The sequence below is a fragment of the Molothrus aeneus genome, chromosome Z (assembly GCF_037042795.1).
Source record: "Molothrus aeneus isolate 106 chromosome Z, BPBGC_Maene_1.0, whole genome shotgun sequence".
In the NCBI taxonomy this organism is placed as follows: Eukaryota; Metazoa; Chordata; class Aves; order Passeriformes; family Icteridae; genus Molothrus; species Molothrus aeneus.
Genome location: NC_089680.1, coordinates 49,014,261 through 49,143,644, shown reverse-complemented (window position 1 = coordinate 49,143,644; position 129,384 = coordinate 49,014,261). Strand labels below are relative to the sequence as shown.

Sequence of the window (129,384 nt, the reverse complement as noted above, 5' to 3'; positions counted from 1 at the left end):
AGGAGACTGCTCCCTGTGACTAACTTAGGGCAGCAGGCTTCTCTCCACACGCCTCAAACGCTGTTGCAGAATGGCAGAGGACCTTCACAAACACAGCATCTCAGATAGTGCTTGAGGCATGAGAAGCTGCTGCATCCATCAAACACAACCCGGTTCTTCTTGGGAAGGGATTCATAAAAGGAGGGCAGTGGAGAGCTGACAGCAGTACCAATAAACATTTCTCTGGAGGCTTGTTCCTCCTCAGCTTGTCCCGTTTTCTCTGAGCTCCCAGTGTGCACAATTGGTGTTCTGATGCTTGCTGTGAAGGCCTGTTTGCACGTCTCAAATTGTCTAGAGTTGTACCAGTAGCATAATAGTCCCCGAGGTGAATTTTCTTATAGGTTCTATTCTTCATATAAGAAAAGCCTAAAGTAATTTTTCAAATCTTTAGCAATGCTCTGGATCCCTGTATTGTGGATTAACCACTGAGAGTCCCAGTGGGCAGAGCTCATACATATGTTCAGTTGTTTCAAGCAATGCCACAAGCACACAGCTGTTAAAAGAATAATCTTATGCAGGTAGTAACTCCTTACCATCCCCTCACACCTGTTACTTAGCTTACAAAATCTCCTTTCTGCTGATGGGAATAAAGAGCATTTGTTTTTCCCCCTTTTCAGTAGGTTTCTGGGTAGGAGTTAGTTGTGCAGAAACAAAAATTACACAATTTCCTGGCCTGATTTTGGTGTAGGAGGCAGTACCCGCCCCACGCTCTCCCTGGGCAGCTGCAGCACAGAGTGGCTCAGAAAAACGCAGCTGGGAGGAGGGAGAGAGGAGGGAGGGAGGGAGGTGTAAAGGCTCCCTCGGCATCCTCAGGCACTATAGCTGCACAGAGACATAAACCTGCCTTGAAGCATGCCTTGGTAGATGTTTACCCTCAGCTGTTGCTACCACTGGACCTCAGAAATGAGGGATATTCATTTAGGAAACAGACCTCTCTGGGTAACCACCAATCCTTCCTTAACCTGTTCTACAATGCACAGAAGTGCGTGAACCACAGCTCCCAAATGCCGAGTGCTTTTTGCATGAACCCTGGGATGTGGGAACATTGCTCCCTCAGCTTTGGCAACCCAAATGCAACCTTACTGATGATCTGGATAACCTCTCCCTTGTGACTGCATCACAAGCTTTCCTTGGTTTTGTTTTTTTTCCCTTGGATGTAGAAGGCAGTGAGAAGATGAGATAAAGACAAATTGCAGTGCTGTGAGACACAGTGGTTCCTCAGCAGATTCACAGAAACTCTCCCAGGAGTGCAAAAGCTGTTCTCAGATCTCTGGTTTATGTTGGTGTTTGAGCACTTAGCGTATGTGATACTGCAAGAGTCACTGAATCCTAATCAAAGCAACTTTCAGAAAGAGAGAAGCTGCTTGACAATGCATCTGGACACCAGGGGTTCAGGCATTTTAAACTCTGGCATTCGGCAGCTGTTTCCTGGAGGGACTCCTCTAGGGGATCTGGTATTTCAGAGAACTCCTTTCAAAGCAAGAGTCAGTTGTTAAACCAGGCACGGGGGAGTCTGAATATTTATTCAACCTTAGCTCTGCCCCTTTGAGTGTGACACAGCAGTTCCCTAGTGTGAACATCCACCTGCTGTCAAATTACCTGCTGCAGCTTGGACAGGGAGTTGTGTTCACAGAAGTCCTAGGAAGAAGTTTTCCCTATGCTGAAAACACTGCATTCTGCCTCCTGGAAGCACAGAAACAGGCAAGAATGTATTCAGGCACTCTAGTTTCTTCCAAATACATGTACATCCCACCACTGCTGGTAAAGGAATTGGGTTGCCTCACTGGGTATAAACACAGGTTCTTTGGGTTTTTTGGAGAGAGGCTATGAACTCTCTGGCCTGGAGATGAGGCAACTCCCTGAGACAAAACGTACATGTCCCCCTCCCACTGTCCCACCATCACAGGGACTTTCAGCATCTGGAAGAAAATATGCCTGAGCACCTCTACCAGAAACACATTTCTGAGGGTGCCCCTGAGGAGAAACCCCCCTGATTTGGGTCAATGCTGCTTTCTGCATTTTGCAAACAACTGTTGTAAGAATGTGACTTATTTGTGTGTACCACCTGAAACAAGTCAAGTGCCCTCCAAAACATCAGAGAAACCTTTGCCATCCTGGATTATCTGTGCAACCGACCCCCAACAGATCCTGCTCTAACAACAGCATCCTGTCTTCCTCCTTTTTCTCAGGTAGTGTCAGGTCTAACAGTTAGTAGATATGGGAGTTCTTCTGTCTCAACAATATGATAATCATTCTCTCTCTGCCCTACTTCTAGGCTTTCTGGCATTCAGAAAGGTCAATAGTTCAATTCCTAAAGGAGCTGAATACATATTTCTTTTGTATCTGAAGAACTGAATAAAACAGAAGGTGTTTTTTTGGTTTTGTTTTTTTTTTGAGACTGTATATTGGGGACAATCTAAAACTTTCTTCTTATTCTAGTTCCCCTGGCATAGCTGCAAAGAAGTTCTACCAGCAAAAAGCATCTTTTGCCAACTGATGTATAGTATCTGTTTTGTCCATGGTTAACACACTTTTTAAACAACAGTCCTTTGTGAAAAAGAGGATGTAGCATCACTGTGCTGGAGGGGAGAGGTGTCAAACTGCCCAAGGAGTTGGTGCAAGAAGGAGGAGCAGTGGGGAGTTCAAGAGGGCTCAAGCATGGGCTTGAGAGCCCCTGTGAACATACCCACAGCTGTGCCTTAGAGAGGATGCTGAGTGAAACTTCCTCAAGGACCTTTGGAGACTCTGGCTGAGGCTGAATGGCATTAGCGCTGGTATGACATGTGTGCCATGGAACTAACTATCCTGCCTGGAAACTGCTACAAGCTGGAGGGAATTCATTTAATATGCCTTGATTTCTGTTCATCTGATTATGAGTTTCCTCAAGAGCAGGTTGTTCAGTGCCTGTTCCAATACAAATCTGTCCCCAGTAAGGTTCATGGTATCTTCACACACCATACCGAGTGTAGCCACAACAGAGAGATGGTCAAAACATCACATATGTTTGTTCAGACTGAGCAGGAAGGTGGAAAAATGCAGGTCACTCCACCCTAGTGGCGGGATGACTTGCTCTGCTTCCCTAGCATAGGTAAGAAGGAGAGAGGTTAGTGCCTACTGTTCTCACTCCAGTCTCAGCAGGCTTAACACCAACATGGTGATGACCCTAAATGTCAGGCAGTTTCATGAAGATGCAGATCATGTGCTGTTGTTTTAGCAGATTTCCCAGGCACTGGTCTCTGGATAAGAACTCAGTTCCAGGGGTTAGCTCAAGAGAAGGCAGACTTTGCAAAGAAACTGAACTTAGAAACTATGTATTAAAAATGAACTGTGCATTGCAGCAGGTGAATTTAAATGAATGCATTATAAATAATAAATAGAATAAATAGCGTGTGATTTAAATCCTATAAATATAACAGAAGGGAATACTTGTGTACTGAACATTTTGAAATCTTGAAAATGTTAAAATACCACAGATGGGTAGCCAAACATTGCAGAGACTTCTGATGCAGCTCAATTTTTTTACTTTGCTTTTACAAGTGCTAGTCTGGACTGTAGGCAGTTTGAGGGCAAAAAGCAAAAGCAAAAAAAAGTCTGCATTACTTCCATAGCTTCTTACTGAAGACCAAATTCTCTGGTTCCTCTTTCCTCTTTGATCCAGCTTAAACTGAAGGTTTTAACATAATACTCATAATCCTTCAAAGAAATCTAAGACTCTGAAAGAAATGCAAACATTTATTGCCTTTGCTACTTTCCTACTTCCCTTTTTTGTATATGCAGCTTGGGATTAAAAGCAGCTGCTCTTGGTTTTTGTTTGCACAACACCCAAATCAGCAGATTTGGTCCATCTCTGGGTTTTCTATATTCTGCTGAAAAGCCTCATTTTCTAGGCAACCATCAAGCTTGCATTCCTGCAGGAGCCCAGACTGAATTTGCCTGCCTGAAGGCAGCAGCAGGTGCTTTGTTCTCCTTTCCCTCATGCCACTTCTGAAATGACACAGCTGTCCTTACAAGAGATCTCTGCTTCCATTTGTATCATCTGCACCAGCCTGGAAAGCCATTTATATTCCCACCGCTTGTACAAACATCTATATGGTAGTGCTTACTGTATCCCATGGCAGGGGGACTGGAGCCAGATGATCTTTCTTGTCTCTTTCAACCCAAACCATTCTGATGAAATGATTCTGTGATTTTACTGCAGTCCTTAAGCAAAATCTCAGACACTCATATGAAAAGAACTGCCTTAAATGGGGGATCACTTTGCCCTTGAGGCTTTGTGAAATAAACTTCTGTTGTGTAGCATAGTAAAACAAGAAGCTCTGAAAGCATTTCCCCATTGGTGCTACATCATATTGTCCTTTCCTTGATTTCCACATAGTCTCCTGTTTCCTACAAACTTCAAATTAAGAAATTCTTTCTATCAAGAACATACAAGGAAACTGCTGCTTGACCACAGCTCTTGAATTTAGAGATATGTTGGTTTTCCTTTCCTTGAGCAGTCCTGACTGTTAATAGAGCATTGTGTGCCACTGAGTGCATGACCCCAAGACTGGCCCCGTGCAAATAATCAGAACTTCCCACAGAATAAAGTTCTGCTCATTCTGAGTGAAAAAGCAGGTCCTTCATTAACTTTACTGCCTTTTGCTCATGCTATTCTTATGAGAGTAGTCCCCAGATGGCACTGTTTGGCCATTTAATATGATTATTTCTTCTCTGCTTTTTATAAAGTTCATATGCAATATAGTCTTTGAAGAAATGCTACAGATTCTCTCCATACAGAAGGAAGGAACTGCTTCCTAGGAGCCATAGCTTGATGATGCGATTATTTATTTCTTCTTGCTTTTACAGTCTCCCCCTCAGAAATGGCTTCATTCTTTTTGAATGTCAGTGTTCCACAATTCTCTGCTCTCCAGGAGCCCCTTCTTCCTATGATAGATGTCCTCTCTTGCCTTAGAATGTTCTTCAAGTATTGCAAGCAGCCAGCAGCTGACAGCAAGGCCCTGCTGTACTTGGCTAGGTGGCATATCCTAAAGCATCATACTCATAACCTGCCATCCTTCTTTGCAGCTCCAAATTCCCATACTTATACTGTCAAGGGTGTTTATGTTTCTTTCCTTTTTTTAATGTCTTTTTTTATGGCTGCTTCCATTGTTAAGTCACACTTCAACTACTTATAGGAAAACCAAGGTGACTTTGATACATTTTTCTCCAGACAGAATTTCAAGCTGGTAAGGGACTTTTAAACTGTTAATAACTACTAAGATTGTAACTGCTATGGTTTGACAAAAAGCCAAAGAATAATTTTTCTTGTTGCATTCAGTGCTCAGGAAGGGGACCCAGAACCAGAAAAAAACAGGGTAGCACAATGGACAGAAATATCTGGGGAAGGATGCCATCCATAGTGGCAGTGAAACCTGTTCTTGGGTGGAAAGAATTAAGTTCTTCATCTAGTAAGGAAAATTATGAGCTTCAGAAGCAAAGAATGTGTCTATTCAGTAAAGTCATGTTAACACAACAAAATGAGGGAGACAGATTTATGGGTACTCCGCTGGGGATTCTGAGGAATGGCTGATTAATAGAAGTCAAGGATGGCAGGTGCTGACTGCATAGCCCATTTAGAGACAGGACTGATCTGTGCTGTCCTGTGGATGGTAACTTGTTTACATTTTTACTAGTGATTTTTGGCACAAGAATTAGAACTGGATCATTTAAGGAGATGAGAGCAATGATACAACAAGAGCTTCAGTAATCTAAAGTGATAAGATTATGGTCCTGAGAACCAGCAGCTAGAATCTTTGTGTTCAGCTGGAAATACATCAGAGGTCATGTAGGTGGAACAAAATGCATGACAGCATGCCAGTTACAAAATGATCAGAGAACTGGTGGGGCACAGTTGGGAGAAGATCTTCAGATATATCATGGCCACTGCCAGCAGAGAGGAAAGAGACTCTCAGGGTTACTTGGGACCGACTGAGGCCTTCTTCAAACATTGTGGGCAGCGCTGGCCACTTGCAACATTGAAATGAGGGCCAGTGTGAGAAACTATAACCTAGGTGGGTGCAGCACAGCCAAAAAGGACCAAAGTGTGGTGACAGTTTTCTCGACAAAGTTACCAGTGCAGGGAGATGAAAAACCTGCTGGGAGTGAGAGGAGAAGCTGGATGACATAAAATTCTGGCATGTGAACAAGGGATCCTCAATATGCTGAGGGTGGAAATTCACAGCTTCCTAGTAATTGTAACACATCCTCTTGGGCAACCTAAGAAGCCCAAATAACAACAATGTAGATTGTTTAAGGAGGCCAGCATATAAGATGATAGGAAAATGATGAGATGTGGCCCCTTCATCTATTTTCCTGTGCCATTTTCTTGAAAAAAAAGATTTTTCATAGTTCATTCTTCCTTGTAGAGTTTTTGGGACCAAGCTTAATCACTGTTACAAGCAAAATAATACAAAAAGACCCTCCAAAAACAAACCAGAAGGGGAAATAAAACAACAACAAAAAAATCTTGACCTGGTATTGTACCTATTACACGGTGTGGTTTTGGTGTTCTGCCTATGTTGATAATTAAACTCACAGTAGAGTCTGCTGCAGTTTAAAAGAGTGTGTAAGGAGGACTCCTACTTCAATAAAAGAGGATACGCAGATACCTGTCCTAATAATACAAGCATTCAAGGAATGGAAAACCTTTCTTACTAAGGGCTGAATAGAAATCTCATCTTCTTGACAGTTTTTGATTCTTGGTTATAGTAATTCTTGTGCTCATTGAAAGCTTTCAAAATTTATTAAAATGGACACAAAACTACTGGGTTTTTTTCTTTTTCTACTGTCAGGAGCCCTGGTTATCTTTGAACATCTTTCAAAAGCTCAGCTGGTTCCAGTGTTGCTGAGACCCAAGTCCCATTCTCCATCTACATTTTGAGAACATAGGCATTGAGAACAGCCTAAGTAAGGGAGAAATCCTGCTTAAGCTTTGTCTCATTTGATGGATATGCCAGAAGCTGTCTTGGAAATGAAAAAAAATAAAAAGCTCAGACAAGGAAACTTTTTCAGTTTACTAGTGCAGATAAGGTTAACAGCCTGCAATTAGATGTAAGGAGTTCTTGACTTATTTCCTCTAGAAATAGGATTTACAGGCTTATAATGTCTCTGTGTGGCACTGTCAGTCCATCTTAATACTTTATTCCTCTTATCAAGTACAAAGAAACATGCAGAGAGGCAACAATGTTGCATGACTTGAGGAGACAGGTGGCTGAGTAAGGTAGAGAGGACCTATGAAAGGCTGGAAGTGATATTGAGCCCCTCAAGATTTGGGCGTCTCAAGAGCTGAATCAAACTTCACAAATTTTGTTGTTGTTGTCAATCAGTAGATGTAGATCATAACTAGACAGTTATGATTAAGCAATTGCATTGTGAACACTATATGCTTGGCTAGTGTTTGTTTTAGAGAGAAGGGAAGGCAATCCCAAGATGAATGGCCTGTCTGGATGAGACTCCACCAGGAGTAAGGTCAGGACTGAGCAGTAACTGGGGGAGACGTAATCCCAGCAGTGGCCCACCAACTCAGTGACCACCTACTGCAAACAGACCCCGGAGTCAGACAGAGGGAAGAACTGCACCTGCAGACTAATTAGCATGGCAAATAGGGGGTTGAGTACTAATTAATGGCAGTCACGTAATCTGTAAGCAATGAATGCTGATGTTTGTTTGTTAAAATGTACAAATCATGTAAAGTTTTGATGACTGGGGAGCCAGTCTTTTGTGGGCTACCACCCTGCTCCCTCCTTTGCACAAACCAGAATAAGAGGTAGAAATACCTTGCCTGGGTATGTGAGTTGGTGCTACACAACACAGAAGGAGCCCACAGTTGGCACAAGAGAAACACTAAAGCAAAATTCTGCCTTATTAGACCTTAGAAATCCATGAGACATCATAATTGGCTCAGTTAGGTGGGGGAAGCAAGAGGTCCAGCCATATGAAGAAAGGAAACTCTGGAAAACCTAGATGGTTTAGTTTTTATGTCTGGCACTGTTTTCTTGGCCTGGCTGCAGTGGTCAGGTGTGAACACAGGTAATTGAAATGTGGTAATGCAGATAGTCTGTCCCAGGATCTTACTTCCCCTCGGTGACACTGCACCAGGCTTGGCCTCCTGTGAACATTCAGGCAGGTCAAGTTCCCCCTGATCCTCTATGCTCCTTCACAGGGCAGGCAATGGCTGACAGCTTCCCCCCCACAGAAAACACACCACTCTGCCATTGCAGAAGCAAGCTGGGAAAACCCCAAAATCAATGGTCTTGAAGACCTAGTTGATTTAGGGCATGGAGGAGAGAGGGCCCAGGTGTGATGACTCTGATCCATGCAGGAGCAGCTAGACTTTTTCCATAGGGGAGGAAATGGGTACATCTGCATGGCAGGCTGTTACTCTGTGACAAAACTATCAGAGCAAGACATTCTAGGTGCACAGCCCTGGAAGAGATTTATCCCGAAACTATAAACACTTGAAAAACTTTTTCAGAATTTGCTGATGCCAGGGCCTGATGAGGCTGATTAATTACCCTAGGTGACTAAAGACAGCTAAGTTGCTGTTTCTTCCCCCCTCACAAACACTTTTGCTTTGGATAATTTAGCAGGTGACAGTTTCTTGTTTTCCTGACCTCCCTGCAGCCACTAACACATCTTATTAAGGCCCCTTGCATAGTTTCAGCTTTTCCCTTGGCGATGACTTGGCTATCCAGTGTGAAATTTGACAAGTGCACACTTCAGCTAGCAAGCACACCAACAGCCTGCACCCTCAACGCCTGCCAGACTCCCTCACTCCCTGCTTCCTTAGCTCAGACAGTTGAAGAGCGTCGGAGCATTAAGATGAGCAGGCTTGTGATGCTGGCTTGGTACAGCACAGCAATTCCCTACAGTGAAAAGCAACACATAAAGATCTCTCCCGGAAACAATTGCACAAGGAAGTGTCAGAGAAGAAGATGGTTTCTGAAACAAGAAGTGCTTATGTTATGTTCTGGTATTTTTTAACACAGTGTAGTGTTTAGCTAGTAAAAAATACCTAGGCCTAAGGTAAATAAAGGCAGTATCATTGAACATCTAGCACCTGCAGGTAAATCACTTAAAAGTGATGGTTTTGGCTTAGGGAAGGGAAAGATGTGAGGCAAGAAGTCTATGGAGATAAAAAATGCTTTACTAGGATATTTTAGGAATGTTATTTTAGTAAAGTCATATGTCATGGAAGAATGCAGCTACATTTCCTACTTCATGGTTGTAATTTTTTATCACCATTGCTTGCAGGGACACAGGAAGAGAAGATTTCTGCAGCATGAGAAATTCTCAGTCGGATAAAGACCATGTGAATAAAGAAAGCCCTATAGCACTAGGCATATCAGGCAAGCAAGGAGGATTGGAGGGAGTTGAATTCATCACCTGCATGCTGAGTATAATGTATTAATGTCATGGAGAAGCAGTAGCTAAGCAGGAAAAGGGACAGTCTGGTTTCTTGCAGTTGCAGGGAGGAGGTGCTGGATTCCCTGGTAATCAAGATGCAAACATTTGGTTGTTTTGCACATTTTTCTGGATGGGATGCTTTGGCACCTGATAGGGAGTCAGCTTACACAACAGGCAGTTTCCTTGATAGGGACACTGACAATGTCTGTTTATTGTTTTCAGTCATCATTAAATCTGGAAAAACCTAGTATCACTGGGTTCCCTGTTCATTACCTCTCCAAAAAATAGCTAAGGCTGTCAGGAAGAGCAGGAGAGAGATAAGAAAGAAAGTGGGATTGAAGGAGGGTAAAAGATAAGTAAGATTAGTGGGTAAAATTGTAGGGACGAGAGATTATGGTTAGTTTTCATGTGTCATGAAAAGATGTTGCTTCAGCTGTGCCCTAATTTGGCTCCTTCTCTCAGTGCCTGCTCTGAAGGCTAGATGACTGGCATTACTCTAACTTGTGGAGTCTGCTGACATTTGGAGGAAGTTTCAGACACTAATACTACCAGAATCAGTCCATCTACTTAAGTGGTTTTGGAAGTTTTCCTTGAGGTTTTACTCTTTTTCATTCACGTTTTAACTAGTTCATTTAGACGGAATGAAAAACTTACCTTGGGTCAGCATCCCATGATCTGTTCTTATCAGCAGCACATATGGGGTTCACGGTCAGTGACCCCAGTTTATGGCTGCAGCTCTGAAAGAACCTGCCTGGATGAGTGCACAAACACAGCTCTAAAGCCAGGGCTTTCTCAAGTAGGAATGACTAGGTACATCTCTGTACAACCCTGTGTAAAGAAAGAGGGATGCAGATATTGCTACTAAACCGTGCAAGCTTTGAGTGCAAGGCTCTGGGGGAAACTAACAAGCAGCTTCTTTCTCCAATTAATTCTTGCTCTGCAGCTTTGCTTTCCCTTCAAAAGCAAGTAATCTCATACTGCGGCAAGTAACAAGTCTGCAGTCTACAGAAACAAACCAGGCTTTGGCTCCCTACAGCTCACAGCTCAGGGGTTATCAGGGGTTATCGTCTTCAGTGATCCCTGGTTGCCTCAATCTCAAATCCCATAAGCTCTGCAAGCAGGGTTTCCAAAATAGCTAAATCTGAAGGCAGACTTCTGTGCATGTGTGCATGTGTGCACACGTGCGTGTGTGCACAAAGATAGACAATCAATTATTTGATGTGGATAAAGTTATTGAATTATTTCTTAACATGTTTTTTTTTTTTCCTATGTGAAGAAATTTCTGATTAGTCTCAGATTTCAGAAGCTGGGTTTACAATGCAGTGCTTTTGCTTTGTCTTTTGCCTCAGCAACTACAAATCTCTGGAGGCTTTGCAGTGCACCAGAATGGAGGAGGGAGAGTCACACTTCAGCAGACAGACTTTTATAACCTTTCCTGATGTTTTACTGTGTCTTAAATACAGCAGAGACCTGACATACATTCAAATTGCCATGTACTGAAGAATGGAGAAATAATAGGAGAGAAAAAATTACTATGTGTCCTTCTGAATTTCTAACTGCATCACAGTGTTTCAGAGTGTCAGATCACCTTGGAAAGTCTCATTTTTTATTACAGTTTCACTCAATTTTGAATTAATTCTTCGTCACACCCCTTGCATGTAAAAATGATTGCTTTTGCTTATACATACCAATTTTGCCACTGTCCATATTCTTGCTCCACTTGTGTATTCCCCAATACAATATTAAATGTATTAGGGACAAGTTTAAGAGGTATCACTGATTACAGAAAAGAGATGCTTGTTTAAACCATTGGCATGAGGTGCTCACATATCTGACATTGTCAGTGACAGAAGAGATGAGCAGGTTTCACATAAACACACATATTCAGATGTGAAATCCTGTTAAATTAGGCCCAGAGAGGAGAATGACTGATGCAGTTCAAAAAGCAAGGGGGTGATCTGCAGATACCCAGAACTTATCAACAGCAGGCAAACAGGCCTGAGAGCAAAACTACAAGGGAATTATTAAAAATAAAGCTAAGTAAGAGAAAGGAAAAATTAAAAAAAAAACCCTGAGAAAACTGACTGCAAATTGTCTGTATTTGAAACTAGAGGAGAAGGGAAGATAGGGTCTGTTTTTCTAGTCAAATTGTGATGCATAAGAAGTGAAAGAATCAGGAGAGAAGAAGCTGGGGAAGCAGACATGCTGAGTGCTGACTAATGGGCAGCCTTTCATTAAGGGGTGGCAGAGGACACAGAGACTGTTGGAAGGGCATGTGCTCCTCCCTCGCAGGACACACAAATTTTTTACTAGCTGACTCCATAGAGAAAAGCCTGAGGGATGCCAGAGCGACTTACAGCATCACCTGGCTGCTTTAAATGCTGGTGGCAATTACTCTCACCAAAAATGTGTTCCTACTGGTTCCTATATTTACCTGTTGAAGACAAGGCTTGGTTGGCTTTCAGTCTGCTGATTTCTCAGCAGATTTGGGAAAATGCCTCTAGAGAAGGCTCTGCACAGAGCACTAAATTCCTTCTTCCTCAACACACAGAGATGTAAATTTGCTTGAGTGGCTCTTCACAACAGCAGCAGTAGCAACATGCTCTCCTATAGAGAAAGATGCAAATTCATCTCCCACAGGGATGGGTTGTACCATGCTCTAAAATGTTTGCTGGCTGTGATGAAACAAAAGCCTTCTGAATCACATGAAGTGCACTATATTGCACCTTTCCAGACATTCTGGCATGAACCTTTAACCTTCCAGAGAATATTTAAGTCAGCCAGTACCCATTGACATGAATTGGTGCACGCAATACTGACTGCGCTTACAAACTGGGAAGCACACAAACACTTCCTCTGAAAGCTCACGAAATCACCAGCTCTCAGGGCATAAATGTGTTATGCACAACAGAGGGGGTTGTACCCCAGAGCTTGTAAAACGGCCACAGCAGTGTGCAGCAGTGATTGTCAATACATTATGTTGCAACATGCTTGTAGGCTCACAGACAGACAGATTTAAAGTGTGGTACAACGCTCAGGATTCTTCCTGTATCTGACCCCTGCAGTTAAGTGCTACAGTTATGGACTTGAAAGCATGTTGCTGCAAGAACTTGCCAAATGGTGACGGTACTCAGTAAATGCCCAGTGATAGGTCCCAGGGAGTGTGAATCACATGCTAGATACTGTTTTTTATGTCTGTAGAGAAATCCTTTTTCCTGAACGCAGAAATTCTGATCTTCTGTGGGAATTTGAAGGTTTGAATGACAGGAGAAAGATGCAGTTTGGGGAATTTCCACTTACTGAAAGGGAAAGTAAGCTTTACACATGAAATAAAATGAAGACAGACATTTCTTAGATGCTGTTTTGTGATGCATAAACATTTCTTACATTAGGTTACTTTATATTTGTTAGGCAACCTTTCCTAGTTTCTGGTTGGAGAGTCTCACTAATTCAAGGTTTAAAGGAGAGGAAAAATACCCATAAAAAAGCAACCAATACAGCTTCTCTTGGATGCAAAAATAACGTAACTTTAAGGCATACTACCTAAAGTAATTTTAAAGTTTGTATACAATGGCCCAAAGTTGCCTTTTGCCATGTCCTACTGTTTCAAGCAACATTCCTTGCATGGGTTTTTTTTTTTGAATTTGATTGCACATCTCATAATCAGCCGAAGTTAATAACTGAATACTGACTTTCATGGGCCTTCAGAGTTGTGATTCTGTAAAAAAACAAGTGAATAGTGTCTGCAAAAATGCAATTTCTTTTAAAAATAATGGGTTTGGATCATCTCAAGAAGTGGAAATGCTATCAGTATTCTCAGTAGAAGCATGAAGTGGTAAAAGTGGCCAGAAAATGCACTCAGGCAGCCTAAAGGTAGCATATTGCTCAGGAATGCTCATATGTAAAGAGCATGAATACACAGCACTCAGGCTCCTTGATTTTTTTTTCTTTGTATTTGGAGACCCTATGAAAGGCCAAACACAAAGCTTTTATCCTGAACCCACTCACACATGCCTCTCACATCACAGCAACTTTGCCTTGTGGCAGGTGTTGCAAAGCCCAGAATTAACAGCTGGCCAATGTAACTGGCAGTAAAACCACAAACTGACCAACTGCAGCAGGGAAACATTTCTCAAAGCACAGTACAACGCATTTGGCCTATGTTTACACAGAACAGATCATGCGTTGTGCTGAGGAAAAAGACCCAGTGGGAAAACCACCCTGGCATCAGCTGTCATGGTTCTTGCAGGGTCACACGGGAGCACAGGCACACAGCTGTGGGTGGTGGCTGCAAACAGGTGCCGTGCCAGCAGCAGACTGTGGCAGTGCAGCTTTGTCCCGAATGACCACAAGGGGACACGTCCAGGTGTAAGTGGAAATGGAGCCGGCAGGGTGCTGTGCTTGTTAGATCAGGGAAAACGTGCCACTCATAGGTAAAGCCAAGGACTTGTGTACACTGCAGAAACATGTGCCGCATCTTTCAAGCACAGTGGTGGGCCATACAAAAACTTCCTGGGTAGGAATGAGGAGCAGTTTTCTTTGGGAGAATGAAATTTTGAGGCTATCCTCCTATTTCAGTATACATAGCAAGACCAGTATAAACTCTGTTCACTATGCAGAGAGTTTTTGGTTTCCTTTTTCAGAAAATTTAAGTTTAAAACTTACTTCTCCTCATCTTCTGACATGATCTGCCTGCCATAGTCCATTTCCATTCCAACGGAAAGATTAAGAGATACCACTATCCAGTTTTATTAAGAGGTGTGTGTTTGCCCGGCGAAAGATTCTGCTTGCCAACACCCGCAGCAGCCACAGTTCAGGACTCCTTCCTGCCCGGCCAAGCACTCTTTACTGCAGCAATTCGTCAAACCTGCTTTCCGCTCCCGCCGGGGAACGCGGGGTCGGGACGCGGGGTGGGATGAGGGATCGGGACGCGGGGTACGATGTGGAGTTGGGTCGCAGGTGTGGGACGCGCGACCGGGATGCGGAAGGGGCAAGCAGAGGCAGGAATGCAGAGACCGAAAGCACAGGAAGGCAGAGACCGGACGTGAATCGCGGAGGTGGAACGAGGATCCAGGAGGCGGGTTCGGAGGCGGGATGCGAAAGCCGGAGGTTGGTCCGGAGGCGGGTCCGGAGGCGGGGCGCGGGTCCATGAGGCGGGTTGTGGGGGAGCAACGAGGGGCCGTACTTCCGCTTCGGTGTTGCTGTTACGCGCTCGCGGAGGGGCTGCCGGGACGCTGGCCAATAGCGAGGCTTGGCGGAAGCGCGCGCTGGTTGCTGGTTGGCGGGCGGCGGGCCGGAGGCGGGGCCAGGCGGGCAGGGCGGGCGTGCCGCAGGTGCCGCCCCCCAGAGCCGGCGCAGCGCCGGCCGGGCCGGGTCGGGTCGGGTCAGGTCAGGTCAGGTCAGGTCGGTGCCGCTGGTGCCGAACCAGGATGTGGCTGCGCTCCGGGGTGTTCGCCTCCTCCTGCCTCCTCGTGCAGGCTTTGGGCGTCGCGCTATTCCTCCGTGGCTTCTTCCCGGTGCCCGTCAGGTCCGTGCCCCGCAGAGAGGCCCGCGCGGACCCTCCCGCCGAGCCGGCCCCGCCCGGCCCAGGTAACGCGAGCAGCTGCCGGGCGCGCCCGTCGCGCGGTGTCGCGGAACATCTTTCTGTAGCGCCCTCGTGTTTCCAGACCAGTTTCCCGAGTAGTTTAGAACTTAACTGGTTTTCACGTAGTTATGGATCACAGGCAGATGTACCTGCTCGCAGTCGAAAAGCCTCAAGCGTCAGCTGTCACTTTTTTGAAAGGTGTGTTTTCCTGTCGTTTTATTTCCCTCTCCCTGACTCTGATGGAGCCGTGATACCCGGGCCTGTTCAATGGCACCTTGTTTGCATTAAATGATGCCGCCTCGGCTAAAACGCCTCACGCTTTTCCTGTGATCATTCGCTGGCTGTGTTGTGCCCGAGATTCATTGTTCATTGATGTTTCTGTGGTGTGTGAGTGTCCTAATGCCACCTCAGTGAGACTTTTAACACGTCAGTAGTGAGAGAGCAACTGTAGTAATGAAGGTTGCAATGAGTACGGAATTGCCATCCGTCACTGTTTCTGTGAAATCGCTGTCTTTACAGGTCCTAGTCTGTTCCAGAGCTGAATTTGTGAAACCAGAATTTTCAAGAATCTTTTTAAGGAGCCTGTAGAGAATGTGCTAATAAAGCAGTCGTCTCATATGTTCAGTCACAAATTGTATTAAAGTAATGTGAAGAGGACTGTGTACTTGAGGGACTGTTTTTCACCAGTTTGGAGCTTGTGGGGTGAAACCTCAGGTTCACTTGGCAGCTAGATCGAGTTGTATTTTGCTCATACAAAGCTCTTGATTGGAGCACCAAGTTATGGTTAACTTTTTGGAGCAGGACTGTAATAGCCAAACTGGGTCTTTAGCTGCTTGATATTTACTGTTAAGTCTTCTAAGTGTGTGACGTTATGCCTGTAGGGACAGGCTCACTTAAATTGCGAGACATAGTGGAGAGAACCAGAAGGTTGTGTGGTTTAGAGTGTGGTGTACTGGTTTAGCAGGAACACTGAAAGAATCTAGTCTGGTAACAGACTGTGTGGTTTCTGCTGAAAGGCAGGTTGATTTTTAGCTGGAGTTTACCAAGAGTATCACAGATATTTGAAAGGCTGCTGTGAGTGAAATATTGCATTCACATGTGATTATTAGCAGAAGACTTAATGTAGAAGGAGACTGTTCAGATGGGAAGGAGATGTCAGACAATTTGGTTTTGGAAGGACTGGTTTGTGTTGAAGAGTGGAAGTGTGTGCCACAGGGCTCTACAAGCAGTTTAAATTTAGGCATGTCATGAGCAAGTCTAGGTGTAGTAGGCAAAAATGGAGTGACAGTAGAAAAATGATTACTTTCTGTAGTACTTGGTTACAGTATGCTTGCAGAGTGATGTCTGGATGATATTGCCCAAAGGCAGGGTATTGCCCGCGATGCAGAAGGCTTTCAACCTACTTTAGACCTATTCAGAAAACAACGTTTCTCCAGTGCTTCTTAAATTCCTGAATGTTTCACTTTGTGAGTCCTGACTGCTGTTGAGTGCATGCTGTCATAGCTGTAAAAAGGCTTGATACTGAATGCTTGCAGCACATTATTGTAATAAGTTCTTGGTAGAGAACCTGTGGTTTTCTTCACAGAGTTCAGGTTCATTTAGAGTAACTGTTTTCTAAGTAACCCTGGCAGAGATAAATAAGCATGCTGCATGGCAAGACTTGGACAATGTGTTGCTTTAACTATCTTACACTAAGTATTTTCATATGGCTTGTAAATTACTCCAAATTCATTTGAACTTCTCAACACTTTGGCTTTCTGATAAATCACACTGCAGGAGGAATTTAGGAGTAGGGCGTATGTGTCTGTGATCTGAACATTTTTGGTGTCCAGCAAGCTTTCTTTCACTAAGCAGTGGATAGGGAAAAGATGTAACTAACAGAACATCTGGTGATGCCTTCTTGTTTTTCATGGAGAGCCAAAGCATGCCTGATAAGTTGATAATTCAAGTCCTGAAAAAAAAAATAAATTATCAGTTTAATTAGGATTGCTTGCAGTCAGCATTTTGTTGTTGTTGAGATTTCCTTCTTCTCCCTGCTGTGTCCTCCTCCTCCATTTCCTGATCTGGAAAAATCACTAGCAGTAACTAGTCTGTGAATGTCAGTTGGTTGATGCTTATCTGTGTAACCCCAAAATAAAATTTCTGAGGTTGTTTTTGATGTTGCTGTGTTAGACACACCATTATCTGCAACCTGTCCAAACTGTCAACCACTTTTGCAGAAAAAATCTTTACTCTGAAGGAATGTAAAACCCCTAACTTTATATAACACATTTAGAGAGCAGTTGATTCAACACGATGGTGTCTGGATAGAGGCCTGTGGGTAGGATACATTCTGCTTCCATTTTGCCCTTCTGTGTTTTTTCCTGTTAGAGAATTGAGACCTATAGAGGTTGGAGTGAAAATGCTGCTGTAAGTCCTGAATGTCACCATGTGGACCAAGTTCAATGCAGATGAAGGAAGAGTTGCTGTGGCCAGAATTAAATCCATGCAAGAGAAAGAGGTGGGCTTGAAGGCATGGCGTTGCCTACTGCTTGATGCACAGCAGCATTTTTCTGTACCCACCTATATGTTCAGAGAATTCTGGAATTGGATTTTGGCCCTGCAGCTGCTATCACTGAAGTAGCCTGTCATACAGTCTTCTACCTTGAAGGGAGTGAATGTGCATAAATCTGTTTGATTCAAGTTTCAGTGAAATTGTCTCTTTCTTTGTAATCTTCCTGTTATCTTACGGTGACATTTCATACAGAGGCATTGTTTATGTTGTGATGTGCAAAACTGGGTATTAGCACAGGTGAATGCTATGTCTTTTTTCTAACAGAAGTTTTCTGTCAGATACAATTAGTTCACCTTTACTGAAGTAAAAAGAGAGAAGGTAGCAGCTGTTACTTTGAATGCTCTCCATTACAAAGCTTTTCCTTTTCTCAATTTCATGTCACACATGCCTTTCACATCGTATTTTACTTCCTAAAGGTGATATTGGAGTTGTGTTATTCCTGTGCTGGATGGCTTGAAAACTCTTCTTCAGATTACTTCTCAGGTTTGCTGTCTGCAGCTTCTTGTTTCTGGGTGTAGAATTAATAAAGAAGTCGAAAGCACTCATTTATGTGGTGAAGTCGTCCTTTAACTTCTGTCTCGTCTTTGGTAAAATTTTTTGACTTTTATATGCCCTGTTTTTGTTGCTTAGGAATGGTTTCTAACTGGACCAAGATTCCTCCACCACTTTTCAAAAAAGTTGTCATTGTGCTGATAGATGCTTTGAGAGATGATTTTGTGTTTGGACCCAAAGGTAAACAGTTCATGCCGTACACTACTCAAGTTGTTGAAAAAGGGACTTCCTACAGTTTCATTGCTGAAGCCAAGCCACCCACTGTGACTATGCCTCGAATTAAAGTAAGTGGGATTTTTTTCTATCATTTCATTGGAGAAGCTTTTGAAGTATGAGGTGTTTCATATGCTTGGAGTTGGCATAAAGGACACGTGTGTGGTGTTGGTGCAATCTATGGCTGAATGTCTCTGTGCGGTAGTAGTGCATGTGGTAGACTCCTGATTTGCCGTGCGCAAGAGGTTAAGGACAGGTAAGGCCCTAGTCCAGGCTTAAGTGATCGATGTAGCGTTTTTATTTGTAATCATGGGAAGGCAGTAGTCTCTTAGTTGTCCAGTTTTCCAGAGGTCTTCTATCTAGAAACATTTTTATTGTATTTCTCTGTGTTCTTGTAACTTCTGAGAGAAAATTCACTTTAGTATGAAATTGTTTTGTCATAGGGATGTTTCTGAAGAGCTTAAAAAGGAAATTCTGCCAAGTTCCAGGTAAATAAAAGATGAATTGTGTTGGTGTCATCAAAATACTAGATCATCCAGGCTTATCAGTGGTAGATCTGAGTAGTAACTCTGTGCACTGAAGAGGCCGAGGCAGTGATCAGTGGTAGGCTAACTAGCAGGAGAGTGAAGGAGAGACAGTCTGGTAACTCTTTATAGGTGGGCTTCAGTGCTTCTTCTAGAAGTTTCTTACTTACTGTTTTGAAGGTACTGTTGTTGTTAATGTTGAATCGGTTTACTTACACCTAAATTGTCTTTTGGTGGTTTAATGACCAGCAAACATCAACTGTTTGTTTGATGAAAAGACTGAAAGTCTTTTTTCTGTCCATTAATTGAGACAGTAATACTTTTACTTTCTGTAAAGCAGTAATCACGTACATAAACTAGCACTGTGTTGTGGCAGATGAGATTATGTGGCAAGACAGCTTGTGTTCTTTTACTTTGTTATATTTCCTTCTCAAAAATGTGATTTTTCTACCATCTGGTTTATTCCTTCCTCCCATAGCTGCTGTCTTCTGAGCACTGGAAGTTTCCTGTTTAATGCATCTCTTTTCTTCTTTCATTAGGCTTTGATGACAGGTAGCATACCTGGTTTCATTGATGTTGTTGTGAACCTCAATTCTCCAGCTCTCTTGGATGACAATCTGATATGGCAGGCAAAAACAGCTGGGAAAAGAATCATATTTTATGGTGATGATACTTGGGTCAAATTGTTCCCAAAGCACTTTGTGGAATATGATGGAACAACATCATTTTTTGTGTCAGACTTCACAGAGGTGAGAGGTTTCGTATGATCCTAAGTTAAATGAAGTGAGTACAGTCAGACAGTGTCAGTTTTTGAGAATACGTGAATAAAGCTATCCTTGTTCTGAGATATTCACCTGGCAATTAAATAGAAATTGAATTTGTATGTCATTTTGGTGTGGGTGCTGTAAAGCTAAGCATTTGAATCCCCCATGCATCTGCTGTAAAAAGTGTTGGGATGATACGTAATCATCAATTTATCACTCTTTAATTTAACTAAGCATGCCATTTTCTCACAAAACTTGCTCTGGTTGGAAGTTAGACTAGTTGCTTTGTTTAAAAATTCTGCTAAGCACATTTTCAGTTTGCTATCAGATATTTTTAATTAGTGCAATCTTTAAGAGGTCCATTAATATATTAGCTTGGTGTCTTAAAGGTATACTTTTATAGTATTGCATCACTTTTGTAATTGCAATGGGAGCAGTGTTTCTTTATGTTGTAAAAGAAGGAGCATAGAAAGTAAGTGAAACAAATGCTGATAATTTTTACTCTGGGCACATTAGAAGAGTAAATGCTTTGACAAATTTACTTCATTTTTGAACCTTTATGATTTTTAAAACCTCAAGCCATTGACCTGCTGCTACTGACTGAAGTATTTTATTATTTAAGAAAGTTAGAAAGGTCTAATGTGAATTGGAAGACGTGTTTAATTGTTTATATTGATGAGACTTGCAAAAGCTTCTACGTGGAGTAAAAAGTACAATGTTGTACTAGATCTGTGGTTATGTGGCTCTCAAACTCTTTATGCAGTCCTTATGCTATCTTAATGCAGTGTATTAAACATGCAGCTTTTTACAGTTCTTTTGGTAGTTATATACAGACTCAACAAAGTAGTATCACATGGGAAATATTGTAGGGATTTTTAATAACCGAAGAGAATATATGCAACTAAAAATGTATTGTCAATCTAAGCAGGAAAACAGTTGGGTTAGTTTGAATAGAACTTTTCAGTTTTTCTTTCTCACTGTGTTGTCAGTTCTTTTACTCATAGCAAGTTCCACCTTCTTGTGTTTGCACACTAGCAAAAATGGAGCTGAGAAATTAGGGTTTGTTGTACCCCTGAGCTTCCCATCATTAAACTGAGACATTTTGTTGTACTTTTGATATGATGTATCACATGTGAAGTGATAATCTGGATCGTGCAGGGTGAAAGTGACTGAAAAGTTCTTGGGACAGTTTTTAAAAGTTTCTATGGAAGCTTGGCAAACAGATTGCCTTGTCTGCATGTAACCTGGTGTGTCCTTACCAGAAAAGATTAAATGGGGTGAAGAATCTATTTTGTTAGACAAATATATTTGAGTGCCTGACATTGAACTAATAAATTTTTTTTCTTGTTAACATTGCCCATGTAAGTTCATCAACTTCTATGGAATTTTCATGGGTAGCATATGGTTAATTTTTTTGTGCTTTTTAAAAGAGGGAAGGTTTTTTTTACCATATAGTTGTTTTCCTTTTCTTTGAGGTTGATGATAATGTTACCAGGCATTTGGATAGGGTGCTAAAGAGAGAAGACTGGGATCTCCTAATACTACATTATCTGGGGTTGGACCATATTGGTCATATGACTGGGCCAAACAGCCCATTAGTGGGACCAAAACTTCGTGAAATGGATAACATACTGAAGAAGATTCATATTTCCCTTCTTTCAAAGGTAATACAGGTTCTTCTTGGGTCAATGTCTGTTAGTTGTGGACTGACATTAAAATGCTTGCTGGTTGTTGTTGTTGTTAGCTTCTTTATTCATAGACTAAAGTGTGTATTCTGTTCTTTGCTTTCCTGGGCCATTTCCCAGTGTAGTATTTTTAAGGATTTGGTGGCTGACCTTAGTAACATCTGCTAACAGCCTCTTCTGGGCAGCTGTGGGACATAATATCCCCTTGATGTGCAGGAAGAGGAGAGGAATGCCTGCCAAAGTTCTCTCATCACTTGTGAATTAAAATGGTTACTGATGTGCTTTCAAGTAATGAAATTCTGCAGAAGGAGGAATGGGCATGTGTAGCTAATGGTTCTGATGTCCAGAATTATGAAGGCATACTTAATTCTTAGATAGTTGATAAATTCAAATGGAAGTGGTGGTCTTAATCTGCATTTTTTATGGTAAATGTAGCACATCTGAATCTATTTTTAGATTTGTAAATACTAGTTGTCACTTACCTAAGCAGTCTGGATACTGAAATACCAAGTCCTAGTTCCAGGTGGCCTGAAGCTCTTTTTTTTTATTGTTTGTTTTTGGCTACTGCAATTCAGAATAACTGATCATGAAATTTTAATAATATTTTTAGTCAAGTGGGTACTATAACATGAAAAAAAAGGTTAAATCCTGTGTGTGGAAGTTCCAGGAATGTTACAGTTTTCTGTTTTTTAGTATCTTTGTTTTTGCCACTTATATTCAAGCCTTTATCTTTGTTTCAGAATACAGACATAATAAAAGCACTTTATTTTTTGGATAGCATGTGTACTGGTAATAACGAGAGATGATACAAAAGTGCTTTGTTGTTGAATGACTGTTAATTTTCTGCCGCTTTGGTTAGCTCAAAATTCTTGGACAGACCTCACTTAAGTTTCTGTTTCTCTTTATTCAGAAACATACACCTCATTCAACATCATTCTTCAACAATCATTATCAATTAGTCTTCATTGACTGTTAGATCTAAATCCCAAATCAGTCAGATTTCAATCCCTAAAGCCCTTGGGAAACTATCAACCATTAGAAACAGGATTATTTTTTAATATTGAATTGATATTATGTTAGTATTTACAATATTAATAATTTGGCATTTATATTAAAACTTAGTGAAGCTGAGGGAATGAAGAGGGGGATTATGTCTGTGTTAATGATGCTCTTCTGGGACTCCTGATTTTCTTCTCATGGTGATAGCCTTTATTTAGTCTTCCAGAGAGTTTCTTGTAACTCTATAAATTCAGGGATTTTTAAAAAAGCTTTTTTTGTGCCTTTTTTTTTTTTTTTTTGCTAAGATACTGGCAAGCATGTTAGATATGAATATGCCTTAACTTTTAAAAATTACTATTACTGAGTTATACTTAATTGCAGTGATCTCTTATTATCTGCCCCAGGGTGAGCAAGTTTCAAAACTGAAGTTAATTTTGAGACATATTCATGTTTGAAAATGATGAAGATAGTGAAATTATATAAATTAATTCTGTTTGTATGGTAACTTAGATTTTTTTTCTGTGATTTGCAGGAGGAAGCTTCTCTTCCCAATTTGTTAGTTGTTTGTGGGGATCATGGAATGTCTGAAACAGGCAGTCATGGTGGCTCTTCAGAAGGAGAAGTGCACACACCACTACTGTTTATCAGTTCTGCTTTTGGGAAGAGAAGTGGTAAGGATCAAAGAAGCATTACGGTTTTTAGAACTGTCTTAGTTTCAGATGGAATAGAGTTAATTTTCCACTTAGTGGCTTGTAAAGGACTGTTTTCTGGGTTCAGTATGAGAATAATGTTGATAACAGACTGGTGTTTTCGTGTTTACTCTGAATCAAGGACTTTCCTGTTTCCCATGCTCTGCCATTGAGCGGGTGCAAAAGGAGACATTAAGGAGCATAGCAAGGACATCTGACCTGAACTGGCCAAAGGTATATTTTATGCCATGGAACATCATTCGTAGTATATAAACTGGGGCTGCCAGTCACTGCTTGGGGATGGAGTGGACATCAGTCAGCAGGGGGTGACAAATTTTGTTGTGAATCACTTCTTTCTCTTGGGTTTTTATTCTTCCCCCATCTTCTTTTCATTACTGTTATTAGTATAATATTTAATTTTGTTTCAATTATTAAACTGTTCTAGTCTCGACCCATGAGGTTTACCTTTTCTTTCTCCTCCCCACCAGGATGGGTGGTGGCTGCATGGTACTTGGTGTAAGGCTCCAGTAGGTACCAGTGCATAGTGTACTCTAATAGGATGGGAACACTACTACTGTATATAGCTGTAAAAAGAATAGCAATAATAATTATGTGTAGATTATAGTAGTTATTATTGTAAGGGAAAGAGGGGAGAGAGAGGAATAAAACCCAAGAGAAATGTGTGATGCACAATGCAATTGCTCACCACCTGCTGATTGGTGTCCAGCCCATCTTCAAGCAGCAATCCACAGCATCCAGTCAACTCCCTCCAGTTTGTATACTGGCTATGATGTGCTATGATTTGGAGTATTCCTTAAAGCAGTTCAGGTCAGCTGCTTCAACTGTGTTCCCTCCCAGCTTCTCATGCTCCCTGGCAGAGCACAGGACGTGGAAAAGTTCTTGATTTAGTGTAAGCCCTTCTTACCAGCAGCTAAAACATCAGTGTGGTATCAACATTATTCTCATACTGAATCCAAAACATAGCCCCTGTATCGGATACTAGGAAGAAAATTAACTCTGTCCCAATTGAAACCAGGACAAGAACACACTGTCAACTCTTAATTTATATTATACTATAATTCTTTTTGAAAAGTGCTTTGGTTTGTTTTACAGTTATTTTGGAAGCCCATTCTTTGTGGTCTAAAACTCTGTATTCAGCTAAAGTTAGCATCTGTATCTTGGTGAAACCGAGAATCATGAATGAAGCTTTGTAACCAGTGAGAGAATTGTGTATTTCTGAGATGATAATGTTTTACAGCACTTTTACATCCAAATATTGAGCGCTAATGAGTTCTATTGTCAGAATATTGGGCTAATGGTAAATGAATAGATGTATATACAAAATCCTATTTGAAGTGGGTTGAAACTGTGTCAGGGCCAGAATACTTCCTTGGCCTCTATTCTTCTCTCTCAGACAGCTAGGATAGAAGAATGAAAATTTCTCACACGGAGTCCCCCAGAAGGAGGAAGAAAGCCCTTGGGAGGGAGACTAGAGACTATTTGAAATAGGATTATTTGATTATTTTTTAACATTAAATTGATCTGACCCTTGTGAAAGGGTGAGAGGTGATGGCACTGATAACATAACTATTGATTGCTAAGTCTTAAGGATAGAATATGGACCATGAGTTTGTTTACTGTACAGGCTGCTTAGTTTTATATAACTGATGTGAGTTCACATGGTTCTAAAGCTGATTTTCTACTTGTAGATAATGACAAAAACCAAAAAACAGACAGTTAAAGGCAAGAGGCAATAAAGAAATGAACTGGGAATCTTAATCTACTTTGTAGAGTTGTGCTTAAACAAAATTCTTGACTGAGTGGATAGGTGGAATGCAATTATACCAGGAGTGAATATTTTCCTCAAAATAATACTCCCTTCTGCCTTTCATTCTGCCACTTGTTCATTTCCATGTGATTTCTTTTCTTCGAAAACCTTTGTGCAGAAACTTTGATTTATTTATCTTGCTGGAAGTTCCTGCAGCATGGTGGAGGTAGATTTTCCTGTAAAGTTGTTATCCAGCTGCAGTAGAAAGCACTGCTTGAGGAGTCCTTGACCTCTTCTCAGGTCTGTAAACAAAACAAAGTCAAGAGTGGATCAAAACTCTTGGCTAAATTTTTATTTTATGAATTTCACTAGCATGTGTTGACAGCCAGGCCACAAGAGTATAGATTCTGTAAATGCAGTCTCCTGTTCATTGGAATTAGTTTCTGTGAGGTTTAACCTGAATGAGCAGTTCTTACAATTCAGTGAAACGTATCTATTTACCCGTCTTTTGGAATAGCATTTGTGATTTCTAATGCCTTTGTAAATATCCAGCAGTTTACTTTTCATTGGTACAGTAATCAGGATTCTAGTGACTGCTCCTTATGATCCTACTGTAAACAAAATGTACGGTGGTTAATTTGGTAGACCTCAAAATAGTAATCCTGTGGGCTTTTTACATTTAGTATGCTGTCAGAGTATTACTTGTATAGCCTTCTACAGAGATGTGTCACCCATGATTGGCTAAATGTGTTTGGGTAGTTTGGCTTTTTTTTACCAGTTAAGAACTTGCCTTTAAAGATAAAATCTGAAAACTGCTGACATACAGGCACTCATGCAAAGAGGCTTTACAGATTATAGATGGCATTCTGTACAAGTATGGGATTAATCAGAGCTAGATGAGAAATGAGGCAAATTTTAATGCTCTTAAAAGCAGCCTTGAGAGGAATAAAGACTATATAGAATTCTTTCTATACTGCATTTAAGTCAAAACTCAATGCTTGAAGTTACAAAGAGGATGAAATAAAAGCATATAGAAAACCACCGTTACCTAACTGGTTTAGGATGAAAAGAAGCAGCTGGCAAAACAAACAGAAGGTTCCTTATGTTAATAAAATCATTCATGTCTGTAGATTTCTGTGGGACTGAAGGCTAATCCTGATAACTGCAGTTAAGTTAATGGAATCTTACACAGAACCCTTAAAAAATCACTAGGTTTTCCTGCAGGTAGCCATGGATTTGGAGCCTCAACATGTCTGATGTCCAATTCTGTTTTCCTAGCAACCTGATATTAATTAAATCTTGAGCTGTTGTCATTATATCAAGATGCTTCTGGAATGCTGTCAGTATTATTTTAGGTTTTCATTCTATGTTCATATATTAAATCGACCAACTGTAGTGTTTTCTATTATTTCTAATGTAAAAGTTATGAAACTCTCTTAGGATGTAGGCTGCAATTTGATATTAAGGTGATGTCCTGGACCATCCATTTTCTTACTTCTACTTGTATAACATTTATTTTATGTTTACAGTAGTTATTATCATTGAAGAGTGGCGCTGGCAAAGAATTTAATAAATTTTGGATTTACAGCAGCAGAGGATAGCAGCTGAGAAAGATCAGTCAGCTCTCTGTAGACCACTTAAAATAGCTGATCTAACACCAATGAAACAATTTTGAATCTAAAAAGGTACCAGCTGTCTCTGGAGAAATAGAATGGACTTGTTATTGAAATACTTCTTTTCCTCTCTCTTTTTCTTTCTCTCTTTTTTTTTTTTTTTTCTTCATTCTAGCTCCTCCAGCCCAACCTGAGCATGTGCAGCAAACAGATTTAGCTAGCACACTGGCAATAGGTCTTGGCCTACCAATTTCAAGAAACAGTGTTGGGAACCTTATATTGCCAGTTGTTGGAGGCAAGACAATGAGAGAACAGCTACGTTTTATGCACTTGAATGGGTTCCAGCTCAGCAGATTGCTGCAAGAGAATATGCCTGCATATGAAAAAGGTAAATTAGCTAAAAAAAATGTTACAGATATACTAAAAGGAGGTTGTTTATAAAACAGTTTGGATTTTTAAATTCAATAGTATGGCATTGCACTGCAAGTTAGCTATTCTTTTGAGAGCAGTATTCAGAACAGTTGTACTAAATTCAATCTTTACTGCAACCTACTTTATACTGCTTCTGAATACAATTTTTTAAATGACTACTAATATTCCTAGTTGGCAAAAGAGCAAAAATAAGATGGAGTAAGATTAAAGTAAAAATGCCAGTGTAGTTAAATCTCAGTAGTTTCATAACTGCTCTTTGTGAGGTGTTCTATATAGGGCACTGACTCTGAGCTATTTGGAGAATTAACACAATGGACTGAATTTTCTAGTTTAAATAAAAAGATGCTTCAAGTAAAGCTGGGAGATAATTTAGGGTAAGTTATCTTTTTATTTCATTTTTATGTATTTACTTGAAATGAGAACCTGGAGAACTGCTTATTAAAAATGCATGAATGTGTGTGTGTGTGTGTATTTATTTGGAGGAAAGAATAAAAAACAAGTAGAAAAAATAAACCAAACCTAGCAAAATGTTGTATTTCATTAGGAAGCATGATACAAACTGCAGTATAAATAATGAAGTTAATATGATAATTTTGTTAAAAAAATTGAGTCAGAGGGTGAAGGAGAATATTTTACCATTGACATTAGAAGATGTCTTGAAGTGACTCTGAAGCTTGTCAATTGATTTGTAATCTGTTGAATTATTAAAATAACTAGATGAGAATGCAGAGCTGTTGTATTGCTAGGAATAATTAAAGTGAATACCAACGTAGATTTTAGCAAAATGATTGTTCTAGGTCAAGAATCAATTATCTTTCAACATCACAGCTTCTAATCATAATTAAACCTTGTCCAGGAATCTCAACAGAACAAATTCTGCTTGTAGCAACAACATGCCTATAGCAGGACCCATGCTCCATCTCTTCTGACATTTTTCTTCTGCACAAATTTCTTCACTTGACCCAGTTGTGTCAAGTGAGGAACTTGCCCCGTTGAGGGGTTTCAGGATATGACTGTGTTGCTGAAAATGCCATCAAAAAACTCCTATCTTACAGTATTTCTGCAAACACTGATGAAACAGGCTGGAGTTTCTACCAGCTTCTTGTTTATATCTTCATTTTCATTTTATTTTTTGTCTGAGAACAGTTTAATTTCAACTTGTAGCTTTCATCTGAGAAATGAAAGTCAAAATTGCTGAGGATAAAAATGTGAGAAATTTTTATGGTGCTTGCTTGTGACTGCAAACTTATTAGAGGTGCTGCCATACTGGAAAGAGTTTGAGAGCCAAAGCACCCACAATGACTTTCTCTCTTTTCAGTAATGGAAAGTCTCAATAACATGGTGGAAATTAAGCTTTTTTTACAGAGTCTTAATGTCAATTTCCCCTGTTTCTGTGGACTTCTTAGAGGGGGTCTTGTTTTTCTTAGAGTGTCCTAGATGTGCAAGGCTTTGGTCTGTTCAGTTAAGACTGGCAGGGAAGCAGTATGTTCTGTTTCTTTAGTGTTGTTTGAGTGATGTGGATACTTCAGGCCTAGAAGTACTAAAGACAATGCCACTAACTCAGTGACTTACAAATGTAACTCAAGAGCTGCATGGATGGCCATTTGTTTTGCATGGCCTTTAAGTGAAGATAAATGCTTCCCACTATCCCACTACAGAAACATAGACATCTCTCCGGATTCCCCTTAGCTTGCAGAGAAGTTAGTATATTCAGTAATCTGATTCATGTCCAAGAAGGTTGCCTGCTCTTTAAAAAAGGGAAAAAGGAAGGATTCTGGGAACTGCTGAACCAGTCAGCCTCACCGCTATACTTGTAAAGATCACAGAACAGATCTTCCTGGAAGACATTTTAAACATGTGGAAGACAGAAAGGTTATTGGAAATTACTGACACTACTTTGCCATGGGAAAATTGAGCCTGGCTAATTTAGTGTCCTATGATGGACAAAAGATGTGTCATCTACTTAGACTTCTGTAAGGCCTTTGGTAAGGCCTCCCTAAACATTCGTGCTGCTGTTGTTAGAGTGATATGGTTAGACAAATGGACTCTGTAATGAATAAGAAATTGGCTGCATGTCTGTAAAGTCGGTGGCTTAATGTCTGATTGGAAGCCAATAATGAATGGTGATGTAGCAAAAGATGTCTCCATTAACAGTGCTGGCAATGAATGAGATAATCTTAAAAGCAACTTCCAGCCTGAATAATTCTACAATTCTAAGATTGTAAGTTTGGAATGTGAGGAGGGAAAATTTATCTTTATGTGAGAGAGTGGTGACAGGCATGTAGCTGTTCCTGGGAGTGGATGATGAAATAGTTGAGAACTTCTGAGTCAGGATTAGTGCACAGACCAACATGGGCAATATTTTATGGGTGTCTAGGGCAGACAGTTGGATTGTAAGGAATCGTAGCTTCGTAGGAATTTGTTGTAAGGATTGTAGCTTTTCAGACAACTAGAGGAGGTCTTATTTTCACCATCCATGGTGCTCATGTGATGCTTCAGCCATACTGTTGCGTTTCAGGCTAGATAGATGGACAGTGAGATGGACTGAAAAGTGGCTCACCTGCTGGGTTCATGTGAATGTGATCAGGGGCACAAAGTCTCCCTGAAAGCTATTGTGATCAACCACAGGGCTTGACTCAAGCCAGAACTATTCAGCATCTTCATCAATGATCTGGCCAGTGGTACAAAGTGGCATCTCAGCAAAGGAAGGACACAACAGAGTTCTGGGAGAAGTGCTTGATGCAATAGGTGGGTCTCCTGCCACTCAGAAGCACTTTGATAGCCTGGAGAAATGGGCTGACAGGAACCTCTTAAGGTTCAGCAAAGGGAAATGCTAAATCCTGCAGCTGGGAAGAAGTAATCCCAATGTATCATAGCAGATTGGGTTTTGGCTGGCTGGACGCAGCTGGAGGAACCACCACGGGGTGACTGGGGATACCAAGTTGAGTATCAGGCAGCAGAGCACCCTTGTGGAAAGAAGCGCAATAGCATCCAAGGTAGCATTAGGAGGACAGTCAGGCTGGTCAGTCCTGCCTCTCCTATCGGCTGTGGTGAGCGGGCATCAGGAGTCTTGGGTCTGGTGCTGGGCTTCTCGGTACCATCATTTAGTGGATGTAACATAGTAAGTGTAGTGCATGGTCATGAAGGTGATGAAGGGATTGGAATGTCTGTCATATGAGGAAGGGCTGAGGGTGCTAGGACTGTTTAGGAGGGGTCTTATCAATGTAGGGGAGGCAATAAACAAGATGGGACCAGGGTATAATTGGTGGTCCTCACAAAAAATTTGGAGGAAACCTTTTTCGGTAAGATTTGTCAAACACTGGAATGAGTTGGCAAGAGAGGTTGTGGAGGCTTCATACCTGTAAACATTCAAGACCTGACTGGACACAGGTCTGAGCAATCTTCTTTAACTCACCCTACTCAGAGCCTTTTAATCTGTATTTATGGAACATCTGAGCACTCAGCAGAGTTGTGCTGACAGCTCTTGAGCTGTATAATTTCTGAATTCCACAGATAAGGTCTTCTGCCAGGTTTTTTGGAGTAAAAGAAACCCCAAAAAATAGTTGGATTCAGCTGGACATCACTCCCATTTGTTTAGTTGGACATCACTCATATTGAAACTGCTGCTGCAGTTTCAAGCTTTCCACTGCAGATTCTCCTGTAGGAACAACTAGTGGATCAAAACATTTCAGTTTCAATGCTAAGAAAAATGCCTATACTTGCAAGGATAGCATAAGCCTTGCTGCTTTAAAAAAATATATTTTTGACTCTTGAAGTCCTGTCCAGTGCTGTAACTTACAGCACAGAGATTAGAGCAACAGCTGTTGGGACCATGAGGACGATGACTGGGTCAGGAAAAGACTCACCCTTTTTAAGCTATATCATAAAATGTACATTCATTTTTGGTGGAATATTGGTTTCCTTCTTAACACAGTGATATGAAGTCAGCTGTCAGTTGAGTTGAATTGCTGTCAGATGGGAAGACAGAATGATTTTAATAAGCTGTTTCATAAAGAAGCCATGGATTTCCCTGAATTCAACTGCTCCAATGTTAAGAGCAAACTGTAACAGTACACAAAAATTTCATAATTTCATCTTCAAATGTGTTTTAAATGTATCTGTTAAAATAAATAAAGAGCAGAATGAAGGCAGGTCAGTAACTTCCCCCCCCCCCCCCCACCATATTTGTTCGCATAAACATGCATTTTCAAACAAAAAAGCTGCACAACATTCAATGGGACTTGGGCTTTGCTTTATTGAGCTTCAAAAGAATCCTCACATTTAAGCATATCATCAAGTAAATTAAATTTTACATGAGAAACTTGAAGGTTGACTAAGGGCTTTATTATTTAAAACATATATTTTTGAAACATGGTAATAAATTGTAATGTGAGGCATAAGATTTTCTTTTGATAGATGTGGATACATGCAGCTAAAGAAAAAGTCTGAAAAAGGAGAATAAAAATAGCCAGCAAAAATTAAAAAGCTGAAAGAAGAATTATCTAAAAACACACTTTGGGTTTTTGAGCAAGTTCATACCTCAGTGTAAGATAGGCAGCCCTAGGTATCTAGCAATGCTTCCTTTATGTTCTGAACTTCTGAACATGTAGTTGAATGATAAATTAGGACCTCTTCTTTGAAGGACATTTTACAGTGGAATGAAGAGCCATGCTGGAGAGCAAGTTGGCTGGTGGTATTAAAATGAGTGCAAGCTTTTCAATTTGGGACTGATCCTAAACTTGTATTAGATTAAAATAATTTGACTTTTACTGGGACATGTATATGTTGAAACTGGAGAAGTCACTTTTACATTATTCATTCTTTCTTATAACTCTTTTTAAATTATTGTTGCCTGTGACTGGAACTCAGTGAAATTATTGTCAAACAGATGCTTGCAAAGCTTATCCATCTGGTTGTGATAAGATGGTAGTGAAGTTGAAGCAGAAATTGCTAATGTAATACTATGCAAGTAAAACATTGCCAGTGCTTTGTGAAATATGCAGCTGGGCAAGCTTTCTTTGGATTTTGCTTCAATTTTGACTTGTTTTATAAGTATCCTGTATGGGAGTGACTTGCCAGTATTACCCGCCTGTTACCAAAATGTGTCTCCAACAACTTAATGCCCATGACCCTTCTTATTTTATGCCTTGTGCATATAAATGTGCCACTTAACCAATATAACTGAAGTTCTCTAATGAAATTTGGCAACCATGGTCTTCTATTCCTCTCTGAAAGATCTTTAAATAATTCATTCATGAGAGTTTGGCTAAAAGTCATCTTTCATAGCATGGACACCATTGTTTTGATGGGCAGTTAGCATGGAAAGGAATAGATGAGAATGAAATAAAAATGCTGAAGGGGCTGAAGAGGAAGACTAGTCAAGAAGCATGAAAATGGAGCAGAAGATGTGGAGAAAATTTATTTATGTTTCAAAATATAGCTTGAACTCATTTCAGTCTTCTGTATAATGAAAAAGTGTCATGCCAAATCTCAGTTTGATTAAAGCTCATTTTAGATGATCCTTCATGGATGTCCTCAAACGTATGAATATTTAACTCTTATTTCAAATATACTGAACGAGAAACTTTACAGGGAAGTTAAAAGAATTACAGGAAGGAAATAGAATCGTCTGTGTGCACTGGCAACTATCTTGATATACAGGTGTTTGCTGCTGGCTGGATTGTGCTTTCTGGCAGATTCCTGCAAGTCCCCTGCATAGCAGGGTCAGCATGCCTTGGAGTCTGCTAGAAGTCTTAGGAAAACAAACTGCACATTTTGAGTTGCCTTTTAAACACATTGCCTTTTAAAATTCTCACCTTAAATTCAGCCCACAGTAAATGATGAAATATCTTGTATGGTAAGAGACATGAAAATAGTAATTCTTTCATGACTATATGAATTGAGAATAGAAATACTTCATTCAGCTTCACTCACTTGAAATAAAATTTAAAATATTTCTAGATTTAATAATGCACTTTTGCTGAAAGGGCTTAAAAAAATAAAGTGGTTTTTTTTTCCAAGTGGAATACACTGTTCATCTACGAGGAGTGAAAAAGAACTGCAGCTTAAGTCTTTGTGACACCAAAGTTATTTCACTCATTGTTTTAACCTTTCTTGTCTGAAACTGTACAGCAAATGTTTCACCGTACTTTAAGCTAAAAAGGGAAGAACTGCACGTTACATAAAATTTCCAAATCGACTTTTTGTACTTAAGTTATCATTACCTCTCAAATTAAATTGCAGGGAAATAGCAAGTACTATTAGTGTGAAGTGAAATTAAACATATATTTTTCAGAAAAAATGCTGATAAATGTGAATATTCATGCATAACATAAGTTCCAGTGAGCTATGAGGTTCTGAAAATTATGCTCTTGCTTTCCATGTGTTATCAACTGAATTTGTATTGTGAATGCATACTGTATTCAATGATCAGTATTTGAAAAGCAGAGTCACAGATTAGGTAAAATAGGACTGGATCACTGCAGTTTATTTAGTCCAACCGTCCTGCTCGAGCAGGATCCCCTACAGCACATTACTCAGGAATGTGTCCAGACAACTTTTGCATATCTCGAGAAAAGGGCTCTGCAACCTTTCCATGCAAGCTGTTCCAGTGCTCAGCCACCCACAGAGTAAAAAAGTTCTTCCTCATGTTTAGGTAGAACTTCTGTGTTCCTGTTGCCTCTTGTCAACAGGCAGACTCCTGCCTGTTGCTGGGCACTATGGAGAAGAGCCTGGCTCCTTCCTCTTGACACCCTCCTTTCAGATACTTACAGACATTGATGAAGACCCCTTTCATCCATCTCTTCTTGAAGATGAACAGGCCCAGCTCCCTCAGCCTTTCTTTGTAGAAGAGATGCTTCAGTCCCCTCATCATCTTTGCTGCCCTCCACTGGACCTGCTCCAGAAGCTCCATGTCTCTCTTGTCCTGAGGAGCCCAGAACTCCAGATGTGCCTCACCAGGGCTGAGCAGAGGGACAGGATCACCTCCCTCAACCTCCTGGCAATGCTCTCCCTAATGCACCCCAGGGTCCCAATGGCCTTCTTGGCCCCCAGGACACACTGCTGGCTCATGGACAGCTTGTTGTCTACCAGGACCCCCAGGTTCTTCTCCACAGAGCTGCTTCCCAGCAGGTCACCCCCAGCCTGTGCTGGTGCCTGGGGTTGTTCCTCCCCAGGTGCAGGAGGATTACCCTGCTCTTGCCTCTGTTGAATTTCAGATGTTTCTTTTCCCGTCCCTCCAGCTTGGCATGGTACTTCTGAAGGGCTGCACATCCCTCTGGGGTATTGGCCATCCCCTCAGCTTTGTGTCATTAGGGAACTTGCTCACGGGAGGCCTCTGTGCCTTCATCCAAGTTGTTGGTGATTAAGTTAAACTTCTTTGGATCCAGTGTTGATCCTTAGGGGATGCTGCTACTAACAGGCCTCCAGCTAGATAGACTTTACACTGCTGATTAAAACCATCTGAGCTCTGCCTTTCTTTTAGTTCTCAGTCCACCTTCACCATCCACTCATCCAACCCGTACTACCAGCTGATGTGGCATGTGTGTTGTGTCATTTGGTGTTTTCCCTATATATCAGCTATTTTTTGATAATTTCCTATTTAGCTTATACAATGTGTTCCGTTGGACAGCATTGCTTTCTTCCCCCTCCAGTATCTGAAGGGTTTAAATTGTTTGTCCTGGAAACATTTTGTAAAAATGAATGGTTATTCTAATAAGTTTGTCAATTGTTGGAGGTCTTGACAGTTTATTAGGTTAGAATTAATTGCTTTTATTCCAAGTAACTGGTATTGCTCCAGAAAGATAGTGTGATTTTGTACCCATGAAAAACTTTTCAACTGCCATACCAATTATATGTTTTTATACATTTTACAAGCAAATAAAAAAATATGATCACATCTCCAAGTAATCTTTGTTCATGGACCCTCTTTCTTCTTTTCTCTTTTTCTCTTCAGATCCCGGATATGAACATTTTAAGATAGCAGAAAAATCCCATGGTAATTGGATCAAATTGTATTTAGAGGGGAATAATTCAGAAATACTCTTAAATCTTGGAAAGAAGGTCCTGAAGCAATACTTAGAGGCCCTCAAGACTTTGAGTTCTTCATTAAGCAAACAAGTGGCACAATATGACATGTATTCAATGATGGTGGGGACTGTGATCATCATGGAGGTATGAAAATCTTTTCTGTGTAAAAGTTAAGTGCACAAAAGTAAAGTATCTTGGTGTTGGATATCTAATGTATACACTTACTAGTCTTTAAAATTACTGAATATGGGTTCTTAGGGTTGGCTGACATTCTGCTTGCATGATTAATACTCTTCTTAAAGTAAAATCTGGCCTTTAAAATGATTCAACTGTGCTTTTGATATGAATTACTTACATTTTCATGTATCTAGTTACAGTAGATATGCAGATGTGCTACAACTTTAATTACTCCCATTTTAGTTAGCCTCCTATTTTTGAGTAACTTTACTGCATTAGGAAAAAGAAAAAGAGTCTGGCAAGTAAATCCCTAGCTGTTCCTCTTTATCTAATATTGAGTATAGCTGCTGCAAACAGGCAATACCTTATATGGAAAATTCTCACAGTTCCAGGAACTGTTCCTTGTACTGATAGATTTAGAGCCCTGAAATAAATACTTGCTGTAGAGTTACCTCCTCATATCTCTTGTAGTTACAAGGATAAGAAATACCATATCTTTAATTTTAAGTGGATCTCTCCAAGTGATGTTTTGGGGAAATTCAAGTACTGGGTCTCCTTTGTTCTGACGGGGCTCTGTGCCTTGTCTCCCATGCACTGCTCTCTGCATAGAGTGCTTCTGAAATGGCTTTCTGGTAGAGTGCTCAGTGGGGTTAGTCACTCTGCTGATCACTTCACAGGAATGAGTTCCATGGTGCCCTTGGGTAGATGGGATGGTAGGTTCTGTTCCTGCTCTACAGATGGAAGATCTGGAGGTGGACAAAGTTCAGTGCAAAGCTGAAGGTGCATATCTTTCTTTGTTCCTTTATTTTCAGAACCTGTGCATTCAAGTTGGTGACAGTTACTTTAGATTTTTTTTTTGGTCTGCAGTTGTAGATGCTTACTATTTCTTGAAAACAAATCTTAGGTGTTATACACAATCAGTCTTCATCAAAGAAATATGCAGCTACTAACCACAGAAATTTTTGTTGAGAAGTGTATGCTTAGTGTAGCTGTAAGACTCCAGCAAAATGGCTGGAGTTATTTATTTTCTCCAGTGCAACACTAAAGAAACTGCCTTGCTCTCCAAAATGTTTTTGTCTTGATATCAATTTTCCACCTTCACTGAATAAATAAGAGTAGAGAAACTCAGATGTCTCTTCAAACTACATTATGCTATAAATGCCATTTATCCTGTATTTCAGATGAGGAGAATACCTCTGAGATGTGAACTGATGACAGTGCATTTGTTCAAAAGACCTAAATTTAGTTTGGTAGATACCTACAGTTCAAGCATTTTCCTGCCATGAGTGCTGTTTTGGTTTTGAGTGATGGGCTGAAATGTAAGACTTAAGCCATAACTGCATATTTTCATAACCAAATGAAATATGCAGTAGAATATGAAGAAACAGCAGACTATTCCAAAGATTTTTTTTGTCTACTTTACTATGTCTCACTGTAGTGTGGGAAAAATTTTAGGCATAGGTCTTCACAAGTGACAGTGAAAGATTACAGGGTGACAGTGGTCTGATATAGTTGTTTTTGTTTTGATTTGTTTTAATCTTGCTCTAGCACCAGCTGATTGAGGTCAGTCTAGTCCTAGCTCCATCTCTGCAGCTTGCAAGCATTTTAGCGTGTGGCTGAAATTTCCCACTTTTTGGTAAAGGTTTGTATACGAGTTGCAGAAAGTTTCTTTGTGTTGATCATCTCTGCTGCCACAGTTATGTAAGAGAAAACTTGGAATTCTGCTTGATCTGTGTGCAGGTCAGAGCAAAGTGAAAGTAAAACCAATAAATTCAACTAAGATCAGGTGAGATAAAAGAAGTACTGGGAGAATTCATAAACTAGAAATTCAGCATACACTTGTGTGATGGTATGAGAACTTCCCCTCATTTGGGAAGCTATTTAGCTCAGCAGGATCTCATACATATGTATTTCTCATACAGGAAATAAATTTCCTTTGACAGAGTGGATTAAGTTCAGGGATTTACAGGTGACAAACAACGGGTCACATTTGTTTGCTTAGGAACTATTTTGATACTGGGAGTTCAAGATCTTTTACAGGGAATGAAGGTCATACATATCATTGGTTGCCACAGGTGAGGAGGCAAATGATGATTTATTAAACTTGGGAACTTGTGTGTTTAAGCCCTTAATAAGTGAAAAGACAATATTGGGTTCTCCCATTTATATGGTAATATCTTACTGAGGGAAAAGAAATCCAACATAATTCTTCACCGTTGTTTTTACAAAGTATGCATATTAGCATAGTGACGTGGATGACAGCAGCATGATTTTTTATGTGAATTCTTACTGTATGCTATAGCTAACCTCAATTTTCAAGGTATTAATTCTTTTTTTTCTAGGTTCTGATACTGCTTTTGCTCAGTGTTCCAAAAGCCTTGAGCAAGCGGGCAGAATTTGAAGTGCCCCTCTCCCCTCCATTGTTCTCTCTGCTGTTTTACTTAATGTGTCTGATGCTGTGTGCTGTTCATGTCATTGTATGCACATCAGCAGAAAGTTTGTGCTATTTCTGCAGTATGTCCTGGTTAACAGCAGTTGGAGTGATGATGCTGATTTCTGCACTCATGTGTGGTATTTTATCTGCTGTTGGAAAGATCTTAGAGAATTACAGACTTCCACCGAAGGTGAGAGCATGCATTAATTGTGTTTCAAAATGTTTTATCTTTCATATGCTATCTTATATCTTTCATAATATTGTCAGTTAAAATTGTGTTTTCTCTGCATGTGCTTAAAGAAATTCTTATTTGTAATGCAATATGAATATGTATTATTATTTAAAATTGTAATTGAAATGTGTTGTTGTTCCTGTGGCATGATACTGACCTGATGAAGATCTAAGAAGTGCTTTTTTGACATGATTTGAAGAATTTTTTTAAAATACTGTACAGTATTTTCTGGTTGACTTTATGAGATTGGAAACAGTTATGCCTTGTACAAATCCTATGCTTTTACATAGTTAGGTTTCACAATTGCAATTAAAGCAAGATGTATAATGCTTTACAACAATATGAACAAAGGAAAAGTGATGATACAACAGACAGTAATGCTGTAAGTATACCTTTTCTTGTATTGGTGTTACTAATGTTTGGGTTTTTTAAATAGTTTTGAAAATGCAACAGAGAGAGATAATTTAATCTGTCTTTTCTACTTTTTGAGTTTAAGGAATAGAGTTTGTTAAAATCTTGGGAGTTCCAAAGTGTTCTCAGTGCAAGGAGGTACCTTCTGTATGTTACTTGATGAGTTTTATTGTTTGTGTTCAGTAGAATACAGGTAATTCAAAGGAAAGAGAATTTTCAATGCCTTTTCTTCCACTGTGAAACTCAGTGTGCTAAGAGCCATCAGTCAGACCATAAAATCAGCTTCTAGCTGTTTTTTCTACTGCTTGTTAGTCATATTTTTCAAAGGTCTCTGATGTTCAATAGCTTCACTGTTCATAGTACTCCATTTGATGGTGCAGTCTCTGTGCAGTACGGTCCTTCATCAATCTGTTTCGTAGAATCAAGCTTGGGGGTTTAGTACCTTTTTTTAGTGTCTGACAAAATAGGGCAAGTACATTGCTTTTATGATATGACAACATACTCTATCAAGGAAAAAAGCAAACTTTCCAACTTGAAGAAACATTTTGTAACAGCTGTATTTCTTACAATTCAGAAAATTCAGAATTCCTGAGTAAAGATTTATTTTGCAGTCTGTGCAGATATGTGCTGTAATTCCTGAGTGTAGATTTAAATTCTTATAAGTAGGGTTGCTAATATATTTTATTCAAACTATGCCAGATTATAATTTTGTTTCCATAATTTCTGACTAGGTGGTTTTTTTCTTAGAAAAAGAAGAAAAGTATAATCTTGAAATAATTATTAATGCTTCAGTGTAGAAATCTCACACGTACTTGGTGTGCAATGACAAACACAACTACGAAAGATAAACTTGTCCTTCATTTTGTTACTAGTTTTTCTAATTTTAGTAAACAGTAGAAATCGAAATATGATGCATTTTGTGGACCTGCATAAAATTTACGTACATACCACTTCAGTAGCATGGAAAGCAATTGCAAGAGATGATACGTTTCTTCTCCAGGTGGATAGTCTCAAAGAATCACAGAATGATAGAATGGTCTGGGTTGGAAGGGATACAAAAGATCATCTGGTTCCAAATCCCTTCCATGGGCAGAGACACCTTCCACTGGACCAGATGCTCAGAACTCTGTCTAGCCTGACCCTGTTGGGGCATCCACAGCTTCTCTGGGCAACCTGTTCTAGTGTCTCACTACCCTCAGATCATCTGCTTCAAGTTGATAATACACAAATGCGATTTTCAGGAATGTTTTCCAGGTTTGTTTGTATGGTTTTTTTTCCAGGGCTGGGGCAGATAGAAATAAAAAATACTGGATTCTCCATCCCAGGCTGGTCTGTGATTGTATTCCTACCTGAGATATATCTGAAAATGGGGAAGCTTAAGTAAATCTTATGAAGTTTAGGTAATAGTAATTCTGTAGAAATACATTTTTGTCATCCTGTCTTCACTCCTATTCCATAGGTGACTGAATTACTGGATGTATCTCATCGCATCAGTCAGGGATGTTCAAGTTCCAAACAAAGCTTGAAATATTTCTTGGGTTTAGTTAGTATGTGCCTTCATTCCAGATATGTGTAAAAGCAGTGGCTTGGTTCTGAATAACATTTTTATCAGTCTCAAGGCTGTTGTAGAATGATGTGGCGGGGTTTTTTTGGGTCTGCTTAGACAAATACAGAGCCTGAGAATGTGAAAGGAGCAGTGTATAAATCTGGTGCTGCTTGTAATGAAGATGAGTTCCAAACGTTCATCTCCATCTTTCATCCCCTTTCCAGTAGAATGCCTAGGTTTCAGGGGAGAAATGGGTTGCTTTTGTATGCTGTGTGTTGATCTCGAGGGGCCTTCTGTGTGAGTTGTGAGTGTCACTTATGCTAAAATATCTCTGAATCCAAGTGTTTTGTGACCTGTGCATCTCCACAGATGTTTTGTGAATCTGCCTGTAGAGTCCACTTCTGACAGAATTCTGAAGCCCTCATCTTCTGATGGTGGGAATAGAATCCTGAATCTTGCCCTTTCTGGTTAAAAAAAAAAGCTAAAAAGCCTTTTCTAAGCTCAAGCTATACGATAAAATGTAGGTATTCTAAAAGTAATTAAGATAAGCTCTCCTGTTAATGGCTTCAGAGCTTTTTTCCTTCAAATTGTTTCCGTTCTCTTCTAAAGATTTCTCTGAAGTGCTTCTCATTTGTAATGCTTTTTTTTCCTCACTGTGGCTGAATATAGAAACTGATTACCAAGTTCATGAATTTTCTGAAGACCAGTGCAGGCAGTGTTAGCATCTGCTTCCTGATGGTTATTTATAGATTCTGATTGCTGTGTTTTTAGCAGAACCAGTCCCTTCTTTTAGTGATACTTCAGGCTTTAAATAGTTCTGCAGCCCTTTATGAATTCCAGAAAATTGTTTAAAATTTTAACTTGTTGTTCATAGTTTCACTGTAATTGCTTGGTAGTTGATATAAGCATAGTATTTACTACTACTAATTGTGGGGGTTTTTTCCCTGTTTCTGTTAGAAATAAAAACTAACCATTTTTTTGAACTAGAATACAGAAGTTAAGGCTTGTCAAGTAGAGGTCTTGAGAATTTTCATTATGCAGAATTATAGTGGGTTTTTATAACATATACAAAATGTCCTTCTTTCAGTTTATTTTAAAGCACCTGTTCATTTAACGGTACTTTTGATTTTCCTCCTTTTTTTGATATTCTTGATGAATTGAACAATGTTACATTTTTATGCAATTGCACCTAAAATATTTTTGTCATTTTCTGACCTGGGGAGAAAAAAGCTGATTAGGTAGTGTCTTTACCAGATAGTGTTCAAAAATTATCCCAAATTGCTGTGAAAATGTAGGAGCAAGTGTGATCTGTAGTACTTTGTCATGGAAAAGTTACCATCATAGAGAATCATGGGTTCAGGGAGCTCAGGTATCAGAAGGGAACATAATGATAAGTGTTTAAATTGTGAGTGAAGGTGAGCATGAAAAATAAAATGTTTCTCCTCTGAAGAGTAGTTGCAGAATTTCTCAGGCATTAGCTGTAGATGGTTAATCACAAAAAAAAAAAAGTAACTGGAATAAGACTTAGAGTGCAGGCGGCTTTATTTCAAAGTGAAGAAGTTTCAAAATTTAATGATCAAAAGTGCACGTACTCTGTCATTTATGTACTGACACTTTTGCAAGCTGGCAAGGTATGTTCAAAGATGGGGCAGAGAGGTCAGTTTCTGTGTTGCTTAAATATTAGTGCTGATATATCAGTTGTTAAAGTTGCCTTGGCTTGGGAGATGATATGTTTACATCGTTTGAAACCTGGCATTTAAAGATTTCTAAACAAAAGCTTTTGCTTTAAGATTTTTTTGCCAAGATACCAAACAAACTGAGAGTAATACAGGTTTTTTAGTGTCTGGAGTGTCTGCTGAGTTCCTGAGGGCTGGAAATGTTCAGCAGCTGGAAAAACAGAGCTGTGAATATCAGAGTAAGACCCACATTTCAATGCCTTTAAACCAAATCTAAAAAATAGGTACAATCTAAATAATCGAAGGTCAGACTGTATATGACACCATACTCATGGCATTCGTAATAAGGCACAGTTAGTTACTATATAAGGAATTAGAAGTAAATGTAGAAAACCTTGATGAAGGTATTTCTAGAATTTCTTAAGATTATCAAGGCTCGGGAGATTATAATTTGCATCATAATTTTTAATTTTGCATAGTGATTTAACTCTGATCTGAGATGTGGTTTATCTGTAAATGTCATTGGATTTTAATCCTTTGATGTAAATGTAGGAGTAATTTTTTTCTCTTTTCACTGAAGTTAGGAGAGACAAGCAGGCAAAAAATACAGATTTCTGATCCTGGGACTTTTCACATTAATGCCATCATTTTAATGAGATTTTTGTATGTTCCCCATTGATAATGCATCACTTCTTCAGTTTTCATATCAGTTGCTGACAGAAACCAGATACAAGAGACCAATCCTTCTATAGATTTTATGTTATGTCTTACAAAGAAGACAAATTATATCATGGACTTTTTCATTCTCATTTATTTAGGATCTCAGATTCCTTTGTCTCTGCAAGCTGATGGTGCTTACATGCTCGTTTATTTAGTTAGCCAAGATCTTTAAGGTCAGCGTGATAGAATTATTGGAATTTAAACTTGCTGAAGATCCATCATGTACTGTTCTTGTCTCAGCTTTGTGAATTTCATGCTCTTTGGTCTTTGCAGAGACCTTGTCCTTTTGTTCCAAATACCAGCTTATGGTATTTGCTTTTCAGAATAGAGTACTAAACAAACCTGAGTGGTCTTTAGAACACCAAAGAAATTTCAAATGCTAGTAAATTTAGATTGAACCTGGGCATTTTTTCTGATTATTGGTATTTTTCTCTCCAGTATTGTTGTGTGTAACCTCATGAAGACTTTTTGGTTGTGTGGGGTTTTGTTTGTATGTTTGTTTGTGTTGTTGTGTTCTGTTGGTTTTTGTTTTAAGTTAAATGAGTTTGATGTAATGTATTCTTTAACAACACAAGAAATGAAGCAGATGTGAATAGGTCATAATTGTAGTTATAGCTCCTGCGTCCTTTCACATACATGTCATTAAATTTCGATTTTGCAAAAGTTCTTTTTTTCCTAAACCAAAACTAATAATGTTAACTATCTTCTTGCATCATGTGTTTGTTGTCCTCTCGATGTTACATTGTCTTGCTTATTGGACAAAAATACATATACTGCTGTCAGTAAGTCATAAACACAAACAGGTATTGTTTATACCTGCTTACTTATTATTGGCTCAAAGGTCAGTTTGGTTTGATTTTCTATAAACATGACTTAAACTGTGCAGGAATAGTAGTACACTGTACATCTTTTAATTTAGTAGTTTCTCTCTGAAATTTATCCCTGTGAATATTCAAGATTTTTTAAAAAGTTTGTTCATAGGTCAGATGTAGGAGGATGATGTAGTTAAAATATACAGTTAAAGAAATGAATGTGAAAGTAGTTTCAGATATCTTTGTTCTGAAGTAAAAATGGCATGCAGTAATTTCAGTCTGGCTTTTAAATTTTTGTTTCACTAGGTGCTTCAAATACATTTTAAGAGATTCTGCATAATATTCTGTAATAGTGCAAAACTAGATAAAATAAAATAGTAATGTGTGACAGTGTATTGACAATGTCGTTCCCAAAATTCTTCACAAGCATGTATGCTAGCCTATTCATTAAGGTATTGTTAGGAAGCTCCTGGTGGTTCCAGTGTCCTCTGGTTCTTGCTTTTACTTGCTCTGGTCTCAAGATTTTGACATACAGGCTTGTCCCCAGCTACTTGCAGTGGCATCTTGAAACACCCACAGGTGGGACAGGGAATGGGGTTGAACAGAATATAGGAGAGGATTTAGTAAGACAGGATAGACCACAGTGACCAGGCACAGGGCTCAGTCCGAGATGTCCACTGGCTCCTGCTTATATATGACTGAATCCTTTCTCCTTTCCCCTCTTACTTTGCCCCTGCTTCCAGCATGTTCCTCACCACCCCCTCTTCCCCACCCTTGACATTCTTGAATCTCTCTTTAATGAGTTGGTACAGATCCACAGGCGCTCTCAGATACCTGTAATGCCCATGTACTGTCACTTCTCCCTTATCTGTTAGAGTCCAGACTGATGCTCTTCAGAGCTGTGCCTGTGATTTCTTACTGGCCTGTCAGTTAATGGCTGAAGAGTTTTGGTCATCTCTATGATCTTCCTTAGTGCATACTTACCATGGTTGTGTCTCTCTGTGGTCTTTTCATGGCTTTCTCTTTGTGCTGAAATGGTTCTTTATTTGATAACAGCAATAAACTGGGTACTCTCAACTTCCTCATGCCCTTATGCTTTCTCTGTAGCCCTACCATTGAAGGTAGTAATGGTAAGGCAATTCCAATTAGCTGCTGAGAACAGGAAATTGAGCTAATGAAGGCATTAGACAAAAAATATTGTGGTTTTAGATAAGCACAGTTTGTAAAGTAAATAATAGATCGGTAAAGGTTTAAAGTAGATTTTATGATGAAGGACGCATTTCAAGCTAAGCAAGGTCACGGGTGCCATCAGGCAGCAACTTTGTTAACTTGAGTAGTGAAGGCTGTCACTGCATTGAGTTGAAGATATCACAGATTTCAACTACTAGAGAATTACCTATTATCTATATCTCAAGATTTCTGCCGGATTTCTATTTTTACTTCTACCGATATGCGACAGGGCCTGAACTTCCTTTGAACCTTCTGTTACAGGGTGGTAGGGAATCTTAATCTGTAAAGTTGTGATGATTATTCATAGAGAAGTTTTATTCCTTAAACAGAATGCAGTTTTAAAAATCATTACTATGTTGTAGTGCTGAGTATGCTTCACTAAAATTTTGAATTTCTAAAGATAGAAATAAGTTATCCTGCTATTTGTTTTGTTTTCATTGGTGAATACTTACAAGTGAAAGTTTTACATACTTTTTCACCACTTCTTTTTTTCTTTTCTTTTTTTTTTCAGAATCCTGTTGCTTCCAGTTATAGCTGGTCAGAAATAGATGTCCTGATTCTGGCTGGAACTATTGGCCATGTTTTGAGTTTGGGGGCAAGCAGTTTTATAGAAGAGGAACATCAAACCTGGTATTTTCTTATCAATACACTTTGTTTGGTGCTGTGTCAGGAACTTTGTAGAAATAATTTTCTTCTGAAAGAATGTGACCCTCAACATAGCACCAATGTGAAACAAAATTTTGATAGTGTCAGGGAATCCTCTGAGTGCAAGAATATAGACATTCCAGCTGCAAGTAATTCAAAACTGGGCAAGGCTACCTCTTCATCTGAATTCATAAAAGGATCAGATAAGTGGATAAGCTTAGCAACTCCATGGATCATCCTTATTTGCTGTCGGCTGCTTCGATCCTTGAATCAGACAGGTGTTCAGTGGGCTCATCGGCCAGACTTTGGACACTGGTTGACAAGGTTGGTAGCTGATTTATTGTCACACTTTCTGCCTTATTTAAAAATTAATGTGTGTTTAATTTGGTGGAATATGTATTTTTCTATATGGTTTCTGATCAGGAAGTGCTGCAAACATACAAAGCAGATAAATGGTGAAGTGACATAAGGAATTTTTTCATTTCTGTTTCATGCAGGAGTAATTCCTTGTGTACTATCAATAGTTTATAATCTTTGCCCTGCACCATGACATACCTAATTAATGTCAATTATACATGATAGGTTTATCAGAAGCAAAAAGTAAATATTTTCCATGTGTAAGTCAACAGTGTCTGTTTTGAGAAATTAAAAATTACTTAATAGAATTAAGCTTTTGAAATTAAGGCAGGAAGGTTCTGCATAATTCCAAACTTTATGAAGTCACAGGAGAAGATGCCACACATAGAATTCTTCCTTGTCTATCACATGCTTGTAATGTGTGGGTGAAAAGGTGAAGGAATTTATTGAGTGTAATATGATAAACATGAAAGGGATTTTTTATAACTGAAAGTACAGCAGAGAAGGACTTCTGCTTTTTCTAATGCCTTTCAGTATTTTTAAGGACTAAAGTTATTATTCAGTGGTACTTGAACTGTCTCATGTACTTCAGTTAGTAGATAGAGATGCAATACTTTTTGGCTATCTAGTCAATGTTTTGCAAACAGCATATGAAGAGGCTCTGCTGTGTAAGATAAATAGATTTCTTGCCAGTATTTTACAACACATGGATGAAATGTCATTCATCATTCATTAAAAATGACATGAGGAAATGGACTAATATGAGACTTGTTATTTATTGGCAGCCTCACAGATGAAATGCTAATTGCAGTGACAGACATAAGTGCTGAAAGACATGAGTTATGAGGGAATTTATTGCGTTATAGCAGTTGTTCTATACCAGAGTGTTGCAGACATCTTTTATGAAAAATCCTTTCCTTAGGATTTTTCCTCCTGAGAATCTGAGAGGCCTCAGAAACAAAATGTAAACAATGATTATCTGCTGCTGTGGAAAGCAACAGGTAGATCTTTGATTGGCCCATGTTAGATGTTTGTGGCCAATCACAGCCCAGCTGGCTCAGACAGAGAGCTGAGCCACAAACCTCTGTTATCATCCTTTGCTATTCTATTCTTAGCCAGCCTTCTGATGAAAACCTTTCTTCTATTCTTTTAGTATAGTTTTAATGTAATATATATCATAAAATAATAAATCAAGCCTTCTGAAACATGGAGTCAGATCCTCATCTCTTCCTTCATCCTAAGACCCCTGTGAACACCATCACACCAGAGTTTTCAGCATGCATTTCTGCTCTTGAGGTCAGGAAATGAGGAAAAAATGTCATATTTCCTATATCAAGTCCATATGATAGATAACTCACTTCTTCACTATGTGCTAAGCCAATGTGTGAGCAGGATGAGGTATGATTTAGTGTGACTGTGAGGATTTTTACAATTAATCCTGAGCATCTGCAGAAGATTTATTTGTCCAGTTATGTCCTGAGCCAGATTTTTTTTCTTCAGACTGTCAGTCCTTTTCTTTGGAGTGTGCTGGTCCCAGAAGGCCATGAAATAAGGACCTGATACTCCTGCAACTGAAAAGTTTGGTTTGTTTTAGATACATCCTTTTACTCATGTGGTCTGCCAGAGATGTTTATTTACTCTTGGAAATGTTACCAGACTTATAAAAATTGTGTGTGTGTGTGTGTGTGTATGGACTTAACTTTCGAAGATCCTCTCTTGCTTTAATATGCTCCCACCTCTGATTTCTTGGTGCTAAGTATGCCTGGAAAGCAGCAAAACTTTTTGTAGCTTTGGCCTGTGGAGGGTCTCAGGGGGATAACACAGATGGAGTGTAGACTGCAGATAGAACAGGTGCTTCCTAATTTATAACAAAAGTGGGAAATTCTATATGCCCAGCACTAACACTAGTTGCCTGTCAGGAACTTCCAAGCAACCCATTCAGGTAAACCTAAAGCTTTTTACATATTTTTGGTTTACTCTGGTGTTTTTTGTGGTTTTTTGGTGGTGTTTTGTTTGGTTAGTTGGTTGGTTTTTTTGTGTGTGTCTGTGTTTTTTTGGTGTTTTTTTTTTTTTTTTGTTATTGTTGCTCTTGAGGAGGGAGAAGGGAGAGAGGATTCTATTTTTGTGTTTGATTTTTGTCCCTGTGAATTGGAATTCATGTGAATTTGAATATGTCCATATCTTTCTCTGCACTGGGTGTCCCCTAACTGGAGCCATGGTTGAGCCCAGGGTGAGAAATAACCTTCCTCTGTCTTCGAGTAGGGTTCTGCATGTGCAGCTCCACATGCTGTTGGTTGCCTTTGTTACAAGGGCATATTGCATTGCTGATCGTTGAGTCAGGGTCCACCCAGGCATTTAGAGTCACCTCTGAGAAGATGGTCAGCCCCCAGTCTGTCCTGATATGTGTAGCTATTTCTTCCAAGGTGCAGGACATTCCTCTTTCACTCATTGAACTTCATAAGATCACTGGTGGGTAATTTCTTCAGGCTGTCAAGGGGCCTTTGAATGTCATCAGACCCACCTACGGTACCAACCACCCCTCCCAGCTGTGTATTGTGTGCAGACTTGCTGGAGGGGCACTGCCCCATCCCCCACGTCATTAGTGGAGACATTAGTGGAGACATATTGGCCCCCCCGGTGGGGGTCAATACCCAAATCCTAGGGTTGACAGGTAGTGACTGCCCTCCACGTGGACTTTGTGCTACTAACGGCAACTCTGTGAATCCAGCATTTGAGTATTTTTCAGTCTGCCTGACTGTCCACTTATCTAGCATGAGATTGCCTATGGGAATGTTGTGGGAGTTTTTATGGGAGCTGGTGAGCAAGGTTAACAACCTTGTTAAAGCACAGATAAACCACAATGCCTGTTTTGTGCTCTTCCACTGAGCCTGTCTCATCACAAAAATCTGTCAGATTGATAAACTGTTCTCCTTCCTAAAGCCATCACAACCCTATTATTAAAACTGTCTGCCTCCCCCTTCAGTAAGGCTTAGGTATAGCAGTTAGACATCAAAAGAAAAACACCAGAATTTTGCAGATAAATTTCTTCCTTTGTTCCCTGTCAAATTGTGGCCTCACATTGAGTGTATTTGCTTAAGTCTTGAAGTAAGTAGAAGAGAAAAGATTCTATGTCTGTAGTCTTAGGCTATGACTGATTGTTTGGCTAAAATGCTGTATTTTGCCATACAAGGCAAGGAACTTGCTTTCTTTCTCCTCACCTGGCCTGTATTTTACTTGTTCCTGTGTCAGTATGGTGAACTACTATGTCACTGCATAGACATGTCTGGAAAAATGACTCAAGATGGCATGGGAAACTCTTGGCTTTCAGTTGGACTTTCACTTTTCACTTTAATTTACCATCAGTCTTGGCAGGCAATTGGGCTGACTTAGTAACAGGAATGCAGGATGGGAAATGTATACAAGTCAGCACTGCTGTTGTTGCAATTACTGTAAGAAGAGAATGTGGAAGTGTCTGCATCTTTTGAAGTGCTCCAGACAAACAGTTTTTTCTTTCTGCTGTTGTCAAGCATTCCTTACAAAACCCACTTGCCTTTCAAATCTAATTGAGAAAGCAATGATTCCCTACCTTGTACTTTGGGAGGCTTAAAAAGCTTATGCAACAGTCCAGAGTGTTGTGCCATGGCAGGCTAAGAGGATATGTGATTAGGACTGTCACTGTCACAGTTCAGCCTTCTCCCTTTCATTGGTGCAACTACTTTTGCTGTGTTTAGGGACCAAGTGAAAGAACAGAGCCCTGGCAGCCCTGGCACATGTTGGCTCAGGCTGCTGTGGGACTACATCTTGACTTAAAACAACGGAGCAATTTTCAGCCTAACAGGAGAATATTATGTAGGTGTCCATGGTGACATAAACTTCAGTTGCAATATAGAGTTAAAAGATTAGTAATATTTGAAGTATGACAATTTTTGAACTTGAATGATGGGATGTAGTTGAGTGTATGACTCTGTTATGGCTCACTGAACAAGCTTTGGAAAGGTTAGTCAATGATGCAGCTAAATCTTTACACATCCTGTGATCTGTAAAATGTCTGGGAATTCCTATTTGGCCAACATGCTTACATTTTCTTTGGTCAGGGGTTTTAACATCTTTATTCCTTCTCCTTCACATGATATTAGGGTTGTTGCTGTTTCCCTAGTGATTTGATCAGTATTGAGATTAATAGCATGAATTAAAAGTTGGTGATAAACTGAGTTGCATAAAGCATTTACTCTTCTTCCCAAAATGCATTGCTAGTCTATAAGGTTGATTGTTATTCTGTTTTTAGTATTGGTTTAATTGGCGTAGTTATGTCTTAATAGCATGTTTTTTACTAGTAAGAATTAGGAACCTTACTTAGATCATGTGTGCTGTTAGTTTGAGTTTGGGCTACTCAGACTTTTTCTAGCCTGCCTTCTGTTTTGTCTCTAAGATAAACTAATGAACAAACAGCCCTCTTTTTTTGTTCCTCTGTATTTATTTTCTGGACATCTGTGCTCATGCTCAGACTAGGATTTTGCTTAACTAGACAGTGCTAAAGGGGCTCAGCATTTAAAACAGAGAGACTGTTGTCTAGATTTTCCTGTTTGATATAAGCATCAAAACACAGAAAATCAATCTTCCTATAGTGTGTTGAATTTGGCTACTAGGAAAGCATTCAGCAGTGCTGAAATAAGGAAAATGTTCTATGTTACTTACAGACAGACTGAAACCCGAAAAATACTTTGATGGGACAAAAAGCAAAAGAAAATCAGACAGTAGATGAAATTAAAGAAAACATGCAATCTAAATCTGACTAGAAGTCAAGTTTTCTTTTTGGTTGGTTGTTATTCAGTTAACTTTATTTGGCTGTTAATCTTGGTCAGCGCTGATAATTGAAAGTATCTTCCATGTACTTCCTCCATGGAAGTGTCAGCTTGAAAAGAAGTGACAAGAAGCATCAGCATGGAAAGATGATAACATTTTCTTTAAATAATATATTAACCATCCCCAAATGCCCTTCCCCTCAAAGCTAGCACACCTTGTGACTTCTGTGTATTTGGTTGTAAAACGAAAGAAACAATTAAAAAAGACCACATCCACTTAAGTTATTAATCATGCACATTTACAATTTGTTTCACTCTTACTTGTATTTGCAGTAATGAGGTGAGGTACAAACAGTGGAAGAAAATGTCTTCAACCTTCCTTCTATTACCAGAAGTATGAATGTAGACCTAACAAGCTGATACAGTAGGAAGATAGAGCCAAAGTGCTCTTTTTTCCTTCCTTTCTCACCAGTTTTTTTCTCAGGGGACTATTGTTTCTTCACTTTTGGTTTTGTGGTTTGTCCAAAACCCAGGACAGGGCAGCTGAGATCAGAATAGCTTGTTTGTGCTTGTATTTCTGAGCAGACTATCAAAACCATTTAGAACTTTCCATTATCTTTCAAAATATATGCTAATTACATGTGCTTTTAACTGCCTAACTGTAAGAACCTTGGCTGGAAAACCTTGAAACAGTAGGTGATTTGTGCTGGCCTGACTTGGCTGTCTGTAAATCCTTTCCTTGTTTCATCAGCAAATGCTATGAAACATGCAGGTAGGGTTTTTTCCAACAGATTTATATGATTCCAAAAAAATCCAAACAGAAGATCACAGACATGAGAGAAGACCAGAAGACCTGGACTATTGTGTAATGAACACACATGAGATGTGTGTTAATCCCTGTGCTAGCAGTCAAGAATGTAAACTCAATGTGTATTGAGTTTTTTAGATAAAGAGACAAAGATGATGATGAGGGTGTGCTGTTATTTATCCCGGATTTGTCTTGCTCTCACACAATGACTAGCCAAGGAGAATATGACCAGAATGGCTACTAAATTAGTTAGTTTTGATCATAAAGAAGGTGGTGCTTGCGTTACTTCATAGGTTGCTGCAGGAGTCCACTGTTTCTGCCCTCTCCATGTGTATAGGGAAAATAATTGGGAGGAGAAACATCAAGACTACATTTTCTGTTTCATAGTATTCTAGATTTTATGCCTCTCACTTTTCTCCGCTAGGTTTCAGAGAATAGTTCATCTCTTGGGAATTTTGTTAAGGTGTACAAGCTACTTGACTGGGTCCTGCATGCAGAACTAACAGGACAACTTATCTGCCCTACAACCTTTCCTCCATGACTTTTCAAGCACCACACTTGGAACAGCTATTGGTCAAGCTCCTGATAAAATGTATACTAGGGAATAGGAAAGTAAACCTGTTTTTGAAGTACAATAATTTTTATTAAATCAGAGATAAAACTGGAGTTTCATAAGTGTGATTGAATTCAATGCAGCTAACAGCCCAGGCACACTGTTGGTTTCTTGAAGTTAGTGATCTTTTATCATGGGATTTTGAGTTGTGGAAAACAGAAGATGGAGCCCTTAGCTCTCAAAATCTAAATGTAGTTCATAACTGAAGGCAGATTTAACAAAATTAGTGGTTTTATATTATTTGGGATACTGGGAATATTTTCAGTAGGCATGGGTTGGCAGTTCTTGGACTACAGCAGGCTTTCTGAAGCTACATGTTAAGGAGTGGGTGCAGATTTTTTCCTTACCCCATTACATTTTGCAGTGCTGGCTCCTACTACTGAAGATTTAAATATATAACACTGGCAGCATGCTGAGTGGAATGCCCTTGTTTCTGGAATGAGTGTTACCTATTTAAGATGCAGGGGAACAAACAAACAAGCTGTGTCTGTGATCTTCTCTGCCAGTGATGCAAATTTTATGTCTGTCTCTTGAATGTATTGACAGAATACAAGGGTCTGTAGTTGCTTAAGGGAATCATATTGTGCTAACGAGTTTGTGTGTGTGTGTTTGTGTCTGTTTTAAACTATGTAAGTATATTTTTGGTCATTTTGGGTAGATAATGTGTTCTATAGGTGGTAGGGTAGGTAATGTGTCTAAAATGAAGCAAATACATATGTAGTTATTTCAAAAGACAGTTCTAATCCTCTAGTGCAAAAATATTTGTATAGGGCTAGAAAATAAAATACTGTAGTATAAGAAAAATGTACACCATTTCAAAATGTATAAATTACAAAACTCTAGTTTAAAAGCAGTAGACGCTTTTCCATTATGCAATATGCAGCTCAGTTTTATATAATTAACAGAATAACTAGCATATGGTGGAACATAATAATTACACTTTAATATGCATGCTTGAATAGAAAACCTCATTAATAAAACTGCTTTTCTAAAAATACTAAAATATTTTACCATACCTCTTGGAAAGTTCATAACAGACACCATAGCAGTGATTAATTTGGTGCTGCATTAATTAATACAGTTTGTTTAATACAGTGCTGTAGCTAAGGCTTTATCAAATGTGTTTAGCACTAATTACTGGTTTTAAAGGGGTTTTTTTTGTTTGTTTTTTTTCTTCCCAGCTCTGAACATAAATCTGAACTCTCCTTCTTGGCTGCAGTCTCCCTTCTTATGATCTTCTTTCTGGTTCAAAGAAGATGCTCCCTGGTTTCAAAAATTGCTATGGCACTTGGGCTCCTGGGAGTCTACAGTTACCGGGCAGCTATTGGAAATGTCACATTTCCATGGCAACATGGTGGCAAAGATATTTCAAAGTAAGTTCATCAGCAGATAAGTAACTGTTTCTAACAAGGTGTTGAACATGCCTATCAGGGGATGAGTTGGATAGGACGTTCTAGGTTGGAATTACATTCTTAGGAATAGAATTGTAGTTTATAGGTAACCAGCACTGAATTTTTGTGATGCGTGCTTAATTTCAAGCCACATGAAGTGTCTTTTCACTGTGACACATGAGAAACCAGTCAGATAAACATTAATATGAGGGAAATCTAGTAGGTATACTCTATATTTTTTGCTACTAAAACCTCCAAATGCACCTTCTCTTGTTTTTAGATGGATTTACCACATCTAGCAGAGCACAAGCTAAGCTCATTTAGCTACTTCTTAGTTTCAAAAGTGCTTAGTAGTTCAGAGAGCTGCTTTTCCATACCTTACTTTTGCAGTTGAGTGTTCTATAACATAAGCTTTCAATAAAGGTAAATCATGCTTGACCAACCTGACTGTCTTCTGCTATGAAACAAATACAGGGATGAACAGGGGGAGAGCAATGGATGTTGTCTACCCTGATTTCAGCAAGGATTTCAACACTCTTTCTCACATTTCAACCCTCGTAGACAAGCTCAAGTAGTGTGGACTGGATGAGTGGACACTTAGGTCTTGGCTGAGTGGCACATCTACACAGCCCTCAACAGGCTGGAGAGTTGGGCAGAGAAAGGGGCGTGACCTGCTGGGAAGCAGCTCTGTAGAGAAGCACCTGGGAGTCCTGGTGGACAACAAGCTGTCCATGAGCCAGCAGTGTGTCCTGGGGGCCAAGAAGGCCATTGGGACCCTGGGGTGCATTAGGGAGAGCATTGCCAGCAGTTCAAGGGAGGTGGTCCTGTCCCTCTGCTCAGCCCTCGTGAGGCACATCTGGGGTGCTGTGTCCAGTTCTGGGTTCCTCAGGACAAGAGAGACATGGAGGTCCTAGACTGAGTTGGCCGGTGGACTCTGAAAGTGGTTAGGAGACTGGAGCATCTCTTGAATGAGGAAAGGCTTAGGGAGCTGGGCCTGTGTAGCCATGAGAAGAGAAGGACTGAGAGACAACCTCAGCAATGTCTCTGAAAGAAAGGTGTCAGAGAATGGATCCAGGCTTTTCTTGGTGGTGCCAAGCAACAGGACAAGAGACAGTGGGCAAAAACTGATGCACAGGAAGTTCAATTTGAATATGAAGAAGAAGTTCCTAACTGTGAGGGTGATCAGACACTGGAACAGGTTGCATGGAGATGTTGTGAAGCCTCTCTCACAGGAGATATTCAAGAACTGTCTGGAAACAATTCTGTGCAACATGCTCTAGTTTGTGCAATGTGCTCTGTTTGAGGCTTGAGCAGGAAGGCTGGATCAGATGACTTGCTGTAGTCCCTTTTGGTCTTAGTTTCTCAGACCTTGCACTTCTAGAATATAAGGTTACAGTTTTTAAGCTTACTGATCCTCCTTCTTGTCAGCTTTTTTGAACAGCATGCTGTGTTTCCATCAGAAGCTGGCTTTCACTGGAAATTAAGAGGCAAATGAATTTATAATGGTTTGAAGATAATGTAAGTGCTAATTACACTTACAACTTAAGATGTACATTTTTTTGTAATGGAATTGCTTAGGGATTTCAAAAATACTAGCCTTGGATTTAACCTGTTTGGCAGAACTGGTTGGTCTTGACCTCTCTTGAAAGGTTCTGAAGTAGGTGTTAGTAAGTAACTAATCTTTCTGGTTTATTTACTTATTAACTTTTTTTCAATTTTATTTTTTCTTTAGGGGGATTACTGAAGCTCGTTTTGTTTATGTCTTTGTTCTTGGCATAGTCTTCACTGGCACTAAAGATTTACTAAAGTCACAGGTTATTTCTGCAGACTCCAGCACGAAGAGCACAGGATTATGGGAAGTATATAGTGGATTGGTTCTACTAGCAGCTCTTCTATTTAGACCTCACAATTTACCAGTCTTGGTGTTTTGTCTGCTGATTCAGACAATGATGACAAAATATATTTGGATGCCTTTGAAATTTGATGCAGCACAGATTACTATCATGCACTACTGGTTTGGCCAAGCTTTCTTCTATTTTCAGGTAAGCTGAATACTCTCTCTGCTGCAGAGGGGGAGATGGAATAGTTTTTCAGAGAAATATTTTCCATTGTAAATAAAATGCTAACTAAATATTACAGTGGAAGACTTTACTGAGTTCTCAGAAGGATTTAGTTTCTAAATGCTTTAATAATGTTTAGTTTTCAGAATCAGGGAAAGATGCATTCCTTAGTGTCTTATCCTCATTGTAGATTTCCAAAAGTGTTACAAAGATCAGAGAGCTGCACCCAGATGATTTTGGTCTGTTAATGGGCCTCATAAGTACTTTTCAGATGATAATTACTTTAAAAATGTCATCTGAGTTGTTTAATACCAGTAAAAGACAGGTGGCTTTTGTCACTGGTTATTGAGAATTACGATAGGTCTATATACTATTTAAGACTGAAAGAAAATGCTGTGGTATGAGGATCTTTCTACTTCTAGTATTGTGGGAGCCATAGCATAGCAGGCTGTCTAAAGAGAGCGTTTGTTAACCTGGGAATCGGGTTTAAAAGGTGGGGTTTGCAAAATTTCAATGTGGGACCTCCGTTGACTACCTCTGAGTCATGGCTGTGGATGTTGAAACTCTGGTCAAGCTTAGGGTACTATAACTGCAGATTGAGGGTAGTGTATGTCCAGACAGGGGACAGCTGATGCAGGTAAGATCATCATGATTCATCCCTTTGTCCCCACTTTTCCTGTTCAGAGGGCCTAGCATGTCTTGCTTGAGTGGCTTTTGCGTGTTTTGAATGTTACTATTCAGGCAGTCAGCTTTGATTACAGTCTTCTGAGAGCGCCTCTTAGTGCAGCTGGCAAAATGCTGAAGACAGACCCATCTCTGTACTGAGGTAGCAAACCATAACAGCTACCCAAAATTTAATGGTGGGGAGGCTGGCATGAAAATCCTAGTGGAAAAGAGACTAAAAAAGAATGGTTCTGATTTTTTCATTAAACAACAAATGGGTAATGTTTTCAGTGATGTTGTGTTCTTGATATACTTGGCTGAGAATTTTACAGGACCAAGAAATTACAGGAGAGTTGAAGCTGGAAGATGCCTCTGGAGATCAGTTAGTTCAGTCTGACCCTGACATGAATCAGCAGATCAAACAGACCAGGTTGGTCTGAACTGTCCATTCCCTATTTCAAATACTTGAAAGGGTGAAGACTCTGCAAGCTCCCTGGGTAATTGGTCCAGGGCTTGACCACCCTAGCTAGTAAAAAAAGCTTTTTCTGATTTTAATCAGAACTTTTTGCATTTCTGTTTCTGTGTATTGCTTATCATTCCTTTGCTAGTCATTATTGGGTGACTGAGAAAAGTCACAGTCTGGCTACATTTTCTGTACTTCCTCTCATCAGGTATTTATACACATTGTTATGATCCTTGCTGAGCTTTCTCCTCTTGAGAGTAAAAAGACATAGGGAGTTGCTTGTATGACATGTGTTTTGTTCCCGCTGTCATCTGTGGTGCTTCAGTGGAATTTTTCTGGCACACCCATGGCTTTTCCATGGTGGCAAGCCCAGAACTGGACTCAGGCACCCAAATGTGAGTCTCACCACTGCTTATTAGAGAGAATGGAGATATCCCTTATATAGCTTAATGGAGTCCTGGATGCTGTTGGTCTTTGCACAAAAAGGACAGTGGCTGGCTGATCTCTTCCAAACTGCTTTCCATATGGTTAGTTCCCAGTGTCACCAAAGGCATGATTTTATTCCTCCCCAGGTGCTAGATTTGACATTTCCCTTTGGTGAACTTGCTGAATTTCTTGTCACTTCATTCCTTCAGCCTGTTGAGATGCCTCTGATGGCACCTCTGATGGCAGCTGACCCATGTGCCGTATCTGCCACTCTCCCAGTTCTGTATTGTGTGCAGACTTCCTGAGAGAACTCTCTGCCTACTGCCCAGGTCATTGGTAAAGATGTTAAACAGTATCAGCCCCATTGTCAATCCTTGTGGCTGATCACTAGTGATTGGCCTCCAGATGGCTTCAAGCTGCTGATAGCAGCCCTGTGAACTTAACATTTGAGCATTTTCCAGTCCACATGACTGTCCAGCTTCCTAGCCTGGACTGCATCCATTTGTTTGCCTGAGGAGATACTTAAAAGTGCTTGTGGGGTGAATGTGCCTTAGATAAATGTAGCCCATGTATCTTCAACCAGTATTGCATGATGGAAAAGAAAACAAAAGCTTCTTAAAGTAATAGTTTTGATTTGGAAGTTTAATGTGGCAGATGAAATGTTGTGTCTTTTCTGCTGTGAATGATGCAAAAAAGTTTGGACTAATTTTTCTGGAAGAATTTACATCAACTTTGAAGCAGCTATAAACATCTTCCAGAAATAAGCTATTAGAGCTATCAAGAGCTTGATACATCTTTCTATTTTACTGTGCTGTGTCAAAGGGTTTTTTTCTACACCAGTAAAAACATATTTATGCAAGACCAATAGAAGATAACAGGATCTAGTAACATCTGTTTCAACTTTCTAGTGGTCTTAATCTGGTATTATGGGGAAGGCTGCTCTTTTTCGTTATGAATGTTTTGCAGTTTTAACTACCCTTGCAATTGAGGAATTTTTTCATTTTTAGAAGATTGGAAGTGATTTCCATTTTACATGACTGCAGATTGTGTTCCTGCACATCCTGCAGTTTCAGAGCATCTGCCTGGGCCCTGTCACTCTGCTGGCAAGTTTGACATTTCTTCTAGAAGCGTTTCCTTTGGAAATGATATTTTCCAGTATGATACAGATTTCAGCAAACTTCAGGATATTTGAAAAATTAGATCTGACAGGGGAGTTTCTTCCACATAGACATGTTGCTGAGTCGCAGCATCCAAATCTCATAAATGAGAAAATCTCCATTGCTCTATTATGAGCCAGATTTCTAGATGGGTCTTTGTGCATCTCCCGTCACTGTAAGATCTGGAAAATTATCTGATCTGGATGATGCTTACCTATCAGAACTTCTGTTAGAAGCACAGCAAAGCTTTTCCCCCAATGTTGCTTCTCCTGCTGCTATGTATGAAATAGAACAGGCCCAGATAAGAAGCTGCCTTTTTCTGTCCCTAAAGCTCTAGCTTTGAAAATATTATTTTGAATAGCAACGGCTTAGCAAAAGTTTTGAGAAATTCTTAAGTTGTTTTAGCACAGTACCCTTTAAAAAGTAACAATTTCTGCAGAACATGCTAACAGTCTTCTAGAATTTTTTTGTGTGTCGGTTCACAAAAATGAAGGTGCATGCCTATTCATGATGCCCAAGGCTGATTAAAATGACAAATGAATTGTAACAGAACAGGACAGATTTCCTCTATTGTCTCTCGTTATTTCTCTTTTTGTTTTTCTATTTTCAGAACATCTTAGAAATGTTTCAGAAATAGAGAAATCAATTCTTCTAATGAAAAAAACAACAGCTTTTAAGGATCAAGTCAGATGGAATTTTCTTTCCCACTCCCCTCCTCCCCCCACCCCCTTAGAGAACAAGTTTTTGGTTCTCTTTTAGAAATGTTTTAAGTACATTCATATTAGATGCCTTTTTAGGGTGGAAATTAAGAGTTTGACCAAAATACCCATCGTTAGATGTTGGCTTGTTCTTTCATTCTCTGATGAAAAAACTGTTCTGAAGGTATGGAAAGAAGCAAATTAATTCATACAAGGGTAAGAGGGACTTTTTTTTTGCATTTCACAATTGAAAAAAAGTTATCTGATATGCAGAATTTTAGCATAGAAAAGTAGAATGGTTGAGCTGGTAGTTCATAAATTACAGAGGCTACAAAGGTGCTTCAAAATCTAGTTAATGCTCTCTCTTAAATTTGTAAATTTCTCTCAGTTTGTGCTGAGAATAGTTTTTCCAGTCTGGGTCCATATTTCCAAGGACGGAAGGAACTTGTTCCAAAAATGATGTGTAATTTCATGCCTCTTTTATGTTGTTTTTCTCTGTGTGGCATTCTGATCTGCATTATCTGGGAAAATTAAAAAGCTGGTGACGTACGAAACCAAATTGTTCATTATTAGTTTTTTTAAAAATGTATTTAAATATCTTCTTCCCTTTCCTTTGAGTTCTGTCTAGAGATGAATGACTTGTTGCAAAGGGAAAAGTACTCACTCTGTACAGCTGAAAATCAGGATTGAAATGTTTCTTTAGTTTATTTGTGACACATAATTAACTGGCAACTTTATGTTGATAATGAACTGCCACTGGACTATAGATGCAGGTTCCATAGAAGATATACAGCAGGTGAGCTTTTACCAATATTTATGCTATTTTGTGTACCTGAGTTGGAAAAAAAATCTAAAAAATCTCCTGTGCTGTGCCACCAGTCTACCAAACACATGGAGGTAACCTCTCCCTGTTTACTCACATCTTCTTTGACAAATGCAGGCACTCAAGCTTTCTTCATGTATCTCGAGAGTACTCTAGGCAAGTGACTCAGGTGAAGCTACAGATGATTCTGCATGGTTGTATACATTTTCCAGCTCTTCCTTAAGTGAGTGGTGGACGGTGGAGGTCTGGATGTACCCATACTGGTTCAGTAACAGATTTTACTTGTTTGAATAAGCCATTTGATCTTTTTTCTTTATTTGTGGGAAAACCAGGAAGATCTTTGCTTAGTGACAAGCAGATTCAGATCCCCACCTTACTTCTGTGCCTCCCCATGAAGTGACAGTGTTCTTACTGAGTACAGTTCAGGTGTCCCAGGTTTAGGAACTCTGTCCTGTCCATGACCATCAGTGCTGAGTTCATACATTTTGACTGACTTAGGACAGGGTTGTCTTTCAGGCTGAGCATGTATGGTTTGTTCTCAGACACTGAATAAACATTAAGGAAGTACAGCTGGGCTGTTTCTGGAGGAAGGAGTCCATCAAATTCTCCCTTTCAGTATTGACCTCTGTTCAGCTTGCTCTTGATAACAGTCATTTGTTTACTGCCTCAGGAGCAAGCAATACTTATGCTAGAATTCTAGGGGAGAGATGTGAAGGAAGCACAACTGTATTATGAGGTATGATATGTACTGCTGGCATAGATTTAAATGTCTTCCTTTACTTTGTTTCTCCAAGTTTTGTGGTCACTAGAGCTTCAGTATTAAACTTACGGAGTTCAGAGTGATGCTAAGGTTTTAATTTCCAGACAGACATAAAGATGTAATGTAGCATACAAAAAAATAGCAGGCTTATGGTTGAAATACAAAAACTGAATACCACTGAAATTCACTGGTAATGTAGATCACATTGGATGCTAAATTTATACTGTGTTGCCTAAATGAGGTAGGAGAAGAGAAAAATAAATGTGATATGGAATGCTTCCATCTGGAAGTAGGAGAGAGGTTTAGAGAACTACTTTTTGCACATGTCTTGGTGTGATTATGAAGTAAATGAGAGTTGCCCATGTTGCTGAGTCTTCATTAAGTCTTGGTAGACGATATGTTACATAATGACTAAAGGAGTAACTGTCTTGCTGAGTGTGGATTGTAAGTGATGGCCTTTTGAATATGATAGTAAAAATAGCCTTGTTCAGGATAGCATATTTAATGAATGAGGCACTGTTCTTTCAAAAAAGTATTGTAGAGTCCTTCAAGACTTCATGGAAGTAGCTCTGCAAAAATCCCAAGTGTACAGAATAAGCAAGGCTGACAGGAACAGATACTACTTTTTATTAATCAGTTGCTATAACTGATGAACATGGGGGAAAAAATGAAGTGCCTGGGTGTGGAAGCTAACTTTTTGATTTTGAATGTAATAGGAAAAAAATAGAAGGATGGGTTGAAAACAAATACCTTGATATTACACTTGGTTTTGCATTCTGCATTTCGTCTGTGTCTGAACCGTGAATGCATCTTCTGTCTCAGTTTAGTTACCAGACTTCAGGGTCATGTCCTTGATTGAGAGAGGAGCTGATGGGAGAAAAGCAGAAGGAAAGGCCTGGCTCTTCTTTCCATTCTGGTTCTGCTTTAATCTGATGCTTTACTGCCTGTGTAAGCAGGTATGTGTGTTCCTGTCTTAAACTTTCTTGATCCTGCCCTGGACCTGGACCTGATGGCTGGGCTTTCTGGCCTAATCTTGGACTTGCCTTGTCACTACAGACTTGCAATCCCTAGGCTGCATCTAGCCCTGATCATTATCTCTGGATCCAGCCCTGACGTGGACATGTCACTGAAGAGTCCTGACTTACTGCTCTCACCTGCCTTGTTTTCACACTCTTTTCCCAGCTTATCTTCTTTTGCAGAACCAAAGTCCCTTTCTGCTTTCTTGCAGTTTGGATCTAAAAGGCAAATTTGTTAAACAGTTGTAAATTAAATGGGAAGGCTATGTGTGATGTCATTTTTCCAGCATTTTAGTAAGATTTTTGTGAATATTAAGCAGAGGAAAAGGTTGCTCACACAGGTTGTGTAGTCTTCATGCTTGGTGGTTTCTAGAGATTGTCTGGATAAAGTGTTGTGTTATTAATGTATAGCTGGGTAAACCCAATTTGTTTTCTAGTCTTGTTTTAGTAATTAAAGGCTTGATTTATCACTTTGTGTGAATTGATGAAGTGAAGGAAAGGTTAAAATACTCCAGTATTGTCAAAAATAGATGAAGTTAATACATTTAGTCGGAATACTACTTATTTACCAGGATATTATTGCAAGCTTGAGAATCTCTTGATGAATTTTGCAATGAGCTTGAATAATTGATTGTTTTCTCCTAAGCCCTGAGTTGTCCACGTCTCATAACTCAGCAGTCATTTCCCAAAAGTATGTTGTATATCATTACTATTTGTCCTTAAAATACAGCAAGAATAAAAATAAATTACTCGGTTTTTTTCTCTTTAATAGCCCAGCTCATAAAAAACTTACTTTGCTGTAAATATTGCTAAAAATATTTTTGTTTCCTTGTGTGAATGCTCATAAATGAACAAAAATTCGATGTGTTTATTTATTAGTCTTGTGGAATTTTGTTGCCATGCTTAGAGCAGTATATCTGGAGAATGGGAGAAAGAAAATACAGTTCCAGTTTCTGGTGGTTTTTATCACTAGAGGAAACCAGAATAGGTTTGTATATTTAGAATTATTTGGATCTAATTTGGCTTGCCTTTAAGTAAAGAGATGGACTGAGTGACTATTTAAAGTGATTTTAACTTTTTCTTGTTATGATTTCAAAGCATTGTAGGATAATTTACGTTGGAAAGGACTCACAGTTCAGTCCCATTTTCAGAACAGTGTCAACTGTGAGGTCAAACGAGATGGCTCAGGGTCTTGAAACCTCCAAGGTCTGTCCGGAGACAGCAGAACCTTTCTGGCCAACCTTTTCTGAAATACTAGAGTGGTATGTTAAAATAAAAGGAGGCACTCTGAATTGTCAGTTATTTATTGTGTGGCGTATTAGAATTTATAGCTTTGAAAATTTAGTGTAAATACATGAATTTGTCTTGGAGAAAGATATTTAACGTGAAGAAAAAATGCTTCTTCCTACTCACTGGGACTCTTCCAGTAGAATAGTGGCAGTAGTATCCATGAGACTCAGATTCACGGTAGGAACAAGATGTTTGGACACTTCACAAGTGTGATTGGAGTTGTGTGTGGATCCAAATGTGTGCGTCTTTGTTCTACAGATATGTCACCTTAAGCAAAGTCAAAGACAGATGGAGTGAGCCCTGTGGTGAAGGGACTCAGGGAGCTGAGGAGGAGAACCTGTTCCTTCCTCCAGCTTCCTTGCTTGCCTTGACTACCTTCCACAGGGAAGTACATATTTTTGCCTGCACCAGTTCTGTAGGACCAGTGATGTGCACTGCAGTGCAGCATTTATTCTTGCTTCTTCACATATACAGTGGCATGGGGAGTTTCCCCAAGATGCCAACAATCAACCATGTGCATGAGGATTAAGCGGTGTAAAGAGACTTTTCAGCTCCTCATGACACAAGCAGGAGGGGTCTCCTAATGTCTCAGCTTTTCTACTCTGTATGCATCATGCAGAGGAGAAGGGCAATGGAAAATAAGTAGATGTGGTAGGCAAAAGACCTGCTGCTGTCGACAGGGACTGGAGGAAAATAGAGCAGGTTCCTTCCCTACCTGTCCCTGTCAAACTGTAGCTTATTGAGAAGCAGCACCTTGCTCAGCACTCAGAGTGCTTACACTTACCTTTCTGCTCTTGCCATGACCTCAGTCTGTACTGGTTAAACCTGAGAAGTAGTCTTATTTTGCAGCTTCCTTTTGCAGTCTCATATTACAGGTTCTAGGGCACAGACTCGCTTTCTTTTTTAGTTGCTTGTCCTTAGTTGTGCTGTGCTGTGCTCCTGGCATTTCTGGGCATTGCACTAAATGCATAACAATAATTGATTACACTGGTGCCATGATTTACTACAGTGGTGCATGATGAAAGTCAAAATGAGGAAGACTAACAGTCATAAGTGAAGATTTTTATACTGTATAATATCTTGGTAAACTCTATACCATACAGCCCTCTTACAGATTCAGGCTCCCCTTACATTCTGGGGATATCTTCATGGTGAGATTGATGGAGATGGTGACTACTCATAATGGGCTCTGAATGGTTCCATCAACACAGATGCCTTTTTTCTCTTAGGTTTTAGAGCTGTCTCAGAAATAGGTTTTTTTGCTGGTGCCTCGTTAGTTATGTACCTAAAAGAGCTGTCTATCTTTTATGCTTCCCTTTGTGCTCTGGGCTTTGTGACAGAAATGTGTATTTGATGATAGCACTTCCTTGCTGGGTTAACTTGCAGTTCAAGAGGACTGCAGTCACTAAGGTGACCCAAGGTCAGGTTTGAGGGAAATGGAGAGCTACCACTCCTCATATGCTCTGTGGGGGTTGAGTCCAAAGCTATTGATGGTGACAGCTGTCCTTACATTAATGTTGTTCTGGAATTCTGTAGGTGGAAAAAGAGGGTTTGATGGCTGTTAGAAGATCAGTGCTGTAGAAACTGAGCAGTTTCTCAAGGTACAGCAAGAATACCTGAGAGCTTTCTCACTAGTCTGAGGAAACCTATCTGTGACCTTTTAATTTAAGAAATATTCTGCCTTAATCATAGGGTGTCTTTGTTACTTTAGGTATTTGGGTAAAGTTAAGTACTTTTGGATTTTCAATGGAAAACACTTCCTTCAATTTTACATTGTTTCTTGTTATTTAGTGGTCCTGGTCACTGGAAAAGAAAACTAGGTAAAACATACCAGACTTTGACAGCTCTTGGTATTTTAATTGCTGTATGTTCCTTCTGTTTTTCTCTTGGTAGTTTTAAATGCCTTTTATTGATGATTCAGGCTATCTAGACTGACTTCTGGTCTATTTCAATGCAATCTTATGTGGTACAGGGACTTGAGAAGGAGAAGTGTCTCTACATTTGCCTGTCTTAATCTGTTTACATGCAGGAACTTGTGCCATGAGGCAGGCAGGTGGGCGATGTAATGTTCCATTACAGCTCTAATTTAGAGTCCTGCTGTCTCTAAGGGCAAGAAATATTTATTCCTGGTGTAATTTTAGGCAGCAGACCTAAAATCTTGTGTTCTAACCTTGTGTGACAAAAATAATGTATATTTTTCAATAATGTATCTGAAAGCAGCAACTGGAACTGTTTATTTTAAATTCTTTATTTTTTAATGTAACTTACTAAACAATAGGCATGTTAATTTGCAGAAAAAGTAAGACTCACAAAGTAGCATGCTGTTTATGCCTTTGTTAATCTGTAAATTTTAGTTAAAAACACTTGTTTGGTAAACTGTATTATTGAAAGTCACATGTAAAGAATACGGCTGTACTATAAAGCAATTCAAAGAGTAAGTCCTTAATGGGTGCAATAGTTAATATTATTCTAATGTATTTAAAATGTATCTTTGTAGGTATTTGGATATTTACTATTTTATCCCTATTTTCAGGGAAATTCAAATGGCATTGCTACTGTGGACATTTCAGCAGGTTTTGTGGGACTAGACAGCTATGTGGAGATACCAGCTATCTTCCTCACAGCATTTGCCACATACGCGGGACCTTTCCTTTGGGCCATCCATCTGCTGTGCTACTTGAGTTCTGAAGTTAGGAGGTAATAATTTTTGAACTAAAGTAATGCTCCTCTATGCACTACAGTTATAAACACCAGCTATAACGTGTATATATTTGCAAAGAAATTTTTGTTCACATAGTCTTTTTCCCTGGAAGTTAGTTTTGTATTAAAAACATGCATGTTACTTTTTTCAGTATAAGTTCACCTAACTCTACCAGTTCCATTTTATCTGCAGAAGCTTTGCTTTGGGAATATACATGTATGTTTTACTAATTTTGTTTCTTAATGAGTTCTCAGTTTGCTGTGCTAAATTACTTATTTTTTTTTTTATGACAGCATGTTCTGCCTAAAAACATTTGTTCTTGAAACCTTTTGAGACCTGAGAAGGGCTTTTTAAAGTATTAGAATAGAATTCAAACTTAACTAACATGATGTTCTTTGAATGTCCTTGGACATAGTGACATGCCAAGTTTTATAAATAAAACACACTAATATTATTGTATGTTACTGGTTATTGCAGTCATTTGTAGCTAAAATATTTGTACTTCTTTGGGTATCTTGTGTAGTGGATGAGTTAAAGTAAAATGAATAATTGCATTGGAATTAGAATTTTAAGACAGTTGTAAAATGCTAATGTAATTTAGGAGTGTGCATATAACATCCAATTGGATTCTCTAAAATTGCTTTTAACTCATCATTCAGTATTTAAACTGAATGGTACAATATGTTTAAATAGGGGAGTTATTGTATCATACCAATGTACAAATGCCAAAACTTCATGAATTTTCACAGAATTGACATTTGACAGTGACAAAATTCTTACCATCTCAGAGTCTTTTCTCTGTTATCTACTTTCTTTTAGTGATTGTAAAAATATTACAGTAGGCTCAGTAGGTGGGATTTTAGGCAGTATTTAGTTTATCACAAATTTTTACCTTACTTGTCAACATCTGTAAACCTCTGATTCCCTTTTATCTACACAGTGTAATCTGGTCTCACTCTATCAGTGATTTTTTGTTTTCTGGCTTCTCTCTTCTCCTTTTTCTTCTCTGTTTTGGGCTATGCCTACACTGTGTACTTGTGTTGGCTCATTAAAGGTGTAGGGAGATGGGATCTCTGTGCAGCTGACAAAACTGCACAGACCAGTGGAGGTTTTTGAGCCAGGAGGGACCTGTTGTAGCAGACTAAATTTGTGCCCAGTCACTGCGTCCATTTTTCTGGACTAACAGGCCCCTTAACAGGTATTCAGAGTTATTAACCTTTGTTCACTGATTTGCCTGTCAGCTACATGGCTCTCTAAAGATGTCTAGCAGTCTCTTGTTGCTGTGGATTTATGCAGACCAGTGCTGGGCCATTGTATTGATCTACTCGTGCACTTCTTAGTGTAAATTGAGACTCTCTGTAGAACCTTACGTCTTAGTCTGGAGCCAGCTACCCTGAAGTTGTCTTTGGTCTTAAATAGATTGATACTTTGGTCTAAGTACTGGTGTTTGAATATAATACTTTTGAAAGCCAGGCTTTTCTCTGTTCATTCACTTTGTTCATTTTTTTGCTTCAGCAAGAGTATATGTGGAGTACACTAAATATTGGTGTTTTGATTTGTGTAACCTTATAAAGCCTTTCTTGAATTTTCCTTACTGCCTGCTGACTTGACACCAGACTGAGTTATAACTCTGTTTCTAATGCTCCCCAGTTTAGCTTTAGTTACTGCTTTGCTCAATCAATACATTTTTCCAGTGTCCAGACTCTTCAAGCGTTCTCCATTCTTTCACTCTATTTTACAAAATAGTACATATAAAAAGTGTTGCCACTTGTCTTCTGGTAAATATGTTACCCATGAATCTGGGTACTGCTTGCATTCTTTCAATGTCCTTTTTTTTCCCAATTCCTTTATACCTCTGGTGTGACTTGTTTAAAATAGCTCTGTGCTATTTTAAGAGTTCACATCCGTGTTTCTGCCATGTTGAATTTTTTTCTTGTGGTCTAACTCTCCATTCTTTGTCGTGTACTGTAGGTGCTTTTGAACTGGCACTTTTGGTTTGAGCTTGGAGGATTCCAAGCAGAGTAGAGAGCACTGCCTTGGTGGCATTCTCTGGGGAAGGAGAAGAAAAAAATTTAGCTTCTGTAATTTAAAGAACTGCAGTTTTATTGTTTAAAACCTAGACTGCAGACTGTGATAAACACTAACATACAATGAAGAGAAAGTGATAACATACAGCATGTTTTGGAAAGCTCTTCTAACAAAATAACGAAAAACTGTAGGTGACAAAATCTTTGAGTATCTGTACTTGTTTAATATTATTTCAAATAATGTGCCTCTACAGTAATGTTTCTTGTTGTTCTGATGTTTTCCTGGTTGAATTTTTGCAGATTAAATCTCAGCTAGTAGTGTTGCCAGGTACAGAGCTGGCTTAACCTGCTCTCAAGCAGGTAGCTACGGCCAGTAACTCCCACATCACTTATGTAAGTAGATTCCATCAAGCAGCTTGTGTCTCTACCCATTCTAAGGTTCATTTCGGTCAACTGGTAAGGTTGTTTCCTCAATGAAACAGTCCATAAATATGGACTGGAATCTCTAGCTGCTGGGACTTGCTTAAATTGATATGTTAATCTGCTCGGAACTTGGTCTATATGCTTTTTTTTTTATTCTTGTGCTTTGCCATTGCTGTCCAAATGGTTCTTATTACTTGCTTGTTACTCCTTGGAACCAAAGCTGAAACTGAAGAAGGCAGGGGGTCAGCTACTTCATGTGCTTTCTTAAGTGTATGGGACACTGAACTTTTTTTAAAAAAATGCTAGATGCTTTAGGATGTTCTTTATAAAAGCTTCTTACTAACTGCTTTATAGCAATATGCTTTGGTCAGTGGAATTCAAACCTCTGCTTTTTGATTGTGGTTCTGAGTGCAAGATTAAGATGTGCCCAGAACCACTCAGGAGTATCATTCTTAGCAAAGAGCCTGGCATTCTGCAGCCTGTTTAACAGCTGTTGCATCTGAGGAGGTTGGCCTGGATAGGAAAGCCTGATTCCAGGGCTGTCTTTGTGAATTTCAACCACTCTAGCAGAGTCCATGTAATTAACAGCTGCATCAGTCAGGTTGGCTTACCAGACCTTCTTGCATTGGGCATTACTGCATAGGTGCAAGTACACATACATACCCTTCCCTCTTTTGGCACTTTGCATTTATGAAGCCACAGAATACTTGAGTCTGGAGTCCAACCCTCCTATTGAAAGGAGGGTCAGTCAGAGCAAGCAGAGATATTCCAGGGTCTTCTTGAACAACCTGTTCCAGGAGTTGAACAGCTGTTCACTGGTGTTTAAGGGAAATTTGTTGTGCATCATTCATCCTTTCACCGAGCACCAGTGAGACGAGTCTGAGTACATCTTCTTGTGCCTGTGAGACATTTATGAACATTGGTGAGAACCCTGCCAAACTTCGTCTGCTCAAGGTTAAACAGTCCCAGCTTTCTCAGCCTCTCACTTTGTCAGATGCTCCAGTCTCTGAAACATATTTGTGAGCTTTCAGTGCATTCTCTCCAGTAGACCCATGTCTATCTTGTACTGGAGACCCCAAAACTGGATCCAGAACCTAGGTGTGATCTCACAACTGCTTAACAGAGAGGGAAGATCACCTTCTTCAACCTGCTGGCTCCACTTTTTGCACTACAGCCTTGGGTTGGTTAATGGGAACATTGCTTGCTTATGCTCAACTTGTTGTCCCTCAGGAATGACATCCTTCTCTATCTAGCTGCTTTCCAGATGGTCAGCCCCAAGCCTGTTCTGGTGTGTGGTGCAGAATTTGGCATCTCCCTTTGTTAAACATCTTGAGTTTCTTGTCAGTCCATTTCTCCAGCCTGTCGAGATGCCCCTGAGTAGTAGCAGACCATCTGCTGACCCAAGTCCCGCACAAACTGCTCCCAGTTGTGTATTGGGTGCAGGCCTGCTGAGGGGGCACTGCCCCATCACCTACTTCATTAGTGAAGACATTAAGCAGTACTGGCCCCTGTGTGACATCCTGTGGTTGACCACTGGTGACTGGCCTTCAGATGGAATTTCTACAGCATATCAATAATTGTTCAGTTCACCTGAATGTCCACTTTTCTTAGCCTGGACTAGGCTAGGAAAATATCAGAAAATACCAGTTTGCTTGTGGAGATGTGATGAGAGACATTAAAAGCCTACTTGTGAGATGAAAGTGCGTTAGATACATGTAGCCCATGTATCATACCAGTATTTTGCTGGTATGATAAGGTGGAATAGAAGATAAGGATGTTTTCAGATAGTACATTTGCTGTGGAAATGTAGTTGGAAGTCCTTAAACAATTTGCTTTCATCTGAATAAACTCGTGAAACTATAAGATATTCTCCTCATATGGAAAGGTAAATGTGTTTCTAAAATAATTAAGTGGCATATGATAGACACTAACATGGATATTACTGCCACTTTTAATCGTTCAGGCTCTCCTGAGAAACTTGGCAGCATAAATGTGAAGGGATTTTCACAGACAGAAATAGAAAGAACTCTTTAGGTTCAGTCTCCATGGAAACCGTGCAATAACTCTTGAAACTATTTTTGAGATGGGGAGTACTGATTAAACTGATGCCTGAACTTAACCAAGTGTTCTGTGTGTGACTTGCATAAATTCCTGTGAGTACCTGGTTCATATAAAAGGTAGTTTTTACAGTGACCACTCTATTGCTCTGTTCTGGATTAGAACTTGGGGGTTTTGGCTCCCTAAAACTGGAAAAGGGCCAAGTTGTTGGATAATTTAACCTATATTATAAGACCTCACTGTGCAGGTACACTCCATATGGATTCAGTTTCCGAGCTCCTACCAAAACAAAATTGTCATGTGGGTGATGTTCACAGTGTTGTGTAATTACCACTCTTCAGTTAGGCATCGTGATAGTTTTCAGATTACCAGCACATTCAAATCTGTGTTTTACTTGGTTTAGTTAGTTAAGTGTCAGGGTGAACTGGTGGGTGTTTCCTAGCACTAGAAGCCTGCATGCCTATTAGTTTTTGTTCCTCAGATATCAAAAGTTGTAACGGTGCTTTCACATTAGCAAATGGCTTTCAGATAGCAAAAATGGATGTATGCCCAACAGGAGGGTATTAATAGTTGCATGACTTTAATGTTATGCCTTGACTCTGTTAATGTAGAGCTCTGGCACATCAAACTTAAATTTTGCTCTGAATTCTTTTATGATGCTGATCTAAACAGAATTAGGAAGGTGTGCTAGCTGAAGGAATTTCAGCAGTTCACATCAGCTTTTGCTATCTTCAGCCCATTGTGTTTGATTGATTGAGTCCCCCATCTTGGTTTGAAAACACAGGTGTCTGTTAAGAAGGGCAGGAGCCTCTCTTGAAATGGAAAATGTAAACTCCCTCCCTCTGAATTATTACAATTCTGAAATTAATGCACTCTCAGGCAAGATATGGGAGTAGGAAGAACAGTTCTTTATTAGGGAAAATAAAAATGCAGTAATATAAAACAACACTGTCAGAGTCAGAATATGACCTGACACCCCATGGCTCAGGGTACTGGTAGCAGTCTGATTGAATGGTGGCTGCAGTCCTCCTGCAGTGACAGGTGTGGTTCTGTTGGAGCAGGGATCCTGGAGAAGGGTGCAGTTTTCCTCTGAAGGTCCAGTGGTGGTGTAGATGGGCCTGGTCTTCCTCTGGGAATCCAGTGGAGAAGAAAGCTGCTCCTCTGGGAATCCAGTGGGAAGAGGCTGCCTGTTGTGTTCCGTATGTCAGATTATATTTTGGAAGGAATGCTTAGCTCCTCCCCCTGAACGAAGCATCTCACCATGGGATTATGGGACTTTATCAGTCATGCAGTGAGACTCAGTGGCCCATTAACGGGAGATATCTCCTGGAGGGAGGATGGATCATGGAAAAGATAAAGGAAACTGCCCAATTAACAGAAGATAACTGCCCCACCTCTAAGAGAAGGCGATAGAATAGACCCCCCCATCTGCAATCTAAGACACCCCCCATTCACTACCCATGTTAATGCATTAAAACTTTTCCTTCTGGCGTAAGGTGGACATGCAGTGAGTTTCAATACCTTTTTTTTGAGTCCTAGGTAGAAAGTGTCTTCTTAAAGACAAAGGACAGTCCAAACATTTTCCACTGAATCCTTCAATATTTTGTACAAATAGTTTTTAATTCTTCTGTTTAAATCCATTCTGTCTTAGGTTAGCTGAACAAGGTGTAAGCTGAAAAAATGTTGGCATCTATGAGTATATGCTCCTGCATTCTCTAAAATTGTAATACTTATTATCTGTTATACTGTAGCAGTCTCATTCTCTAAATAAATAAAAAGAAATACAGAGGTCATCTACTTGTTTGTTGATATGTGTGGAAATCTGGAAGTGATTGGCTAAAACTGGGCTGGGGTTTTATTGCCATGAGCTGAAGGAGTATTCTACTCACTTATGTTTTTCCTGAGATGCTGTCGTTGTAGAGATGGCTGAAGATTTCTCTTGGACTTTGTTACTACTCTGTGATGGATACCTCTTCAGTCATTCCTTTTCATGTTGTTGAGACACCGACTTTTCCTATGAGGCTTCCTCCAGGCAGCCATGACTTTCAGCGTTGAAAAGTATTTTCTAATTGGAAAGTGATCCAGCAAAGTAGGGTTGCTTCTGTTATAAACAAATAACAAGTTACTTCCAAGCCATTTGCAAAATAAATATCATCCTTTTGCTCCATTAATCAGTTTTAGGAGCTGAAGCACTTTCTATGTAAGTATTAAGGAAACTTGTGTGCACAGAATTTATGAGTAAACAGATTGGGGGTAGGTTAGGTTATTTTTGCTTTCTATAGATAAAATTAAGTGTCTGAATAGATTTAGAACTTAAAAAATTATAATCTAATTTTTGGTGGAGTTAGCATATCCAACATGAGGTTTGCTTTCCAGTAATGACTGGAAATTGAGAACGTGTCCTCCAGTGTGCTAGCTACTGCCCAAATCATTGAGGCTTACTCACTTGGCTTTTAAATGGTCTTATGGATGCTGTTTATTACAATTGCTATGAGATTTGTTCTCATCAGCAGAACTGCAGTCTTAGGTAGAGACCACTTCGAGTAACATCAGCTACACTTTTTAATTGAAATGGTCTATCACTTTGTAGGTAATACTGAATTGAAAAGGTTCTGAAAATCTTTTTTATTTCTGCCCAAGCTCTGGTTTGAGGTTGTCATGGTTACATTGTCTTCTTCCTCTTGTTCTTCTGGTTTTCATGTGACTTTTGCTCAAGAGCACATAGCTGAGTTTACAGTTCTCATTGCATCTTTAGACTGCAACTACCTACAGTGCAAGTATGTAGCACCACTTTGCTGTACAAAAGGGCGCAGTATTTGTTCTTTATTTTTGTTTCGAACCTCTGTATTGTGAGACAGTATTTTTCTGCCATCCTATATGGTTAGATTTCCCAAAGTTGCTTGCACAAAAGAGTTCATTAGATGTTAATACATGCAAAGCTTATTGAATATTAAGACAACCAGTATTAACTGTGTTGGGCATGAGTAGCCTAGGGGAAGTTTTGTGTTCCAGTGGTAAACATGCAGAGTATCCTCAGAGAATAATGACAGTCTAGTCAGAAACTGTTAGCAGGATTCTAAAAGGACTTGAAAAGCTGAAAAGCTAATAATGAAAGGTTGGTTAAGTTTTGTGTCTGTAAATAAACTTATAGCAGTCCTTCCTATTGTTACTGAACTATGCTTACTGGAACTTAACAGAGGAAAACTAAAAAAACCACATCATTCTGCAATAAGCAGAATTTTAGTAAGGTTGTATGGAGAAGGGATTAGGTTTTTCTACACTACCATGTAAGAAAATTTTGATTAGTCAGCCCAGCTCATAGTAGATGTTGAGCTGTGAAGCTTGGTGCTGCTAAAAAATGAAGATTTCATTTTCCCATGTGCTTTCCTGCTGTCTCTGACTCACTGTCCTTCTTTATATCTTGCCTGCTGTCTCTTCTCTCATTCCTCCGTATCCTTTTCTTTAGCTTGTTTGGTATCTTTCCTATCCCTCACTTGTTATCCGCTTGCCAGCAGCACCCCACCCCACCCCAAACTTCCCTTCTTTCTTGGACACACTTTGCACCTGTTTTTCATACTTTTTCTCCCTTGCATGTGCAACACATCTCTCCCTCTCACACTTGCATTGAGATAAGACCGCTGCATGCAGACTGAGAGAGACCAAGATGGAAAGCATAGAATTACAGGAGTAAACAATTATTTATGCATATGAGGTGTCCCAGTAAAACAGAGGCACCTGGATGTGGTTTAACACCTCTGTTCATTCTCCTCTCTCACTGTGTCAGTGTCTCTCTCTGTCTCTGTATGGTGCTACACCTGTCTTCTCTCCACCCCCCTCCCTCTTGCTTTCCTATCCTGTCAGACACTTACCCTTCTTGTGCACGTTGCCTGTCTCTCATGGCTGTGCTTTCATCATCCCATGTGTTTGGGTTTCCTGCCTCTTTTACATGCAGACTTTTCCTACTTGCCACATGTGTTTGCTTTATGCCTCTTGTGCTTCCTGTCCTGGCTATGCTTACCTCTCTCTCTTGGGCTTCCTCACTCTCTCCTCCTCAGTGCCCTCCTGTCACTCTCATGATTCTGCCCCTCACAAGCGTGCTTCTTCCTGTTTCATGCTTCTGCATGAGCTTTCCTCCTCACACACTTCCTCACTCACACTTCATGGATCCCTGACTCCCCATCAAGGCTTTTCCCCTTCTTTCTTACTCAGTTTTTCCATCTCTCAGTCATGCTTGCTCCTTCTCATGTATGCGTTCTTCCTGCTTTATGTGCTCTTTACATTTTCTCTCACACACTTCTGCCCTTCTCTCACATACCTTTCTCCCTCTCTCTCGCCTTTTCCCCTCACCTTTATGCTATTCTCCTGATTGGCACACTTCTCTCCTCTTTTGAGTGTTCCCATCTTGCAGTTCCCCCCTTGTATGCTTCCCCCTCTCACGCATGCAACTCTCATTGCTCATGCACTTTCTCCCTCTTGTAAGCATGCAAATGCTCTCCCTCTCTCATTTGAATGTGCTTTGTTTTTCTCTTGCTTTCTTGTGCATGTTTGGTCTCTTGTTTCTTTCTCTTGTGCATCCTCATGTCTCTTGTTTATCCTTTTTGTGTCTTCCTTTGCCTTTTGCAGCTTTTCTCCTTTATTACATGCTTTCCCATGCCTCACAGATTTTCAGCTTTCACATGCACTCAAATACTTTCAAATCCAAACTGCTTGCACTCTCCTTCTCTGTCCCATGTTAAATCTTTTACCTGGGTCCTCATCTTCTCCCTCACGCTTCTTCTTTCACATGCCTTTTTCTCTAGGACTTCCCTCCCTCATTCCCTTTGTCTCTTTATCTTTTACTTTCTCCTTTGTATGTATTCCAGTCTCTTGACAGACATACTTTCTTGCATGCACTGTGCCTTTCTTGAGCTTGCAGTGTCTCACTTGTGCTTTCTTCTTCTCACTCGTTCTCTATCCTTTCCACCTCTATAGTTTTTCTTCTAAATCTGTAGAGCTTGCCCCAGCCATACCCTGCTTTGGCTTGTCTTGAAGCTGCTTTTCCTCCCTCTTAGATTTGCATTTCCTCTCTCTTGGGGATTTCCTATCTGTCTTTCAAGCTTTTTTGAGAGTCCTTCCCAAAACAGAGTGGCTTCCCTTCCTCTCTCCCCTCTGTCATTATCTCCAGTTGTTCTTCCTCCTCTCAGTTGTTCCTTTCCCACATCTCTTCTCCCTCTCACTGTGAAGCTTCTTCTCTCTTTATGTGTGCACCCACATTTCCCTCTCTCTCTCTCTGATAGGTTTTGCCTTTTTTTCATGTGCTTTGCTTTGCCTGCCCCTCATCTGTATCTTTATCAGTGATCTGTACAAGGGGATTAAGTCACGACACCAAGTTAGGTAGAAGTGTTGATCTGCTGGAGGACAGGAAGGCCCTGGAGAAGGATCTGGACAGGCTGGATTGATGGGCCTAGGCCAGTAGTATGATACTGAAAAAGGCTAAGTGCCAGGTCCTATCCTTGGATCACAACAACCTACAGGCTGGGAGCAGAATGGCTGGAAAGCTTCCTGGTGGGAAAGGACCGGGCGGGGATACTCGTTGGCAGCTGAACATCAAGTGTCCAGGTTGGCCACAATGGCCAATGGCATCCTGGCCTCTATCAGCAGTAGTGTGGCCAGCAGGACCAGGGCAGTGATTGCCCCTCTGTACTTGGCTCTGGTGAGGCCACACCTTGAGTGCTGTGTCCAGTTCTGGGCCCCTCACTACTGGAAGGATATTGAGGGGCTGGAGCACATCCAGAGAGGACAGTGGAGCTGCTGAAGGGTCTGGAGCACAAGTCTTATGAGGAGCAGCTTAGAGAATGGGATTATTTAGCCTGGAGAAAAGGAGGCTCTCCACAATTACCAGAAAGGAAGTTATAGCTAGGTGGGGGTCAGTCTCTACTTCCAAGCAGCAAGTCATAGGACAAAAGGAAGTGGCCTCAAGCTGGACTAGGGGAAGTTTAGATTGGATGTTAAGAAAAAATTTCTTCACTGAAATGATTGTCAAGCATTGGAACAGGCTACCCAGGGAAGTAGCTGGGTCACCATCCCTAGGGGTACTTAGATGTGCAGATGTGGCACTTAGGTGCATGGTTTGGGGTGGACTTGACAGTGCTGGGTTCATGGTTGTACTCAAAGATCTTAAGAGTCTTTTCCAGCCTAAATGACTTTGTATGTTTTTTGCATGTATGTTCCCTCTCATGCTTTCCCTGCTATCCAATGCTTGCTTTCTCCTGTGTGCTTTGCCTCTCCTGCCTTTTGCCTGAATATTGTGCTGTGCCTCTCTCATGTGCCTTTTTTTCTTGTAACTCTGAACTTCCCTTTCTTATTCTGTCACTTTGTTCTTGTGCTTTGACCTTTGCCTCCACTTGTGTGTTTCTTCTTGTATGCATTTTCCCTCCTTTGTACACTTCATCTCTCACGTATCTTTCATTCCCTTCTGCCTGTTGTCATCTTTACACACGTGTTGCCTTCTCTCTCACATACTCTGTCTTTCATGTGGGCTTTATCTGTCACATGCTTTGCTCTTCCCTCATTTGTGCTTTGTCCCTTGTGTCATGTGCTTCGCCTTTCTTTCTTTCTTTCTTTCTTTCTTTCTTTCTTTCTTTCTTTCTTTCTTTCTTTCTTTCTTTCTTTCTTTCTTTCTTTCTTTCTTTCTTTCTTTCTTTCTTTCTTTCTTTCTTTCTTTCTTTCTTTCTTTCTTTCTTTCTTTCTTTCTTTCTTTCTTTCTTTCTTTCTTCTTTCTTTCTTTTCTTTCTTGTCTCTCTGTCTCTTTCTCTCTGTCTCTCTTTCTCTTTCTTTCCTTCCTTCCTTCTGCCACTTCCTTCCTTTCTCACTTTTCTCTTTCTCTCTCTTTCTCTCTCTCTCCTCAGTGTTTTGCACTCATGCTTTGCCTCTTGTGCATGTGCACTTCGATTCCTGTGTGTGTGCTTTGCCACTCTGTCTCCCACAGATGCATTTTGCAGCTTTGTCTTTTGCAGTCATTGTGTCGATTTAGCCATTTTACTCTCCTAGTCTCTCTTCTTATAGTGTCTAACATTCTTCTCTCTCATGCATTTCCATCTTTCAGTTTTTCTCTCCTTGGACTTTGTCTCATGACAGCTTTCTGTCTCTCACTATCCCCTTTGTGTCGCTTGCTGTCTTATTTATTTTTTGCCTCACTGTACTTCTCTCTCCTGCTCACTCCTTCTCAATCCCTTCTTCTCAGTCACACCCCCAACCATTCCTCTCCTTCCTGAACTTTCCATCTCACTCTGCATCTCTTTTTGCCTCCCTCTTCCCCATCAATCTGTGTCTCTTTGACCTCTGTCCTTCTCTTCCTTCATCTCTTCTGTTGTCTCCTGTCTTTCCGCCTCCATGAGATGGGCTTTTCCTCTCTCATTTGTATCTCTGCCCTGCAGCTTTTCTTGTCTTCCAGCCATATTTTGCCTCTCACTCACTTCACTTGCATGATGTTTTTTCCCATGTTTGCCTTTTTACATTCTTCCTTGCTTTGCCTCTTTCACTTTCTCCATTCCTCATGTGCTTTCTCACCTCTTTGACACATTCTTGCACTTTCCCTCTCCTTCATGCTTTCATTTCCTTGCTTATGCTTTCCCTACACTGCTTGCTATTTCTTGCTCTTGGCATTCCACTGCCTTCATTTGTCTCTCCATCTGTCTCTTGGGCTTTTTCTTTGTCTTAGAAGTGTTTTCTCTCCCTCCCCTCCTCACAAATTACCTCTCAGTCTCACTCCTTTCTTCTCTTTGTGTAGCTTCTGCCTTTGTCTTTTCTTGTCTTAGGCTTTCTCTGGACTCCTCTTTGCATTCCACTTGTATCTATCCTTCCCTGTTTTCCCTCTTAGCAGTGTGCTTTTTTCAGTCAATTTGCTCTTACTTCTCAACCTTTGCCTCCCTCTTGGCCATGTTGTCCTCCTCCCAAAGAAACTGTCTCCTTCTTGTAGAGGTGCTTTCTCTTCCATTCTGATCAGTCTTCTCTTTCACAGACCTTGCCCTCTCCTACAACCTTAAACACATCTGCTTTCTCTCACATACATAACCTCTCACAGACATGTTGCTTCTCTCTTGGTTTGCTTTTCCCTTATGTTTTTGTGAATGTTCATGCTTTTGTATGTTTCTTTTCTATTTTTCTGTTCACTTTTTCCTCCCTGCTGTCATCCTGTGGCTTCTCTTTTTCTTGCTTTCACTTTCCCTAACCTTTTCTCTCTTCTGTCTCCAAATTCCCTCCCTCCCTCCCTCCTTTGATCTTCCCATTTCCCTACTCTCTTTACCCTCCTTTTACTCTATCTCAGATGTTTTCTCTTTCACATTCACTCTCTCACATGGTCTTCCCTATTTACTTTCTTTGCCTCTCTCACTCTGCTTCTGACATGCTCTTTTTCCCTCTGTCACATGCTTTGACTCTCTTGAGTGTTGTTACTTTCTTTTGCACTTCCCTCTTCTCACTCTTTCTTCTTTCTGTCATTCTTTCCTCCCCTTTGGTTGCTTTTCCATCTCAGACACATTTTTCTACTTTGATGTGTTCACTTTCCCTCTTGCTCATGCTTGCCATCTCTTGCTCATACTTTCCCTACCCCTGGTCTCTTCCCATTCCTATGCCATTTAGGCATGCTTTTCCTCCCTGATTTGCTTGTTCTCTCCTTTCCTCACAGATTTCTCTCAAAGGGAGCTGAGCAGGTGGGTTCTTCCTCTCAGCAGCCATTCAGGCACAGGGAGGTGCAGAGGTGCTATTAAAAGAAGGCTCTAAGGACCATGGTGAACAGGGTGTGGCCTGTGTTTGAGGGAGCAGCATGGCAGTTTGTGCAGGCAGGGTTGCAGTCATCCTCCTCCTAGTGGGGTTTTTATTTTGTATTGGGGGTGGGTTGTTTGGTTGGTTGGTTGGTTGGTTGGTTGATTGGTTGGTTAGTTTTGGGATTTTTTCAGCAATGGTCTCTAAACGATGCCATAGCTAGTAAAAGTGTACCAACCCAAACAGAACCCCTCAAGAAGGAGGCATCTGTCCAGACCCTTTCCTGTAAGTAGTGTTTGAGCCTGTGAGAAGCACCAAGGGATGGATGGTGCCTGCCTGCAGTGTGAACAGCTGAATGATCTCCCCTGTCTGGTGGCCAAGCTAAGGAGGAAGTCAAAAGACTAAGGAGTATTAGGGAAAGTGAAAGGGAAATATTGTGGAGTTTCACCCTTCCATCCGTGAGAGAAGCCCTCCAGGAGCCAGAGGACTCCTGTGCCTCCTACAATCAGGCAGAAGGAGGAGACCTAGTAGATGAAGGAGAATGGAAATGGGTTTCTTCTTGGGGACTTAATAAAAAGTTCTTCCTGACCCTCATTACCTGCCCAGGTGCCACTTCAGAATAGGTATGAGGCCTGGATCCAGAGGGTCAGCCAGATGATATTGAAGAAAATAATCTGCCTGGAGAGCCTCCAGATTACATTTCATCTGTCAGATGGATCACTACCTCTAGCATTAAAAAGAAAAGTAGTCACAGTAGGTGACTCCCTTCTGAGGGGAGTAGAGGACCTTGTATATTGACCAGACCCATCCTACAGGGAGGTCTGCTGCCTCCTTGGGGCCCAGGTATGGGATATCACCAGGAGACTCCCTGGGCTGATTCAGCCCTCTGATTATTACGCTCTGCTGACACTCCAGGCGGGCAGTGATGAGACTGAAAAGAGGAGTTAAAAGGGACTTCATGGCTCTGGGTCAAGTGGTTGATGGGGTAGAGTGGTGTTCTGCTCAGTCCCTTCAGTGGCAGGGACAGATGATGAAAGGAACATGAGAACCCAAATTATCACCAAGTGGGCTGGCGCCATCAGCAGAATTTTGGGTTTTTTGATCATGGGGCTGCTTTAACACCACATGGCTTGCTGGAGTCAGGTGGGCTTCATCTATCTATGAAGGCAGAAGGATTCTAGCCCATGAATTGGCAGGACTCATTTAGAGGGCTTTCAGCTATGTTCAAAGGGGGAAGTAGATGCAACTAGGCTCTCCAGAAACAAGCCCATGGTGGTAAGCCTGAATCAGGGCTGAAATCAGCAGCCCAGTTGAAGTGCATGTACACTAATTTGTGCAGTGTGGGTAACAAACAAGAGGAGCTGGAAGCCATGGTACAGCAGGAAAGCTATGACTTTGTTGCCATTACAAAAATGTGGTGAGACGACTCACATAACTGGAGTGCTGCAATGGATTGCTACAAGCTCTTTAGAAGGGACAGGAAAGGGAGAAGAGGTGGAAGGGGGTAGCCCTGTATATTAGGGGGGCTCTTTACACCACAAAACTTGAGATTAATGATGATATGGTTGAGTGCCTATGGTTAAGAACCAAGGGAAAGGCCAACAAGGCCGACATCCTGGTAGGAATCTGTTATAGGCTACCCAACTAGGATTAAGAGGTGAATGATCTTTTCTATAGGCAGCTGGAAAATGTTTCACAGTCACCAGCCCTTGTTCTTGTAGGTGCCTTTAACCTGCCAGATACCTTCTGGGAACTCAACACAACGGAGAAGAGGCAGTCTAGGAGGTTCTTAGAGTGTGTGGAGGACAACTTCTTGTTGCAGCTGATGAGCGAGCCTACCAGGGTAGGGACAATGCTAGAACTGCTGTTTGCAAACAGAGAAGGGCTGGTGGGAGATGTGGTGGTTGGAGACCACCCAGTGCACAGTGATCATGGAAATTACAGTTTTCAGTATTTGGTGAAACAAGGAGGGGGGTCAAGTCCACACTGGACTTCTAAAGGGCAGACATTGGCCTATTCAACAGACTTACTCAGAGAGTTCCTTGGGAAGCAGCCCTTAGAAACAAAGGGGTCCAGGATGGATGGGCATGCTTCAAAACAGAAATCTTGAGGGCACAGGAGCAGGCTGTCCCTATGTGCCAAAAGATGAGCCATCGGGGAAGACAACCAGTCTGGGTGAGCAAAGAAATTGTGAAGGACCTAAGGAAAAGAAAGAGGGTGTATCACCTTTGGAAGGAGAGTCAGGTGTCTCAGGAAATGTTTAAGGGAAATTTTGCTTAGTTGGTCGTGTAGGAAAAAAATTAGAGAGCCAAAAGCTCAGTGGGAACTCAATCTGGCCACTTCTGTGAAGGAAAATAAAAAATGTTATTTTTAATACATCAGTGCCAAAAGGAGATGCAAGGAAAACCTCCATTCTCTATTAGATGCAGGAGGGAATTTAGTAACTAAAGATGATGAAGAGGCAGACATACTTAACACTTTCTTTGCCTCAATTTTCAAGAGAAAGACAGGTTGTCCTCAGGACAGCTGTCCTCCTGGGCTGGTAGATGGGGACAGGGAGCAGAATGGTCCCCTGTTATCCAGGAGGAGGCAGTCAGAGACCTGTGGAGCCACTTAGATGCTCACAAGTCTATGGGCCCAGGTAGCCATCCCAGGGGGAGGAGGGAGCTGGCAGATGAGCTTGTGAATCCACTCTCCATCATTTACCAGCAGTCCTGGCTCACTGGGGAGGTCCCAGATGACTGGAAGCTGGTCCATGTGATGTCCATCCACAAAAAGGGCAGGAAGGAAGATCCAGGACACTACAGACCTGTCAGCCTGACCTCTGTGCCTGGCAGGAGAATGGCACAGATCATCCCAAGTGTGGTCACATGGCACCTCCAGGATGGCCCAGGGCTCAGATGCAGCCAGCATGGATTTAGGAGGGGCAGGTCCTGCCTGACCAACCTGATCTCCTTTTATAACCAGGTGACCCACCTGGTGGATGAGGGGAAGGCTGTGGATGTTTTCTACCTGACCTTCAGCAATGCCTTTGACACCATCTCTCCACAGGACTTCCACTCCTGGAAAAAGGTGGCAGCCCAAGGCTTGGACAGGAGCACTCTTTGCTGGGTTCAGAACTGGCTGGATGGCCGGGCCCAGAGAGTGGAGGTGAATTGTGTCACATCCAGTTGGGGGGCAGTCACCAGTGGTGTCCCTCAGGGGTCTGTGCTGGGACCAGTTCTGTTTCATGTCTTCACTGATGATCAGGACAAGGGGATTGAGTTCACCATCAGTAAATTTGCAGATGACATCAAGCTGGGAGCAAGTATTGATCTGTTAGAGGGTAGGAGGGCTCTGCAGAGGGACCTGGACAGGCTGGATAGATGGGCCGAGTCCAAGGATATGAGGTTTAACAAGTCCAAGTCCCAGGTCCCAGACCTGAGTCACTACAATCTGCAGCACCACAGGCTGGGGATGGTGTGGCTGGACAGTGCCCAGGCAGAAAGAGACCCGGGGGTGCTGGTCCACAGCTGACTGAACATGAGCCAGCAGTGTGCCCTGGGGGCCAAGAAGGCCAAGGGCATCCTGGCCTGTGTCAGGAACAGTGTGGCCAGCAGGAGCAGGGAGGTGATTCTTCCCCTGTACTCAGCACTGGTGAGGGCACACCTGGAGTGCTGTGTCCAGTTCTGGGCCCCTGAATTTAGGGAGAATGTTGAGATGCTTGAATGTGTCTAGAGGGAGGCAACGAGGCTGGTGAACGGTCTGGGACATAGGTCCTGTGAGGAATGGTGGGGGAGCTGGGGTTGTTTAGCCTGGAAAAAAGGAGGCTCAGGGAAGACCTTACCTCTCTCTACAAGTGCCTGAAAGGTGTTTGTAACCAGATGGGTCTCTTCTCCCCAGCAGCAACTGACAGAACGAGAGGACACAGTCTTAAGCTGCGCCAGGGGAAGATAAGATTAGATGTCAGGAAAAAATTCTTCACTGAAAGAGTGATTGGGCACTGGAACTATCTGCCCAGGAGGTTGGTGAATTCACCGTCCTTGGACATGTTTAAAGAAAGACTGGATGTGGCACTCAGTGCCATGGTTTAGTTGATAAGGTGGTGTTACCTCATAGGTTGGTCTTGATGACCTCAGGTCTTTTCCAACCTAGTCAATTCTGTGATTCTGTAATTCTCCCTAAGTATCCCTCTCTTTTCCCTTTGTTATCCCTTTCCCTTTGGCTCTGTCATTTGCCTCTTCTACTTTTTTTTTCCTCACACTTGCCCTTTCACAGGCTTCCCACACCCTTTTCCTCTCTCTGTGTCCTTTACCCATGCATGGTGCACCTTGTACCTACCTGTCTCAACAGTCTCCCTCTCAGATGCATCCTCCTCACTCTCATGTGTTTCCTCTCTCACATGAATTCTGCCTGTCATGCTTACATTATCTTACATGTGTGCTTTTTCTTGCTTGCTGTTCTCATTCTCTGGCACTGCCCTCTCTTATGTGTATTACTATTCTTAATTTCTGTGTCTTCCTTCCTCTCTTGTGTGCTTTCTGTCTCACAAAATTACCCTTCCTGTTTGCACTTTCAATGCCACTTGTGCTTTCTGTCTTGTCTAGTGTCATTGTTCCCTGTCTTACTGTCATTACCTTGGTCTTGTTCCCTTTTTCTCTAGCTTTCCCTCTCTCCTCATTTCCCTCTTTTTTTTATTGTCCTCAGTTCCCCCTTACCTCTCTTTCTTCAACTCCCACCCTCTCTGTCACTTGCCTTGTCTTTCTCACACACTTTCCCAGCAGTATATGATTTGCTTCCTTCTCACCTGCCGTTCTTCTCTCTGTCATGTGCTTCCCCATAACTTTTCATGATTTACTGATGTCATGTTCTGCTCACCTTGCACTTTCTCACACCTCTTCCCCATCTTCACCTCATCCATATTCCTTCTGTCACACACATGTTTCCTCATGCTGTCATTTAGTTTTATTGTCTGTCTGGTATGTGGTTTTTGTCTTGGACGTGCACTTTGTGCTCGCTCTCTAGTGCTTTGCTTCCCTTGCATGCTTTTTCTTCCCCTTGTGCTATACTGTTTCCTTTTTTTATCTTGTGTTAAGTCTTTCTCTCTCACTAACCTCCTCTCTCATGCTTTCCCACCTTTCTCACATTTTTCCTCTTGGACTTCCCTTTTGCTTATGCTTCCAGCCTCTGGCTAATGCTTTCCCCCCCTAGCTTGCTACCTCCCTCTCTGTTGTTCTCTGTCCTTGTCCCACTTGCTGCCTTTCACACTTCCTCTAGCTTTACATTTCTCACAGTATGTTTCCCTCTCTGTCATATGCCCTTACTGTTGTCTTCAGTGTTCATGTCCTCTCTCCTGAGTGTGCATTTTCTCTCTTTTGGGTGCTCTTTGACCCCTTCTCTTGCTTTCTCTGTCTCGCTTGCATGTCTTCACTCATTTGTGTGTATCATCTTTCTCATGCACACCCTTGCCCTCTGTCCCTTTGCTCTTCTGCTGCCCCCCTTTCTTGCATTGCTATACAAAGCACACAGTTCTCCTCTCCCCTGCTTGTACTTCCTCTCTTACTCCTACTGTCAATTTCCTGTGCTCCTTTCCTACCTCTCTGTCATGCTACCCTTTTCATCTTTTATTATCCCTTTTGCTTTCCCTTCTCCCTTCTTTCTCTTGTTTTCCTTCCCTCTTGCACGATTTCTTGTTTGTCTCCATCTTCCCCACACTTTTCCCTCTATCGTGGGCTCTCTTACTTTGCCACCTTGTAGTTTTCTCCCTTGCATGCTTTATGTCACTCACTTGCATTATAGCCCCAGCACATGCTGTCGCTCTTGGTTGTGCTTCTTGTGTGTCTCTCAGTAGCACTCCTCTCACTGTCTACTTGCTAGTTCCCTCTCTCTGCATTTCTCTCTTCCATAATTTAATTCATCTTGCTGCCCCCTCACTTACCCTCCAAAATTCACCCTAACACTCCTTCTCTTGCTTCCTTACTCTTGCTTCTCACACACCTTGGCACTCACTGGCATACACAGGTTCTGTCACTCCCACATGCTCCTTCCCCATCAATCTGTCTCTCCTGGGGTCTTTCCCTCTCCCTTCACCCCTCTCTGGACATCCCTTCCCTCCCATCCACTGTACCTTTGGCTCCCCCTATCAGATGTCTTTCACCTTCTTACCCTCTTTTACTTTTTCACACACTCTATCACTTTCTTCCTTGCTTTCTCACACTCGCCTCGCAGGGCTTCTTCCCTTTCTACCATGCTTGTCTTGCCTCCTGCTCTTGTGTATAGGCATTTCCCTATCCCTATGGCACTCTTGCATGTTTTTTTCCTTTTCTTGTGGGTTGTCTCACATATTTTGTTTCTCTTTTATACTTCATTGCTTTTACTGCTTTCTCTTGACCACATTTAGTTTCAGTTGAGCAGTATCCCAGTCTCTCTTGCTTGTACTTTTCTGATTTCATGCACACTGCCTTTTTCTTACCTTCACTTGCTCTTTCACTTCCCCTCTTCTCTTTTGCTCATACTTTCTGTCTCACTTTCACACATTCCATCCCTCTTTCACACATTCCATCCCTGTTTGTTTTTGTGCTTTTCTTTTAGTTAATGCTTTCAATTCCTAGAATTCTGTATCATGGCTTTACTTTGTTGTGTGTGCTTTTCCTTTGGTCTGCTGCAGTTTTCCTTGCTTGCCCTTGTACACTTTTCTCCCTTGTGTATGCTACCCCACCCTCTTGGCCTCATACTCTGTTGTTGATTTCCTCATCTTTTAAGTTTCTACTTCCTTGCATGCATGCTTTCCTTCTCTCTCTATAGTGTGTCCCCCTTTTTCTGCATGTGTTTTTCCTCTCTGGTACACTTTCCCCATCTCACAGTCTTATGCTTCCTCTCTATTGCTTTTACTTTCCCTCTCTTGGGCACACTTTCCCTCCCTTATGCAGCCATTTTCCTCGTTTCCAGTGCTGACTTGGAAACCTTGCAATCTCATTTGTGTACTTTCCTGTTCTGTCACATGCTTGTGATTCCACATGTGTATTCCTAATAAAATTGTCTTCTTCTTAAATTATCTCTCATTTTTTCATCCATTTTCCCCTGCCTGTCCCCTCTCTGACACCTTTCCTCTCTCTTGTGCACATAATTTCTCATCTTCTCTCTGGTGTCCCCTTATGCTCACACCCACAGACACATTCAGTGTGTGTTCCTGGTATGCTTTCCCTCCTTTTCCCTGTTGTTTTTCACCTTTCTCTCATACTTCTCATATTTCTCTCATGGACTTTCTCTTCCTCAATTTCTTGCTCTATTGTATGCATTCCCTCTCTGACAGGCTCTTTCACTTTTCCATACACACTTTACCTCTTATTTGCTCAAGTGTACCTTGTCTCTATTGTGAATGTTTATCACTTTTACACTCTCTTGGTCTTTCTCAATCAACATATGTTTCCTTCCTTCCTTCCTTCCTTCCTTCCTTCCTTCCTTCCTTCCTTCCTTCCTTCCTTCCTTCCTTCCTTCCTTCCTTCCTTCCTTCCTTCCTTCCTTCCTTCCTTCCTTCCTTCCTTCCTTCCTTCCTTCCTTCCTTCCTTCCTTCCTTCCTTCCTTCCTTCCTTCCTTCCTTCCTTCCTTCCTTCCTTCCTTCCTTCCTTCCTTCCTTCCTTCCTTCCTTCCTTCCTTCCGCCACTTCCGCCACTTCCGCCACTTCCGCCACTTCCGCCACTTCCGCCACTTCCTTCCGCCACTTCCTTCCGCCACTTCCTTCCGCCACTTCCTTCCGCCACTTCCTTCCGCCACTTCCTTCCGCCACTTCCTTCCTTCCGCCACTTCCTTCCGCCACTTCCTTCCTTCCGCCACTTCCTTCCGCCGCTTCCTTCCTTTCGCCGCTTCCTTCCTTCCTTCCGCCACTTCCTTCCGCCACTTCCTTCCGCCACTTCCTTCCTTCCTTCCTTCCGCCACTTCCTTCCGCCACTTCCTTCCGCCACTTCCTTCCTTCCGCCACTTCCTTCCTTCACTTACTTCCTTCCTTCCGCCACTTCCTTACTTCCTTCCGCCACTTCCTTCCGCCACTTCCTTCCGCCGCTTCCTTCCTTCCGCCACTTCCTTCCTTCCTTCCTTCCGCCACTTCCTTCCGCTACTTCCGCCACTTCCTTCCGCCACTTGCTTCCGCCACTTCCTTCCGCTACTTCCGCCACTTCTTTCCGCCACTTCCTCCCTCCCTTCCTTCCCTCCCTTCCTTCCCTTCCCTCCTCAAAGTGCAAATTAACAACTGCAATCTTCTGATAGTTGTGTTCTGTCTGTTTACATTTTCTGTCTCAGAGCCATTATAATTACAGTATAACCAAAACTAGGGCATGAAAAATCCTGTGCTGATTTGTCTGTCTTCTCAGCTGGGTTCCAAAGAGGAGGAGGTTCTGCAGCTACTAATCACGGTATCTTCATAAAACATCAGATTAATCTTGCAATTAATTACATTTTGTTCAGTGTTCCTTTTGCAGTTATTGATATTAGCAGTGTCTCATCCTTTCCATCCTTGCAGAGGTCTTAGGTCTACAGATCATGCTGTAATCCATTTTGCTTGGATTATGGTTTGTGGGGCTCTGCAGTCTTTATCCCAATGCTGAGTATTGCTCTTAAAAGTAATTTACACAAAGCTGAATTACTAAGTCCAACACTCCTATAAACTTGCATAAGTAAAAAGTGTGTATGACACTTGGGCTTAGTAAGAGTATCCCTGTGTAATCCCAGAAGGCATCTCATTGCACCACAAGGAATAAAGGGTCTCTGAAGATGAATGTGCTGTGCATTGTGCTAGAAAAAGCTGTAAAGAAAGTTGGGAGCAATATTCTGATACAATGCATGAATGTACAGTTCACTGAAGAAATTATTCCATTGCCCCTTTCTCTTCAGTATTTTGCATATTCCTCCCTATTTATTCTGAAACAGATTGGAGCATAGTACCGACTTTGTTTCCTCTCTTAAATCAACAAGAGCTGCATGATGATATTGGACTCTGAGTGGTTTATGCTGCTGCTCAAGCACAAGCAGAGTCATTCAGAAGATCACTGCTGGAAAGAGAGGGTCAGACTTGCAGACCTTTGCTTATATACCTCTTTATTGTCCCTCGTATACCTCTTTACCTCTATACCTCTTATACCTATTTATTGTAGCAATGTTGTAGCAATATAACCTGTACTTTTGCTGGTATTGGCCTAGTCCTATTATTCTTACAATTTTTCTTTTCCTTTTTCTCCATTACTTTTCTGTTCTCCTCTGTTCCATGGCCAACATAACTGCTTGGTTCTGGTAGCTGTGACATACTGTCATTCTGCATTTATCTAGGATTTTTCTATCTTCTTTTCTCACACCTTTTCTTGAAGTTAACAAATTCTTATTGAATGTGTGTGTTACTGGGATGGCAGGAGTAATTTGAGGAGAGAACTCAAATTTTATTTAAGTCGTAAGTTTAAAAATAGTTACTGTAGTGGAAAAATACAAGAAAGAATTGAGTCTGCCCTCAGTGCAGAAGAGTGAGAATTGTTTCACAGAACCACAAATCACCCCAGGTTGGAGATGCCCTTAAAAGATCATCTGGTTCAACCATTTCTGGGAAGAGGAGCCTCCATGAGATCATCTAGCATGCTGTCCAGTCTTGTCTTGAGAATTTGCAGTGAGGGGATCTCTACCAGATCCCTGGCAAGATTGTATCTGTGAGTGATAGTTCTCACTATAGAACATATCTTTTTTATACTGAGATGAAACCTCTCCCAGCGCTACTTGTACCCATTGCCCTATATTTTCTCCGTGTACCACCTGGTGAGGAAAGCATCTCCATCCTTTGTTGTCATCTTGAAATAATAAAGCACAGGAATGCTGTGATGAAGTCTCCCTGAGCCTTCTCCACAAAGAAGAGACTTAACTTCTAATGTCTTATGTTGTACAGCTCTTTCATGCTCTCCAGTCCTTCTTTAGAGCCCCTCCAGCCTGTCCATGTCTTTTTGGAAGGGTGGGGAATAGAACTGAACGTAGTACTACAGGTATGGCCTGACAAGCACTTAGTAGTGTTGGGATAACCACATCTCTCCCTGCTAGTAGTGCCCTGAGAATGCAGCCCAGGACGTGATTTGCCTGTTGCTGCAGCAGTGCTCTGCTGACTCGTGTTTAGCTTGTTGTTCCCCAGTACCCCCAGGTCCCTTTTGGCAGCACTGTTTCCCAGTCACGTGCGTGCATCCTAGCCCATAACCCGGGTCCAGGACTTTGTGAAACTTCATATAGGTCTTAATAGCTTGATCAGATCTCTCAGTAAGACAGCTCTCCCTTCTACTCTGTCCACCTCAACACCCAGTTTAGTGCCCAACAGCACATTAGCTGTGTTTTCAAGTCCTACCATCTAGACATGATTCATCCAGAATTAATAATGTATTTATGAAAATGTTCAGCCGTTTGGGGCTCAGTAGCATTCACTGTGGGACCCTACTTGTGACTGACTGCCACAGTGAGTAAAAAACATAGATTACCACCCATTCTGGCCTTGCTGGTCAGTTTCCTATCCACTCTTAAATAAATTGTGCTTTACCTTTCTAGAAATGCCTTGTGTCACTGTCAATATGTCTTGTTATACTGGTATGTTTTAACATATTACACTTGAATTTAATTGAATAACTTGGACACTAACAGTGTGTGTTAAATTTCTTCAGATCCTGTCTGTCAATAACAATTGTCAGATGCAATTTTTCTTTACACCTTTAGCTAAGGTCATGAAGAATAACTGTTTGTTTACAAAGATGGGCAGGAAATTGTGCAGACGCACCTTAGCAGAAAATCAACCTGTGAATTTCCTTGTTATTCCTTGCATGTATGATGCCATTGTAAAATGCTTCAGGTTTTTTTCCTACTGGAAAGCTTATGAAGTGTTCAGTGAATTCTGGAAGAATAGTCATAGAAAATTGACTGATGCTGGGCTTTGAAATACTTAGGATTTGTGTTTTGCTTGTTAGGATGGTTTGGTTATACCTTGCTGCAGTAAAATCTGGGACAGTGTCAAGAGGAATAGGCTGGCTTGGTTTAGTGTTTTTTTTTTTCTTTTTTGTCTTTTTTGTTTTGTTTTGTTTTTTTGTGGTTTTTGTTTGTTTGTTTTGGTTTGGTTTTTGGTTTGGTTTGGTTTGGTTTTTTCAGGTTTTTTTGTGTGTGTATGTTTTTGTTTTGGGTTCTTTGTGTGTGTATGTGGTTTTTTGTTTTGTTTGGTTTGGTTTGGTTTTTTTTTTGCTTATTTTGCTGACATGAAGCTCACAGCACAACTGATTATGCCAGCAGTGAGAACCAGAAAAAACATTGATACAATTCTACTTTTCATACTCTTGATGCTGAAATCAAGAGAATTGAAGTTTTAAGTCCTAATAGCTTTTTACAGCTAAGTCTTTGTCAGAACCTGCTGAGCCCTGTACTACAATCCACATGTGCTACAGTCCCCTGTAACTTACTGCCACAGACATGACCTTGCTCAGGTAGTTGTACCTTCTCTGCCTTTCTTACTGGGACAAGAATGCAGAGGGCAGAGAAAAATCAGTCATCCCCAAGTTCCTAATTTCCATGGCAGCAGAATACACTTAACAGCCCTTATATCTTGCTGGCAAGCACCATTTTTGACATCTATCCATTGATAGGGTGTTGTGACAAAATCGTGACTTCATAGCATTAAAACTGTGGTTCTGATTGGTAGTTTCTACCAGAATTAATCATGTAAATTTCCAGAGGACTCTTGGTTCCCTTGGAACTGATAAATATATAAGGTGTTTTTCCATGAAAATGCAGGATTGTGTTCTATAATCTAAAATAGTGTTGTAGAATTATACTAAGTGGGAATGGGACATGTGAGAGAGATACAGAAAATTTGTTCTTGTTGCTGAACTGCTTGGTACTTGCTTAGATCAGAGAAATTTCTTACACATTGCAGATACTCTAAGATGTTGGAGAAATTTTGAATGCTACACAGTTTGTTTCTGAGTGCAATCCTTCATTAGTATGTCTGGGGCGGATGAACAAAATCCTGAGTATTTTTCAGAGGGCACTAAACAGGGAGATCTTTGAAACTGCAGAATGCCTAGAAAGAGAAGTGCCACTTAATGCTGTAGAAGATGTTAATACAGTAACAGTACAGTAATTGCCTTCAAATAGGCAAATTCAGGATCTCCAGTAGGACATAATTTAGGCAGTGATGTTCAACTAGAAAAGGGGGAGGTGGAAGGGCAGAAATGCTAGAGGGTAACTTGCATTGAAAGGACTCAGCACATTCATAGTGAAACCCTCCAGAGCAACCCTCCTCTTCCAGCCCTAGAAGAGCGACAATACTAGGGTATTCCTCCCTCATATGCTTGAATATTTCTATGCTGTTTATTTGGTATGGTGTGTTGGAAAAAGGGTTGGAACACTGTAAACACTGTAAAGATTACTTTAAAATTCCTTGTGGATGCATTTGTAGGCCTGTCTGTGGAGATGTTTTTCTTGATTTTTAAGCTACAAAACTTGGTGCCACCAGGAGGTTGCCACCAGCTGCCAAGTATTCTGTATAACTAGGAGACATGTTTTCACAAGATAATAGTGTTTTTTTTTTTTTTGTTTTGTGGGGGTTTTTTCAGGGTGGATTTTTTTTTTTTGCATTGTAGTTTTTTTCATTTTGCAAGACTTGTATTACTGAGTGGCACCTTAGAGATGGATTTAGAGGTGAAAATTTGTTGATGGAACATCTACTATTAGGGTTTAGGATATCAAAAGAAGTGGTAAACCTATTAATATAACAGTTTCTTGGGCATATTTTACTATGCATTAAATATTTTCCGTTAAGAGACAGTTTTTGCTGAAAGCCAATGTTTTGTAGACCTTACTTAATGTTTGCATTCTAATTACAGCATGTTTATTGATTTTAATCTGTAGTGTTCTTTGCTTCAGAACTCTCCAAAAACATTACTTTTTCCAGGATCTCACATGAAGTTTGGATATGCTTTGCCATTTGTAACACATGGATCTCTGTTTCAAGTCCCCATAAGCTGACTTTATAGATGAGATGATTATTAGAAGCTGAGTATTCCTTTTTGTTACTCCTGCATTGTGCAGAGGCCTTAATAGTGGGCTGTTTTTGTCAGAACATGGAGGTAGTTTATACCTGTCTGTGCTCTTCTCCTTTAAATAATGAAAGGTATTAATTGCTGAAGAATGATTCAGTGTGGATTAGTTACAGTTTGGTACTTTAGATGTGTCCTGTAGTCTTCCATTATTTTAATTGGAATAGCACTGAGAATTTGCAAGGTTATTCATTACTGGCTGGTCCAGATCATAAACATGAGGATACATGAGTGGCATCCCACAGACAGCTTTCTCTGTTCTTCTGGTGAATTAGTTTGGAGTAACTCAGAAACTGGCGGAACTAGCTGGATTGTCATGGTCATGTTATCAGTAGCTGCCTAATCCCTGGATGCTGCCTTCCTTGTGGCCTGGAGATGCTGTGTGCACTGTGTCTGTAGAATGAGAAGAAGAAGCAGACAAAGGGCATTACTACTCGCTGTGCAAATTTTGTCCCTGGCCAAAGTAAGAGAAAAGAATGATGATGTGCTAAGTTGTTGCCTTAGGATCAGGCCAGGTAGGTCTCACTGCTTCTGCTCAGTCACTCCAGTTCTCTGTCTGCAACGATGCATGTGTGAACACTTTCACCAGCTCTGAGATAAACCTAATTATTCTGCTGTGGAATCCCACTAACAGTTTAACTTTGTGGATACAGTGTGCTTTTGCTGCCTTCTCTAAATTGCACCACTGCATCATACAGCAAAACTGTCCAAGTTTTCCCTCTAAAGATATGTGTCTGTGTTATCTTGAGAGGTGAAGTGAGTGCTGAGAGCTTTTGTAAGTAGAAGTATCCTGTAAGTAGAAAACAGCTGTTTTTATGATATCGGAATACAGAAAGAATTGGATCATTGACCTGGAGATTCATCTATATGATCTATCAAGTGCATTTTTTAACTCTAGAAATTTTTTTTAAAAATGCCTGTTTGTCTGACTGAAAAGCCATTTCCTCTGTTTATTCAGTGGTCATCTGACTATTACAAATACTGTTTTACTACGAATACTGTTTTAACTCATATCAGCATCAAAACAGCTAAGACTGAGTGAACTGCACTTTGTTTAATCCTTGTCAATAAAATCAGTTATTAAACATAAAGTTGGTTGTTTACACAAGCTCACTGAAGATTAAGATAGTTATGCAGAAGCAAGGAGCAGTCTAATTCACTCCCATGCTCCGTTTTCTTGGCTAAGCAGCAAAGGAAATAGTTTTCTGTGAACTGAATATATGCTTTTCAGTCATTCATGCCTGCTGTTCTTGATTTTAAAACTTTGCTTTCATTACCTGTTCTTCCTTCTACTGAAAGCCTTGGGAATTTAGATCTTGACTTCACTGGAAAACAGGGCTGTATCCAAGTTATTTTTATTTTAAAAACAAGAAGTTTAATGGTTTATGTAAAATACCGTTCTGTAGCTTACTTAGTCATAAGTAACTAATTAACATCTTGCAGAAGTGCTAGCCATGTTAAATTTTTATTACTTGGAACAAGATTAGAATTAAAAACTGGGAGGAGCAGAACAGATCCTCAGATCAGGATTTCGCTGTAAAACATTTCCACTCTTTGCCAGTGTGTTCTTCTGGGAACTGCTTATGTAAAATATTTTGATGGGGAGAGGAAAATGTTTGCTTATTATTCCAGTGAAATAGTTTTTTCCTTCCTTTTTTCTGAAGGGGTAAACTTCTGAATTTAGTGTGAATTAATTTCAGCAGATGTATTTTGGGGAAATTGGACAGGGGCCAACCCAGCATTGCTTTGAGTTGGTGCCTCAGGAGAGGGAGGACAATCAAAGTGCAGAAACCCTTTTCACTTCCATTTTCATCTGACTTTTGTCATCCACCAAAATACATTGATGTGGCAAATATGGTCCATGTAAGTTACATGGGGCAGACATTTCTTGGGATGTAGTGGACCCAGCTGAGCTAAGCACCTGTGACAGGAATGCAATGTATCACTCTTGTGAGATTTAGAATATGGTATTTGGAGAATGTTATGTGGTGCAGTGTGATGCAATATCCTGTTTCAGCTATCCCACTTCCTCCCTCAGGTGTGCCAACAACAGCCTCTCCCTTCCCCTTCCCCTTGCCCCCTTGCTAAGTGCTGTCCATCAATCTTAACATTCCAGCAAGGCCATTGTCTGATTGGCAAAAGTTCAAAAGAGGCTTCTCAGCCCTGGGGTCATTGGGCTATCCAGGTGTCACTTGTCTCCTGAGACTTCCCCCCTCCTACCTGGTTGGTGGCACATCTATCCCTTCCCTCCCCCTCTCCCCGGGCTTAAAAGACGCGGGGACCATGCGGTTCGGAGTTCTGTTGGAGCTGTTGCAAGATTCAGAGGTCTGTGACCTAGGCATAAAGCTCTGGATCAAACCCTCCAGCAGGACCCAACTCCTTTTTCCTTCACCTCGCCTAAAGCCTTTCCACCAGAGGTAAAACTGAGTTCCTGCTTGCCTGGACTTGTCCCAAGTGCCATCCGCAGCATCCAGCCAGCCAAAGGTGTCTGTGAGGTAAAACCACCTCAGTTGCTGCCTCTGGTCAAGCAGCAAGAGCCAGACGAGCCCAGGCACGTTCCATCCAGTAATATTGGGATCATATTCCAATAGTTATGTTAGTTAGCTTTGTGAAGCTTTCCAATAGCACGGTTTTTATGTTGTTTTGTACAGTGTTGCTGGCTATATGGGCAGTGGTGCACTCTGACAAGTTTAATGCCCTTTACAAGGGGGCTGCATGCTCCATCTGATTGTCTGTTGAACAGGTTAGAAGCTTTGTGAGAAGTACTGTCGTCCTCTCTTCTTCCTACCATTCAGGTTTGGTGGAACGGCACTGCAAGGTCAACAGGAGACAAATCGGTCTTGAAACTGCTTAATGGAAACTTTGACAATGAGAACAAAATACATTAAAGTACAGAACAATCTAAGGTTGAAGTGAATTACTGGGCACCTTTATTGTAATCTATGCTTACACCTACATACATATTATAGGATATATAGAGGTGACAAGAACAAATTTTATTGGTTCATCATTGCATTAACAATCAGCTTTCTAAAACAAAGTGGAGGTCTCTGAATACTCCTTGTGCTGTGAAGTAATGCTGAAGAGGGGAGGAACTCAGGTGTCTTTTCTGAGTTTTCCTGAGAATGACCTCCTCTGTTTTTGTTCCCAGGAACTCTGCAGCAGTGGGTCACGGCTGTTTCTGCTACGCTCTGATGCGTTCCATCCCAGTTGCCATCTACGTTGTTTTGGTGACAGGTCTACGCTACCACCTGTTCATATGGAGCGTCTTCTCACCAAAGCTCCTCTATGAGGGAGTACATGTGTTCATCACAGCTACTGTCTGCCTGTTCTTCACAGCAATGGATCAGAACCACTCCTACAAAGTGCAAGACTGAAAATGGATGTGTGGTGTGTGGTTCTGCATTGCAATATCCACTGTGCCACTGAATTGGAAGAAGGAAAATACTGACTTTAAATTGTTGTGGAGATTTTGAAGAGTAAATTGTTAAAAGAGTTGTTTATTTTACTCAAGATCAGCTTGTGTTAAAACTGAGCTTGCTTTAGAAATGTTGAATTGAAATAAACTGTCTTTTCAAGGATACCTTTTGTTCTATAGCTATGTCATTATAGCGCTTCCCAAATAACAGAATGGTGATATTACATGTTTTGAATTTGAAAATATACATCTTGATATAAATACAGACCAGTGCCTCGTAGGCACAGAAGAAATCCTGTGTGCATATAATTTTTTTACTGTCTTAGACTACAGAATCCTAAAAATGTGCAGGATTTCTAGGTGCTGTTCACAAGATCCTGAATCCATTATCTTCAGGGGATTTTTGTGTTTGTTTTCTTTCTAGTGGATGCATTGAAATTTTTATTGTACAAACATCCCAGGTAAGAGATTTTGTTTTGCATAGGCAGCAAGCATTTCTGTTTAAAAGCAGCATTTTTCTTTGTAGGATGAGTGCCATCATTGTTTGTAATGGATTTCGATCTGCACTTCAGACACCGAATAAGAAACACTTATGGTCTAACAAAGTAATGAATCTTTTATGGAGTCTATTCACAGCTAAAATGTTGTTTCTTCTTATCAATGTTATCTTCTTATCTTCTTAAATGATAAATCAGGTTGGTGCTGCTATGCTGAACATTTGATCATGTTTTCCACACATTGGTAGAGAGTTTTGAGCAGTGAACAGGAAAACAGTTTAATGGATTAAGTTAGCAGCAGAATAAAATGTGTAAAAGGTGTGTTTGCAGTTTGCATCACCACCCCCCTAGTGACCTGTCTAGCCATCTCACTTGAATGTGCTGTAATTAATTTCTAACAATGTTGTTTTCCTTGGTTCTGTAAAGAAGATACATGTTAACGACTATACTGACTATCAGTATTCATGTGGGGTCTTTTTTACTTCTTAGTTTTGTCCATGTTTTGTCCATCGAGTTAGTCTAAATATATTTGAGGTTTATCAGAAGAGAAGCAGACCTTTTAACTTTTGTTACAAATATGGAAAAATAAAGCTTTCAAGACCAATATAGCTGACAGCACAGTTAAAATCACTGATGTACTTTTTGTCTCATGTTACAGATAATACAGATCTCAAAATGTAGGCCTTTAGTTTTTATACATTAATACTAGGCCATCTTGATTATTCATAAGGAAATATTTTTTCAGCTATAAAACAACTAAAATTTTCAATATACTGGCAGCATATTGCTCATTACCTGAAGGAGAGAATACTCCATCTTAATGTCCTTTACTGTGACCTGCTGGAAGATTGAAAATTAAATACTTCTAATAAATCACATTTTACTGGCAATTAAGGTTATTTAAATCAGTTTGTATTTGTGAATGTGCATCTACCATTTTTGCAATTCTCAATTTTTTTTTGGTTACCTGCTGGCTAGCAGCCATGTTGGCATTATCAACATATTGTCTGTTTACTTACATCGTTAATTTGTAAGCAGTCCTCCCTAAAATTCATAAAGATTATGTTTATAAGACATTTAAATCAGAGGGAGAGGGTGCTAATAAAGAGATGGAAGGCATAGAGCAGAGCTTCTGGTGTACAGAATCCTAAAACAATGTGGGATGACATTTACAAGGTCTTTTATTGCTTCCTTCTGGGTTTGTTTTTTTCTTTTGTTGTTGTTGCTTTTTTGTTGTTTGTTTGTTTGTTTGTTTGTTTGTTTGTTTTTTGTTTGGTTTTTTTTTTTAGTTTTTTGGGGTTTTTTTTGGTTGGTTGGGGTTTTTTTGGTTTTTTTGGTTGTTTGTTTGTTTTTTGCGGGTTTTCTTTTTGCTTCTAGTATATCTCTTTTATCAAATAGTGGAATCTAAACTATTGTGTGTGTATTAAGATTGCATTTTTTCAAATTACTTAGTTAAATGATCAGTGTCCCCCTTCTCCTCTGGAGTTGAAAGAGAAAACATCCCTGTCCAGATTGGATGCAGTATTAAATGGCTTGGGAAGGCTGTCACTTAGGTCTTCAAGACCAGGAAAGGGGGGAGGAAGGAGAAGAGACTGCATTTCTGTCTCAAGTCAACTCATGAGTTTGCATGATATATGAAAGAAACATGGTGCTTTCAGCCTCAGAATCGACATTTCAATTCTTTTTCATCCCTTCCCTTTGGGTGTAGGCAAATGAAACAATGCTTCATGAGCTTGTGGGCTCTAGCAATGCAAATCTTTGGCAGTGAAGGAATGAATTAGTTTCTGCTGCAGGCAACCAAGCTTTAACTGAGGGATTATGTTACAATAATTTTATTTTTAATCAACATAAAGCAAATGCCTGAATACAAATTCTTAATTCTTATCTCACTAGTTAGTTGTTGCACCTCACTTCTTGTCATGTTCAGTGTGTTTTAAACTCTCAGACAAGGAGACAAGTGACATGGAAAGCAGGAATGCTACTGGGGATGTTTTTTGCCATTCTGAACATATCAGTTTCTTCTGTCCAAATCACCTGTAGTCCCTGCTCCAGTGTGGGATCAGCCTGGAATTCCTTGGTAGTGCCCTGTGCATAGGCACAGACTCCTCCTTAAATACCTTCTGAGCAGGGATGTTTTCTCTGTTTGGATAAAGCTTTGCCATGTTAAATATTTCTGCTCAGCACCTTTACAGACAGTGCAGCCAGTTACTGTGGGCTACTGTCTGCTCTGCTAGATTTCACTAGGTCACCACCAGCCAGCACAACTCAAAGCTCCTAGCTGATGTCTGGTCTGGTCCCATGGATTCGCAGTGGTGAAGCTTGAGCTTCATTCTTGTAAATGAATTCAGGTTTAAGAAAAAATAATAAATCTATATGTATTTCAGGTACTACATATATGTATTTCTGCTCTCTAGGAAAAGAAGCCTCTATTTTCCCTGCTTCTATATAAGCCAGCACAAAATCCACAGAGTGAACCCCAGCCTTTCCAGCAGGCAGGGCACGTGTGTTAGGCCACTGTTCCTCTGTGGTTCTCTCTGTAAGGGTCAGGGCAGTTTCTGGAATCTCTCACATCAGGCATTTGCAAACTAAAGATCCAAGATTTAGCTCCACAATTGCACAGTTGCAGTGGAGGGGCCACAGTTGCGAGTTACCATGAAGGGCTTCCTCTGAAAAACCAGGGTTTTCCTGAGTGCTTCACCACCAGGAGGGGAAGGGAGCTGTGATCCCACTGGTCAGTGGGGCAGGAGAAGGAGCTGGCTGATGTCATTATAGGCATCCCACTCTCCTGACTGTGAAAGACTGTGATCAGGTGCTGTTTGTGAGGCTGGCATTGCACCACCTAACAGTAGTATGGAAAGTCTGGGAAATAGCCTCTCTTCAGTCCACAAGCAGATAATACAGAGGGAGACTCTTTGCCAAGAGCTAGATGGAGGGAAAATGACTGAGAGGGAGTTTGCCCAATATGTTTGGCCCATTGGTACTTGATTTCTTCTTTTAAGAGATGACAGACTCTGTGGAGAAGGGAAGAGCGTGGATGTTAAGCAACTTGAGCAAGGCCTTTAGCAGGGTGAACTTGGCAGACACATGTTGAGCTAATAGATGAGCAGCTTGAAGGACGGACTGGATCTCTGGGCTCAATGCTCTGAGTCGCCCCATCTCGGCCTTGTTTGTCAGAGAAGTGATGTGATACTAGGGCAAGGCACTTTAGGATCATTCTTAAGCTGGATGAGGGGAGAGACCAGAGCAAATCTGGAAATGGTACCAGGTAGGTGGACTGGTGTATATGCTAAAGGGAGGACCACCCTTTGGAGGGAGAGTGGCACACTGCTGACAGCCTGCAGTACAGCCTGGGCACGTGTCCCTGGCTGGTGATGGTGCAGGATGGTGCCCACGGGCTGCTGAGCAGCCCTGACAGCCTGATCCTGTTCCCCAGCTCATCACTGTTCAAGGAGCAAGCGCACACGCATGTCTGCATGGACAGTTTATCTAGTACCTGGCCTAGATCCCAGTGGCCTGCCTTGCTGCTGTCAGTCAGACAAGGGAACCCCAGAGGTTTCCAGCTTCTGTTGCTGGTATCCAGACCTTTTCTCTTGCGAGTGAGACCAGCTTGAAGTTCACTGCTGTTATAAACATCTATCAAGAGTAGAGGATGCACTCAAAAGAAGTAGGATTTAATGAGAGGAGGGAACACTCAGCAGTGATGAAGTGAAGGACACAAACAGAAATACACACACTAGAGGCCTGTTTATACAGAGTCAGCACTTTTTCTCTACATTTTCCTCTGCTTTTCCATGTTTATTCCTTTCTGAGCCATCTTGGTATTTCCTTTTTTTGTCCTTTTGTCTCTTCCCTAAGTATTATGTAATGACTTGCATGTTTCATCAATCCGCTTAAACACACATCATAAATTTAACTGAATCCTGAAGTGCTTTTCCTTGTGGATCCCATGAGTCCTGTGCTCCTCCAGGCAATAAATTCCTTGAGTCTGCAAGGTCTTCAGGAGGAGACGTTTCTTTTTTTTACTAATCCTGGTGTGCTTCACACCAGGGATAATTGTTGGGTTGCTTAGTGAGTGATTATATTGTCATCTAAATAAATTAGTATAAATTGTTGATTGAGCAATTAGGTTAGCTGAGATCCTCAGCAAGTCCTTGCCCATCTGACCTTTGTGCAATCATGAACAGTCTGTTATCACCTAACTTCACAGTGATTTGTGCCTTGTTTCAGCCTGGGCATGAGGATGCATCAGAGACCTTTTTGCTGCCATCAGCTCCAAGGAGGGAAGGCACAGAGGTGAATTTTTCTCAGAAGAGGAGAGGGAGAGCCTCAAAGACAACAGGCACAAGTTGGAGTACAGGACATTTCCAGGAGTTCAGGGGATTCTTTTCTTACCTGTGTGTTTACTGTGGGGATGAGCCCCTGGTCTCCACCCTGGGAGATCTTCCAGCAATGGAGCAACCTCATTTAGTTACCCCCTCTGTGTGTTGGAAGTTGTACTGTGTGTGCTCTGAAGTTCTCTTCCAGCCAACATTCAGCAAGGATTCAGTGTTTTTATTGTGCTTGAAGCCGTCTCTGCAATTTCTTACTGACCCTTTCACAGGTTACTTCCTGAAGTCAAAAACTTTGTAATTGATTTCATAATTTAAAAAAACAGCAATAAAGAAAATGTCTGTGTCATTAAAAAAAAATAAATAAACCTCACAGTTGAAAATTGTTATTAGTTTCTGTAGCCATGCATTTACACCCTAGTTGTAATGTCACCTGTCCTTCAGTGCCTCTGTAGCTTGAGTATTTTCAGACTTGATTACAAAAGGTGCCCCATTCTGTATTGTCTCTGATTCAGATGGTTCCCCAAAATGTTCAACGTGCCTATCAGGCCTGAAGTGACACTTGTGGCCTGACTGTGATTTCTGCAGGTCCGTGTTGAGTATGTTTGGTAGGACACACATAGGTGACTAACTTTCTGTTTATAGATTGAGAAATAGGCCTGTGGACATTAATTCCTTTTGTTTTCCTGATGGGGGACAGAGGGTCATCCCGAAGGACTTGTTACCTGTCCCTCAACATTTGATGAAAAGCTTGGGTTGCCATGAGCAATAGCCCTGTTCCTTCAGCTGTCTCTCCCACTCAGTATAACACTGTTGTCCTCCCCACCTGCAGGGTACTGAGGATGCATTTTCCGTGTGATACAGTGGTTAAGGTGTAACTCAGTGAAAAGTTCAATCTGTTGCTTAAAGCACCACTGTTTTTGCATAACATCATTGTCATTTGAAGAACTAAGGATGCCAGCCACTAGAGATGGGTTTTAAGCATGGTACTTAGTCTCAACATGAGCTATACATGGCAAAATTTTTAACCACCTATGCCTTTTTTGGACCTCTGACATTTCCACTGCAGTGTGTTGCATTTGCTGATGTCTGCTGCAAAGACTACCTGTGATGCAGAATCTGACACAGTCCCATTCAAATGGGACACAGCAAATATGCACCCAGTACTGCATGTTGGTGTGTTAGTCACCAGCAGAAGACATGAGGTCCCAAACACTCAGAAGACCCTGCACCTGTTACCCTGAGAGCTGATTCTGTCTCTGTAGATAGGAAGACTTGAGCTCAACTTTTCTTAATAGAAAAAAAGCCCTGAAAAGCTGATGTCTTTGGAGGCTGAAGGAGTTCCCAAAATAGCCCTTCTTGGTGTTAGACTTTTGCTGGCCTGCAGAGGCTGTTAGTATGGGGTGGTCCCCTGGGGAAGCTGAGTCTGTGGTCACAGGGACAGTTCTGGAGAGCCGTGTAGTGTCTGGCTTGCTGGTTTGGCACAAGTTTTTGGTTTGTACTGTGGGTGGCTTTTTGTTTTGGATAAATGTTTAAAAGAGTAACATAGCTGGAGTCAACCCCCATAGCAGTTAGTGGCTTAGGAGTGGGTGAACAGCTTCTTAGATTTTGCTTGCACATGAACTCACCCTGCACATCAGTGGTCAGGCACTTTTGGCAGTGGCACTGAAAGCCTAGTTCCTCCACAAAAGCCCTGCTGGAGGGGCCTTGTCGGTGGAGTAAGGTCCCTGGTCCTTCCCTTGCACAACTGGAACACAAGGCAGCTGCTGAGAAAAGACAGAGAGGCCTGTTAGAGAGGATTTTCACAGCTGGAGGTGCAGTTACGACTGGAGAATTGTTGTCCACAGCTCTGACAAAGACATGCTTCTGAGAGCGTGAACATCTCCTTTCTGCTCTGTGAGGCAGAAACTCTCTAATGTTGCCTGTTTAATGTTGCTCAACAGTGTGCCACAGCACATAAGTAGTGGCTTCCCTCCTGCTTTGCCGTAAGTGTGAGGGCAGCCCTGTGGAGATCCACCATGAGAGGGAAATGGGTGGCACTGCCTCAGGGACCCCGGCACAGCACAGCACAGCACTTTGTGTTCTCACTTGAAATGAGGTGCCTGCAGTGATGAATCCTTTGGTGATCAGCAGCATGGGGCACAGCTTTGGTTTACAAAGCGCAGTCTGATGTGTGCAGTGTGTGAAAGATGAATATGTGGAGAGCCATTCTCAGCTGTGTGTGATTAGAATCTCCATGCCTGGCAGGTCTGGGTGCACAGAGGGCCGCCCAGGGAACCCCTGTAAGGGAACTGGGGCTCATTTTTGAGGCTCACAGTAGGATTCCCTGGTGGGATGTGAAGAACATTTAAGGGAAAGTAGAGCTGTGGTAAGGGATGTGCAAGGATGAAACAAAATGGTAGTTATTGAGAGCAATGGTGTGGAACTTTTCTGTTGAGGGGTAGTTTTTGCAGGGTGGGCTGTGTTGTCAATGCCATCTGCCCTTTCAACACATGTAGCATTTCTGAGTGAGCCAAAATAAATCCCTTTTATGAAAACCCCAGAATTAAAAAAAAGGGAAAAATCAACTAAGGAAAAACCCCCAAACCACATCAAACCAAACCAAACCAAACCAAACCAAACCAAACCAAACCAAACCAAACCAAACCAAACCAAACCAAACCCCAACTAGAAAAACCCAATCACAATAATCAAGACAGTTGTCTGCCTGGAACCAATAGTTCAGCTACATATAAATTCACAACAGCTGATTTCCAATAGGCTTTGATTTCACCATCCAACTCAAAAAGTTTTGCTAGTGGAGAGACAGGGGAACAGAAGGAAACAAAAAGTATGTTAGTGATCATATCTGTCCTGCTGACCTGTTTAAATCAAACCTGGAGAAAAACAGAGTTTGCAGAATATTCTGAGTTTCCATATCCCTTGGATAAACATCCACAATGTCTTATGTAGAAAGTTCCCAGGGCAGGCCTCTGCTACTACCCTGACTTCAGCAATGCTTCTTACACTGTCTCACATAACATCCTTGTAAATAAACTCAGGAAATGTGGGTTAAATGAACAGACAGTGAGCTGGATCAAGAACTGGCTGAAATGGCAGAGCTTGGAGGGTTGTGACCAGCAGAGTAGAATCCAATTGAAGACCTCTAGTGGTGGCATTCCCCAGGGATCAATACTGGATCCAGTCTTACTCAGCTTGTTTATCAACACCTGGAATGAAGGGATAGAATGAACCCTAATCCAGTTTGTAGATGATACAGAACTGGGGGAGTGGCTGGCACACCTGAAGGCTTTGCTGCCACTCAGAGGGACCTTCAGGAGCTGGAGAGTTGGGCAGAGTGAAACCTAATGGGGTTCAACAGGGGCAAGTTTAGAGTCCTGCACCTGGGGAGGAGCAACCCCAGGCACCAGCCCAGGCTGGGGCTGACCTGCTGGAGAGCAGCTCTGTGCAGAAGGAGCTGGGGCTCCTGGTGGACAACAAGCTGTCCATGAGCCAGCAGTGCCCTTGCAGCCAGGAGGGGCAGTGGGATCCTGGGGGACATCAGGAAGAGTGTGGCCAGCAGGTCAAGGGAGGTGATTGTGCCCCTCTTCTCCACTCTAGTGAGGCACATCTGGAGTGCTGTGACCAGTTCTGGGCTCCTCAGAGCAAGAAAGACAAGGAGCTACTGGAGAGGGTCCTGTGGAGAGCTGCCAAGATGATTTGGGGCCTGGAGCATCTCTCTTATGAGAAATGAGAAACTGTGAGAGCTGGACCTGTTTAGTCTGGGGAAGAGAAGAGAAAACTGAGGGATTTGTATTTGCACACAAATATCTCCAAGGCACATGCCCAGAGAATGCTGCCAGACTTCTCAGCAGTGCCAGAAACAGAACAAGGGTTAGTGGCCATTACCATAACACAAGAAATTCCACCTCAACACAAGGAGGAATTTCTTTACATTGAGGGTGGCAGAGCACTGGAACAGACTGTTCTTATTGTGTCTCCCTCTCTGGAAGTGTTCAAAACCCACCTGGGCATGTTCCTGTGCCACCTGCTCAGGGTGACCCTGCTTTGGCACCAGGGCTAGACTGGATGATCTTCTGAGATCCCTTCCAACCCTAAAAAATCAGTGATTCTGGGCAGTCAGAACTTAGCTAGTGTCCATTCCACATAACAGCAGCCTGACCAGTCCATACACATAGGCTTTGGACAAAGAACAGGTGTTGAAACCTGGCCTTGCTACTTGCCCTGGTCCTGGAACAACCTTATTTAAATGCAAAGTGAAGAAGCTCCTACAAGTTCTTCCTTACTCACCTTACTCATCTGACAAATGTGCCTCAGTAGCAGAATTTTGCTGGGTTTTTGATGAAGGCTCTTATCCACAACCATGGCCAACACCTGCACCTCTGCCTTAGCATCCTTGTGGTGGAGTCTGGACAGCTGCTGCCTGTTCTGATTCCTGAGTACAAGTGCAGGATCAAAATGAGTCACACTTTCCATCTTTCCCCCTCACTGCTGCACCTGTCAGGGTATGTGACACTGTCTGCACTGCATTCCCTTCTCAGCAGAAAGGGAGCCAGGAGTGTCACACAGCCTGCCTTTGACTTGGACAGTGAGCTGGGAATGAATGCTTTTTCCTCCTCATTGAATGCTGTAGGGCCATGGCTGGGGGCTGTCTGCCACCCGAGGGGACACCCAACACTGTCCTAGCTCACAGATCAGCACAGACACACAAAGGTCTGACTTTCCTTCTGCCTTTTAAGGATCACTTGTGTGGAGCCTGCTTGCTTGCCCTAGGGTGAATTTTGCAGAGCAAAAATCATGATACCAAAAGTATACCACATGCTACATGCCACAGCTAGCAGACAGGTATAGACAAATAAGATATTTAAAGCCTGAAACTCATATGATAAAATACTAGATGATTAGCAAAGTAATTTTACTCCATTTGTAACAAATGTGCTCATTTGCATGAGGAGTGCAATGAACGTAGATTAGATGAAACAAAAGCACAGAGATTGGGCAGTTTTCCTCTTTTATGCAGAGACTATAATTAGTCTGTATTTTGATATGTGATGGTTTGAAAATATCTTAGCTGCATACAGAGCAAGTGTAACTTCCCTGGAAGTGTTTCACCTGCTGTTAGATGCTTAAATTGAATTGCTGGATTTTTTTTCATCAGACCAATTACATTATTTTACATTGTTACATGTGACGTGCCTCCCCCCCCTCCCACCCAAACTCCACTAAACTGTACTGTTTCCCTGGAATGGGCTTTTTCCCTGGAATGAGCCTTGCTTATTCCCACTAAAATGAGGGGTGTTTTTCTCATAGTGCCAAGAGAGCCCTAACTTGCAAATCATTTCCAGTTGCCATCACTGAAATCTCTTACTTGCCTGATGCTGTATTGCTTGAGATGTATGAAGTACTCTTAGAAAATAAAGACCAAATCAGTTTAATTCTTCATTTGAACTGTTAGTGCCATGCTGCTTTTATGTAGGCAAATGCATATTGAGTCCTATTTTCTGAGTGTAATTGCCTTAACTGCTGTTGATCTTGCAAAGAGAATGGTGCAGTCTCTAATTCAAGGGCATCAAAGATCCAGATCCTGAAAATGCTTAAGCATGTGGAGAAGGCCTTCTCAAGGGATGACACAGACATCCAGCTACTCTTGTGCTCAAGGCTGGGTCTGCATTTGCCAGACTGATACAGGAGAGGCACTCTCCATCTTATCCCTGAGCAGGGCCGGTCGTTGGAGGGAGAGACTTGGCAGGAGAGGAGAAGTGGTGAGAACAGTTGCAGGCAGGAAAAGAGCAGTGTGGATAGAGTGTTTGGAATCAGATGGAAGTAGCCAGATGGGACATAGAAAACACCAGGAAGGCAAATGAACAGAGGCAAAAGAGGAAGACTGAAATATGTGAATACAGTGCCAGAGAGCGATCCTTCAACTTATTGGTAGCAATGTGAAAAAGCTGGGTTGAAATCTGTTTTCAAGGTGTTTCTTGAGGGCTTGTGACTAACTTCAATCCACTTTATTTGTGAATTGAAATACAAAGAAAACTAAAGAGGCCTTAAGAACATAGTCTGGACAAAATGACTAGTGGTGGAAAACTAAGCTATTTTGAAGGCCAGTAGCATTTCTGAGAAATGCCAATTAAAACTCTCTGCTCTTACTGAGAACTCTCCCTCTCCATCTCACCGAACATTCATTCTGTTCCACACTGGATGATTTCTAATGAGCAGCATCCCACAGTACAATGCCTGAGTGCTGGGATCTCACTGTGTTTAGCCTGGCTTGCTGACTAGCAAGCACTTCATGGGATCCTGTCATGATCACCCTCTGTGCAGCTTCAGACCTGCACAGAGCAATGTGCCTTGATGTCGTGCAGGTAGAAAAACAGCACAAGAAAGACCTGGACCTAAGCAGGTCCACCTAGTGGATCCAGAGAAGAGCCACAAGAATGAGGGCTGGAACACTTCTCCTAGAAGGAGAGGATGAGAGAATTCAGGCTGTTCAACCTCGAGAAGAAAAGCATCCTAGAAGACTTACAGCACCATCCAGTACTTAAAGGGACTTTATAATAAAGATGGAGACAAACACTTTATTAGGATCTGCAGCAACAGTTTTAAATTAAAAGAAGATTTAGAATTAGGAAAAAATTCTTTACTGCGAGGGTAGTGCTCAGAGAAGCTGTGGATGCCCCATTTCTGGCAGCAATCAAGGCCAGGCTGGGTTGAGCTCTGAGCAATATGGACTAGTGAAATATGTCCTGGCCCATGGCAAGGGGGCTGGAACTAGATGACCTTTGAGGTCCCCTCTACGTCAAACCATTTCATGATTCTAGGATTCTATGATTCTATGAAATTTAGACTAGATATAAAGAAGAAATATTTCATTATAAGGGTGATGAAACACTGGCACAGGTTTCCCAGGGAGGTGGTGGATGCACCATTCCTGGAAATGTTCAAGGTCAGGTTGGACAGGTCTCTGAGGTAGGTGACAGAGTTGAAGATGTCTCTGCTTATTGCAGGGGTCTTGGGCTACAGGATCTTCAAAGATCCCTTACAAGCCATATCTTTCTATGATGCTATGGAAAGCAGGAATAGGGTGGGAAAGCTGTAAATGTAATGTAAAAATATCCATAGATATTGCACCCTGAGCATTGCTGGAATTGATAGTACAGAGCAATTTCCTTTTTCATGCATGAATGTTTTACAAAAGACTCATTTTATGGCTCCCACTTCACAGAGCTGCTTCCTCCCTCAAGGTAACATCTCAAGAAAGGTCCTGTCACTGCTTGTGAATGAAGGAGGGAAGCTTGTTTTAAGGAGGATGAAGCTAGCAAGTGATTGAGAATTTTCATTGCTTTAAAGAGAGAGAGATTTACTGGTGAAAGAAAAACACAGCAAGTCCATGAATAGATATGTATCTAGAAATCCCTTATTTTCTGAGTGCAGCCTCTTACAGGAATATGCAAAACCACTCCAAATGGAAGACAGCATCTGTATTTGCTTGTTTTCATTGTTTCTGTGTCATGGCTTCTAGCTTTCAGGAAACTTCTACCATCTCTTGCTTTAACTGCTGAGTCCTTGCACTACTCAGCTGCACACAAACCAGCTTGTGGTAGCACCACTACCATGTGCCTCTTTCAGGGTGCATCTCACAACTTTATGCATGCCTTTCTGTGTATGTGTTTGTCCCTCTGCTGCATCTCACACAGCTATGTTGAGAGAAACTACTATGTTTCAAGAGGGAGAAAAGCTGGTTTAGATCAGCAGTGCTGTGCCCCTACTTTCACAGGGCCATTACTGCCTTGTTGGTATGTAGACAAAAGGGGTAGGGGGAAGTTTCTGGGATTCTGCTCCTTTTAATGACAAATTAATTTTTTTCCCAAATTAAATGGCAGAGATCAAACTCATCCTCTTCTGCATGCTTCTCCATAACTGCTGTCTGTTGTGTAAAACAACACAAAAACATGAGTATTTCAGTCTGCTAACTGATGAGGCTGGCAGCATGCTATGGCATGGAAACTGCAGCTGGTCTAGCTCTGATCTTGCAGGAGGAGGATTGAGGAAGGCAAAGGGAAACATTTAGCCTATCCTTTCTTCTGCTGTGTAATGTATTCACAGGAAAATGAGCTTCTACCTATGCTCAGCTTCCTCAGTCCAGGCTGAATTCACAGCATTGATTTCATGGTTAGAAATGGGTCACAAAATGGGAGAGAAAACTGGCAGAGGCAGGTTTTTCTCCAGAGCCCTCTGATTAGAGCTTCAATATGGCCAAGATGAGGGGACAGTTCTCTGGGTCCCTCCAGCTCTAGGCAGCCAGGAGCTTTAACTGCAGTGTGCTCTTGGCCTTGAAGTGGTTGGGCCCTGGCTGGATGCCAGGCACCCACCAAAGACATGCTCTCACTCCTCTCCAACAGTGCACAGGGGAGAGAAAATATAACAGAAATGTTCATGAGGTGAGATCAGGACTGGGAGAGATTACTCACCAAATACCATCATGGGCAAAACTGACTCCACTTGAGGATTTTAACTGAATTTATTGGTAGCAAAATCAGAGGAGGATAATGAGAAATTAGAAAAGTATTAAAAACCATTTTCCCCTCCTCTACCCCTGCCCCTTCCCAGATCTACCTCCTTCCCCAGAGGAGCAGGGAGACAGGGAATGGGGTTCAGTTCATCACACATTGTTTCTGCTGCTGCTCAGGGGCAGAAGTTGTTCCCCCGCTTCAGTGTGGCATCCCTCTCACTGGAGACAATTCTCCATGAGCTGCTGCAACACAGGTTGTTCTTACACAGGGCGCAGTCCTGCAGGCACAGTCTGCTCCAGCATGGGTCCCTCACAAGGTCACAAGTCTTACCAGGAAATCGGCTCCAGCTCCTCTCTCCATGGGTCTGCAGGTCCCTGTCAGGAGCCTGGTCCAGCACAGGCCTCCCAGAGGGTCACAGCCTCCTCTCAGGCATCCACCTACTCCATCGCAGGGCTCCTCCATGGGCTGTGGGTGGAGCTCTGCATCCTGGTGATCCTTCATGGGCTGCAGGGGCACAGCTGCTCACCATGGTCTTCACCAGTGGCTGCAGGGGAATCCCAACTCCAGTGCCTGGAGCTGCTCCTGCCCCTCCTTCTTCACTGACCTTGGTGTCTGCAAAGTTGTTCCTCTCTCATATTCTCATCCCAGTCTTCTCTGGCTGCAATTAAATCTGCACAGTAATATTTTTTTCCCTCCTAAAATACGTTACCAGAGAGACATTACTATAATTCTTGGCTGTCTAACCCTGACCAGTGGCAGGTCCATCCCAGAGCCATTTGGCATTGGCTCTGTTTGACATGTGTCACCATTGAGTCAGGACTGGGAAGGATAGGTGACACATACTCCATACATGATCAGAGGCTAATAATAATTTTATTAGGAAACCCGTTCTTTTTATACATGGTTTTATACAGATGAACCTGATTGGTCCTTTAATCAACACACCATCACCATTGGCTAACTAAAAATCACCCTCTGGTAAACATCTTTCCATAACACATTCCATATGTTCACAAACACCAGGTGCAGAAATGTAAGAATTATTAAATTCTTTTCTCTGAGCTTCTCGCAGCTTTTCCCAGAACAATTCCTGGGAAATTTTCTCTCTCTGACCAGGCTGTCGGTATCCACAGACATGGGACCACTCTTGTAGTGCCCCCACCACCAAAGCCTGTCCAAACAAACCCAGTACAACCCCCTCCTGCTGACTCTCTTTTCCTTTGTATGAAGCAGCTGAATGTCCATCAGAGCTGAGGTTCCTCCCTCAGATATTGAGTTGTTTTCCTCTGTGCTGTGAATATTTCCACTACTTATGCAAGCTGAAGGACTGAGAGGGAAAGCGAGGAGCCCTGCTCTCAGCACAGCTTGCAGTGTGACCTGCAGGGAACCCAGAGAGATGTCCCTGTGCACAAGACCAGGTTAGATCTAGAAATGACATGATTTCTTGCAGAGGCAAGGCATGAAGGGGAGAGAATAAATTTTATTAGCTAAGGCAAAAATCAGGCAAGTTCTTGCATGAATGTCTACACGAAGAATATGCATGTGAGGGAAATATCAGTGATAAAAAGTCAGAAAACCAAAGGAAAACATGTGCTAGCTCCCAGAAATCCCAACTAACAACATTTCTTGATATGGCCATCCACAAGGGTTTGTGGAAGAAGGCAGCTTACTACACTGCAGCATCTCACTGCCAGCTGGCATGCAGGAAGGAAGAGTTTGGTAATTCCTGCAGCTCTGTGGGAAGATTTCAGCTGGTGCTCTTAGAGACTGATGTCCTTTAAGCTAGTACTCAGCAGTCCCACCCAGACGTGTGAATGTCCATGTTCATGTAAGTATCTAGACAGGAATGATTTCTCTGGTGAGTCTGCTCCTCTGGTGTGTGAGAGCAACATTTCAGTGGTTCCTTCCTGAAAACAACTGTTTTCCAGACCTCAAAGATAATATGTGAAGAAAAGGCAAAAACTTTCTTAAACTGGACAAAGTGAGCAGGGCCATCTTGTCCAGACAAAAAGCTGAAAGAAAAGCAACACAGAGTTTCAAGAGGCTTGTGCATTGCCAAGAATAGAGTTATCTGAAGGTGTACATGGATCTCCAGTGTCTAATCTAAGAGGGGAGCAGTTTTCTGGGCATGTTGCTCTCTCAGGTGCACCCAACAAAAGCAAGAAGCTGGTTGATGAGGTGCTGACAGGTGAGGGTGGAGCTCCTTGAGGACATTGCTTCAAGGAGCTAAGGGCTGCCAGAGGATGAGACTCCCAAATGAAATGGAAGATGGGGAGCTCTTAATTTCTGTGCTTTACAGAAAGCCACCACCATTTTCCCAGGTGTGCACATGCTCATTTAGGAGATTTGATTTTCAGTGTGTGAAGTTCTGGCACAGATGGGTTATGAGGGAAGACAGAAACCCCATACCCATGATGTGGGCACTAGCCCTGCCTGAAGGTAACTTGTTGCTTCTGTCTTAAGAGAATCCACCTCGAGGGTCTGACATAGGCAGAACATGGCAGAAAGGGAATTTAGTGTGAGATCCTTGGTGAGGAGGACACCCTCTGCAGACAGGGATGGGCCAGGGGGGGTGTTTCGGGGCTAGTGCTGAGGAAGTGGCACTGGGGCTGTATGAAGGTGAGCAATTGCACTGGGGCTGCTGGGGCAAGGTGCAAACTCAGCCCTGGTCCTCCACAGGCTGATTTTGGGGTGTTTTCAATATGTCCTTGAAAGCAGATGCATACCCACACAGATCGTGGAACCCCAGCCCCAGCCCCTGGCCCCCTGTCTCACAAATGCTGCATAGGGGCAGAGCAGCTGGAGCTCTCTGCACGGAGATGTGCTGTGATGTCTTCTGGAGAACTGAGCAAAAAGACAAAAGCCAGCCCTTACATTCAGTTGTCTGCTGTGTGCTGCCATTAATCCACTTCAGTTTATTTGGCAGCAGCAATCAGAATGAATTAATTTGGGATTTTTAGGCTGTTGAATGTTTTTCCTCAGGCAGCTTTCTGTTGAGTTCTGGGCTCTGGGAATTAGCTGCTATTTAAAGCAGCAGTGTGTGAACTTTCCTGATGGCTTGTGCTCTGTCTGTCCAACTGAGACAGAGGAAGAAGTGATGCATGTGGGTGCTAGTCAGTGCTCTGCTTTGGCTCCTCCATCCCCAGTGGGATTGATCTTGTTGAGTTTCTAGGATGTAGGCTTTCAAATCTTCCTGAGTGCTGGGGTCTGCTCTGTGGCAGCTAATGTCATACTAGAGACCTGTACAGTCTTGATCTCTCCAGGAAGGGAAGGACCTTGACATCCACTTCTTTAGGGCTAAAGAAGAGGGGTTTTTGCTGTTTGTTTCTTGCTGCAGACAATTCCATCTGCTGATTCTACTTACAGAGCTGCCCCAGGGGACCTGTCGTTGGTGTTGGAAGTAAAGCAGCTAAATAGAAAGATTGAGCTATGAAAAGGCAGCAGGGGAGTTTGGGGAGTGGCGCAGGGACATGAGGAGCTGCTGTGGGAGAGAAACTGTCTCCAAGCTGTTCAGAATAGAAGCAGGAACCTGTGTCCAGGGATCTGAATGTGCTGAGCAGGGGCTGCCCTCTGGCCAGCCCAGCACCAGCGTGGGCAGGAGGGTTTACAGCAGAGCACATGTTGAAAAGGATGAGCCATGTTTCTCTGCCTGCCTGAGCATTCAAGCACGCCCTTCATACTTTTCATACCTCCTCCTAACAGATTCTTTGACTTGGGTGCACACAGTAAGGGTCACAGGAGTCTGTGAGGAGAGCCTGGAGTCTGGAAATTGCTTGCTGAAAGGCTTAAAATCTCACATAGAGGCTGCGATCTGCAGCCTGACCTTCAGATGGGCAGAGAACATACCAAAGGCTTTAACATTTGGAAACAAAATAACAGAACTTCCCAATAGCTTTGTGTGACTGAAACCCAGTTTTCAGCTTCTCTTTATGTTCAGCTCCAGTTTTTCCCCCTTTTTGTATCATGAAGTAGCTTTTGCTTTGCTCTGCACTGAGAATTTAAAGGTGGAGCTGTCGCAGACATCTTTTTGTGAAAATCTTTTCTTTAAGATTTTTTCCCTTCTGAGAAGCTAAGGCCTCAGAAACAAAATGTAAACAATGGTTATCTGCTGCTGTGGAATGCATCAGGTTTGTCTGTGATTGGGCCATCTTGGATGTTTACAATTAATGGCCAACCACAGACCAGATAGCTTGGACTCTCTGTCCGAGCCACAGACCTTTGTTATTCATTCTTTTCCATTCTATTCTTAGCTGACCTGCTGAGAAAACCTTTCCTTCTATTTTTCTTTTTAGTATAGTTATAATGTAATATGTATATATAATAAAATAATAAATGAAGCCTTCTGAACATAGAGTCAACATTCTTGTCTCTTGCCTCACCCAAGAAGCCCTGTGACCACTACCACAGGGAGCCAGGATGAAAAATAGAATAGGTGCAGTGGGTCCTCTGGTCTTGATCTTACAAATGCACTTGTCTGGGATGCTACAACACAAGGTCTCTGAGATGCACACAGAAGACTGTGGGCCACAACTGGCCCAAACTTGCACTGGCCAGAACCTGACCATCAATCCTGTGTTCAGAAGCTATAGCTCCATTTCCTCCAGTAGCTGCAAGAGCAAGCCTTGTACTAACCCCTGGACAGACTCATCCTTTGACCTTGTAGTAACCCCTGGACAGGTTTATCCTTTGACCTCACCTGTAATCTGTGGTTTAGAAACATGAATCTGTTTTTGGAAACATTTAGATAAAAATCAATGCTCATCTCACACCTTTCTATTTTCAAACTAGGAATTTTTAACTGGACAGAAGTATAGGTCTGTGACAAAAAAGACAGCAGCTAGAACTGTCCTGGTGACTGATTTTGTATTTGCAAGTTACTATAGAAAACTTTTCAATCCAGATATATTTTAGCTGGCACTTGTTTAAATTGGATTCTCTGAAAATAGCATGAGTTATTTTGGAAATCTTTTCTGCCTTGAGCTTCTTAGTACCTATTAGGAAATTTTAAGTGTGCATTCACTATGCTAAAAGAATAATGGAGAACTCAGAGCAACTAGTTCTGTGTGGGATGCTTAAGGCATTAACATATTTTGAAAAGATTATTTCCAAAATAAGATACCTAAAGTTGGAACTGATCGTAATGTGACATTCCTGCCATTGAAAGATACAGAGTGGGAATTGTAGAGAGCTGGAGTCATGTATGTGTTCTGGATTAGGATTAAGTGTTTATGTGTGCACTCTTCCAGCCTACTGCTATAGCATTAATAATATCCATTCATACGTAACAGATTTAAAAGTTATTCACTATAAGAGTCAGTTTTTGTGGTCTGAGAACTTCAGATGGAGATACTAAACTAAGTTCTGACAACTCAAACAATATTATTTGTTATTATATAGGTGGTCTTATTGTTTCTCTTTTTGTACATTGGAGGAAATTTTCCTTTTAGAGGGAAAATTACCACTGCTTCCACAGCAAGGAGAATTCCCTTTGCCTGTGCCTTTATTCTGGATGGAGGAGTTCGTGCTGGAGAAAGCCACATGATACTGGATGGAGATGCAGAGGGGTGAGCTTCTGTCAGATATGGTTTTGGCCACCCTGCTGCCCCCTAGGAACGCTGTGATTTTGGAAATGTTAATATTTGCTTCTCTCTGAAAACCTGAGATATCTTCAGGATCCCCTGAAGCTTCACCAGATCCTGATCTGGTGAAGGAGTCCTGGGAAGAAGGGAGTGGAATATTTGTATTACAGGCTGGAATATCTGCAATGTGCAGGAGAACTCTTGTAAGCTTCTGGGAGCTATTCTGAAAATAAGGAAGAACTGCAAGGCAGGGACAATCTGTAGGGATGATAAAACTAAGGCCTCTTTTCTCTTTTAAGTCACAGGACCATCCCTGAAATTTTCCTTGCAGCATCCAAATGCACCTTCCTCTATTTATGCAATCATATGGACCCCATTTATGGACCTTTTCCTGTAATGTCTGCTTGTAAAGTGCTAAATCCCTCCAAAACCTCAACATGCATGACAAAATGTTTGGCATAAGCCACAACATGAAAAAAGCCATATGCTCTTCCTCCTTGCTTGTCCTGCTGCTTGAAGCCACCAATTTAGGCATAGCTATGTGAATGCTCACTTCTGAGGGACAGAGATTTCTGTTCACTGCTTGGACTGCTGCATCTCTTTCTTGGCCCACCTCCTTACAGAGTTCGCTGCTACTCAGTCAATTAATTCACTACAAACACATACAACACACACACACACACACACACACACACACACACACACACACACACACACACACACACACAGAGTTTCATAGCTCTGTATGGCTTGTCATCCAGACCCCAAAAATGACACGTCTGATCTGCATTTATTCTAAAAATTATCCATCGTCTACTGAGTTAATTTCTTTTCCTTCAGTAATGATCTCACAAATCTGCTCTTAGAAACAAAGGATAATGTCTGCATTTGAGGTTTTCTCCTTACACAAAATTAACTCAGCCCTCAAGCTCCTTTGTGTTGTGTTCACTGCCTTGCAACAGTGCCTCCATGCTTATCAAAGGAAATGTGAGCTTTTTGAGAGTGTCTTGAGTAATAGTCAAGCCAAAGAGCTACTGGTGGATATTAAAATACTTTACTACTTAAAAAGTTCATACAGCAAACATTTGTTAATGAACAAGAGTTCTGGAAGGGCAGTCAAATGAATCCAAATCAAATTGAAACCCATTATGGTCATGTCTCACCTGGCCCACATTAAATGAATCTTGAGAGAGTGTTTGAATACATGTCCCTGTGGAACATGTCATCAGAACGCCTTCTAAATGAAAAGGCATTAAACAACTATTTGGCTAAAAATTTTTTCCAGTGCCCTCCATGCCCCAATGCCTTGGAGTGTTTTGGGCTCACAGTAGTGCTAAGCAAGATCTTTAAATTTGTGGTAAATAAGTACCCTGGAGAAAACACATAGTGAAGAAGAAAAGCCCTGGTTGTCTCTGTGGAGTGGTTCTTCTTTTTTAACACTCTCTGATGACAGGCTGAGTGACTTAGGTCAGATTTCCAAGCACATCTTCACTTTCACAGCAGTTGGAGGCAGACTCTTGTTCCTTTGGACAGGATGCAATCATGGAGCAGAGCTGGGACAGACTCTTCCATGCATTAAACTCTCTCTCAAACAGCTGGAAATACCTTCAAGTTTTTTCCAGCAGCTGGGCACAGAGAGACAATGTTGATGCATCTTCTTTTCCTTGCAAGGGGCCACCCTGAACTTTATAGCAGTGATTGTGACACTGCTGCAGATGCATGCTGGATGAAGGAATGACACAGGCTTGGAGACCAGCAGCCTGCCACCTCAGCCAAACCCTGGTTGCCCCAGGAAGGATTCAAGGAATACACAGTGGCCATGATGCAGGAATATAAAATGAGGTGGGATGTGAGAGACAGTCTTCCTTCATATGCTGATGTGAAGTTGCTGAGCTGTGTCTCTGCTCTGGGCATGGCTGCAGCCTGGCACAGCAGACATGGCAAGGGGACAGGAGCGTGGATCCTCCCTGTAGTGCCACTGTTCTCTGGTGGAGAGGCCATGGCCACAGAGCCACTTCCCTCCTTCCTTGCTCTTGGCTTTTGCTGCACAAGGTACAGAGCTTGGGGCTGAATCCCACTCTGTGCTGGAGAAACTCTCTTCCAGGAGTTTCTTCTGGCTGATCTGCAGTCAGCTATGACAAGGGTGTGCTGGTGGCACACACCCTGGAGCCCTTCTCAGACTGACAGCTAGGGGGACAAAACTGCTGGCATGGCCTGGGATGTGTGCCAACATATCCATTGATAGGTAAATATGTCTTTGTGCCTAGGAGGAGAAGGAATCTTCCTGTCCTCTTTGAGGGGACAGTTAACAGTGGGATGTGGTGCTGGATTGGATCAAGGCATCAGGGGGCATAAAAGAAATTACAATACTAAGGTTGTAATAAACACAGATTAGAAAATAATTACTGAGATATGTCAACTCTATAAAAGAACCTGGAACCATGTGAGCTGGGTGCTGACAAACCATTAGGACAAAGATCTTGTCAATGAAGAAGGAAGTCCATATTCAGCATGACAGATCTTATGCTGGTATTCACCCAGAGGAGTATCCTAGAGTGAGTCTGGGGTGAAAAGAGCAGCACTGGGATAGAAGTGGAGCAACAGTGTCACCACTGTGCTTTCTACTGGGGTGACTGCAGCAGAAATGCTGGGTCCAGCCCGGAGCCTGCAGCTCAGAGACATGCTGCTAATTTGAAGGAGGCTCTGAGAGGAGGGAGAAAAACAAGTAGGATACCAGGAAAGTTGCTTTTGTAATGAAACAGTTGGGAGTTCAATTTATTTGACTAATCACCCAGGAGGCCACTGGCTGACTTGATCCAAATCTTAAATGCCTGCTGGAAACAGAGATGTGATGACAGAGTACTGCTCTTCAGTAAAGCAGGTAGACAGATGACAAGACCCAGTTGCTGCAGTTTAAAACAAAACAAATTCAAAGCTGAAATGAAGGGTAGTTTCTCCCATCTGGCTTAATTGAGGGCTGTGATGGAGTCTCAGTGATGGAGTCTCAATTGTCCAGAGATTGCCCTTGAACCTCAGCACTCCTGCCATATGCATCTAGCAGAGCAGCAAGGCCTACCTTGCTGTTCATCTGGGGAAGTCTGGCAGGGCCCTGTGGGCTTGCCTTAAATCCCACTGTGGCTCAGTCTTCTCCCCCAGAGTGACTTGCAGGTGTTGCATCCTTCAAAAGTGGAGGAATCTCATAGGAATGCAGGAGCAATGCATCATCCCCCTGGCTCATCTCAGGGCTTGCTTTACTGCTCTCTGGAGGCACGGGGCAGGCTGGACCACTGACAACCTGCCTGGTGCTGGTGCTGCAGGAAGCCCTGTCCTGGCATGGGGTGCTTGGCCAGGGGTCTGAGGGGAAGGCACTGCCTCTCTGGTGATAACCCCCAGGGTACCCAGACACTTGAATACTAGAGAGGGGACTGCCTGCAGATTCTGGGATCTCACTCCATGTCCCTTCCCTCCCTTATCTCAGCATAATCCTTTGCTCCCCCAACTCCTCCTGGGCCCCAAACCTGGCTGATCCAAGTGCAAGGCAAGTCTGTCCTTCTTGAGCACAAGGGAGAGAGGGAAGAATTGAGAGAGAAGAGCCACAGATGGATGCCAGATCACCCTTTCCTCTGTGCTACTTCAGGAACAGAAAGACTCTACAGAAACTTCTTCCTTGGCCTAGGCAAGGAAGGCCGTGGACAGAAGAAGAATTGGCAAGGCACATGGAATTATCAGCATCAAGTCAAAGCATGTACATTTGGGCTGTCTATGTTGCCATGACTCTAGATGGCCTTGAAAAAGACAAACATCATCTTAGGCTGAGACTTATCTCTCTCCTGCTTGAGGGGACTAGCATGTCCCCATTTCATGGCAGACAAACTCTCAGGTTTTCCATGCTCTGTTGTGTGCACCATGAAACAGAAAAACCTTTAGGGGTGCAGGTCTATTAGATGATCATGATGGAGACAATAATGGAAAAATTATCTTGTCAGCTGTGCATTTTTCCTCCAAGAGGGAGTTAAATAAGATGAAATCTTTGCTATCAATCTGGGATCAGAGTCTGGAGTGAAACAGAGGGAGCCTGGACCTGGGCTGTTGACATGACTTTGTCTATGGCTGTATTGAACCTTACTGCTACTTCTGCTATTGGATATATTAATGTTTTATAAGACCTTGTACAAAAGTTCAGAGATGGTTTCCTTGCTAGCTGAATGGCCAAATTCTCACTGGTAGCTCAATGACCAAATTTTCACTGCTATGCCAAGGACTAATTCTAGTGTTCAGGCAGCTATGCAAAGTTCTATCCTAGCAGTGGAAGCAGCTATGAAAATAGGAGATACTGTCTCTGAGACACTGTATGACTTTTCAATCAAAAGGGAAAAAGAGGTTTGCTGTGAGCTGTTCTGCTCCACTAGGCAGTAACACTCTGCATTTGTTAATAGCAAACTGCTGCTCCCTAGCAAAGGATTTTCTGCTCTTTATGAAATATGCCCTGCAACACTGAAGTACTCTAAAGAGGAAATTTTTTGTTTGCCAGGAAGAAGATTGTAAGAGTCATTTGGGTGTAGCCTTTCTTCCCTTGGAGGAAGGTGAGAAGGCTACTGAGGCATGATATAAGTTGCTTTTATACCTAAATTTTTATCTAATTTTAACCCATTCTACAGACATGATAACAAGAAGTGACTATCTGTTACCCAAACCTGTAATGTTCTTCTGACCAGAGGTCTAATCCTGGTTCTTCCTCTGTCATAAACATTTCAGTTTAGAAGCTGTAGACGCAAGTGATGTGCCCCCTGCATGTGCATCTCCAGAGGCCCCACAGCTGTTTATGTCAAATTTGTGTTTTGGAGGAAAACATGTTTTTTGGTTGTCCAGGTTTCCCCTGGTTTTTGGTCTGTGGGGAGACTGGCTGCAGCTCCTGGGATTTTCTTTCTCTTTCTTTACTTACAGTGTTTCCCATGGTGGCAGCCTTGTTTCTCCACTGTCTTGCTCATGTCTGTACTGTTTCAGAAGGCAGGGAGGAGACAGCAAGTGCTGGGACACAGTGAGCTTTGGGAGACACTTGCAGCTTCCTTTTATTGACTCCAGAGGCCTCTCTTGAGTTTTCAATCCAAATGGCTTTGGACTGGATAAAGGCACATCCTTCCCTGACAAACTCTCTGGAGACTGCATGTGTGCTCAGGGCTTGAATCAGCAGAAAAACTTCCAGTGACTCCTTATGCTCTGAATAAGGCATGGAAAGTCAGGCCAATAGTGACAGCATTGAAAACCAGATAATTAGTACCTGAGAAGCACAGGGAGAATAGAAAGAGAGATGGAATGGCTCTTCTAGGTCTTTGATTAAAAATTCTGTAAAAAAAAAAAAAAGCCAAAAATACTTGCTTTCTGTTGTAAAAAAAAAAAAAAAGCTGATTTTATAATGAGTGAGTAGGAGATTTCAGTTCTGGCAGGATTGGCTGGCTCTGGGCTCATAGAACTGTTATGCTTCCAGCTCTTTCACATATACCATCTCTGCTGAAAATGATGTTTGGTTGAAATCTGCCATATTTGGATGTTTGCCTGTAATTCCAGATGTTCAATGTCTTGATCAGAGTTGTTATGCAGAAATTTCAAGTTGGAGCACTGCAGAGGAGCTGGTTTGTTCTATACAAGTGCTGTATTTGCTACACACCGAAATGGGTGTGTTGAACCTTCAGTACACAATGCAGAGGAAGTCACTCAGGATCCCAGGGGTTCATTGCACAATCTCGTCTGTGATGGGACTTGTTCTGTGCAGTGAGCTGGACACAGAATCATAGAATCTTCTATTTGAATGGTGTGGGTTGGAAGGGATCTTAAACATTACCCAGTTCCAAATCCCCCACCATGGGCAGGGATACCTTCCACTAGATCACATGATTCAAAGCCCCATCCAATGTGACTGTGAACACTTCCAGGGATGGGGCATCCACAGCTTCTCTGGGCAACCTGTTCTAGTGCCTTAGCAGCCTCATAGGGAAGAAATTCTTTCTAATAACTAATCTAAATTCTCATCTTTTAATTTTAAACCATTCCCCCTTATCCTATCACTGCATGTCCTTATAAAAAGTTTCTCTCCATGCATAGACATGATTTCTGTCCTAGAAAACCCTCCATGAGGAGAAACATGGCAGGCCTGTTTGGGGGGAATATGTATGATACTGAATGATTAAAGTGTTTTCATGATTAACAGGATATTGAAAATCTCTGCTTCAGAAGATAAGAGAGATTATTTTCCCCCTGAGACTAGGATCTCCCTTTTTTCTAGAGAAGTCTATAAATGAAATGGAGGAAACACTTGACTGGGACCAGAGACCACAAATCACCCAGCTCCAGTATCCAGTCTTGGACTATGACTAGTGACAAATGTTCTTCTGGTCAAGGATAATATGGGAGATAATATTTGGAGACAATTTAGCAATTCACCTAAAATCCTCTTCTTGATACCTCTGACAACTGGAGTTTTGTTGACAAAAATCTTTTTCCCATTCTGTGTTTAGGCTGCTGCAGAGTTCGATGGTGGGTCTTGCTCTGTGGTGTGGGAGTAGTGATTTCTGCCCCTCCAGGAGTGCCCTCACCACGCCCAGCTGTCCCTCCCCAGGGAGGTCTGTGCCGCTTGTTGTCACGCAGGGTATGTGTCCTTTCCCTGGCTCCTCTCTCTGCCTCTGGCCATGCTGCCTGTCGTGGCCACCCCGCAGCACCAAGCAGCAGGTCACCTTGTGTGAGCACCAGCATTCCCCACTCTTTCCCAGCTCTTAATCACTGATCCTCAGAGCACATCACCTCAAGCATCTTCGTCTTCCAGTCACAGCCATCTTTGCTGACCTTTGGGAAGCAAGCTTGCAAAATGTCTCTTATTTGCTGTGAGCTGGAGAGAGGGTAAATTTTAATTACTCTCTGAAACCAATGGGTTGGACAACCTCTCCCTGCAGCCACTAAGCACTGTGCATTCTCTTCTGTAAATCAGGTGCTTTATTAGATCCACTGTAGCAGAAAATGAAATGTAAAACTGAGCGTAGACTTATTTTAGACACAGTAGTAGCAGAATTAAGAAGGGAAATATGTTTGAATTACTGGGGGAAGTCATTTAGGAAGAAATTGGAATGGTTAATTAGAGAAAATTATCTCTATCTAATTCTCGAAGGCTAATTGAAAGGCTCCAGTCTTTTTCTTGAAAGGAAAAATCTATTTTAATAGCTTAGATTATTATCAAAGAATGTAACTTTGGTGGTAGCAAAAAAATTTTCATAAATTTTCCAAGAAAAAATACTGTTGAAGTGGCATCTGAGTATTATGACAGAGATGTAAAATCATAGTGGGCCTCTTTTCTTTTATTGATATTTTATTCCTGGGGGCCTGGAAGGTTGGGGACAGGAAGAAGACAGGAAAAGGGATTTATGAAGCTTTCCAAATTTCCATGTACACCATAAGTGCTAGAAACTTTGAGACCAAAATCTGTATCTGTATGATTCCTGAATCTTAAACTGAATAACAAAATAAACATTTAACCTCTTGACAAAATCCCAGGATTTGTATGGATGTCAGTAAAAATACTTATTTTATACAGGAGGTATGATATTGCAAGTTCCCAAAACATGTTGTTTTGATTGGTTTCAGCTAAAGAAAAGTCTAGTGTTGATTAACTACCCTTCTTCAATTTAATCTTTTACTCAGGCTTTCAGTTGTTAAAATAAGAGCTTGGGAGTAATGTTTGACAACTTTACCAAAGCAGAATTCTGTCTTTCACCTGGGGTTTTGCAGATTGTGCTGTCTCTGAGGTGGTTGCAGATGATCATCTTGCAACTGTAGAGCAGCTGCAAAGGCCAAAGTGAAGAACACCCTTGTTGCACCAGTATGTTCATGCATATGCACTAGTACGTTCCAGTCTCCTTTGCCTTGGCTGGGATTCTTCTTGGTCTCACCTCTAAAGCAGTAGTTCTCTTCTAGCTGAAAGACTTCTCTCCCCAGACACCTGGTACCTGATCCCTTGTGGAAACTCTGGTTGCTCAAGAGAAGCCTCAGCTGGATTTTACCTATTTTCCAGTTGGAAGAGGACATTACTCCTTTTCAGTGTGACTAGGTTCCTGTGCTGCCCAGGCTGTCCCACCTGTTGCAAAGGACGTAGTGCGTTAGAGAAATCTGATAAAACAGGGCCTGGACATGGTCTGTGACTGCCAATATCACTGTGAATGTGCTGCACCAGAATTTGTTGCTGTTGGTACTGTACCTTTTCTGGAACAATACAAAGCATTTGGACACCAAATTTAGTTCTTTCATTTGCCTTCATTCTCACAAGAACTAAAAGGAAGTCAACAGCTCTTCTTTCAGAAAACCCATTTCCTTCCAAAATCAGTAAAAACCTGCTGCACAGTTACATGTTTAGCATGAGTCCAGGCACCAGCCTGTGTATGGTCATCCGGCATGAGGGAGAGTTTGTATGGGAGACTCCAGGAAACTGTGTTTGGAAGTCAGCAATACAGACCACACAAGAATAGCCTTTTATTTTCTCCTGAGATGTGGTAAACCTATTAAGTTGCCTTTGGGAAGGATGAATGACATTTAGTCACTGGCTAGATAACTCATGTCTCATGACAGTATCTGCAATTACCTAATGAGAAGTTGTAGGTTGTCACAGACATCTTTTTGTGAAAATCTTTTCTTTAGGATTTTTTCCCTTCTGAGAAGCTGAGGCCTCAGAAACAATATGTAAACAATGGTTATCTGCTGCTGTGGAATGCATCAGGTTTGTCTGTGATTGGGCCATCTTGGATGTTTACAATTAATGGCCAACCACAGACCAGATACCTTAACCTCTCTGTCTGAGCCACAAACCTTTGTTATTCATTCTTTTCTATTCTTAACTAACCTTCTGAGGAACCCTTTCCTTCTATTCTTTTTAGTATAGTTATAATGTAATATATATATAAAATAAAATAATAAATGAAGCCTTCTGAACATAAAGTCAACATTCTCGTCTCTTGCCTCATCCAAGAACCCCTGTGAACTCTGTCACAGTAGGTTATTTTTTTCCTTTGGGAAATAAATTTTCTATGTAGTTATGCATCTTCTGCACCAGGGATACTTTGCTTCATCTAGTGTAAATTCTGCTTTTCACTGAAATTTTTGCAAAGAAGTGGGACAGATTCTGGCATTTTGGTCTAAAATAAATATGCAGTAATTTATATTTTCAGTAGAATAGTTCCATTCTGCCAATGTTACTATAGTAAACTTGCCTTTATTTGGTTGTTTGTTTGTTTGTTTTATAATCCAGTTCTGACAATATTGTGCTTGGAAAAACATTAGAAGTGTGGACTACTTTCCACAAAAGTGGTCAGTAGTCTACATCTTACATAAATATGATGTAGCAGCTTTGATACCAGGATACTGACTCGTGAAGTTATCTTTCTACCTTACAAGCCTTAATATTAGGTACTCTAGTGACAGTGAAATTCCATGATGACTTCTTTGTGCCAAAGTTGTTGAGAAGGCCATGTACTGTTCTGTTGATTTCTTTCCCAACTGTTTATTAGCATCTAGCCCATGACTTTTGTAATCAGGATCAAAACCAGTACTCTACTTAAATTACAAAAAAGGAGTTACAGGAAAGTAATCAGCACATTCAGTCCTATGCTTTCAGGCAGAGATTATCCTTTAGCTTCATTGGAGGCTGGAAAGAAACAACCTACAAGCAGCTTACTTGGTAATAACTTAATGCCCAAGAGTTTTGTGTCTTTCCATGGAGCAGTAGATGCTGGCCAAAGGATTTTAGTAGGATACACCACTGGAGTTTTCTATTATCACAGACATTGTACTTACAAGTGTAATTAAATACTTTCAGAAGGGATTATGCAATAACACATGGAACACATGGAAAGTAAAGCCAGATTCTGCTCTCATTTGGACTAACTTTTATGTAGAGCGAATGCAAGAATTTAAACAAAGATAGTTCATATACAGCTACTGTACAGTCTGAGTCTCAGTTTGCTCCAAGCTGCCACATGTCTCAGTCCATCTCCTCAGCCTTCCTCCGAGTGCTCAGGCAGCTGCTAACCCAATGCTGTTGTGCTGTCACAGCAGGGTGGATGGTGTGTGAAGGATCAGGCTTGTATTTCTTGGAACTTGGTTTGCTCTCTGGCTATGCAGAACCTCGAGTCCACCAGCCCAGGTGCCTGAAGCAGATGTCGACTCCTGCCAGCTGTCATCATCAGAGGGCAAGGCAGCAATGTGGCTGCACTCAAAATGATGGTTTCATATGCCTTCTATTTGCATCTGTGATGCCCTAAACATGACAGTACAAATAGTGACGGGGAAAGGAACTTGCAGGAGTAGGATGCAGCTGCAAAAACAGAAGAAGACAGAAAAGTATGAAGTGGCATTGCAGAAAAGAGGTGGGAAGACTGGGTATGAAATGTAGGGGCAGAGAATATCAGACCTGTGAAAGGTTAGAGAAAGAAAGAGGCAGACAACAGTTAAAGTGGCTGAAATCAGTGTGGAGAGCTTTCACTGAACAGGCCAAAGGGAGAAAGGGAAGTCTCTCCTTCTATTTTTACCCAAGCAGCTGAATTACTCCACTTCCCTGCCGGCGGGGGTCAGGCAGTAATGGAAACCACCCTCTGAGCAGCCACTGAGCAGGATCAGGGCTGTGCTTTGCCTGCTGGTAGGGCTCATCTCCAGGCGTTGTGTGACGGCATGTGCTGCAGCACAGACCTCCCCCGAGCTGGAGCTCAGGAAAATGAAAATCCTAAGGGAGTTGTCCAAGTTTCGGCACCTGCTGGCCATCCCAGGGGACGGGGGCATCAAGGGCTGCAAGTGGCCTCCCCTCTTGATTTCAGCCATGCCTGAGCAGTGGTGTGTTCCAGCCCATGGGTGAGCCCCCATCAGCCTCATGCAGTGCAGCCAGTCTCCATTTCTGCACTCAGTGCAGTCCCTGTGCCTGTGAGCTTGTGTGCCACATCATTTTGGGCATATTTGGTAAATCCTCAACTCTCTAGAGAGACTATCTTCCTGATTTGTCATCAAGCACCTTGTTCTTTTTCAGAGGGCAATTCAGTGCAGCTAAATTAGGTTCCTGTCTTGCTTTGTGCTTTTTCTCTGTCTAATGACTGCAGAGTACATGCTTCCAGCTCACATGCTTAAGATAGGTTATGCTGTGTATGTACTACAGATTATTCCTGGCCTTGTGAGGTGGCATCATCTCAGAAATACAGATCAAGGATGTGCCTAGCTGAGAAAAAAGGATGGGAGATGATATATAAGGCTGAGGTGACAAAGAAAGAGAGAAGATCAGAGCAGTCCTGACATGAGTGTTAATAACACTTACAAAGGCTTGGGTTTCCTTCTCTGCAGGGAGTTCTTGGAGTTGTATTCTCAGGAGCCATTGTCGTCAATGGTGGTCTGTGGGGAAGTATAAAAATCAGTTCATTATACAGATATTTTTGTTAACAGTTTTTTTTTTAAACTTTAATTTTTTCTTTCATCACAGCCCTGAAGCTGGTGTTTGAGGAAGAAATGGATGAACCAATGTCACCTTTTTGTCATTTAAAAGTCTATGAAGAGAAGAGGAGGTGAAATGTAGCAGTTAATTCACCACTGCCAGTTTCACATCTTTTATGCAGAACATAGCCATCAGGTTTAATTTTTGGTTTTGCATTTCTGAGTTATTATCCACAAAGGGTGGGCACAAGGGGGCCACAAAGGATGGGGGTTTCATGTCTCTCTATTGAGATAATCCCTTGCAGTTGGACTTGCAGCCTGTGAAAAGCCAGGCTTTGCTGGGCCTGTGTGGCCCTGTACTTTGTTAGGTCTCCCTGCAGAGCCTCTCTGCCTTTGAGGGAATCAAGACTTCCTCCAAATATCTCCCTTAGCTTTTGAATAACTGTTGAACTGAATTTGGGCAATTTATCCCAGCTGCTGCTCTGGGTCTTTCAACTGGGGAATGCACTGAATGCACTGAGGCAGACCTGAGTGCAGAAGGTCTCCTGTTGAGCTCAGAGCTGCTGTCTGCCTGCTGGCCCTGAGCAGGAGGGCTATCACCCCCCACACCCTGCTGAGCTTGGCTGCAATGTCATCTTGCTGTAGCAGCCGCTTTATATGGCTGAGAGACGGGACTGGCTGTCAGGATCTCTGACTTGGCACTCCCTTCCTCCTGCACCAGATGAACCAGCCTGCACCTCTGCAGCACCAGTGGGAGCTTAGTAGTGCTGTGGCCAGCAGTTAATAGACAGAAGCTGGGCAAACAACCTTCTGCTGTATCCCACTTCTGCTCCAAGGTCTGGGCTCTGTGTGCCAGTGCAGTCCCAAGGTGGGGACTGATGTCATTCTTCTGCAGGGCAAGTAGCTGCAAAAGGAGAAACATAGAACTCCTCTCACAGGTGAAGGAAAAGCATATGAAAAGCACAGGAAAACAAATGCTCGAATATCAGTCACTCAGCATCTCTGTCCTGATTTAGAAAAATGCATTGAATAAGAGGTCACACTACCTTGGTCCTCACTTATCTTCTGGCTGATCTCAGGGACTCCAAGGTTCACTTTTCCTTGAAGGGAGACAGGAAATTAATTTTCACTGGGGATGCCAGTAGAAGTACCTGCTGAGAATAGGCAGTATTCCTCTCACTGAAAGGCTGGAGATGGGCTTATCTGCCTTCACCAAAAGGCTATAGGTGGCCCCAGTAACAATGGATGATTATTGAGGAGGTTTTGGAGCTGGCTGGTAGAATAATTTTAATATTGTTGGGATTTAGGATTTTATTATATCTGAGATGTGTTAGGCCACTGAGAGCCTTGGACAGACTTTTTTTATTATTGCTTGAGCTGACATGATGCATCACTATTGGTACCTGCTCTCAGCTAGATCTGATACAGTGACTGTCTGTACCTGCTGTTCTGGTTGTGAAGTTTTTTCAATCATGCAGATTCTGCAGATAGGATCTGTGCTGTGATTTGAATATGAAATATTTGGAGTATAGAGAAACAATGAGATTTTCAGGAAGCTGAAAGGTACATGGACAAGACTTCAGTGATGCTGCATGTTTGGATCTTGGCTCATTTGGAAATCCAACAGATGAAACCATCTTCTTCAAATTTTACTGGCAGATGTATGAATGGAGCACTTTTCCCTTTCTGGCTTTACTTCATGATTCCAGCCAATCTGACATTTCTTCTTCTGCTTCAGACCTGCTGTTCCCCAGCCTGCATCCTCACAGGCAACACATGGGTCACAGTGGTTTACAAAGAAGGTATTTATGTCTTTGGCTTCAACTCAGAATCTAATTTGCTACATGCACTTTGAGGTGCATATAAGCAAATGCCTCAGGCAAACTAGGAGAGTGACTAAGAGGCAAGGAGGTGCTGTGGATGCACCCTGGAAGTGCTGCTGCGTTATGCAATGAGGACCTGGCTCGACGTAAGCATTAGGTCACAGCCTTGAACACATCCCTGCCTCTCCCAGCAGGTTCAGACAAAGCTGCTGACATGCACAGCAGCTTCTGTGTTGCTTCTGTGTTGCTTCAGTGTCTGCACAATAAGCAAGGCTGAATGCACGTGGTTTTATTGCTCTCCTGCCTATGCCAAACCAACCATAGGCAGTACCTTGGTTTTGGAGACAAATGAGGGGTAAAACAAACAAGGAAAAAAAAGGAGAGAAAACAAGAGAAACTGTTGGTAGCAGTTATCGTTCACTTCAGACAGATGACAGCATTTTATTATTTCTTACATGGTATCCAGGGGAACCTCAGGAGCTCCCTAGCAACAATATAGCAAGAAAAGGAAGTGTCTTAATCCCTGGAGCTAATGTGTTTGTGCAGAGCTATGGCCTGTTGGCCCTATCTGTCCTGCTTGTAATGGTATGGAGAGCTGCTACCTCCTTCCACAATACTGCCAGGCAGCAAAAATGGCAAAGGTTGCAATTTCTGGAACTGAGATAGAGGAAAAGGAGCATACATAGTCTAGGGAACCACGTGGTCAACCCATGAGAAAGAAAACACTTCTCTGGTCGTTAACTGGATGTGTGGCCAGTCTGTGTATTTTATAGAACACAGCTGTTGTGATCTATATGTTACGCCTGCTCTCCTAAAAATCCACCTTTTCAAGTTCCTTTCCTCCTCTCCTATCTCCACCTAATCATCCCTTTATCCATATGAAATGTTTCCTTGTTTCTGAAGATGACATATGTGATCCTGCAATCGTTCCCCTTACTGCTCTGCTGTAAGTGGATCATGACAAAACGGGAAATCTTTGTTCCCTCAGGACTGGCTTTATAAAGGATCCCAAATTTCCTTGATGGTAAGGCTTTTCTCAGGCTTTCAAAGGCCTAACGTAGTCCTCTAAAACAAGAAGGTACTATAATCCTCTAGGAACTGAGAGACCACTCACACTGGAGACAAATGGCTCCATGTCAAAATGTCACCTTACAAAATTGATTTTAGATTTTTAATTTTGAAATTGTGTTTAGACATGTCTCCCCTTTATCGTATATGGCATCAGTGCTCTTTAATTTCCTCTGCACTTGGGACTTGTTCAGCTGTTGCTATTTCCCTGAAGGGCACCAAGACAAGGCGAATTTTGCATGAGTTCAACTTTGGCAAAAGGCAGTACCTGAGGGTTGGTGTGTCCCTTCAGTTCTTCCAGCCCTCTGCTTTGTTCCACTTGGCTAAGCTGATGCATAAATCTCTGTAACCAAAACTGAGCTGTTAAAAAAACCCAACTCCCTCACTCTCTCATAATAAAATCTTGGAAAAAAACCTGCTGTGTTGCTCTGCTATCTCCACATGTAAGCTTTGTTCTTGGCAGACACAGGTGCATCTTTTTACAGAGATAGGATCACTAGGAAAAAGTTCATAGTTGGTCTCAGGTGTCCATGGGACTGGTAGCTCCCTTCTGTTGCTCACCAGGGTGCAATTTCCAGGCACCATGTTAAGGTAAGTGCTGCAGACACCTGGAACAGAGCGTGCCTTTCTGGCTGGGAATGTATGAAGCATTTTGTCTAAAACATTGTGTTATTTCCCTAGATTGTTTGGATGATTGGAAAGGGATGGAATGTTCTTTCTCTGTGGCACATGTTGCTTTCCCCTGCGTTGACATGAAAAGTTTTCCTCACTGAAGGAAACATGGACATAGCTGTGCAATTTTGCTGCACTCTAGAGTACTCTGACTAGAGGGGAATAACATTTACTTTACCACTGATGCACATTGCACTGCAGACACCTTGTCATGGTGTATCTCTCCTCTATTCAACTCTGCCATGGATACCTGTATATTATGACACTTTCAACATAAGCAAGGTATAATTTTGCCAGTTTCATAGCCATGCACTATCTCCTCTGCTTGGTCATTTGGAGATGAATCTGTGTCCCCCCACCCAGTTTGGTGCTATTGCAGCATTTCTAGCCATGATGAGCTGAGCAGAACTTGGGCTGATGATTCATTACTGGAAGAGTGCTGAGCATACAAATGAGAGGGTACAATCAGCAGTGAGGCTTGCTTTGCATATTTCTGCTCTGCTTTGCTTCACCAGTAGGAACATTTCTCAGACCAGCCTGCAATCCTCTGCAGACCTGATGGCTGCCTCTCTAGTGATGTAGCACTGTAGAAACTCCTCTGACAGGCACAGGCAGTGAAAGGAACCCTGTACTTACTGAATGTGAAGTGCTGCTGGCATGCACCTATGCTAAGCTCCTCCTTTCCTGGTGGCCTTTATCAGTGTATTTTATTAGTCAGGCAATGAGGAGTTCAAACAAAGACTGAAAGAAAAATAATGGACATATGCATGTCACTGCCTGCCTCATATAAATCAGTGTGCAATGATGAACCATTATTATTTGTGTGCTTCTAGCTACTTGTAGATGGCCACAATCCAGATTAGATGCTCTCTGTGCCAGTACATCTGATTGTCAATAAGAAGCAGCTGGACTCAGCTGA

General features: G+C 41.5%; 1 protein-coding gene across 2 annotated transcripts; it reads left to right on the top strand.

Annotated features, from left to right (window-relative positions):
* Positions 1–14,887: 14,887 nt before the first annotated feature.
* On the top strand, positions 14,888–95,927 carry PIGG (phosphatidylinositol glycan anchor biosynthesis class G (EMM blood group)). Of its 2 annotated transcripts, XM_066569655.1 has the most exons (13): positions 14,888–15,072; positions 18,252–18,457; positions 19,450–19,659; positions 21,150–21,338; positions 22,891–23,029; positions 26,604–26,816; positions 34,815–35,032; positions 37,408–37,689; positions 44,638–45,095; positions 52,533–52,724; positions 54,475–54,784; positions 64,632–64,795; positions 94,274–95,927. In XM_066569655.1, exons 1-13 carry the CDS (start codon positions 14,913–14,915, stop codon positions 94,497–94,499), a joined length of 2,967 nt encoding a protein of 988 aa, XP_066425752.1. In that variant the 5' UTR covers positions 14,888–14,912; the 3' UTR covers positions 94,500–95,927. The 2 variants fall into 2 exon arrangements, with proteins under 2 accessions (XP_066425752.1, XP_066425754.1); XM_066569657.1 differs by lacking the exons at positions 14,888–15,072; positions 18,252–18,457; positions 19,450–19,659; ... (2 more) ...; positions 26,604–26,816; positions 34,815–35,032 and adding an exon at positions 35,753–35,845.
* Positions 95,928–129,384: the final 33,457 nt, after the last annotated feature.

What these genes read in the sequence shown, in the direction of transcription:
- PIGG (XM_066569655.1), top strand. Translation starts at nt 14,913, where the DNA reads ATGTGGCTGCGCTCCGGGGTGTTCGCCTCCTCCTGCCTCCTCGTGCAG. An exon ending in ATATTTCCCTTCTTTCAAAG is followed by an intron (nt 21,339 to 22,890) that starts GTAATACAGGTT and finishes TGTGATTTGCAG; the next exon opens with GAGGAAGCTTCTCTTCCCAA. An exon ending in TGCTTTTGGGAAGAGAAGTG is followed by an intron (nt 23,030 to 26,603) that starts GTAAGGATCAAA and finishes TCTTCATTCTAG; the next exon opens with CTCCTCCAGCCCAACCTGAG.